We start from the raw sequence: 138,597 nt of genomic DNA, 5'->3' as shown, positions 1-138,597 counted from the left end.
GCTTGTTACTATTGCATTTAATACAGCTGCTGAACTTGAAATGCCCCCTACACAGTAAGTTGGTTTTGTTTTTACTTGCATAGCATGAAATTGGGTGGTGTGGTGGACAATTAGAAATTTGGCCCAGTCTGAGATCTAATGATAAATCATTTGTGCACATAAAACCTTAATGTGAGGTGCTAACATTTCTGTACGACGTGTGGGAAAAGTAGTTGGCCTCTTTAAGAGTACACTTTCTAAAATTACAAAAGAATGTAACAGATTCCACTAATTATTTTTGCGTGGCATTGTTATTGTAGGTGTGTCTCGACATTTTAATTGCAGGTTGCAGTTAAATAATGCCAATTCTTCATACAACAAACAAAAAATTGTATAGTTTTGGAATGTGCGTGTCTAGTTAATCCACCTGTCTAGAACGAATCTCTTTAGATGGCTCTGTGTGTGTGTGGAAGGGGTAGAGGTGGTCAAGTTCTTGATAGACCAGGTACCATTTATATGGGAGAGATTAATTTCTAAGTACTGACCTTAAATGCTTTTCTGCAGCTGAAACTGAAATTTGTCTATCTACTTCAGAATGTCAGAGGATTAACTTCTTGACCAGAATAGAAAATGAACGGACATTAAATAATTTTCTGTGGGGACGAGTGAAGATAGGTATTCTCTGTCTTCACCAGGAAGGAAGGTTGTTTTTTCTCTTTTATTTCTGATGCAAAAGGTGCGTTTTTACAATATTCCCTTCATTGCAAGCAGTCAAAACGCAGAAAATTTGAATGACTTGGTACATACTTGGTTTGGTTTTCTCTTATTAAATGTATTAATCTTGCATGTGTTGGGTGTTATATTTTCCTTTTTCATGTGTTGTTTCTGGGATAATTGAATTAATTAGTGCTAGTGTCATTTCAGTGATTGTCTTTCCTTTTCTCTGTAAAGTCAGCTTTTCACAAGCGTTGTGTTTGTAAAATGTGTCTGGAATTTTGAAATAATCATCTTATTAATTGCCTGAAACCTAAATCTCTGCTGTGTATTTCTTTTTCACAGTCCTTCTCAATCTTCCTTCCCCCGCTCTGTCTTTTGTGGTTGTGTGTGCCCACAGGATATTTGTGGTGACCACAGTTTTGACAGTTTAAGTCTAAATACTATGGATTTATAAGAGTAAGTTTTTGTGTGATGGCAACCCTTGAAAATCATGGGCTTGATAGTATGTTCTGGCATTATAGATAAATACATTGGTATTAATATTATAGATGAGCAAGCCCTAGTAATACTATTAAAATAATTTCACTGAAGACCTGTTGTCTCAAGAGTTCAGGTTTTCCTTTCTATTTTGATGGGTAGCTCCTTCTGATTTCCCTGGGGATTCTCTACCAAAATATCTTTTAAGGTTCTAGACCTGAGGATGGCTAATCTACTGTAAATGACTGGACAGTGGTTTGTCTTTGCATCATTTCAAGATGCAGTTTCACTTGCTCCATATAAATGCACAGTTTGTAGATAACAGTTATTAATGTACTTCCAAAATATGCAGAACACCTGTGTATGGTTTCTGAAAGAGAGTTCATGGAGAGCCACCTGAAATGGTTGGGACTTCTCTGGAGGGCTTGTGATGAAACTCTTGTAGCACATTGCTTTCTATACTTTCATGCATAATTGTAATTAATATTTGCAACAATTAAATATACCTTCGTGATAAGTCATGAGCTATGTATGAGGACTTATTTACAGCATTTAGAAAATTTCTAGCTCAAACCACGCATAATAAATCTAAAGTAGTATCTTTGGACCAGTAGCTGCCCTACTTACCTTTTAACTATACTTTCTAAAGTTGTTTTCCAAAAGTAATCCCCAGACTTTACAGCTGAGAATAAAACAGTGGGAAGTGAAGTTTTTAGTGGAATATGTACTTCATAGTAGAAACTTCCAGCTAGAATCATATGGGCTGTGAGGTCTGGGTTTCCCTACATTCTGGACAGTCAACTGCAGTTTTTAATCTTGTTCTGGTCCCTCACCTTTTAAAGAAAGCAGCAGTCAATTTCTGTGACTGTTTGGTCTTATGATTTGCATGTGTTTTTACTGAACAGTGTGTTAAGCATAGTGAAATCACCTTCATTTTATTAACTGCCCACAGATATCTTCAACAACATTTTTAAGACTTAAAGGACTGAAATAAACAATTCTGCATTAAAAATAAAGCTGTAGATTTAAGTGTTTACTGAAGCTACTGAGTGGCAAGTAACACAGAACACAATTTCTAGTTTCTTAAATCTGACAGCCAGAGTTTCTGTGCTGATAACTTTATTAGGGTTTGAAGACACCACTGTAATAGCTTACCAGCAGGCAGCTTTCCTTAGCTTTGTCCTTGCTTTGTGATTGGAGACATCTGTAGAACCATCTTAAGATTTTGGGGTAAAGACTGTATGCTGACTCTTAAATGAAACAGTAGTAATTGTTTTAAGTAATCAGTTACAGTTTTGCAACATGTTACAGAGTAATTGGTTTGTCAATGAATGTGACAGATAGGCAGATCAAATTGTTGCATTCCTTCTGTGAATCTGCAGGCTTGCTGAGATCCAGAGGTACCTGTGCCAGAGTCGCATTGGAGAAACAAGAACTTCTATTACTTTCTGATAGTACTTTTAAGTTTCTCAGTGTGAGTACCTAGCAACAGTGTATGACCAAAATATTAAAATGATGTCTAGTACGTTTAAGAAAGGGCAACCACCCATCTTTGGGGGAAAAGAAAAATGTATCTGTTGTTTTCTCAATAGTGCTTATCCTGCAAAGTATACATTAACATTTTGTTAGCTGCACTACCAGTTGAACTGTAAAGGAGAAATTCGGTATCGACTGCTAGGAAGGTAATTCAACTGTATGTCCGTACAGAACAGAACAGGTGCCCGTTTAGCTGAAGAAGCTGTGTAAAGTCAGCTGCATATCTGACTTTCAAAGGTCAAGGTGAGTTTATGCAGGGAGGGTCGGATGTTTATCAGTGATGGCTATCTTCATGTTATGTTACAATTTAACAGCTATGGTTGTGTTTTGGAAACTTAAGTGTTTGTATATTAAATGTTCATATGGCTGATCTGGAAACTGAAGATACGATTGAGCTAATTTTGTGTTTTGAGGTCACCACCTCTTTATTAAAAAAAGCATTCTATTAGTAACTGTAAAAATATGCTTTTCATGTACTCCAGCTTTATATTACAAATTCACAAGCACAAGAATATGGACTGCCCTGTAAACTGTGAGGTGCGGTATTTAATGTTTTTTAAAGTAAGTTTTTTTTAATAGGTCTTGGCAGGATTGCTCAAAATTTCAGTGTTGTCTTGCAAGCAAAGAAGATAAAGGCTGAACAGATCCTAGTTCCAGTTATACTACACTATGTTTAGACATTGGCTTCGCATTGTTAAGCCCTCATCCTGAAAGCTGTTCTGTATGAACACTTGCATGTACCCATGCAAAGCTGGCAGTTGAAGAGGATCTGTCGCAATGTATAGATCCACCTGTGGGGAGTTCCCTGCAGGTACATGGCCTTCAGCTGTGGACAGATTCTGTATGGATTCCTGTGTTTGTGGTGAGGAGGTTTAGGTAGGAGCTCTTTACTCAGTGTAAGGTTCTAATAGCTTCCGTAAATCTTCAGGCTATTTTGAGGAAGTAAGATTCTTCCTTTCTTACAGAGAATCATAAACAAAAGCTGACAACTTCAGAGTTCTGCTTTGTAATAAAATGCCAGTAATCTGATCATGTACCAAAGGAGATGGTGTAATAGTTTAATTTCTTGAACAAAAATGCTGACAATTTTTCTTTGAATCACGTGTGAGTCCCAGTTGGATAAACTCAGTTCTTTGGTTTTCTCAGGCAGACAGACTCCTGTGATATTCAGGTTTGTTGTTTGTTTTCGCATGGACATCCAGTGTAAATGGCTTTTTTTAGATAGCAGTTCCCTGACCTGGTCCTTCGGTCCATCTGCTACCTGTGCTACTGCAATGTTTGCTTTCCTAGCTCCTTGACTTCACCAGTCAACATTCTTCTTATCCCTTCTTTTTTTCTCCTTTTTTTTTTTTTTTTTTTCCTTTTGTATCTGTATTTCTTCACTTCAATGGTCCTGTGTATTTCAGTATTGTCTGAAGGCCAGCAGGTGTTCTTTCCGCTTAAGCTTTGTATTTTGATGTTTGTTGATTTTGTTCTGTTGATGTTTGTAAGAGTCAATCCCAACAAGGAAAGACTGTGTAGAGTAAACTACTGGAAAGAGTTTGTAGAGCTACCTGAAATACTTTAAAACTTTTCTCACAAAGAAGCATTCCATTTTAATACCTCTGTTTTTCAGTGTGTGCTCAAATTGCAAAACAGCATAATAAACAACAGAGAAGAATGAAGAATTTTTTGTTAGAATAAAGTAGTGTGGAATTAAGTTGCTGTGGGTATTTGGGCAAGTAGTAGATTTAAAAACCAGACGTGTAACAAGGTTTTCCCTGATTCTTTTCCAACTATTCCTTATAGTTGTCTTTTTTTTTTTTTAAAAAAAAAAACCTCTGCGATTTTGGAGGTGTTTAATGACAAAGTTTGAAAACATCCATTATCCAGTTTGGAAGTTTCTGCATGTTCTGCTGCTTTGTACTTACTCCACTTAAAACCATAATGAGCGAGGTAATGTGCTCATAAAAGAAGAAATAACAACCTATTGTTGAACATAATATGCTAATTTTAAGAAATATGGTAGAAATTAAGTTTGTCTTGTAGATAGTGTCTGCTGACAAATGGTATTGCTTCAAGGAAATATTGCCAAACTCAGTGGTGACATGGGCAGGGGAAGAAGGCAAACGCGTTTCATTTCTTGTGTGGTGTAGCACTTGACTAGATATAATGTTGGCATGACTGATATGCTCTAACTGGCTGAGGTCAGGAGTCAGTGGCTTAGTAGGTGTCAATAAGTCTGTCTTAGTGTTGAAAATTCCTGTTTGCCAAGAGCCCTTCAGATGTCGAGAGTGATACTGGTCTTCTGAAGAAGAGATCTTTTGTTGACACGGACCTAAAATAGTTGGATCCTCCCAGTCTAATAGTGGGTTCCTACCACTATCATGGTTTTATGGTCTCTGAACCAGAGTTGCTGATAGGAAGGTGCTAAGGGTGTTATCCACGCTCAGAATATGCTTCATTACCACAGTTCTTATCAGTATCATCTGAATGGAGTTGAGGCTTGTGCGGAGTTTTCATTGTAACAGTTTCATGCTTTTTTGATTAATTAGTCATCCTTTCTGCGCAATCAGAACTGTAAGTCATGTAGCTCTGCACAATAACTGGAATCCACTCTTGTGAAACAGAAATATGAAATACTCCAGGTGCAGTGCTGACTTTAACATGTCAAGTGCCACAGTGGATTGATTCCTTTAGTGTGTCACAAATGTACATTTGGTGCTACTATTTAAACTCAACATCTAAATCTGAGAGGATTACTTAAAACTTGTGCTGTCTGTAGATTATGCAAGCAAAACAATTTTGCTTTGTGAGGTTTTTTGGGAGGAAGGAAAAACATTCATCCTTTTGAGTCAAGTACTCTTAACGTTATTCTGAACTGCTGACAAATGTTACCATATGACTTGTAAAAAATTAGCTTATTTGTATTAAATAGTTGGGTGATTTTAACCCAAAGAGTTTAATCTGCTATTATTTTAGAACTTAGAAACAGAACATGAATACTTATGTAATAACCCAGAAGCATTCCTAAGTAAAGTTGTCATCTAAATAAAAAATCAAAACAAGACCCAAACCAAACCAAAACCAAACCCGGCATGAACTTGCCTAATGAGTTCTATGAACTTGTGTAAGACCATGACACTTTGGTGCCAGTTCCTATTCTTCTTCTATCTTAGGAAGTCTGGCAAAGTTTTATTTTGATCTCCTTGTGTTACCTAAGACCTTTCAGGTGATGTTATGGGGAGGATCCTGGTGAAGACTGTGGACTAGTTAGGGGTAGCATTTGTATGGGTGGTTAGATGGAAAGTAAAAGCTAAATTTGCACTGGAAGTGTGTTGAACAGAACCAAATGGTAGCATTCTATCTACTGTGTGAATAAGAAAGAAAGGAATATTGGATTAACAAAAGCAGCATAGTATTCTTTGTGTGTGTGTGAGACTAGCCATCTTTAGCATCAGATCATCTTAATGCTCCCAGATTAGAGCTACTGGTGTTGTGTGAGGAAAAAATAGAAAAGTTTGAAAATATTTGATAAAGGCTTTCTTTAAAAGCAACAAGACCAAACCAAACAAAATAGCTGAAGGCAAGTCAGCATTTCGATGTGTACATCATCTGATCCTATAGAGTCTAGCTCTGAATTTGAATACAGTCTTTATACAGCAAAGACTAAGTTTGCTTGATACGGTATCTCTGAGTATTTAGGCACCACCATTTGTTTATGCTGTTGCTTGATTCTTTGTCAAACTACAGCAGAAAACTTTAGGTTTCAGTATTAGAATTCAGAGTTTTGTTGGCATGAGACGAACTGGTAGGATCTGAGGGAGTTTCACTCTGCTCTTGCTTCTTTCTCTCTTGATACAAGCTTCAGAGTCCTTACTGAGAAAGGAGGAAAACTGTAAAACTAAAAAGAGTAGGGATATGTAGAATTGTTTTCTTTTTTTTTTTTTTTTTTTATTGGTCTCATCGCTTGCTCAGAGGCAGCAATAAGAGAAATGGAGCTTTGACCTTTCAGCATCTTGGCTCTTATTAGTTGTTGGCTTGAGGAATTGAACATATTCCAGGGATGACATGTTAGCTGAAATTTCAGCAGACTGAAAGAATGTAGTCTTTTCAGCTGGTAGTTGTTTCTGGATACTTGGTAGGGCTCCATTGATAGCTGAATAATAAACCTTCTGCCTATTGTGTCTGTGTGTGGGGTGTTTGTGCAGTTTTAAGGACTTTTGTATAAGTAAGAGGGGCGATTCTTCCTTTGGTGATTTTGATAGATGATGAAGTTTCTGTAATCAGAAATTATGTGAAGTTTCAGAAAGAATTTTGCATTTTTTTTTTCCCTGCTCTATGTATTTCAAGCAGGAAAATGTTACACTTTAGCTCCAAGGAAAAGGAGATGCCCTGCTGGAATTGCTTAATTCCTAGAGTTTCTGGAATTTGTTATGGCAATGCCAAGTTCCTGCTTTTCCTGGATTACCTTGATGCAATCCTCAGTTAAACCACCTGGGGTTTGTTAGGAAAAGCAAAGTACAGGCTAGTTGAGGCAGGGCAACAACTACATTAAAGTAGCTTTCTGAAGTGTATGTAGGGAGTATAATTGTGCTGAATCTCTTAAATGGTTATCTTCAAAATCAGAATTGGGCATTGTGCTTGGGAAATTCAAAACAGTGACAGAAATCTAGTCCTCTTATTTAAAACAACACAAGCAAACCCTCAAAGACCTGCAAGCATTATGAATCAAGGATGCTGACTCAGCTAAACTCTGTGTGCTGAAATGAAACCTAGGAAGCCTACATATTGAAACTTGTGAAATTTCATTTCCTTCTGTGTGGAGGTTTGTTGTGCTTTATTATCCTTCCCCAGCTTCAAGAGGGGAAAAAGAAAAGGGGGGAGGAGGGGAGAAGTAAATACATTTTAAAAATAAAAGTTAATTGGATCCTCCAAAGAGAGCAATGCATGCAATTACTCTCTACCTGAGATACTTTGTAGCTAGAGAGGTTCAAAAAGACAGTAAATATAAAGCTCAAGAAAAGGGCAGAAGGCTACAAATAGCAGGGATACACCAGTATGCAGATTTCCAAACTTAGCTTACTCTGATTATTGTTTTTAAGGTGGCAGCAGCAGTTTCTAGTTCTTTACCAGGCTGTGTGCAAGAGGAAGCCCTTGGCTTTTCTGTCAATGCTCAGGTACTTTTCTGAAGTAGCTTAGATACTTCTGATGAGCTACGCTCTACAGCTGAGGAAGAGAGGTGGAAAAACGCTGGGTTAACAAAATTAGCCAGAGAGGAAAAATGGGAGCCTCTCTCAACTAAGTTATTTTAAACATCTGCCAGTTGAGTTCAGTTGTTATCCTTGTACTATATTATGAAAACAGATGAATGTAGTCTACCAATAATTCCATCTTGTATTAGCTTGGCTTTGTCTCTCTTTAAAGATTAAAGACTTTATTCTGTGAAGATTTAAATAGAAACAAAGCCTTATTGTGACAAAAGGAAACAGACAGAGGTTACCTAGTTAGGTGGCCTCCACCTTTCTTCTGATTTGTAGGCTTCTAAAATATGTCTTCTGAGGATATGCACCTGGGACAATGTATATAAACATAGTATTAGGCTTGACTTTTCTTAGTTATTTTTGCAAGTTACCTAGAGGTTTCCTTTGTCTTGAATATGAGCTAAGGGGAACCATGCTCTTGAAGTCTCATGGTCTCTCATTCTTGTTTTTCTGAGAAAAATGCTGTAGCTAATGTCTTCCTAGGCATACAGTAGGGAGGTTAAACCTTCTTTACAGATATGCACATCAGGAGACTTATAGCAGGAGTGGTTGCATCTAAACACAGAGACAACCAAATTACTGCTTTGCTATGAGAGCTTACAGAACCTAAATTACGTACGCGTGCAGCTACCACTGTGGAGCTGACATGCTCGTGTGACTTTTAAATCTCCAGAAGATTCCCTAATAGACTCTTACAGGGGATGTGAAAGTATTAGTAAAGTTGGCCTGTTGGTGCTGTGGTGATGGGAGTAACCAGTGTGGGAAAAAAAGTCTCACAGAAGCGCTACTCCAGGGGAGGCTTCTTGAGTGATGTGTCTGTCCTTGCACAGTCATAGCAACTTGCACACCTACAGTCTGTGTGTCTGTCTATTTACCTATTCCTGGTTACCTGATTTCTTTTAAATTGCCCTAGTTTTGTAATGACCTCAGATTTGCACTGCATCCTGAATCACAGCAGTGAACATACTTTTCTCCTCCCACTAGGAATAGGCTAAATTTGCTGGGAAAGTATTTGGCAGTTGTATTCAGTTCATTCTGTTTGAAAAATATCTCAGCAGCTGGTTGCTATAGAATCATTATATCTCTTCCAGATTTTAATGTTTAGTGGGTTGGATACAGTGGGGAGGTTATTGGCAAGGTAACTGAAAAAATGTGTTAAGTTCTTTCTCTCTTGGGATGGTGCTGGCTTAGTGCCTCTTTGTAGGACTTCTTTATTACTGTTTTTCAATGGCTTGCATGAGCAGTGCTGTTGGTGGATGCTGTGACCTCTGGCACTGTTTATCTGGTTACTCATATTTTTGGCCAGCCTGTAGCATTTTAATGCTATGGCTCATTTTTTTTTTTCTTGCATTTTTGTGTATCAGTTCAGTTGGTATGGCAATCTAGTGATACGCATTTAAAAAATGGGGATTAACTGAGTTTCTATTACAGGTCTGCAACACTTAACTTTGCACTAAAACTAGTAACAAAATTAATCTCTCTTGCAACTGTTAGATACCACTTGAAACAGCTATGATCCCCCTCAAGCAAAATGATTTAGATATGTTGCTGATACTCTGAAATTGCTGTTTTCCATTCAGATCAATTCTCTTGTCACAGAGAGAACCTTTTCCAGGGTTCAGTTGAATTGCCGTATGCAGTCCTCTGGAAGTTCAAATCTGAAGGATTTAGTTGTGTAATGAAAGCTTTTTTTATTATTCAGAAATAAATCAGACTGAAACATAGGCTATGGTCAGGGTGGTTCATGCACTTCATCTTGCATCCCTTCAGAGTTTCTTAAAAATGGCCTTTTCTCAAGGGTTTGGCGTAACCTATGTGTATTCTAATGCCTCTATATTGTTTGTACGTTCAGGCGGGTATGTTTAGTTCTGTTTTGATATTCTAAATGTTTTAGTTTAGAAGCAGTCTGATAGCTTTCTTAATTGTCAGTAATGAAATTAAATTCCCAGAAAGACCCGTGGAAGACTACCCAAACTTTGAAGTAGATTAATATAAGAGAACAGGTGAGTAAACCAGAAAACTTACCACTCTTTCTGTGTAGCCTGATGTTGGCCACCAGCTGTCATTTCTAGCTTTAGCTCTGGCATACCAATCTGTATTTCAAGAAAGTTTGCCTCCCTCTTACGTTGTTGTTAGACAGTAGGTTTCTTCCTAGTATTTCCTGACAAGTAAATAGTATGTGTTGTCTTGAGGCATTACACTTTCCTGTTAGTCTTCAACATGTGCACTGTTACCTAGTTTCTTTGCCTCTATTTCAACTTGATTCTTCCAATTGGTATCTTCAGTTCTCTGAGCATTTTAACACTGCATGCTTTGACAATGTACCAACTGCTGGCAATCAGATTTCTTGAGGCCTCTGTTAAGGCTTCATTTTGGGGCTCTTAAATCAACAGGAACTTTTCAAAAGGCTAAAGTAATGATTTCAGGGCTGGAAGATGCTGATTTTTCTGTTGGGCCTAATTCAAAATTCTTTCTCTTTAGTATATTGAAGGAACTGGAGGTGCTGGTTTTTTCTTTCTCCCTACTCCTCAAGCATTCCAATGTTCAGCTGTACAGGCAGTGATTAAATGAGCCATAGACAAACGTATATCCCAGATACTTGTGTTAGTCTCTCAATTGTAGTAATCTATTTAGCATTTAAGAACTGATAGTCAAAATAATTAGTGAGATTTTTCAGCAGGTCTTAAAGTAAGAACACGAACTGTTGCCATATTGTAGAACGCCTGTAGCTTGAAACAGTTGTCATGGACGTTGTTCATTGGAGAATTAAAAGTAAAAAGGAAAAAGAAGTGTGTAAGTGGCCTGTTCAGTCAGGAATGTCAGTGCATCTCTTGGCAATGCTTGCTGGTGAGCTTTATTGAGGATTACTTGCTGCTGCTTTTTTTCTCCTTTAAGCATATGAACTGGCATTTTTTTACTGGAAATTTTTCTTGCATAAGTTGGGGTTTCCTGCTTAAAAGTTGCACTAAAAACAGCTGTACGTTTGAAGGAGCACTTTGAGTACTTGGGTTCTGAAACTGTCAACAGCAGATGAGAACTGAGGCATGTTCATGTAATTTTATCTCTATGGGTACTTTATTGCTCATTTGTCTGAGAAAGTAAAGTTGATTTGACTTATGTATGAGATTTATGCTGGTGCTGTTCTGGAAGCTTTAAAAGTGATAGAAAATATGCTGTAGCTTTAGGAAAATTAGTTACTGTCACTAGATTTTTTAGGGGAAATTAATTTAACAACCTTATTCTTGCTCTGTCCCACACTTGTTATAATTCACTGCTTCACAGGACCTGTTCACAACTTTGGAGCTGAACATATGTAATAGAAAATGCTGTATATTGTACTTGGCATATTTAGTGCCTCCACTGGTTCTTGATTAGACATGTGTTCGTTGTTCTGATGTCAAATGGTGGTTGAGGATTACTACCTTTTTGCTTCCCCAAAGGGGGAGAAGTTAATTTTGAGGCAAAAGTTTAGATTTTGTTCCTCTGCAAGTAGCCAACTTTTCTTTCCAATAAGTTCATTTTGTCTTTTGCCTTTCATTTTGAGCATTGGTAAATGCCATGTTATTTTTCAGGAGAGTTGAAAACTAGGCTGTTGAGTCTGAGAGGCTTTTTTTTTTTTTTTTCCTGATGAAGATTTGATTGTAACTGCTTCAGTATATGGGGTTTTTGAATAGCTGAAATATTGACAACTTAATTTTTAATGTAATATATCTTTAGCCTACATTCTACAGACAAGTTACTACAAGAAAATCTTGTTTGCCATTTTAGAAGTTAACTTATTAGCTGTAATGATTGGTGAAGGAATGGATGCTTTGTTATAATGCTATTTTTCCTTTTCAGGTCTTAATTCAGAAGGTAAATAACCAGAAATTTATTTTTAGGATCCAAAGTTTATTTTAAAAATCTTGTCACTTGCCAACTCTTAGAGTATGCTGTGCTGTACTGAAGCCAGCCAGTGTGTGTTCAAAAATTACTGCTGAATGTACTGCCAATTATGCTAGCCTCTGCTCTTTCAAGCTTCCTTCACAGCTGTCCCCAAGCCTCTTCTGATGATGTTTGTGCTGCAGAAAATGGCCCTCAAGCTATCTTCTGCTGGAGTCATAAGACTCAATTTTCAAGGTAAACTTGCCCCTATTTTTAGCAAGCCATGTTGTGAAATACAGTAGTCCTGATACTGATTCAAGAGGGAAGGCACCTTAAAAGTTGCAGTAGCCTCTGGAGTAGGTTGAATGAATGGGGACTATTGTCATTTTAGCTGTCGGGTTTTAATCCACTACTGCAAGCGTGAGCTATAAATTGTGCAAACTTGTATTCCTCCTGTGCTATAAATTGTACAAACTTTTCATATCTGTCATTCTCGCGTGAATGTATGTAGCATACTTGTAATGGAAAATAAATGTCATTTGTAACCTTAAACTACAGATCTCTGCTATTTTCCCCCCTACGTATAAAAAAATATATATGTAAACTTGACTCATGACCTACAGATGTGATTCTGTTAGTGAAGTGAGGTGGATTCCTGTTCTTCCAATAAAAAAGAGGATCCCCTTTCTCCAAGCAATTTTTGGTACCTAGCAGTATTATTTAATTGCTCTATTAATACTAAGGTCCTGTTTGAATCACTAAAAAGTGGAGTATCTTGAAAAACTAATGCCACTTACTTAATATGTTTTTTTAGAAGAAATCTTATTAAGGTACTGTTTTCGATTTGTGAGAAGTGATAACTGAATTAGGTATGACATATGTCTGCCATGGATACTGTGCTCTCTGGGCTGGAAACAGAGTGACTTACGAGAACTACTTAGTCAAATTAGATTAGTGGATTACAGTCACCTAAACAGCTAGAAAAAGACAGAATCCTGTAGGTAAAGTCCCGTTTTTAAGACAAAATCAAAACTGATCAACCAGAGCGCAAAAAAAACTGCCTTAGAGAAAGGCAAAAGATTTCTTAATGTCACTTTTTTAAATTTGGGAAAGATTAAAACTGCTGCAAGTAAAAAATGTCCTTTGCATCAGGAGAACTAAATTCACTAAAATACCTCCATTATGGTAGCATACTTGTAACATCCCTTCTGTTATATGTAGTCAAATGTTTCTTCAATCTTACTACATATGTGTACGCGTGTGTTTTATGTGAGCTGTTTGTTTCAGAAGAGCTTTGGCTGCACGCTTTATCCTGAACTTGAAATCAGCATAGAGAGGAAGGCGCTGTTTTGAGATTAAGCTTGAGGACTAGACATATTATTTTCTGGTTTGGGAGACATATCAGTATGTTGGTTGCTATCAGTGTATGTCTTTTATCTGATCAATCTGGAAACTGTAAGAGAGAATAATATGCTGAAGGTGCACAAGTTTAACAAGCTTTTCAGGAGCTTGAGCTGTAGTTGTTAACAAAGCATGAGAAATAACATCCTGTAATTGCTCTTATGTTGTTACTGATGGCAAGATTAAAAATGGAGAGAAGGTAGACAGCTTCATAGCCTTTGTAATGATGTAACTTAAATGTTACAGATTGCCTTTTTTTATTTTAGTGTGGTTATTTCCTCTTTTATAGAATTAGATTTTTAGGCATGGAATTCTCATTTTAGTGAAGATGATGTAAATTTCTTGACTTGGTCGCAGGATTTCACTTGGTGACTGTTTAAATTGATACTAGAGGTGGCATCTCTGTCTGATTCCCTGCAAATCATGGCTTTGGCTTGACAGACACTAACTTCCAGTGAACTAAAGTAAGCTCGTGGCAACAAACATACCAAGAGAAAACTGTCTGGGCGAAATGTAGCATTGATGACTTCTGTAGGAATTTAAAGTTCTCGCATTTGACAAGATGTCTGGAGTCTTTAACAACTTCAACATCTGTGTCCTGCAAGAGCCTTGTTCAGGGCTTGTATTATGAGGGAAGATGAAAAAGCAGGGGTCTTAAAATCCTATTGACTACTTTAAAAAAGAAATATACTAATCTCTAGGCAAGTCAGATCCTAAAACAAAGTTCTGTCTTCAGATAATCCTTTTGTGTCATCACTGGGTGATGGGTGTAACATCATCTCCTGACCACATTTGATCTCTTCTCAGAAATGTGGAACTTGGAAAGCTTAATCTTTGTGAGGTTTTACAAGTGCTGTAAGAGCTGTGGGAGTTTGGAGGAAAGGGATGAGTTGTGTTTGAACTATGAGGTGGATGAAGAGTGAAGGCTACTGTAGCATCACGCCCCTTCCTGTGCCTTTATCAGGCTTGTCTTGCTTCATTCTTTGTTGTCCCTCCTGTCTGCGACCTTTCTTTACTACCCCCCATATAAATGTTTCATCTTTTCACTCACTTTTTTTTTTTTCTGTCCATGCCTTTGCTGAGGAAACAAGTCTCTTTAGGACGCAGAGTTCAGGGTGTCTTCTCATTGTAATCAATGTGCCGCCACCATGCAACTTCAGTGACTAAGGATCGTATTGTTATATACCAGCATGCTGTATTTATGCTTGTGGTTGGGCACTGATTAATAGTTAGCATATTAAAAATTTGCAAATGTGAGGGGTTTTAAGGAGTTCAGTAGGCTTATTTTTGTAGGTGTCTTCACGTTCTGCTTCGATCAAAGTTGAAAGGTTTTTTGGATCTGTTGGTGAATCAGAGCATTGCATTACAATTTTGCAATTTGATTTTTTCCTAGCCGAAGACAACCCCACAACTGTCATGTGACTTGTAACAAATTTTCCCGATTACTAGGTCCTGAAAAACAGATGACTTTTGAAGTACCCACAGCGGAAAAATTTGTAAGCTACAGTAAATAAACCTCCCCACACTGCAGATTTGTGACTTACAGTAAATAAACCATTAGCACTAACAATAATGTTAATGTTCTTATCCTCTTTAAGGAAAGGAATTTTTATCCTGGAAAGAGGTATTAAAGCATTTCAGTACAGGGAAATTATTCTTTTCAGTATTATTAACCATACAGACTTCTTTGGTCACTTATGGAAAGACCATAAAAACGTAGCCTGCTTTCCAGATCAGGCATGAGACATGCCTGTGCAAATGGTGCCCTCCCCCTGTAACCTGCGTTCTTCGGAGAAGCCATCTTACCAGCTATAAATATTTATTTACTTTTCTAACTGCTTGATACATGTATCTTTTAAAAAGAAAAGACATGTCTTCTGTATCTAATTTTTTTTCCTGGAGTTGGTTTATTTGTGTGCATGTCCTTTTTCTCTCTTGTATAGGCTTGAAAGAATTCCTAACCCTTGGCAGAAATGTGGGGTGTAGCCTGGAAGTTGGTGACACGGTGTTTGAGTGATCCCGTTGCTCCCTCAGCTGCTCAGCAGTTAGTGCTGCTGTGGAATAGTGTTTGCAACATCCACTTGTTATGACTAAAGCTAAAATCTGTCTGTTCTTCCAATAAACTCTTGCTTCTACCCATCTCTCTTGTTGTGTGGAAAACCTTAACTTCACTGTATGTATGCTTTGAAGGAGTCTGTGTTGCATTAATACTTGCACCTCAACTCTAGTGAAATATTTGAAAAGGCTTTCTTTTTTGTGTGTCTGTTTTTATCATTTCTTTGCTGCCTCTGAACTTATTACCACTGGTAATATATTCGGCTGGATTATTTCTGTCTGTGTATCTTAACATTTGAAGAATCTTTTGCTCCAGCCAAGGATTGAAACTTTCCCAATTGTGGTTGAGATGCAGGAGACTGGTAGAAAGCACTCTTGTCATCTCGAAAGGAAACTTGTCGCATGCCCTTACACAACTTTTTGTGCCATTCAACTGCACTTGCAGTCAGTTGATAATTCTGTTTAATATAGAGATAGGATTTATAAATTGGAATACACTTAAAAATTTTCATAGGTATGTCTACCATTTGCCATTCCATCTTGCAAAACATTTTTTTCTCTTATCCCATAGCATATATCAGTTGCCTAGCCTTGTGGATGCACCTGAAATGGTTTTGCCTCTTTTTGTGAAAATTGCTTCTAGGCGTTTTGGAGGGGAACCGGTATCCTGATGGAAAAAGGAAACAGAAAAACCTTACTTTGTGATATACCTTGCCCTTTTTTACTTCAGTTCATTAGTGTGTTCTTAAGCTTAGTGTAAATAGGAGACATCACCTCTGGCAATTGAGCTTTAACATATTTAATTCCTTGTTTAAGCTTTATGCAACTCTTGCATTTGTGATGATGTAAGAGAATCCTTTATCCTCCATATGTACTGTTATCTGATAAGCCACCTCTTTAGTGTAAGGAAGTACCTTAATTTTACAAATGCCCAAGGGTCTGTCCTTATCACTATGTGAAAAATAGCACAGGAAGCTTCACTATCTGTTTATCCAACGTTTGCATTTCTTCCCAATAAAGCTGCTATTTAAAGTGCTGTTTTGTCTTTTCATTGTCTGCTGGAAGCATGTTTGTATTAAATGGTATACTGCTGTCCTTAGGTAATATCAGGTAGGTCTTTGGAATATTTTTTTTCCCCAAAGGTGTCTTTTCCTTTCTCAAACTACATAACCATTGCTTTGTTTGGATTGGTTTTAAGAGAAGCTTAGAGAACTAAGCTAAGTAAAGCTGAGAACCGATGATCCTACTCATGGAAAAGAGTTACAGATCTTGGCACAAGTAAAGGTCTAACTAAATAAAATGGTCTGCTTCATAAAAGAAATGAAACTTTGGTAGCTAACTCCTTGCAACGTGTCAGCTGCTTTAGACTCACATATATTCTCTATATTCACCTGGGAACTATTATTTGTATTGTTTTATTACTAAAGTTCTCTAAATATTCTGCTAAAGGTGCCTGCCTTTAGGCGATCTTAAATTTCAGATAGGCTGAGGAGGATTATTGAATTGTATCCCGTATAGCAGGTACTGCTTATTGTATATATTTCTTATTTGAAGTAGAAAAGAGACTGTGTCCTCTTCTTTAATCTCTTTTTAAACACAATGTGTCACAATTTCCTTTACTAAAATGTAGCGTTAGTAATTTATTCCCTGTGTTACTGTTTTCGAGAACTTTGGCCAAGTCATCTGAAAGCCTGTTGTGAGCCGAATGAGTAGAAGCCAAAATTTGGTAATCTTTGTACGAGTTAGTCCATGCGTGCTTTTATAATTTATATATATTTATATTATATAAAAATAATTTCGTCGGTCAGAACAGTTTTATCTGTTCATGCTTTTTCTAATTCTATGACATTTCCTATGTGCTCTCTAGTATTTCCTAAAGGGTCAGGGTCATCCACAGGTGGGACACTGGCTTCTTCAAGTAAGTTGGTATGTTGTCGTGGGTTGGCCTTGACTGGCTGCCAGATGCCGACCCAGCTGCTCACTCGCTCCCCTTCTCAACAGGAGTGGGGAGAAGGTGGGGTGAAAAAGCTTGTGGGTTGCGATAAAAGCAGGGAGTTGTCGTCATGGACAAGAAGAATTGACTTGGGGAAAATTAGTTTATCACCACTTAAAATAGGTTTAGATAGTAAAAAACAGAGACAAATTGAAACACCACCTTTCCCCCTCCTTTATCCCAGGCTCAACTTCACGCCTTTGTTCTCAACTCCTCTGCCTCCATTGCTCCCCAAGCAGCACAGGGGGGTGGGAAATGGGGGCTGTGCTTAGTCCATAGCAGCTCTTCTCTGCTCTTTCTTCCTCTGCACACTTTTTCCCCTGCTCCAGCGTGGGTCCTCTCCACAGGCTGCAGTCCTTCAGGATAAACCTGCTCCAGCCTGGGGTCCTCTGTGGGCTGTAGTGTGGGTGTTTGCTCCGTCGTGGTCTCTCCATGAGCTGCAGGGCAGTACCTGCTTCAACATGGTCTCTGCATGGGCTGCAGGGCCTCCCTGCTGGGGCACCTGGAGCACCTGCTGCTCTCGCGTGGGTGCTCGCAGGGCTGTGTCTCACGCTTTTCCCCTCAATGTGTTTTGCCCTGTCTTGCACACACTTTCCCTGAGGTGCCACCATCTTGGCTGAGCTGTGTCCTGTGGTGGGTCTGTCGGAGCCTCAGGGAGGTTGCCCCTGCAGCCCCCCCACTGCTGGCACCTGGGCACCTGCGCTCCGCATAACTGTTTAAACTCATCCTTGTAACAAAAAAAGATTTAAGCTGACCGTTTGATGCTAAGTCATGTGGCGCTCTGTGTAGATACCCACACATATGAAACTTGTGCTATGCATATGTTATTTTTATAGTTATATACTTTTTATTACGTGTAAATTATATGTGTTGCTTGCGATGAAACAAAAAAGGTCAGGTACTGGGGTGAATGCAGTACTTGGATGTCTGCATTGTAGACAAGTACATTCAGTCGCCTTACAACGCTGGGGTCAGGACTGTACCTGTGTGTTAGTGCCACAGAACAGAGAATTTCCAGTGCAGCAGTAGCCTTATAGGTCAATAAGATGTTTTTAGCTCAATATGAGAATCCTCATAATTAAATTTTAAGAATTTTAAGTGCTTGCTTAGTATAAACCTAACAACTGGAACTATAACTGTTTGTGGAGTGTTTGTGTGACCCCTTTCTCTGGGAAGCTCAGTTTTGGAATAAAAAGGTAATTTCCAAGAGTTAGGAAACCATTCTCATTTTCATGATTAATTTTAATGGCTGTTTTGTTCTTGCCCCAAAGAACAAGCTTCTCTCACAACATGCTGCTCAGTGGTGTTGGGCAGTTCACTGATAAGTGACTTCTTTTCAAAACCTTTTTTTTTTTCTTTTTGAAAACAAAAACAAGTAGTGAGCTTTTGCCATTTGTCTCCATTGTTTTGGGGTCTTCTGATGAAGTGTGGGGAGATTAGCCATCCCTTGGGGATACTACTTATGTTCAGGGCAGAGTTCAAGGAATGCTCGTATATTTTACGAGGTCTCTTTCGGAGAGTTTTGCACTGAGATCAAAGTTCTTGAATTGACATTCTCAAGGAAATCAATATGACTAATTAGAAGAAAAAAATAGAGGAGTAAACCACAGAGAATGACTGCTATCAACCTGTGTCTGAACAAGAGGGTTAAGTGTTACCAGAAGGAAGATGAGTAACAGGAATACTCATCCAAATGACATGATATATGTCTGTTCTTGGATCTGAAAGTGCCCCAAACATCATGCGGAAGAGTTAGGAAGACAGAGCTTTGAAGAAATTCAGAGCAGAAGGTACATGGGTGGGAGATGTTGGCTACTTCAGTCAATAGTGATGTGGTCTGACAACTACTGAGATGCTGGTAAGGCTTGGAAGATGCTGAATAATTCCTCCCATTAAAGCACTATTTTGAAAATCTCCTTGACAAATCTGCTACAGCAAACTGCTTTTGCTGTACCACTGCATTTATGTAACTGATGATCCCCTTTCCTCTAAGAGTTCAGAAGAGCAGATGCTTATGGAGGATGAACTGACCTACACTGGAGTAGTTCAAAGGACAGAGCCATCTGCGCCTTCTCTTATTATCACCAACTTTATCCTATCTCTGCCCTGCTAGACCTTTTTATCTTATGGTTTTGCCTAGGAGGAGGGGAAAGGGAGTGGACACACAGATCCTGAACTCTCTTGACTTACATTTGTGCTGACTCTGGGCTTTTTCTTCTTTCTCCCCTTCCCCCAGCATAACTGTTACTTTGTGGCAGAGATGGAGAATGTAAAGTGAAAGAACTTGGAACATCTGCTTTTTGTTTGTTCTTTTCCTTTTTTCATTGTCCCCATTTTAAATGATCAGCTATCAAGTTCAGACGAGAATGGGGATTTGCACAGCATAGCTACATGGGGTTAGGTTAGGCCTACAAGTAATGAAATCCTAAGGTAGAAGACCACCGCTGGCTGTCCAAGAAAGACTTATGGTGCTGACCTGTTCCTTTGGCCGTCCTCATTTCTCTAAGGATATCAGTCTGGGTTATGAGTCCTTCGATTCCGATCTGTCTAATGTTAGAGACGTTATGTTGGCTCACTCAGAAAGGGGGAGCACAGATCTAAAGTGTGTCCGTAATTTCTTTGCTTTTCACTCCTGTGACTCACAGGTCCTGATTACAGCTCACAGGTCTGCCATGTCCACCCCGCTATCACTTCTGAGCTCATGCAAGGGTATGAAAAAGGAATCCTTGTGTTTAGGGTGGCTCTTGCTGCAGTGCAGGTAGGTAGCAATGATAGATTAAATGATGTGTTGAGAAGGCAGGAACACTGGAGTAATGCTGGACCAATATGGTGAAACATGGAAGAGTTTGTGCGGAGTTGTGTAGTGGGTATCTGTGGGAAAGTCGGGGAAGATATTTGTCAGCTGCCTTCTGGTATATTTGCATGACCTTCTTGTTTTGCAAGTAATATAGCAGCGTCCACCTCACTGCAGGAGGTGGCCCAAGGGGGAGTGGAAGCAGTTGTGCTGTGATAGTTGGTGTAGGAGTACGGAAATCTAAAACCACCAAACTAGTGTAATCATTCTGTAGTTGGGCTGTTTGTTGCTGAGGTGGTAAAGGAATAAACAAGACTACTTGTTATATGGACTGGAGAGATTAGAAATCTGATAAGGGGAAAATGCCTACTGACATAGAATTGATCTGATGCTACACTGGGCTTTCAAAACAACTGTGCTCTACTCTGATAAACTAGAGTTAAAAAATTAATTGTGGATAAATTAAAGGTATGATGTGACTGTCAGCTTCTTCTTAGAATAACATGCTAATATACAAATAACATAAACCTATCACATATTACGGAGTACTCGGACTTTGCTTTCCTTTGGCTAAGGCTAGACTCCAGGCTTTGGCCACTTTTCTCTTTTGTTTGAGTGTATCTTCTAAGTGCCATTGCTTAGTGATCCTTGAGCCATGGAGACAGCCAGATTAACAGTTCTGAAATAAAGCATGACTGTCTTCATTTTATGTTCTGTAAATAGCAGAACCAGTCTGCTTCATCTGATTCTATTAGCATTCAGTATAACTATAAACCATTACTTACTGGCAGTTGAGATTACTGCTTGAGTTCATGTTTGCAAAATCAAATAGACTTTGAGGGTCTAAGAGAACACAATACTTTCATATCTAGCAGTGATATAATGCATTTCCTTGTCCTTACTGAATCATTCTTGAAGTTAATGCCAGGCTACTGTTAAGGCTATCTTGTAGGTGTGGCATGAATTCCGAACTGTAGTTCTTGTGTTTTGGATTCTTAGTTTTAGAGCTTGTTTTGAAGGGGAAGGAATAAGTGTTAATGAAGCTCTTTAACAATAACAACAGAGCTCCTAAAAGAATGCAGCTGTTTATTACCCCTCTGTAAATAAAGACAACTAAAAGGAAAAAAATTAAAGTTGTGAGTGCTAAGAAACTGCTAAAAGTTCATTCTAAAAAATAAGAAAAGAATTCATACTTTACAAGGTCTGTTGGTTCAGAATGAAGTCAACAAATATTAAAGTAAAAATAAAACAAGATACTGATTTTATTTCTTAATAAGGGTTTTAGAAACAGTTGAGTGATGCAGTGGATTTTCCATCATGTTAAATCTTTTAAAATGAAAGCTAGTCATCTCTTTAAAAAGATACTGTCACAGTTCACTCGGTACTGGAATTACTGGGTGAAATGCTGTCAAGATTAAAAACAACCCATGTATGTACAAGATTAGAAACAGCCATTCAAATTGTGCTAGCTAGACTATACAACAAAATGATCTCATCACTGCAGCCTTTGCTTGCTTTCCTCCTAATGTTAATTCCATTTGATTAAGCTGGGAACTCCTTAAGGGAAAGACTTGCTTTGGTTATATAGCCCATACTATCCTGAAATATTTTAACTGTAGTGCTTGGGAGCTGTTTTGAGTATTGCTGGTAATACGTAGTCATCAGCAACGTTTCTTACGTGGATGAAGATGCAGAATATAATGACACTGGAAGATCTCTGGTTCTTTAACGCCTCTCGTTTCCAACCTTATCATTTAGTTTCTCTGCTGCTTGTAATACTCATGTGCAAAATATGTTCTCATGGTTCATAAACAGACTGAATTAGGTTTCTGATTCAACTTACGCTATTAACTTTTACCGTGAATTAGAATGCTTTCTTGCCAGAGTTTCCCCAGCTTGGAAATGGGGATTGTCATTCTCGTTTGCTTCAGAAGGGATGACGTTAATGCCAATAACCAGTATCTAATCGTTTCTCACGTATTGGAAGAAGAAAAGGACTAATTTTTCAAGGAATTAATCTCTGAACTTTCTCTGAAGAAATTATCTTATAGGTTTGTTAAAGACAAATTCTGAGCACCTTGTTCAGGTTAACTTAATAATTATTAATATTTAGATGTCAGTTAAAGAAATTAGAAATAGCTTCACCCAGAAATATATGTCTTAATGTAGCCTAGAAAACTCAGTGCTGTTTTAATAAAAGACAAGTTGTGGAAAACAGCAAGCCAGCTGTTAATTTGGATGGTAAAAATCTCTTGGCTGGATCTTAAACTTGTCTGAGAATTTTGAGCGGTATAGGTCTGATTTCACCAAGATTGTTCTTCATAGCCATCCTCCTGAACTTTGGTCCTAAGGTCTTGAAGTAAGAAAATGTGTTTTGGACAGTGTGTCAGTTATGTAGTGTTTCAGCAAGAACAGGCGAAAACCTGGAGTTCCTGTGGAAGTAGTTGTGGAGGGCTTTCCTGCAGAAACACTTAAGGCTTACGTGACTGAACAAGATAAAGTGACAGTGCTGTGACAAGAAAATAAACAATGTCCTTAACTGCTTGCAAATTTTTTGTACACAGGAACACCATTTTTGTTGTTAGTCTGGGGCTTGCACCACAGCTGTTGATCAATGTCAACATCAGGTTGATAAATGTCTCAAATTTCCCCGTTTTTAGAAAGCAAGGAGTTCTTTATTTGTTAGACTCTTGAGCTGTCTTCTGACTTAGAGTGGAGAAGAGAGCCCCGCTGCCACACCTGTTGCCTGCTTGGTGGGTTTATGGTGATTTGTCTTCCTTTGTGGTCAGGTTGTCCTTTCCCTATAGCAGGAGATAGATACCATGATTACCAAAGTGACCTTGTTAGTGGTTTGGTCATTGCCACAGGTATTGAAAAGCATTTGCAGTGGTGACTAGCTTTGTTAATCTGATTTGGGTGCTTGGCAAAAAATACAAGAAACAGTAGAACTTAGCATTTGTGAAGGTTTTTACGGTTAGAAGTCTTTCTGTAAAGAGCAGAAACTCTGAAAAGTTTGACTGAAACTGGTAACTGCATTAATGATCTGATCTCCAAAGAATCCAAACTTACATGAACGCCTCAAACTGTTTTTGTTTTCCCACATCTATCTAAAATTACCAGGCTTTGCTGAAACTATCAGAGTCCTCTTATTAATAGTAGTCTAAAGGCTTTCCCATGTAACATGGGAAAACAACGAAACCCGCTGTTAGTCTGTGATATTCTCACATGACATCCTGCTTGGGGGTTATTTTGTCATAATTTGGAATTCTTGAGAAGGATGTGGGTTTTTTATCTGGTTGGTTTTGTTCCCTTTTTTCCTGTAGAAGGAAGGTGACAGATAAGTTGCCGCACTAATGACTTCTTGAATTTTATGCCCAAATTATCTTGTGAATGATTGTATAGAAATAGAAATGCTATGCTGCATTTTAAGGAAAACAAAAATATGGTCTTTTTGCGTGAATCTTGACCATATAAAGACACATAGCACTGAAATAGCTCAATTGCTCTTAATTGATATCTCCTATGGCTTTATTGCAGTTTTCTATGTAAATGTGTCCTTAAAAGAGCAGAGGTAACTTCAAATAGAAACTGTAATGAAGTTTTGAGCCACATTGTTGAAGTCCATATAAAATATACAGCAGAAGGAATTTTCGTACGTGTCTGACTTTGGTGCATAAGTGTTGTTAGTGTAGTTGGTTTCAACCTGACCATATTTTCAAGGTAAAAACTTAAGTAAGACATCAGTACTTAAATTTAGCTATGATCGGGGCTTATGTATGTATGGAGTTAGTCTCTGTATATGTTTCAATTTTACCTTTATATGAATAAATTTTAGTCTAGAAAACCCTCCTCTAAGTTTAAGGAGGAGCAGAATGTTAAAAGAATACTTCTTGTATCTATAAAAGAGAGTACTACTTGTATATAGAATATTGGTCTAAGAGAAGAGAGTAAATTATTTGGAGTGAGGGATGGGAAATAAAATATGTCTGGGCTTATCTACAGTAGTATAAGATGGAAGAAAGAGCACTAACAGCTGAGATGGTGGGGCGTTTCCTTGTCTCCCTTGCTCAGAGCTGGGCTTAAGCAAATTTTTCTCATAAACTAACCTATGCATTTTAACTGTATGTTTTAACGCTTCCTGTGTGTATAAAGATAATTGTGTAGATTATGAAAGTTCTAATTGTATGGAATATAAAAGTTATGCCTGTCTCAATGCCTTGGTCCTGATGTTTGTTCTACATTTTATGTCTGTGTGCCAATATGACATTTCATCATCACCTAAGCTCAGGCACAGGGAAAGCCTAATCGTGCTCTGAGTCCATGGGGGATCACGAATGGGAGGATTGTATTTATTCCAGTAGGATTGCCACAGTGGAAGACAATCAGGGCTGAGAACCTACCTTCAAGTATTGTCCATCTCCTTACCTCTGAGAAATAGCATTGATCCTTAGGCTGAAAAACAATCTTATCCGGTCTTATCAACCCCATTATTTTTGAGAGATAACACTGCTCTTTCCCCACTTTCTTTACTGGAAATGTTCACTCCCAGACTTTGTGGGCTTTCCACCTCCCAAGTGACAGAAAGGTAAACCCCCTGAACACATTAGAAGTTGACCGAAGCTGGAACAGTGCTCACAAACCAGCATCCTTTTGTCCTGCTCATAACAACATGGTGTAATAATCCTGAGCAGAAAAGAGTTACAGGGAGCAGATGTATATAATGGGTCTTGTGTGCATTTGCAAATTATTGATCTGCTGGAACATCATTTGTTCGTTACGCTGCTTTCACTGGCCTCAGAGCACAAACACGTTCTGGTGCTGCACAGACCTCTGTGGGGAGAGGGCATGCAGTATGGTTGATGTGGCTACCAGACTGGGGATTTGAAAGCTGGTGTGTAGACCTTTTCTGGAGAGGTGGGTAGTACAGAACTTGTGGATGATTGTAGTGTTTAGTGGTTTATATTGTTTGTAGATTAGACGTGTATATCTCTGTTGTTTATAGATTAAGTGCTGTATGTTAGAAGGAAGTGTTTAATGTTGGACCTGTTTGTTGAATCTCAGTGTGGTGATGGATTAGGCTTTTTTGTGGACAAATGAAGGTGAGTAGCTCAGTTACTGTTTATTGTTCTTTCTAAAAGCAGTATAAAATATCTGTTGCATCTTCTGATTCTTACGGAAAATAAACTTTTTGATGGACCATTATTTGACAGTTACTACTAGCATAATTTTGTTTATGGTAAGAGTTTTGGGCTGGCTTTCTAAGGAAACTGTATACTATTGACTGACAGTGCAGTTGTGGTTCCCCTTATTGTCTTTCCTTCTTCCTGCTTGAATAATTTCTGAACTCATTGGTCAATGTCAGTTGAATTTGTTAACGTTCAAAAAATTGCTGAGATATATAAGTTCCTACAAATACAGATATCAGTAGTTAGTTAGAGAGAAATTACTGCTTTCCTGTGGGGAATGACACAGAGCTCAGTTTATTTATTCTGTTTTCCTGTCAGCTTTCTGGTCAGTTGGTTCCTACATAATTTTTGTTTTGTCCCACTATGCGTTCCGTCTTGTTGGCAGTGTCGGGAGGAACGAGGAAGGCAGAGGAGTTAATGCTGTTGTGGAACCGGTAGAGATTAGGATAGAGCAATGCATATTTAGAACAACTTGTTACTGTTTCAAAATAATGTTGCAAATTAAAATGTCAGTGCTTGTATTTCCATTACAATAATTTATAAATATATGATGCATCTATAATATAATGACTATGCGAGATGCTTTTTGGATAAATAATACCTGGTCTCCATCCCAGAGATCTTCAACCCAAAAAATAGAATAATAGGACAGCCTGGGTCAGAATGGTCCAACCTTTTGTGGGAGAGGGAGCCTAGATGAGATTGTCTAGCTCCCTGTCCAGTAACATACTGAAAACCTTCAGTGATGGGGACTGTACTGCATCCTTGGGGAGGTTGTTCCAGTGATCAATTGTTCTCACTGTGACAAATTTTTCTCGTGTTGAGATGAAACTTTTCCCAGTGCAACTTGTACGCACTGCCCCGTGTCTTCTCCATGTGGCTCCTTGTGAAGGGAAAGCCTCTGTCCTCTTTGTAGCCACCCTTTAAGTGCAGGACTACTGTGATGAGATTCCTGATGAGCCTTCTCTCCTCTAGGCAGAAAAGACCTAACTCCTTCGGTCTTTCCTCACAGGGCAGGTTCTCCAGCCCTTTGATACTTAAACAAAAAACTACGAAGTCAGTATTGGAATGCCATGAGGTTCCTGATCTCTTTTAACCTTCATTTTCATATATAACAAACCCTGAGCTGTTGGAGTCACCTGTCCATAGTTACAAAAGTTTAATTCCTGCAGAGTTAGGGCCCCTGGTGTCACCTCAGGCATGTAACAGGAAACCTTTGGTTGTGGAAGTTGGATGTTACACTGGAAATAAACAGCAAATGTAAATTATTTTCTTACTGGAGTATGTTGATCTTTCTCCCCCTATGCTTCCTATTGTATGTCTGCAGTGTACTTTATTTTGGTTTTCAGTCTCTCAAGTTTAAACATAGCTTTCTGCTCCTTTTCTCCATTTTACCCATCACTATTGAATCTGCTTACTGCTAACATTTTTCCCCCCCTCACTCTCCAGAAGCTCTTTAGAATGGTTTTATGCTTTCTTCGGCATCCAGCACAGGGCTAGGCTTGAGACTTCCCACTCCCTCCCCTCTTTCTGATGTGTTCAAGGTAAAGGATGAATAAACTACCAGTTTCTTTGGAGTACTAGTAATCTGTGGAGGAGTAACTTCCTTTAAGTGGCTAAACACTTTGAATGCTTTTATGCACTCCCTATCCCAGGATTTACAATATTTAAATTTTCTTAGCTTGCAAAAAAAACCCCAAAACAACAAACCAAACCAAAGACCACCACTACCCCTCCCCAACCCACCCTCCAGTTCTCCTTTTCAAATGTCTTGTCCTCCCGTTGCTACCTGAAGTGCTTTTCTTGTCCTTCTGCATACTCTGGGAAATTTGAATACGAAGAGAATCTCTGTTCTGCTGGTCTCTCTCCTGTTATATTTTAACATGCAAGTGTAAAAACTGCCTATGCTCTAAGATTCAATAGTACATGTGTGGAAGCTCAGAGAACTTTTCTGCTGCACTTCCCGCCCCCCCCGCCCCCCCCCCCCCCCCCCCAGTTTTCTTGCAGTTTTACAAAGTAGAAGTATAATAGAGATCTTGCCTGCAACAGAGTACAATGAGAAAACATAAGCAAAGATTAAAGTACTGATCTTCTAGCACTTAAGAAATGCTTTTGAAAGAGCTGTACTACTAAGATAGCTTATTCTGAAAACACTGTATCAGTATGCATATGTTTTTAAACTTTTGAGATAATGCTTGCTGTGCGTGACATTAGTATTGGCTGTATTACCTGGCGTTTAGAAGAAGGTTTCTGAGTCATGTACTGTGCTTGGTTGCTCTGACAAATTATGAGGAAAAAAAAAATCAATTCTCTAAATTACAACTGATGGGGAGACTGGCTTATAAAAGTGCTGTGGATTTTTCTGCAGTGACATCTGTGGAGTGTATATATAGTAGGTTCCCAAGCTGGAAGCCAGAAGAGTATGTGGGAAGTGTGAAAGGGGGATGGGAGCAAACAAGAAATTCAGACAAAAGGAAATTGATGATGCAAGTTAATGCCTTTTCTTAGTGATATTGATAAATTTCTGCTGCTGTTCAAGCAGTCTAAATTATTCTCCTTCTGATTCTGTTTCCTTTTGCTTTTCTCCTGTTGCCTGGAAAACATGAGTGGAATCTAGTAGGACAAGAGGCTGTTTTTTTATTGTTTTGTGGCTCTGTTGCTAGCTATTGTCCTCTTGGCTGAGGCAGTTCATGTCAGTCTTTGTGTGGAGTAAGAAAAATGTTTTTCCTTTTTTCTTTAAAGATTAAATTTCTAAACTGTGTGGGTTGCTTTTATTTGAAAAGCAAGCAGTGCTAACCTAACAGTATCTCCCGCCAACTAATGTATTTTTGCTTGCAATGTCACCTTTAGCACTTTGCTCATTCAGATGTGGTTTTGAAATTTGTGGGCTAGTTTTGGAGGTAAAGCAGTCTTGAAATCTGGTTTCATTTTTTAATGTAATTTGTTTAGAACAAAGGAACTCTAAGCAAGACAGTGCATTTCATGAATTTTTCTGTTAGGAATAAAAACCAGATCGCTGACAATGTGGTATGTTTTCAACAGTTGGAAATAGAGCCAATTTTGCTCTTAAGTAGGAGCAGAGCTCTAACACCCAGTAAAGTAATGCAGCCTTGAGCAGTGTTACTGAGATCTTGTCTGTTGTGGCTGACATAACTTTGTTCTTTACTACATCACTGATTATTTATAAATGAAGATTGGTTTTGAGGACATTCTTGAAACAGAACTGAAATGTAGCTGTTTGCTAATATGAAAAAACTTGTGGATGCATAGGGTAGTGCAAAAATGACACATTTAGTTCTCTTGTAAGTAACAGTTCTTGCAGGTAGTATTGATATGATCCTACTTCTTCATTGCCTTAATTTTTGCTGTACTAATTAATTATATGCTGGTACAGAAAATAGATTGAAAATGGAAGATATTGTAACTGATTAGCTGTTGTTTTGTTTTGTTTTGTTTTGTTTTCTTTTTCAGGCATCTATTAACAAGCTAAAAGTGACAGAACCATGGCTCAGTTTCCAACACCTTTTGGGGGTAAGTTGTTTATAGTGTGTTCTGAACTATTCTTACATGTAAAGACTGCATAAATCTCTTGCTTTCCGAATATGTTCTGTGTGGAAGTGTTTATGGACAGACCCATTAGAGAACACACGAAATTTTGCAGACACCCCTCAGAAGTGTCAAACAGAAAAGCTTTGCAGTATCCCTTTTTTGTGCATTGATCCATTACAGTGCTACGGTTTCTAGCTGTAGAGCAGATCCAGGCCATTCAGCCACTGGCAGTAGGGCATAGCCTCATTCTGCGCTGGTTGTGGCTGGGAAGTGGATAAGCTTTTTCTTTGAGGATTCCTGGACTTTTTGTTGCTAAAAAGTACAGCAGATGCCTTTGGGTGCTATCACTTCCAGTTTATTTTCCTTATTGTCCCATAACCTTTGTTTAGATCAGAACAAATGTGCTCCAATTTTAGCTCTCCATTTATAACAGGGGAAGATGTAGCATCTTGAACTTCAGTCTTTCTTAAAGATCCAGGAAGGGCCCTGGTAGTGCAATAGAGACATTACTTTTTGCTATTCACATGAAAGACATTTTTGAGCCCAGTTTTGCAACCAGTCTGAAGAAAGATTGCAAAGATAAATTTCAGTGCAGAGACCTAGTAATTAGTTTGGTTTCATTTAAATGTTGCATGTGTTAAGGGCTTTTCTCTGGAGATGCAGATGTCATTCTTGTTGCGTGTATATGTGTGTTTGTGTATATATATATACACACATAAATATCCATACACGCATGCACACAAAAGTGTTCATGTATGTGTGTAAATATATACGGAAGTCTGTTTTTTGGGATCAGATATAGCTAAGAACTAAATTTGTATCTAGTGTTTGTCTTTCAGTGGGAGACTTCAGGAAACATGCGTGTTATTCAGAGTACGTTGTTAGAGAAACCCAGTTCTTATTAAACACAATTGATTGAATGCAATCTCTGCCAGCCTGAAAAAGTCTGTGAAGCACAAGAGAAGCAGCATCTCTTTGCATGTGGTACTAGAACAAATGTGTAACTGGAAGCTACCATTCATTTGCCTCACTTACCTTTAAGTCCGTGCCTCTGGAATTAAATCTTGTGTGGTGCCACACTTTCTCCCTTTGGGAGTGAAACTGGCTACCAAAAGCTTTGATCAAATAAACTCTCTGGGCAGTTTCATGTAGGATACCCTTTCAGGTTGTGGAGAAAGTTGTAAATAGCTTCATTTCACTGTGATTTTCACAATCTAAGAGAAGTCATAATGTGAAAGAAATCTGCTTGTTCAGGAGTTAGAGCTGTACTTTGTGTGCACCCATATTTAAACATGTAGATACATTCTTAATGGAAATCTTGTCTTCAAAGCGTTCTCTGCCATCCTCAGGGAGTTCTCATTGCATTGCACATGGATAGCAGCTTTCTTTTTTCAACTTTATATTTTACTTTTTGATCTTGCATCTGTTGTCCAGGATCCTGCTAACTCTGGTACATGGCTTTAGGAAGGAAGGAATTCACTGTTTCTTCTCAAATGACTTTTCTTATCTGACTGCCCTACAAAGAGAAAGTTGAAACAAGCATGTGGCTAACGTAGTTTCTGGAGTATCTTTAATTTGTAATATGGTGTGAGGAAGGTTTCTTATGATATTCATACTTGAGCCAAGTCCATCACGTAGCATCATACCTCCTCAGAAAGAGTCTAAGATTGTTGTAAAAGGAAACAAATTATGCAAAGAAAATTCCAATTTTTATGGGGAAACTTATGCTTTCGATAATGCAACGTTTTCTGTAACCTGTAGTCACCAAACAAGATGCAGAGGAGAAGGTTTATGCAGTCTCCATCTTGGGAGAGCCCTCACTCCAGGTGTGCAATATCTGGTATCCCTGTGCTTGTGAATACCAATAATGATGGTTTTGTGTTTATTTCACTTCCGTTCTTTTTGAAGAATCTTTCAAGTCAGCTTGGGAAGTTGGTATGGAAAGAGCACAGCACCCAATATTTAAACTGGGGTGCCTCATTGATAGTCCAGAACACTGCTCATTTTAAGGATGACTAATTTAAAAAAAAAAAGGCATGGTAGGATTTTTATAATTGTTGGAAAGAGCGTGATATGCTTGACCTTCTGACAGTTTGTCCAGAAGAAGAAAATGCCCATTTCATATATGAGAGCCCATAGCTTCACTTTTTGCAGCTGAGGTGATTGCTAAACCATGTGAAAGAAAAGATGGTTAGAGGGCTTGCCGCTGCATTCAGGAACAGCTTGCTTATGAGTCAATTTTTTGATTTTGTGTCTCCCTCCTTTGTATCCAATTATATTGAAAAGCCCTACAACTTGTGTATTGGCATCCAGGATCTGAAGCCATGAATGTTGTCTTGGTGTTGGGTAAGATCCTGCTTCATGCCCTCCCATGGGTCTTATTGTTTCCTCAAATAACAAAAGATGGAAACGAGGCAATGCCAGAGATGCCGCTCATACCTTTCTGACTGAAGAGGCTACTAGGCTTGCTTGGTTTAACGTTGACTCTTTTGATGCTCATATCCCGTAGAGGAGATCTACTTTTTCAATACCAACCCAATCTCCATCTGGAATTGTAAATACTGACAGTCATTTGTTCTAGTTACAGGGACTCCAGAGAAGAAATCAACAAATTTTGTTTTAAAATGGTTGAAAGAATACAGTTTTAGTTACCTCATACCATAAGAGTTTTTAGTTCTGGCTTTTATTGCATTCTTTGTGGAAGGACAGGAAGAGACGGGTTTTGTTGTTGTGTTTTTGGGGGTTTGGGGTTTTTTGTTGTGGGTGTTCTTTTTTGGGGTTTTTTTTGGTACTGGAGTCATGTGTACCTCAAATTGAGAGACAGCAAGCCAGTGAATCATTGCAAATTTCCTGTTGGTTTGTTGTTTGTTTTTTTTTTTTTCCTCAAGAAATTCTCCCTCTTTGTGTAAGCTGCCACATCCAGCCTTGGAATCTTCGGCTGGAGTAGTCGTTTTTCCGGGGTGTGTTCGTCTGCTCCTAGTTGGCCTAGACTAGCTGACCTAGTCTGCATATTGGTCATAAAGTCTTAATCAGCACCACTCCTTTCCTCCTGTCAGGAGTTCATGAGAAGATGTGGGAGATAATTGCTTACCTGAACTATTGTGTTTTGGGATGTTTATATCCAGAGAAGAGTTCTGTTTCATCCCCACAGGGAGCACAGCTATGAAATCTGTTCACAGTGCCTCTGTGAGCTTAATCACTAAAATTCTGGGATTTTTTGACTAACCTTAAAATGTCCTTTCTTTGAGTTAGATATTAGCCTGTCTGGTTCTAGAAATACATATGTTACATGAAACTGAGATGGTAATTTTTTACCAACAATGTAGCTTTTCTTTCATTGGTGAAATTTACCATTTTAAGGAATTATTTTCTTCCCCTTGTCCATTTCCTTTTCTCTCCAAAGTACATTTTGCCACATGAAAGTAGTTTTTAAATAGATTTTAAATAGCAGAAATTCAGGTAGCAGGAAGTTCTAGTGTTCTTCAAAACTGATTCTGCCTCAGCCTGCAAGCAGTTTGAAATACTTCTGTAAATATTTGTGGACCTTATTACCTGAAATTTAATCTCTGAGAATTTAGTGCTGAGACAGAGTGAATGCTAGCTCTCCTCTTTATTTTTCTGTAAGTCTACAGAATATTACTTTAATAAAACAGTGACTCCGTTTACTTAGATGCCTTTATATCATTGCATTCCTATACAGTAGGAGTTACAGGAAGGTGTACAGAGCAACGTACTCCTACAGATACTGAAATCATGATTTTTACTGGTTAGAAATTGTTGAAACAAACCTGAAAGACAATGTTAGAGAATTCATTGGAGGTCTCAAGTGGAAGCTGAGATTTATTTGCTCTGAGTTCAAATAATCTGAAGGATGGAAGTGAAATTTCTGCAAGAGGAGAGGAACTGCTGCAAAAATGGGGGTAGAACTGGAAGTGAGGCACTGTAGAAGGGTAGTAAATCTCAATGTAAACTAAATATTCACCTCCAATTTATGAGTGTGGTGTGAAGAATCTGGTCTGTGTAACATATTCTTACTCAGACTTCTCATTCTCAGAGGAATGAGGGGCATGCTTTCCTGTGCTATTGTAGTCCATGAAAAATGTTCACTATCTGGCTGAATTGTGCTTTTCCTAGACAAGTAAGGAGAGTTCTTCTCTTACAATAGTACAAAACCACATAGTACACAACTGATTATTTGAAGTGCCTTTTCAGTTAAAAGAACTTGCATTTCACCTATATGTGCTCTGAGAGGCAAATGACCTCCCACCGCCTAAATATCTAGTGTTATGAACTTCTGCATTATATCCTCTGATATGCTGATGTTGTCTTCTTATAGCCCATTTGTAAGTTTGATTGCACTTTGAGTAGCCTGCTTGTAACTTAAATTTTTGTATGAGCTAGATAAGTGAATCAGTGCTCAGCAGTCATCTTAATTTGGTAACACTTAGTTCTGCTAAGTTCATGAGTCCTGGCTGGCTATTTAAGGATTCATGGAGCTATAGACTTTGGATGAATGATTTCTGTGTGTATGTTGTTTTCAGAGGTCCAGTATGGTATAATTACACTCAGAAATAAAAATAGTGTAGTTTTTAGATAATATTTCTTAATTTTATTTCTCCGTTTCTTTTGAACTAGGCAACCTGGATATCTGGGCTATTACTGTGGAGGAGAGAGCTAAACATGATCAACAGTTCCATAGTCTGAAACCAACATCTGGATTTATCACTGGTAATGAAATAGTTTTCACTTCTGATTTCATCAAATTAAATCTTAACTAGCATGCCTAAATATGTACAGAGTTGTCTGGGAGATATTTGGACATAAGAATTAAAAAAATTGAACAGATGTTACTCATTTTATATCTCATTTTTTCATATACCTTGCCACATCAACCCTATGTTTTCTGATATTTACCAGCTTTATACCTAGTTTATGCCACTTGATTTTTCTGTGAGTAGGATTAAAATTATTTATATGTGTGTCTCTCTAAAGCAGTTCTATTGTGTAGAGCCAGCAGATACTTAATAAACTGTAGAGTTAGAAATCAGGATGTGGAATCACCCTGATGCCTGGTAATATTTACAGTGCTTTTAATGTGCTTGGTGAAATAACTCACTGTACTGAGTCTGGCTGAGATGGAGTTGACTTTCTTCATAGCAGCTTGTATGGTGCTGTGTTTTGGATGTGTTGGCTACAACTGAACAGTGCTTGCAAAACCTCAAGGCTCTCACTGTTTCTCACTCTGCACCCCACAGGGAGTAGGCTGGGGCTGGGCAAGAAGTTGGGAAAGGGACATAGCAGGGACAGCTGACCCCAAATGACTAGATGGTTATCCCATACCACCATGCTCACCAAATCCTGGGAGGGGGCTGTTGTCTTCCAAGGTTGCTAATGCTCAGAGACTGAGCTCGAGGGGGAGGTGGTGAGTTACTGATTATCTTTGCATCACTTGGGGTTTTTTCTACTCTTTTAGGTATTAAACTGTCTTTATCGTAACCAATGAGTTTTCTGAATTCTCTCACTTTTGCTTTCCCTATTCTCTTCCCCATCCTGCTGGGGGGAGGGAAGTGAGTGAGTGACTGGGTGTTTAGTTTCTGCCTGGGGTCAACCCACCATGCTAACATACTAATGGATTAAGAAGTCTGTTCAAATGAAGATGTATCAATTTAAATGAAATCTGTTTCAGAAACTGATTGTTTAAACTAGTGAAATCAGTGTGGATGACCTCTTTAAAAAATCTAAATGGCAAAATTGATTTAAGTTGTAGGAAGCAAAGCTACAAGGAAAAGAATTCACTGATCCTATGAAATTTTCATTGAATACCACTAGTTTGCTTTGGATTTAAAGGCCATAGGATACCTGCTTTTTCGTTTGTTTTGTTGCCTTTAATTTTCTTTAGTGCTGTCTAACTGTGATGCTCAAATGAAATGAAAGGTATAAAAGTGTTTTACTTTTCTTGCTGTCTGATCCATCAAGAGGATTTCCAGAGTGTGAAATTGAAATCAGATTATCATCGCAGTCGTACAAGCCACCAAGTATACAGTTCGATTGTTTCTGCTCCTGTTACATGACAGATGTGGTACAAAATACTACTGGTTTTATTGACCTTCTTTGATATTTAGTACTATTTCTAGTCTGTTTACAACTTTCCTTTACAGGCCATACTTCCAATTACCTAATCCTTTTTTTAATTGTTTTGATATCCTTACTTTTAATTGATAGTTGGAAAATGGCTTTGAAATATACCATTGCTTTCTTTAGTGGTGGCTTATGAGGTTCACATCAGGGTGAAGACCACTTTATTTAGTTTGTGCTGGCTGACTGTCATTGTACTTCCACAAAATCCAAGATAGAGTTTATATTGATACATACTTTCCTGGAAGAAAAAGGGTTTTTGTTCTCGCAAGGCGTATGATTCCTGCAAAGAGAGCCATTAACACAGATTAGGGACTGTGAACCACGAGTTCCCCATTGCCCTAAATGTTTATGCCCAGTTGACTTCATGTGGTGCTGATTGTTGCAGACTTAAACAATATGTGCTTGTTGGAAATATCTGGTAGGTTTGCGAGTGACAAAGTAAGTTTAAATCTCATACTGTGTTATGTATGCGTAGCATTAAGTATTTATGGTTTACTGTTGCTTCTACTTTAGATATTTTTGACTCATGATTTCCTCTTACAGGTATTTTTAGCATTTTCTGACATGATGTCCTATTTATTTTATAGGTGATCAAGCTAGAAACTTTTTTTTTCAATCTGGGTTACCTCAACCAGTATTAGCACAGATATGGTGAGTATATGGGAGGGGATGGGAGAATTGCAGTTGATGTCAGAGTGAAGTGTACTGGTACAGACTTGGACAGTAACTATATTTTGCAGTTTGGGGTTTAAAATCACAAGTTCAGTGTGCTTTCCAAAAGTCTACAAGGCACATATGCTTTGCAGTGTGTTTTAGCTGGGTTTTTAAGTTACTAGTTTAGTTACTGGAAGTAGGCATCTTTCTACAAATAGCATTTTTGAAGTTGGCGATTTGAAACGCTAATTTCAAATTACTAAATGCTTTCAACTTTATTAAAACTGTGCTAATACAATCGCTAAACACAGGAATTAGTATTTAAAATCTGCTAATGGGAGAACCTGTGCAAGACTTGCAAAATTTTTTACAAAAATTAAGACTGGCATAGTCTATTTCCATTGTAGTTGGAGATACAGCTTGAAAGCTTGAATTTTTTACTATTCTTCGGTGAGTTTAGACAGATCAAAATCTCCATTGCTGTATATTACACATCACAAACATTTCTACAGTCTGCCAGTTTCTTCCTGCAGGATTGCAATTGTTTCTGCTCCAAATTATGTGACCCAGCCAGACTCAGACATGCTAACTTGCATAGATTATTCATAATTTACATTAATTATATTGCTATTAAAACTGGTTTTGTTTCTAGACAGAGTGAAATAATACTGCTTTTCATTCTAGATTGGAAAAAAGCAGCAGAGGGATAGATAACTTTTTTCAAGAAACCTGTTAACTTTTCCTCTGTTGTTAACTGTTTGAAAGAGAGAGTGGTTTATTGCAGTTATAAAAGCTTTTTCTTGTAGTAAGGACTTCTGAAGGCAGAATCTTGCTCTGACTGGAGAAAGAGGAGAATTATTTTCTTGCAAGAAAAAAAAAATGCTTTGGAAATATGCATGCCTAAAAGGGGCTGGATTTACATGGCTCTTAAATAGATAACTTATTTTCTTCTCAAATTATCTTCATCTTACAGATATCAAATCTAGTCTGGTTATCTTATTTGCTGAAGACTCAGTGAAAATTCTAAATGTCCCTTTGGAACTTCTCTTGCCTCTTAATTAAACAAGGAAAGAAGTTTTGTCTTAAACAAGACATCCTTTCTTCAAAAATGTTCCATAGTCATTAGCTTTAAATAGGTGTTAACAAAACTAAACAGTTGTAAATAGTCTGACTAAAAATCTCTTCCTCTCTGAATTATTCAGTTTTTCAGTCTCTTGAGAGGGAGAGAATCATTCCACTAGTTCTGTAGTTGTCATAGAGACAAGACCTGAGCTTGCACATCTTTTTAAATAAAGCTGAACTAAAACTTATTCATGCTGCCTTTACAAATCATAAAGAAGTGTGTAGACATCCCTTTCTCACTGTCTCTCTTTTTGATCATATCTGAATTAAGAGAAGTAAATATTTACGTAAAAATCGAGATCACTTGTATATATTCCCAGTTGGATTTAGAATAACCAAGTAGGAAAACAGTCCCATAGTGGTAGTAAGACCCCTTAAAAAGAAAAAAAAAAAAAAAAAAAGAAAAAAAGGACCCCCCCCGCCGTTCTTTTCCCACAACTCGAATGATTTAACTCTTTTGATCTATCAGTGAACGTTTGTAATTTACCACAGATTACCACTGTCCCACAGAAACAATAGAGGTTAGACTGTTCAGTGGCCAGAAGTCCTTTGCAGCCTGCAAAGGACGTCACAATTTGCTCAAGGTTGCATTGAAAAATGCGGATCATTGTTCGTCTTAGCTCTCAGGGATATGATCTCAAAGTGGCACCCTTGCTTTGTGGATTTATAGCAATATTCTGATGTTGTCTATCTAAATCTCTATTAACATTGATACAAATCCGTGAGTACTTTAATAGAGGGGGGAGTTCTGGAGTAATAATCCCAGAATCTCCATGACAGATACAAGCTGCATAAAACTTCTTTTCTATCAGTAGTATTTATCTCTTGAATAGATGCGATTTATGTTTTTTTTAAATAGCATTTGATTATTAGAGGGAGAGAAGCCTTTAAGGAAAGGAAGTTATTATTCTGAGTTAGAGCAAATTAATTTTCAGATCCTAGAAATATGGAATTGTACGTATGTTGTGCTTTGGAAGTGTTTTCCTGTTCTTAATGAGTCTGCTTATTTTGAATACAGTTGATGGTATTAATCTGTCTGCAAGATAGGAGCCTAGCATTTGTTTCATAAAGGATTACCTACAGCTGTATGTAGACAAGCTTATGCTAATACAAAGTTTCATCTGTTTTGTTGGCTATGGAAATTCTTGTATAGAAAAATGCAACTGGGAAAGGAACTGCAGGGGGGATTGGCCTAATGAGTGATTGCCCATACTGCTTTCAGAGCTCTGCAGAAAAAGCAAGCCCTCCATCTCTATCAATTTCCAAACATGCTGTCTCATGAGTGAGAGAATTTTGTTTGCATAAGTGAGCAGTATAAGGATTTTCGCTGTCTTATATTTCAATTTTAGTTATAATTGAATTGCCATTTTTATATCGTGAAAAAATGATTTTCCCTAGAACTTCAAGAAATGCTAGCTGGGTAGCCAAAGTACCAGTTAAATATCTTCTACCTCAAGAGCTGCTTTGAGAATATTCTGCAGTTGGTGTAATTGTTTTCTAAGATGAGACTAAGGAGTATATCTTATTTTAGTTTCTGCTATTAATCAAAGCTTCCTCAGAATTCCTATTTCTTAAAAATAGTAGCTCCATGGCTTTTAGGATTGAGAATTCCTGTGTCCCTTCTACTCATCATTTATTTAAGAAAAAAGAAGTCTCTGGGACCTGAGTGGAGCAAATTAGTGGAATTATTATGGTCTGTCATGGCACCTTCCTTACCATTTTACCTTTTCCGAGCTTTGGAGTCTGCCGAGCTGGTAATCTATTAAGAAGCCCCTAAGTAGGTTTTGAATGGAGACTGCAGTGGCTTGGAAGATAACTGTTTTTAAGTAGGCAATAATCTGGCTGTCTTCTAAAGCCTTTATGAATGGTGGCCTCAAAAAGCATCTTCTGTGTAGCTTGTCTCTCTGGAATTAAATGAGAACTAAAATAATCAATGCCATCTGGTTTTCATGCATTTAGGGTTGCTTATTTTTTCAGGACAGGCTAAGGCCATTGGTTGACTTACCTATTTCTGACATATGCTTCCCTCACAACCTTCTTAAATTTGTTTCCAAGTGTGGGAGTAAAAGATTATGGGTGGCAATTCTGTGAGTTGTAACTCTTACTATACATGTGTTAAGTGACTGATGCTAAATACCTAATTTCTCCTCTCTAATTATGGATGAGTTTTGTAATGCAGTATGGGATTGTAAAGCTAAATAAATCCAGATTTTTTTGAACTGCAAAGAGTTTTCCTTCTTTTAACGCTTTTTGCTTTTTTCATAAAGGTAGATGTGTTGTAGGCTAATCATGAGCACATTTGACGGAAAAAACTGTGCATGCTCAGTTTTTGCACCTCATAAATGCAAAAATAATCAAGTTGTCTTTGCATTCTGCAGAAAAGAGGACAGAAATGAGGAGGAAAAGGTCTGTAGGGGAAGAATCTTGTCAGCACCTGAAACCTACCATTATGATGAAGTCCACTGCAGCTATTCTTATTAGAAAACCACTGTTATAAACACAGGCCTGTTCTCTAAAATACGATAAATATTTAGTCAATGTTTAATCCATTTAGTGCTCTGCACTGGTTCCGGCCAGACCTTAAATGAAACAAATGTTAAGGACATTACATTTTTCCAAATTTCATTAAAAGCAGAACAGTGAAATTAGGTAGTGTTTACTGTCAGCCACCCACTGCATTTAAGGTGATGTTTATTCGAAAGCAGCACTGTAATCTAACAGCATGACAGTAATTAGAAATGAAACTTTGTCCTGTTTTTGCACTAAAAATTTTTGTCAGACAAAAGCTGATTTTTGTTAGCATGCAGTAAAAATATGAATAAAATCTGTAGTGTGTACATAATTTTTCTCACTGAAATTTGTGCTGTTAATTTAAATAACAAAGCCATTGATGTAGAGTAGATGACTTGAACAGAAGGTCAGATGTTAAATAAAAAGCTACTGATGATTATGTGAATAGGAGTTCAAGTAAAGCAATGAGACTGGTGCACGAAGTTTCTTATTACTGGACAATTAGTATTTTCTCATGTAGAATGCAAAGGCTTACTGTGTTCTAGCAGTATGCTCTGCAAATAGTGCCTGGAGAATTAAAGTCGCTTGCAGTGTGATATTTACTCTTAACTGCATTTTCATGGCCATGCAAATAACAGGTTGAGGGACTCTGCCTGTGCTTTAGTAATGGAAAAGCTTAAATTTTATAAATCAAAGTATTTGCAGGTGTAGAAACCAACTAGGTTAAAGAAATAAGACTATTATAACTACAACTTGTGTAATTACTTTGCTTAAATGCAAAGATGTAACTTTGTGACTGTTTATTTGGGCTGTTGGTGCTAGTTGGTCACTATGGAGCTGACTGACTTCTGTGTGTTGAGGAATGAGTCGGCTTTGGGAGGACCACTGACTGCTTGGAGTGGAGTCAAAACTCTGCTAGAATAGGTTCATGCAGATCAGTTTCTATAGCTTTGTTCCTATGCACATCCTCAGCTCGCTAGCTATGTAAGCCTGGTTTTTACTGCCTGTTTCCACTGGGCATCTGATAGAAGAATGGCTAAGCAAGTGTTAAACTACTGTTAAAAACCCTACACATTTTCCTTGTTGAATATTTTTGAATTTTCCTTAGTTGCCTTCAAAGTGGTGTGGTGTCTGCTTGTAAGCATCAGTGAAATGAAGCGAATTATGTGCTCCTGGTTTCCATTGTTCTTAATACTCTGTAATTTTCTAATAGGGCTTTCTTACCCTCAGTATTTGATCAACTGTATGTTGGTTTACTATCTAGTGCAAAACCCACAAAAGGGAGCACTTCAGAAAATACATTTAGCCATTAAGTAACTGACATTCTAACGTTCTAAATACCTTTTGCCTCTTCAGTGTTTTGGGTTTGTTAGGCTTGCGGCCTGTATTTCTCCCAAGTGAGACTTTTAGAAATCTAACATCATTGTTTATAGGTGGTGACTAGTGGATATACATTTCTCATTAATAACTATTGCAGTCTATCCTTACTGTTGCCTAACACTCGTAGGAGAGAGGCTCCTCTGCCTTCACTAGGGTTTTCTCACTCATCTCTGGAGGTTCCCTGAAGACAAAAACATTACATCTTCCACTTTAACTTAGCCTGGCAGTACATCAGGAGGTACCAGAGTGTTGCTTGCTCTTTGTGGAAGAGTGATCAGAAGCTGAGACTCTAGAGCAGTGGTGTTTTGCAAGGAAAAGACGATACCCATTCCAAATTTGTACTTCTCTTGGTCCATGTTTGCCATGCTGGCCTTCCCTCTTCCTTCTGCTGGTTGGACTACCATATATCAAGTCTGACTGCTGCAGTAGGATCTTTTTAATTGATTGTTTGTCAAATGAACCACATACTAAGTGATCATGACTGAAACTTGAATCCAAATCACATTATGCTGTGTGGGTTCCAGAATCAGTCTTGACTAAATTTTGGCTTCCAAAGACTTGCTGGTAGTGAAGTTAGAGGAAGGTTTAAAGTTACTGAAGAGCAGACAGACTTTATGTGTAAATTAAACTTCCTTGTGATATGAAGCTTCAGGAAACAACACCTGGAAGTTCTCACAGCCATAACTTTTTCTTCAATGAAATATATGTAGTAATTCAACATCTTTCAGGGAGTCATGCAATGTGTACTTTTCTTTCTAACTATAAGTCTCAGTCTACAGTTCCCTCACCAGACTTTCTTCTTTAAATACTTCTGCCAGATTTTCAGTAGTATTATTTAGCCTTGTGACATCAGAATTGGTGGATTAAGACAGCTATGCCACTGAAAATGCTGTCTTATAGGTACTGGGAAGGGTTGGAGTGTCTCCATTTTTACGGAAATACTACTGGTGATCTAAACTAGGGGAAACTCCTAAGATGTATGGTTGCCCTGTGGCAACCCCTGCTGGGATCTGCCTCTTCGTTGAGTTTCCTAGGGTTTTTTTGGTTGGGGTGGAAGGGTGTTCATTTTGTGACTACTTTGCCAGTGTATTTACCTGGCTGCCTACTTATTTAAGTATCAATTATAAATAACTGTCAATTTATTGCAGTACTTTTTGGATAACTTTTCACATATTTACATAAAAGCTTTCCTTGACAGGGATTTGATGAGACATAAAGCTCTAGTTTAACTAGACTACCTGGGTCCTTTGTGTCATCATGTCTATGACACGTAAATGTACACATGAACTTAAAAATACATATTATTCCAACACTGAAATATGTACTTCATTCTTCAAATGAATGCAAAGAAATAAGCATAATGTTTAAAACTAAGTTTATAACTAATTACATTATTAACGTTCATTTATTCTGGGTTTTTTTGGTTTGCAATTGCAGGAACTAACATTATTCTTCCTGCTTCTCTCCCCCCAACCTCCCAACCCTTGTTCCCTGCTGAGCTTGATTTTCTTAACCATCAAATGAAGAAACAAAAAGAAGACTGTTTAAGTCAGACTACTTTACATGAAAGCCTATTCAAGGTCTAGGCTCAGTGTTTTATTTTGAGTACTATTGTTTAAGTGAAAACACATTTGTACACTTGCAGATGTATTGGTGTTTAGTAAAGTGCAGAGGTTTAAAGAACGCTTTGTTTTAAGTGTCTCTAAAGTACAGATTTGCAGACTAAGCCGTTTGATTCTCTGTGGTGCTGTTTGTAGTACCATGTTGTTTTGTTTGTGTGATTTCACAAAATTTTTGTAGAACTGCATTAATCCGTCTTCCCTAGATGCTTCAGTGTAATTTCTCTAAGAGTTGAAAAGCAACTTTAAAAATATTTATTAATCACTCCAAGAAAGAAATCAAGAAGCTTTCGGTTTAAACAGTGTCTTGTTTCATGACCATTTTTAGCCTGGCGTAATTATTTTGAGTGGAAATTAATTAGTCTTGAATATACATGCCTGTGTGTGCATGATCCTAGGTCAGTTCAAGCTGAAGTTCATCATTAAAAATCTAACTGAAAATCGTGTATGTTGTAGGGCTCTAGCTGACATGAACAATGATGGGAGGATGGATCAGTTGGAGTTTTCAATAGCTATGAAACTTATCAAATTAAAACTACAAGGTTATCAACTCCCATCTGCACTGCCTCCTGTCATGAAGCAGCCACCTATTGCTCTGCCTAGTGCACCAGGATTTGGTAAGCTCTTTGTTTTCCTCCTCTTTAGCGTGTATTGTAGCAACGTAAGTTGAATTTGATTGTTGTTTTGCAGTTTCTAAAGGAAACTTTTAGGAAAAAGTACTTCTAAAAGTATGTGGACTCAAAACCAAATGCTGCCACATGCTGCTCCAAAAAAAATCTCAATGAACTTTTAGCACCCAGCCATATAGAATAGCACAAGTTGAAGTAATGTTTGCTTCAGGTCTTATGCTGTTCCAAACAGAAGTGTTTGTAGGAAAAAGAGATGGATCAGGTAGCAGGGCTAGTGCGTTCCAAGATGATGGAGTTTTTGTTTAAACTGTTGTCATTAAGGGATTTCCAGCTTTGGCAAGATTAGCTATGTGTTTCTAGACTTTTTATAAGCAGACTTTTTATAAGTCATGGTAGTAATGCATCCCTCTGCTTTTGTTTTATGAATAGTGCTGCACTGGTATTAGCTAGAACAGCTGCTAATTCGGTGGTTAAGTACTGCCAAGGTTGCCATCATTTCAAGGAAAAGAATAGGGAAGAGGGGATGGTGAGAGGAAAATAACTAAATGAAGCTGAACCTCATGTTCGACACCTTTATGCTCTGCTGTATTCTGTAGTGAGAGGTTCTTTACCTTTCTGTTTTAGTTGTTGCTGTGACGCAAGTTGATTAGTGCCTGAGAATCACTACTGTCCTTAAGAAAATAGTGCGTTTGATAAACTGCGTGCAACCATGTTCTTTGATCAGTTGTCACTTCCACAAGTTTTACAAACAGTTTTATTTCTGACCGTAAGAAATCAGTGAAATTGAACAGAGCAAATAATCAAGTCAGACCCCCAAGAAAACCTGTAAAATCTGTGATTTTTCTTTTTGTCGTTCTCAGTAGATTTGATCTCAGCTGTTTGCACACACCCTCATTCTTCCCATTGGCATGACTGGACCTCCTTAACCTCCCTGTTATCCATGCAACTGTGCTTACACCTAAAATACCTCATTACTGTGCTTTACCCTATTAGCTTTGCACTGTTTCATCTTGACAATAGGCTGCAAGCAGTTATCCTGAAGCTTGTTCTTTTCAGCTGTGGCTAAATGTAGGCTTTGGGTTCATTATTCACTGGAAGTTGACAGTGCTGCTCTTCATTTAGTTCAAGGCAAACAATTCCTTTCTTCAGCAAATGCTAATAGACTTTTTTGGTCAGTGTTGCATCCAGTGTGATCTTATATGCATATGTTATAAAGTGGTATGTTGTTCCCTCAGCGTTGTTTTATGTTCCCTTGCCATGCTAATGATGCAGCGGACTGTAAAAGTTCTTTCAAGGGGTGTGTGGAAGTTTCCATTTCAATTCGCTCTTTAGTTCTGCATTTACTGCTGGATTGTAGGCTGCAGTAAGTTGTTGTATCGTATTAGGAGTCTCTAAATTAGAAAAAATATCTGCTTTTCTTGCCCATAGGTATTGGGGGCATTGCCAGCATGCCATCTCTTACAACTGTTGCCCCAGTGCCAATGGCATCTATTCCAGTAGTAGGAATGTCTCCACCATTAGTATCTTCTGTTCCTGCAGCAGCAGTACCTCCCCTGGCTAATGGAGCTCCTGCTGTTATACAGCCTCTGCCTGCTTTTGCTCATCCTGGTATGCTACATACTGAGACTCTGTTTACTCTCGCTATTAACAAATTATTTTGCCATTTTCTTTGGATCCAGAGAACATTAGACATGGAATTAGCCATTCTAACTTACTTTAAAGAATGACTTTGGGTAGGGACTGTGCTTTGGTTTAGCCCAATGTAATTGGTTAGCACACCTGTATAAAAGTTAAGAGAAGAAACATGGACATCCCATACTGTAACAGTCTGTCATGTTGAGCGAAATATTAACCCTGTTATAACAGCAGTGTGATAAGTCTAGCTTGCCAGTAAGCTGTTGCCTAGAAATTGGTCCTCTCCTATCTATTTATAACTATTGAAGTAATTCTGTTTGTTTGGATTACTTTAAAATACTGCACTATGTATGATTTCTAACATTAGTCACAGTATAATTTGGTATCAATAGGGTTTGCATAAAACTGCAAAAGTAAAAAGAAGTGAGAGAAATGCCTGTGTGTTTTCACCTACTTTGTTAGACACTGTTATCTTAATATTTTTGAAAGGGACACCATAAGAAGAACCATAATGCTTGTATTTGATGTTAGGAACTAAATGTCTGTCATTGAAATTCTACAGTTTAAAAATGCTAATACTAATAAATACCTGTATTGTCTTATTTACAGCCACATTGCCAAAGAGTTCTTCCTTTAGTAGATCTGGTCCAGGATCACAGCTAAACGCAAAACTGCAAAAGGCACAATCGTTTGATGTGGCTAGGTAAGTTGGTATGGAATGAGTGTCTGGGTGTATATCTGGTTCTCCATAGTTAGAAAAACGACTTCTCTTTCACAAAGATGTTTTCTGAAATAATATTTACTTGCAGAAATCAATTCCTGCTGGGAAGCTACTCTAGAATTTCATAGGATGCTGTGGTTTTACAAGGAAAACCACTCCATGAGGAGTGAATCACTGAAATATAGTCATTAACTATTACAGTATATGTTGACACTATTTTCAAACTCTTGAAAACTTAATTTTTAGAAAAGTGTTTGCTTCTGTAAACAGAACCTGCATTGTGTAATAGCACACAGGCACTCCTCCTGTTAGTGTGAAAACATAACATGAATATTCTTTAAAATTAGCAACTCTAGGGTTATTTTTAAAAGCAACGCTTAATAGTTCTCGTATTTTAAATGCAGTCCACATAACTTGGATATTCTTCAAGTTCTGCATGAAAAATCACCTAAAAGGCTTTTAGATTATTTCGAGGCCTAGGAAAATATATGGTTGGACAATATATATTTTATTATGGTCTGAAGAAACGTTTCTATCAAAATAAAACTTCCTTAGAGGAGGTAAGATAGTAATTTCTCAAAATCTATGTAAATCAGACTCTCACAGGTGTATACTACAGACTTTTTGCAAGAAGAAAATGGCTTGGGACGTTATTTAATTATATATTTTTATTTTCATTTTTCTTCTGCAGGCTTTTCTTGTGCCCTGGTATTAGATAGGCGACACTACTGATTATCTGCAAATAAGATTAAAAATCATGCAAAACAATTCTTTTTCTCTTTGAAATCTAGTACTGTCAGGAACACAGTAGTGATGCTCTGATATAATTTCCAGAGGTACAAAAACTTAGCTGCTTTGTCTATAGCAACACTTACTATTTATAATGAATGAAGTTCAAGAAACTTCAGCTGAAGTGGCTTCTAGATATTCCAGAAGAGGGCTGTCATAGTTTGGGGGTTAGCTATATCTGAATCTTGCTGGTCACTGAGGCCCAAACCTCAGGTGAGATGACTTCTTTTCTGAGGTGAAATTGTGTGGTTCTCTGAATCTGTTGGGCCAGGGCTGCAGCTTCCTTAGCTCAATCGCGGTTACTTCAGTGACTCTGAAATGTCTGCAGCAATGAAGGTGGTATTCCTTCACAGACTGCTGCTAGAGCTCAGTGATGAAACTGGCATGGGTCTTCAAGTTTTATTTTGGAGCAAACAGATAGCAAGGTAATGGGTTTGCAGAGTTTATACAAAAGGAGGAAGAAGAGCTAAGACCATTAAATTTAAATGTGAAGTTGGAGTAAGTGTTTTTTTTTTTTTTTTTTCTTGATGAGAATTATTTTGAATTTTGAGAAGGGTGAAATTTTAAATTCTGTCTGCGGTGCTTTTATCACTCTGTCTGCTGAGTCACCAATAGTGCAGTCTCGGCATGTATGAGTCAACTGTTTTGTCCTCCAGCATTTTTTCTTCCAAAACTACCATTTAGTATCCGTGAAGGAGAGTTTCATTGCTTAATGTGTAGTAACCTTACTTCACAGAGCAAGGAACCTATATATGTAAGACAAAAGTAGACTTAATGTGTGGAAACTCCAAATCTAGCGAAACTGGTGAAGGAGGAAATCACATGGATAAAACTTAGTCAGCTTTTTTTTTAAGTTTCAATTCTTATTTTTATTATTTGTGATGCAGCTTGTTTTTACTTTGCTCCCGTGATAGAGTACTATTAAAGCACAATAGTTTGGAAATAGAAAATAGGGATAGAGATATTAGCTGTTTTGGGTCTTGTCATGTAAGAATAGGATATGAGGTCAGTTAGTAGAGTATTCATATAATTGTTCTCAGCTCAACTTTGAAAGATCTTACCATGCTGTCTGCTCAGTGGACCAGGGAAAAGGGATTTAGTGGGTTTGGTTCATTTTTTTAAACTATTATTTGGTATACTGTTACAAATGCTGCTTTTTTTTTTTTTTTAAACTTTCCCAACCTTTACAAAAAAGGACAAAGTTTGAATGTGCCTAAAGACAGAAAAACTGTACTCGTTGTTTTTTTGATATTGAAGACTTGTCAACCTTCGAGCGTGGGAAATTATAGCTACAATAACAGCACACAACCTATTATGTGAGTGAGTTAGAACTGGGAATATTACATTTGTCAGTCGAGTTCCAGTATGAGAAACTGTGGTTGGTTTCAAGTGTAGGGTTTTCACAGTTTTTCTATGTTTTCAGCATATTTACATTTGTTTTCTTTAATCTGCTTATGAATTATTTGGCAAAGACAACCAGTTAAAGATAGGGTAGAATGAGATATTACTTCTGCTGACTGGTAAGGCATTTCCTATTATATGTTTAGGTAAAAGCTTTCAACTCCTCTAAACTGTTTATGCTACTTCATTCTCTCCTAGTAAAGAAAAAAAACAAAACTCTTAGGCCCATCATTCAACTTTACCAAAAAATATCTTCTAAGACACAGAATTATCATAAATATTTTCAAACAAGATGTCAAACCTATTGTGGTTTCAGGAATAGAAAGGAATATTTGTGAAAAAGAACCATTTCAAGAGTAAAACTTGATCTCTGTGCAGCAATTAACCCTGTTGTACCTGTTAGCTTCACGCAATTAAACTTTTATTTCCCCCCACTTATCCTTTTTCTTATTCTAGTGTGCCTCCTGTGGCAGAGTGGGCTGTACCTCAGTCATCAAGACTGAAGTACAGACAGCTGTTCAATAGCCATGATAAAACAATGAGCGGACACTTAACAGGTATTGAAGCAGTTTTTATTGTCTTCTTTTTTAGACCTGTAAAAGAATTTAGAATGCTATTCAGATAGTAGGAGACTCTCTCTGTTGCCACTGTCAATGTTTTTCTGTTTGAATCTCACAACTGCTTCATGATCTTGTTTAGAAGCAAATATTCATCATAGCTGGGATCATTTTATCACCTTCTTTCCTTTATTTTCTGCAAAGTAAGTTGGCACTGGGAAATGATTTTTGGAAATGGTACAGTGGGTTATGTGAAAACTTGTGCAGCCATTTACAGCTCATCCACTGATGAGGGCGCCTGTCATTCCAGAAAGAAACTAGAATGGTACAATGACTTAGTTTCACTAGTTCTGGGAGCATCTCTTTGCCTTTTGTAGCTTTTTTTTTTTTTTTTAATCTGAGTGATTGTTGTAGAGAAGGGAAGGGTTATGTATTTTTTAGCGTTTTCCTTTGTGGGGAGCCTAGTTCATGCTAACGTCTCTTCAGTGATACCTATTCAGAACTAAGTTCTGCTTGTGCAGTAGCTACTTGGTAATGCAAGAAAAGGAGAAAGTTGCTTATTTGTTTGTTAATCCTTGTTTCGCTTTGTTAGGTCCACAAGCGAGAACTATTCTTATGCAGTCAAGTTTACCCCAGGCTCAACTGGCTACAATATGGTAAAAATAAATCTATCAATTTCCATCAAACTGGAAACTGTACTTAAACCTCTATTCTGTATACTGTGGGGTTTTTCTTCTTTTCAATCTCCTTCCACTGATAAATCATTATATGTTGCTCTTTTTAATGTATAATAAAACCTGCACTGCTATGCTTATACTAATATTACTTCACAAAAGTAAAAAAAAGCATCGTTTATCCTGTGCACATAGATGTTTCGTAGGTTGGGTTTCAATTATGGGGGTTTTGGGCAGACCAGATGTTCGGCCTCCTATATCTTCCACACTCTCTTCCATGTCCCCGGCCATATGTGATACAGCACCAGTGAAACTTATACATTTGTACAGGTAGTACAAAAGGAAGCTTAATCCAGAGCCATACTTTCTTTGAGGCTTGTCTGCCTTTTCTGTGACTTTCTAAGGGTTTATTTCCAAGGGGCTGGAGTTAACCTATGTTTAAAAAAATGGATTTTAAAAGGATTTGTCTCAGCTTCTCTTTTTTTTCTTTCAACTTCTTGTTTGCTGAAGTTTATTGTGTTCTTACTGTCACATAGAAAGTTCTTTGTAATTAACTTCTATACTTTATCAGTCTTTGCTTGAAAACCTTAGTGAACTCACTAACCCATCTGACTTCTGCGTGAAGATGTCAACTGTGTTGTCATTGTAATGTGGTGGTTCAATTGCACTTGCTTTCTTTGCTAAGTGCTGACTTTTTTGTAATATCTTAATAAGCACTCCCTCCTTCTCTGTTTCCTAACAAAGCTGTAAGGGAAAAAAAAAATCAACCCAACCAGCAGATGATTAACCAAAAAATAGTCTGCTTGTTGCCATCGTTTAAGTAGGTTGTGTGGGCAGGGGAATGATGTCAGCGTACTCCAGGAGTTCTAAACATAACTCTTTTAATCTTTGACATTCAAAACTGCCAAGTCTATTGAGATAAGGAATTGATTTTATAGCTTCTGTTGTCATAAGTATTGCTCCATTTCCTGAAACTTACTCTCTGGCAGTGGAACTGCTGTTGCTGTTCTCTGGGGCAAGATTTGTCACACTGTATTGGGACTGGATTCACTGACTCAGACACACAAAGTGGAGCACTGATATGCGGCCTGTCGGCTATGCTGTAGCACCTGGTTTGGTATTTCCGTAACAAAGATGTGGACCTAGACTGTCAGGATAGCTGATCAATTATATCTTTGCATGCTAGATTTTCATTCTGCTGGCTTGCTCTTGTGCCCCAGCCTGAGGAGTTCAAGAACAGAAGCATGGATCAAGTGAAGCTATAATTGTCTTCCAAATTTAAATCCCATAAACAGAGTCCCATACCTTGAGACATCCAAAGAAAGTGTCAGTTGCTTACCTTTTATTTTCACAGTATCAGGGGAGATTTCCTGCATGATTAGAGTGCAGCATGGTAGAGAAACAAAGCTGATGTTTAGGCTGTTAGATTTTGTCCAATACCACTTCAAGATGAGAAAAAAGCATTCTGTGCATCTGTTGGGGCACTGGTTTTAAGCCATCCAGAGACGTTACTCCATAATTTTTAACATGTGTATAATGCTAAAATGTTTTCATGCTTGTCAGGACTAGAATGTTAATAACTGATTTTAATGCAAATGTATGCTCTGGAATGTGAGATAGGAGCCTCCAGGGAAGAAGGAGACCAAACCAAAAAGTTCTACCAAACATCTGAGCTGATTCTTTTCTAAATGATACTGTGTAGTGGATATTCATAAGGTGTTTGAGAAACTTCATTGATTAATGTTACTTATATAGTATATGGTACAGGCAGTGCTTAAAGAGCAAGTGAAGTAGAAGCTGTGGCTATGAGGATAGTTTCAAGGCAGACATACATGAGAAATGTGAGAAATAGTGAAGCATTTGATTCGTGCTTTTTATTTGTTTTGAAGAAACAAAGTAGTGTGGAAAAAATAGTGAAAAATTGAGTTATTTTGGAACTGAATATGTTAAAACTATGCTTAACAGTGATTTTTTTACTATTTAAGAATTTACTTACTTTTTACTCTCCCTTTAAAAAGGAATCTTTCTGATATCGATCAAGATGGAAAACTTACAGCCGAAGAGTTTATTCTGGCTATGCACTTAATTGATGTAGCTATGTCTGGTCAGCCGCTGCCACCTGTACTGCCTCCAGAGTATATTCCACCTTCATTTAGGTAACTGGTTATAATTCTGGAATCTTGCTCCTAAATTTTTATTTCATTTGGGAAAACTGTCCTGTGAGTGTAAAGTACAAGAGATTGAAAAGTAACCCTTCTGCTTTTTGTACTGCATCTATGGCACAGAGTGCCTTCTCGTTGGGAAATGCTTCTCTAGCTTTTTGGTTTTATTACAGGTACTGGGTGCTGGAAGTAGCAAGAATTCCTTGTAAGAATACAGTTTTGGTCAATATTTTGTGCTAGCATACCTTGAAAGACTTAGTCTGCCTATATGAATTTAAAGTCTACATGTTTACAGTTCAAGCTTATACTTCTGTAGAGCAGATGGAGTGTACTTGAATTCAAAGCATGCTATGAATTTACACTCAAGCAAATTCAGACATCTTTTGATGCAGTTGTACCTGTGAACAGTAGCGTGAGTCATTACTTCTCTTTCTCTGTTTCACTTTTTTGTGGAGAAATAGGTGGGAAGACAGTAACAGCAATGGAAAGAAGTGTTTGCATAGAATCATAGCTTCATGTTCTTTAAGTATCCTCCTGAAGATTACAGGGTTTTTTGTTTATTCCATGTGAGGTCTTGTTTTTAAGCTTGACTACAGTGTGGTCTTCCTCTGTCTTTGCAACTTTTGCTATAATTTTAAGTCACCTTTTCCCCAACTTCAGACTGGTCGCAAGTAAGAGATCATGGGGACAGTGTTGAACACATCTGTAAGTGGCATGGTGCTGTGAACTTTGAACTAGGTTTCTCAGGTCAGCAGTGTGTGCTGTTGGGACTCCGGAGGATGCTGTTATCTTAATGGCGATGGCTGGGTAAAATCCTCTGGACAACACTGAGGGAACATTAAATATCATTAAGCATTACATCATTGCATTTAATTTATGATTTCATCATTAAATCATTAATAAATTTGGCGGGCATACATTCTTTTAAGCAACTTGGAATTGTCATTTTATTGACAGAAGAGTACGCTCTGGTAGTGGCATATCTGCTGTAAGTTCAGGATCTGTAGACCAAAGGTTACCAGAAGAACCAGCGTTAGAAGAAGAACAGCAGCAACTGGAAAAGAAATTACCAGGTGAGCAAGCAAAAATATAGATGTATTGTGCGCTGTTATCAGAGAGGTGTATCCTTAGGTTATATGCTGTGGAGTTATAAAGGCTTATTAAGAAAAGTTTTCCTGCCAGTTCAGTTTGTGACATGTCAGAGGTGTAACCAAGACATTGCTTGGTCCAGCCGATTCTTGACCGTTGCATGATTCTTTGTGTTAGTGACAATGGAGATACAAACAACATTCAGGTTGCTTATGTACTCTCAACAGAGGCAGCACTTTGCAGCCCTATTACAGGACAGCAGTGAAAACTTTTTACTATCTCCATCTTCTGACTTAGGTGGAGTGTAGTTTGGCTTATGTACTCTTTAAAAGATCGCAATATACATACAGAGGCTTGTTTCACTGCAGGCTGTGTAACAATATGGTTTTTTATACAAGCTTTAGCAGCTCTGCTTTTGGGGAAATAAAAAAAGAAAAAGGGTAGAAAGCCTCCTAGATGCTAAATGGCTAAATGTTAGGAAATGTCTTAACATTTCTGATCATCCCCTCAATCTTCCTTGTACTTTCTTTACTTTTGCTCTATTTTATTCTAAGATGACCAGAATGTCACACAATTGAAGGTGTAGCAACATGACATATTTATACAATGCCATAATAACGCTTTTCTGTGTTGTTCAAAATTATTTTTCATTCTTTTAATGGATTCCTAACACTGTATTGTCTCTTTGATCCCAGCTTAGATCTGAGTTGATGTTTTAGAAGACTTTCCACAGTAATGCTGACATCCTACCACAAATCTATTACTATTTTAGAGCTCATAACTGCGTGTGTTTTGCTTGGGATTATTTTTATTCCCCATGTACACTACTCTATATTCATTAACGTTGGAACTTCCTCTGCTTCTTCATTATCAGATCACTCAGTTTTGTGAGATTCTTCTAAAGCTCTTCACAGTCAGGTTTTTATTTTCATACCGTAATTATCTGGCATCATTTCCAGAAGCTGTCTTGTTAATTTCTTACAGATCATTGTTGCACACTGAACAGCACAATTGCTAGTAGAAACCTTTGAAGGAGGCTACTGAGAGTCTTTTTGTCATTGTGAAAGTTGGTAATTTATTTCACCCCTTGATTCTAATCTCTTGACTGTTTGTTATTTCCCAAGGACATTCAGATACAACTTGGGTCTTTGGTTTGTATTTTGTAATTAATTGCTGCTAGCAGTCTGCTGGGTAATTCCTGGCTGTAGGAGGATGAAGGGAGATAAGCAGGGACTGCTGAAGCAGAGCTCACTGAGGTCTCACAATGAAACGTTTGGTCACAGGTGAGATATGACTCTCCTGTATTGGCTCTTTGAGGCCTAAGTCTTGTGCCTGTGGAATCAGAGGATTTTGGTATGCAGTTTGTAGTGTCAGGAAGGTCAGCCACTGCCTTGGCTTGGTTTCTTTGTTAGACTTTGCAATCACCCATGTTTTCTTTTGTTGACCTCATCTTCTTTTTCAGCTTGCTTATTGATACAATTGGGTCTATTAAACTTGAGAGGCAGCTCTTCCCTGCATTGCTTCTTCCATGGCGTCATGTTTAGTCATGTGTACTAACTAACGCTCTGTCTATTGTAGCCTTTGCTGCTTTGCCCAGCATGGGAGTAGACTGGCTTGTCTGTAGCTTTCAAGATCATTACACTGTCTTTTCTTAAAGACTAGTGTTGGACTTGTCATCTTCTAGTCTTACAGCACTGACGTTGATTAAAGGATGGATTGCGCAGCACAGCTAGTAGTTCATGAATTTTGTATTGAAATGATGGATTAGCTTTGTCTGGGTTTGGCAACTGTTACTCTTAATTTTTTGGTTTTATTTTTGTTTTAAAGCCATTTCTGCTTTCAGTTACAGAGGAACTAGAGTGTATAACCCTTTTACTGTATCTGATGTATAGATTTTCCATGGTAATAGTGAGTAGTCATCTTGCTTCTTCATTGGCTTTGCGAAATCTGGCTAGGTGTTGGGTTTGTTTTGTTTTGTTTTTTTCTTTTGAAACATGTGAAAGAGTTTTTATTGTTGGCTTTTATAACTTTTTAGAAGCTTTCCCTTAAGCATAGTAACGCAAGCCAATAGCTACTTATTTAATTTGCTAGAAGTTGTTCTAATTTTGTATTTTTGATATGCTTTGATTCATCACCTCTGGTAGCTACCTTGATTTTGCTGAGTAACCATACTAGATTGTTGGACAACCATCTTAGAACCTGGTGTTTCTTCTTAGTGGTATGTGTGTTTTCTGAGCCTTGAACATGATATCTTGGCGTCAATGCTACTTGCAAGTGTTTTGCCCTTTACCTATTCCTTGTAACTGACTTTCTTGACATAAATATTTTTTCTTCTTCCTTTTTGCTTGGTTTCCTAAATCAGTGGGAGTTAGAATCACACTCTCTATCTATCAGTCTATATCTTAATATTCTTTGGACCCTGCGGCTAATTTTAAACAAACTTGACAAACATCAAAGTGGTTACATTTTTTAAGTTTTATGAAAATTAGTGATAGGCAATAGGAAAGGGGGCCAAACTTAGAAAAAAGACAAGAATTCAACTGGTTCAGCAGATGTCAGGCCAATGTATCAAACAGTGCACGCACACTTTGAAGTAAATATGTTCTATCTCTTGGCTTAACTTGCATGCCAAGAATGTACAAGTTGGGTATGCTGGGAGAGAAATGTAGAATATGAGGTGTGGGAATGGGACACATAGGATGTGAAAAGAAACAGAAGGTGAAGTGGAAAGAATAATTTGGAGGAACTGTGAGGGAGGGGCCTAGGAATGTGGAACAGGGGAAGGACAATCCCTGATATTGCAGACTAATGTCAGGGAACTCGTGCTGGAACTGAGGTCATTCTTTTAGGACAGTAAGTGATGAGGATGCGAATCTGCAGGAATCCGATCTTCCTGAGTTCAGCTGCTCAAGAACTTATGCAAGCCATTTCTTTTTCTGACAGTAATGAGTAATCTTATGAGAATATCAAGTTTAAATACATTCTGGTCATTTACATAATGCCTTTTTGATAATATCATCAGCTGAATTCTTTGCCTTGTAGTAACTGAAGAGTTGGTTCTTGTGCTGCTACTGTTATCAAATGTATAGGGGAACTCCAGATCCTGTGTCCTCGCAGAGGATTAGCTAGTGAATGGTTTCTCTGAATTATACCCACTTGTTGGGCTTTGTGGAAAAACCTGGAAGCCTGAGGAATGGGAACTGAAATTCACACCTTGGTTTCCTAAGGATGTGGGTTTAAGGGGATCTACAATATAAATACTGATGATAACACCTAGAATTACCTGTAGAGTTGTATTATCAGTAGCTGAGAGCTGCATCTAGTACTGTTGGAAGGTCGTTTCACTTTGATTCAGCATATATGGATTTTTTTTGGTTAAGTCAGTAGAAGAGTTTAATTCTCCTTTACCCCATGTTTCCACACGTTAAGTTACATTTGAAGATAAAAAACGGGAGAACTTTGAACGTGGCAATCTAGAACTTGAAAAACGGAGGCAGGCTCTCCTGGAACAGCAACGCAAAGAACAAGAGCGTCTAGCACAGCTGGAACGGGCAGAGCAGGAAAGGAAAGAACGTGAGCGGCAGGAGCAAGAACGTAAAAGACAACTGGAGCTAGAGAAACAGTTGGAAAAACAGCGGGAATTGGAACGGCAGAGAGAAGAGGAAAGGAGGAAAGAAATAGAAAGAAGAGAGGTAACCAACTGGATAAAAGGAAGGTGGTTATGTTACTGGCAGCTGTGTTTGATTAGAACAAAATGTAACGTGTGCACTAAATATTTTGCAGTCATTTTTAGTAAGCAAACATTTAAAGAATGAACTTAAATTTTCTGGGTTTTTGAAGGTAAGGAAGGAGTTTGCCATCTCTTTTTTAATGTGAAATGAATGGATGAGACATTTAGGTCTAGGACAATGTGCTACTAACCTCTGACTTCCTTAAAAATTATAATAATTATTTTCTTTGATGTGAAGAGATGCTTGAGTGAACAAAAAAAAATGTGGACATTAATGGCGTTCAAGATTTTCCTGTGATGAGTTAATTTGTTAAAGAATACACATACTGGTTAACTTAAAAAGCTGTTATTTTCTGACATAGCCAAATAATGATGCACTCGGTGCAGTAGCTGCAGAATGTCTAGTGTTGGAGGTTAGAAAGAGATTTGGTACTATCATTGAGAGTTCTTGAAACCTTAATATGAAACAACTTATTAAATCAGAAGATTGCATCTTGGGAAACTGATTAAAATGGAGCAATATTCTGTATAGTCACTTATCTGCTATACAGTGAAGCCCCACTTTGCCAGTGCTTTCAAATGAGCATTTAAACAATTGAACAATTTGTGTGCTTAGAGGCACATATTTAGTCCACAGTTTAGCAGTGTGTTTATATTAATGTTTTAATTGCACGTTAGAATATGAGTATCAGCAGTTAGAATAGTTTCTCAAAATAGATCTTTCATACCTTTTTTTATTTTTAAATGCTACAGGCTGCAAAACGGGAACTTGAAAGGCAACGGCAACTTGAGTGGGAGCGTAATCGTCGTCAAGAACTACTAAATCAAAGAAACAAAGAACAAGAGGACATAGTTGTTCTGAAGGCAAAGAAGAAGACCTTAGAATTTGAGCTGGAAGCTCTAGTAAGTGCTCGCATTGCAGATGAAAGACACAAGCACTGTAGTGACTGTGATTGGCCATGTTTTTCTATAATATCAACTTTTAAATATGGAATAAAAGTATTTTTTACATCCTGGCTTGCATGACAAACCATTCTGGTAAAAAAAGAGGTATTTTTCTTTTTTCTTAAAGAATGATAAAAAAAATCAGTTGGAGGGAAAGCTTCAGGATATCAGATGTCGGCTGTCTACCCAAAGACAAGAAATTGAAAGTACAAATAAATCTAGAGAACTGAGAATTGCAGAAATCACCCATTTGCAACAGCAGCTACAGGTGAGAAAACATTCTCAAATTGTGTTCTTAGCCTTGCATTTTGATGACCTCAGCTACATCAATATCCTAAGCAAACTTGCTGCAATATGTGATGTGTTGTTTCTTGTACAAAAAGGAATTGTTGTAGATAACTGTCGTTCTTTTAAATGCATGTTCTTCAGTCATGTTTGGTAATTGCTTTCTACACTTGGAGGTGTGTCTGTGAGTATCACTTTGTCCTTATGGAATCCTGTTGTGGGGAGCAGTAAATAAATTGTTTGACTGAAGATATTAAAGGGTTTGGGGGGATGAGAGAATGAAATTTGACAGCATGTAGTTTTGTTGGCAGCTGTTTGTGTGCTGAAAGAAAGAATCGACTTCAGTGAAGTGACTTGATGCTTTTTTTAAATTTTTAATTATAAAATAATGACCTTTCAAAGTTGTTATTGCCAGTTAAACCAGTTAGTTCTTGGTCTAACCCTGGCATTCGTCTTTCCTACTTCTCTACCTAAAATTCTCTGTTAGACTAAAGATGGAGTTGAGTAGATGTCTGCTTTTAGTGAAAGAGTGTTATCTGCAATTTGTAAAGATTTCTAGATGAGTTGTAGTATTTGATTTAGGGATTTTTCTCTTTATTAAATATTCTATATTGCTTGAAATTAATTCTTGGCCAGTAATGGGGGCTCTCAGTGCTTTTCTGACACAACAAAGAGAATCTCACATTTATGTTATGAGGGTTTAAAACCTAACCCTACCATTCTATTTCAGCTTTCTAAGCATAATTAGTATAGTACATTCATTTGGACAAAACCAGAACTTGAAAGTTCATGGGTTTTGTTTTGCGTATGGGTGTGGTTTTGACTTTTTTTTTCCTTCGTTCTTAAAACATCTTACATTTCTGTTGAAGTTTTGTGTACACCATTACACCTTTCAGAAGGCATCTTTCTTTTGGCAGCAAGTTGTTATAAAGAGTAGAATTTAGGGAACATATTCTTGCACAGTGTTTGTGTCCACTTGATGCAAACAAGGAATGCTACTAAGGGACGCTTGTGACATAAAGAACTGCCATGGTTAGGCTTGAAACCTCTCTTCTCTCTTTAATGAAATGCTCCTGGCAACTGAAAATGAAGTCAAACATCACTGAGTCAAGTGCAGGAAATTAAGTTACACTTGGCAGTACTGACTCAAAGAGACAAAAAACTGATTATGCTTGATAAAATGTGTGGAAAATGCCCCCGTTTACCTGAATAAGTTAAAGACTACTGATCTTATGTGCACAGACAGTCTCCATGTAAAAGCGATAACCACCTGAATTTCCCTCTAACCCTTCTATTCCAAAAGCTTTCCACAGAAATGGTCTAAGGTACTGTAACTCACTTCAGAAGCAGCTGAGCAGCTACATAGCCTTTGATAAATAAATGCTAATTTAACAAATGTAATGGAATTCGTATCCTACTTTCATGTGTTATTTCTGTTAACTTGTCAATTTTTGTTCAGTTGGCCTCTGTAGTCAGAAAAGATAAAGTATCTCTTTGCTTTTGTCATAATACAACAAATTAAGAAGGAAAAAATGATGTGTTACAGTAAAAGCTGTAAGTCATTTATGTTATAGTAAAGACCAATGTACCACACTTGGGATAGGTCCCATTATAACAGACTTCGTAAAAAACCCGTGAGAAAGTATCATTATTATCAAGAACTTGGAATGAGCTTCCACAGCTGAATATAGTAAACGGAAGGTGTGGGTGAAGAAAAAAATGTGGAACCGACACTGTTGGGAAGCAAGTAGTGAGAAAGATAATCTATCTACAAGTAGATGTGGTTAAGTAGCTTATTAAAAAGTACTAGATAAACAAGGGGCAGTGTTCTCTGTAGACTCATTAACATTTTTTAAAAAAATTTTTAATCATATTGTTTTCTGAGCATAGATAGGCTTTTTCCTTACCTACAGCTTTTATGCATTGGTTTTAACTGCATCACCATGAAAGGAAAAGTTAAGGAGGGCAGGGGGATTCTTCACCTGCCTAACATTTAGTTTGTGCTACTTATTACCCAATCACAATGTTCAAAAAGCAGATCGCTGCTTTTTTCTTTTTTTTCTCTTCAGCATTTTGACACCACTCTGAAATTTTATTGAAACATCTGGCAAAATCCAATGACTTCTGCATGGTTGTCTACTTTTTGGTCTTGTTTTGGAATCACTGCTGTATTTGTAGTGATTTTTAACCATCTCTGGTCATTGTAATTGGTACTTGATGGTATGTATCCAGCAGCTTAGTTAATGCCCGTTCACTTTCTAAATTGCTTCATTCATAATGACTGTAAGGGCACTTCTGTAATGAAAGTCACACTTGTCTTTCTTGGCAGGTTTTTTTTTGATTTTTGATTTTGAGGTTTTCTTTTTTTAGGTTGACAGCAATAGCTGTGGCTTTGTGGTATTGTCTTCTCTCAGGTTATCACTGATCTTGACCACTAATATTTCAGTTAGCGTTGCTTGAGGGGTTTGTCACAATTGTGAGCCCAGAAAGAAGTGCCACTACTTAGTAGAAAAGGCCAAATTTTATGTGGGGAGAACCTAAAAGAGGGGATGGCTATTTCCTGAAAAAAAGGTGAGTTTCTCAAACACCCTGTAAATTTTACTATCTAATGTGTAGAGGAAAGACTAAAGCAGTAAGTGACTTTTTTAAAAGAAGACTTTGATTCTCTAAACTCTCCAATAGATTAAAAAGTCGATATTGTCAGTTATCTTTGTAGGACGATATGACTTCACTTGCAAACAGTTTAATACTTCTGCCACTTGCTATGGAAAGATGAGTTAATTAAAAAGAGTAATTATTCTTCAACCTATTAGTTTCAGGATGGAGTTTGATTAAACTTGTGGAAGAAATTGTGTAACAATTAATCCTGGGTGATGAAAATTTGTGCTATTTATATGAATCTGTGGTATCTGGTAGAGTGGTATTTCCAGGGATGTTTGGAAGGATCCAGCCTTTCAGACACCATAACTGTATATGTTTGAATCATGTTTATACTGTCTGCAGGGCTTCTGCTAGTTACCTGCAGGGATTATTTGCCTCCTTGATGAACACTTTGGCTCCCAAGTAATTTGGCTTTCCTCTGAAGCACTGGAAGCAGGGTATGTGCAGAGACTTAAGATATATAGTGGTATCTCAGTTTCTCATACGCCCTCTTGCTCGGGGCGTAGGATCAGAAGAGAACTTCCCCTCATCAGATTGACAGGAACTGGGTTTTAATTTCTTTGTTTGCCTTCTACTGCTCTATGGGACATTGTTCAATTCTTTGAAATTTCTTGTTGCATGAAACTTCGGTGTTAGTGATACCATTAATTTCTTTCATCTGTTTCTTCAGTACAACTAAAGGATGTGGAAAAGCATGTTGGGGATGCTCTTGGAACAGATGCTTATTACATCGTTGTGGGTGATTTCAGGAAACAGATCTTAACCCTCATAATCCCTTGGCATGCTCTGTCCTTAAATACTCTCCAAACTATTCTGTGTATTACAATTGAGTTGTCTGGAGTTTAGAAGTATTCTGGCCTTTAAAAATGAGCAACAAAGGTTAGGATTACATTCCACCCTGAAATACCATCCTATGTTACTTTTTGTGCTTGAGGAATGGTAATTTTTCTGTAAATCCTGTTTCATTTTGACATCGGTTCTGCTATTTGGCTTACCTAAGTGGTTCTTGAATTGGATGATACAATTTTGATACCCTTGTGTCTTGAAAGGTGATTTCCGTTCCCCTTCCTCTTGAGGTTTATCCATCAATACATTTAGTCTACTCGATGCCACCTTTCTTGGATTGTATTACTTGAAAACTTCATATCCATGATGCCTGTGTGCTCTACTAATTTAATAATACTGTTTAAATTTTGCATCCCAAATTACGGCATGGGGCATGCAGGTATTTGGGTGGGAGGGTGTGGTGGAAGGGAAAGCATGAACACAAAGGACAGTGCTTTGCGTGTAGTTTAAGAACATGGTAATGGTGGTGGTTGGGAAGGAGGCAGGCTCCCCTCGGGCAGATGATTTGGAAAATGCTGCATTATATATTGCTGTTTCTCATTTGGTTCCAGGTAGGGAATAATAGTCTCATGATAGGAGTATCTGGCCTTCATGACAACCTTGAAGGACTGAAAAAGATCTGCTGAATGCTGTAGGCAGTGCAGCTGAACAGTGAGGGGTGCATGTAGCTCCTAATAGTCAAGTGCATAGTTTATCTTAATTTTGATACTTTATGAATTTATGATGTCCTTGACTCTGCTGTGCTATCTAAGTATGCTTTCTGGAACACAAAGAGAGTACAGTACACTGCAGTCATTGCATAATCGTAAGATCTGAGCTGTACGCTGCAGAGGCCCAATCAAAGACTGCCGTGATAAAATGGGACAACTACGAAGCCATGTCAGTACGGTCAGCCTTGTGTTCTTGTAACAAAACTAAAACTTTTCATGGGACTCAGTCTGGTATTAAGCGATTAGGTGACATTTGTTCTTAGGATCATATTATGTCATTTGCAATCCTTCATGACAAATTGAAATTGTCAGATGGTTGATTGCACAAAAGCCTGCAATTCAAGACAACTGCTAAAATAAGTTACTTAGTTTGTCTGAAGGATGGGATGTTGACACCCGGGCAGCTTTTATAAAATAAACTGTTTCACCTCAAGCTTCTATAATACGTTTTGACAACTTGAAGTTGGAGGTCAAGGCTTCTGAAAGGTGTATAATGTAGCGCTTCATCCTCCAGAAAGAGCAAGGATTATATATGGTGTGTATATATGATCCACTGAAGAAGGAATTTCTCATCTGCAGGGTCTCCTGTAATATATCAGTGTACAGTCTTACGACCGTGTGTTGAAATTGAGAGAGATCATAATCCTCTTTCGAGAGTGCTAAATTGAGAGATCTAGGACTCACGTATTCTCGTCTAACAGAGCTTGTGTTGCATAGGTTTTGGCCATAATATATTTAAAGTGAAAGCCTTTATTTTCTCTTATTTAAATAAACTGTAAATATTTGTCTTTCTATTCCTGATCAAAGTTAATATAAATGTATTTATATGAGAATAAAGTGGTCATGCTAGTTTTAACATTCTCTGAAATCTATCCTTGTCTTTCTGCCCTGAATTTCAAGTAATTCCAAGCCAAGTTACATATTCAATGAGAATCAATTCTCAAGTAATATACTTAAATTTCATATGCTCACTTTTTTGTATTGGCAGAGAACTATGTCTGAGTGCTAATACCACACAGACAGTACTTGGAGAATGGCAATAATAGATAACTTAATGAGAGAAAAAGTCACGAGTCATTTCAGGAGAAATGGGAGGTCTTATGGCTAAAGTAATCCCTCACCTTTTGGTGTGTTTCTCTTCTTGTTTTCTCTCTCCTTGTTGTCCTCTCTTCAGGAATCTCAGCAGATGCTTGGAAGGTTGATTCCAGAAAAGCAATTGCTTAATGATCAGCTAAAGCAGGTTCAACAGAACAGTTTGCACAGTAAGTATATTTTTGTACGTGTCTGTTTGTATAGGACATGGTGCTGCATTGCACAGTGTATTCTGTAGTTTCTGGTTTTGTGTTGCAAGATGCATGTTGAAAAATGTTGCTTTCTATGAACAAAAATTCTCTGTGTAAGAAAATACGTATTTAACAATATATTTTAAAACAGGAGATTCACTTCTTACTATCAAAAGAGCCTTAGAAGCCAAGGAACTAGCACGTCAACAGCTTCGAGACCAGCTAGATGAAGTAGAAAAAGAAACCAGATCTAAACTTCAGGAAATTGATATTTTCAATAATCAACTGAAGGTAATCCTAGACTTTTTAATCCTTTCTTCTAAATGTTCAGTTAATTATTTTCGAACTCGATTATGGAAAAAAATATTGAATTAGAACAATTGATTTAGAATGTCAGGTATGGGCATGTTCTCAAATTTTTATTTTTATTTTTTTTTTAAAGAAAATACTACTTAGCATCCAAACTCAGAGTTTGAATCCACTTAAATCTACAGAATCTATTTAAGAATAAATTTGAGCTCTGATTCCAGATCTGTGATTGCAAATATGAAGTTGCCAGTTTCTGCCTTTTAAGAAGGGGAAGACTGTAGTAGGTCAACAGCTCTTCTGGAATCGGTACTTCAAATTGAATTCTTTGTTAGAGAGACTTGATTTTCTACTGACACACAGAATTTTTATCTGCTGTTTGTAAGCTCATACTTGTTCCTGAATGTAGTTGTTTGTTGTTTGTGGTTTCATGCTTTATTGATGAGTCTTTTGTTAAAACTGTGTGATTTTTGTTTATTTCTGCACAAGAAAATGACAGAAACTGCAGAAGTCAGTAGAGGGGGTGTTCTTCAGAGAGAAGTTATAAATCAGTTTTTAGTTAAAAACTTTTAGTAGCGTTCATTTTTTCATAAAATATTCTAATGTTAAAGTACTTTATCTGCTAATTCAACTGATGGTTTCTCCTAAAAGCTGACTAGAAAAATACTCAATTTCCTGCAAGGTATAAGAAATTGTGCTACAATTATTTAGAAGGAAAAGCACAATGATAGATACATTAGTGTTTCTGTAGTTGTTTTGAAATTAGGTCAACTATGATTACATCATATGCTTTAGGATGGAAGGCATGTTTGAAGTAAGCCACAAATAGCTTGTTTTAATATTAAAGTTATTAATAACTATAGGAAAAATTAAAAGCTGTAGACCATACCACTACCTGTTTCAATGCCAATTCAAAAATGACTCTCATGATCTTAGGCAGGGAGATAGAATGGGGAGAACCTCTGCAGAGTCATATGAGACACAAGACAAACAAAACGTGCACAATTTGTTTTAGAAGAAAACAGAACTGTTTACCTCACAATTTTTTCTATATGCTTTTTGGACACATCTTAACATGTTGTGCTTTTTTTTTTTTTAAGCGGAGTCCTTTTGAAGTGTTTTGCAGATAAATATGACCAAAGGATATCAGTTCTGAAATTAGTGTCAGCATTTGGTTTGATCATAAATGACCTAAACATTTTATAAATGGACAGATGGGTGAATAATCTTAGTACTGTGACAGCAGCAAAAAAACCCTCCCAAAACAAATAAACAAAATTCAATATTTTAAATATTGAAGGGCTCAACAATTAACAAGGTAATGATAATTAAAAAATGAATATGCACATTAAACAAAGACATGGATTTATCAGAATGTCTGCCATCTATGCAAGAATACCTTGACTAATTGTAAACTGTTTTGCAGCTTAATGGGAGAATTGATTTCTGTGTTCAAATCTTAGTATTTAGAGTTATCACTTTTAAAAACTGAAAATTAATTATGTAGGCAATTCTTTGGGAAGACTTCAGCAAGCTTCCTCTGGCTTGAGGATATTGTGTACTTAATTTCATAATGTGTAGAAGTACTGCTTAATAGGAAGACCACTTTTTGATGTTGTAGGTTCGTATTTGTGCCTTGCTGCAGCTTTCTTTGCTTTCTTGGAAGAAATGAGTTTGAGGGGCAGTTGTACTTTTGAAGCTGAGAGGTGGGAGCTTAGTTCAGAGTAAGTTATATCGTCTCCCTTTGTAGTTTTACTAGATGTGTGAGATATATTTTGGACTGCCTGGATGATTTAAATGTCTACAAAGGCATATATACCTTTTTGTAGACTCAGCATGGAATGGCTGTAGTACTCCCAGTGCCAGGGAAACTGCTTAGTGTGTGCAGCAGTGACTTAATGGGTCTTGTGGGGAGAGCTCTCACAATGCCTTGCATATGAAACTTTATGCACAAAGCTACTGAAAGCTTTCCTGAGACGCAGCTTTATTAGGGTTTGTGTGGAGTGGAAGTTTCTGTTCTTAAACCAAGGCAGCACACACCTATTTCTCAGGTAATAATATTGCTCAAAACAAAGTAGTCTAGGAACTTGCGTAGTTCTCAGATGCTCTTACCTAAACCATCAAAAATTTGTGACAACTTGTAGGAACTGCCACTGGAAAGATGACCGTTACATTTAAAATAAGTAGAAAATGGCTTATAAATAATAGCCAAATTAATAGCTTCCCCAATTAACAGAAGAACTTTTTGTTTACTTATTAGTAACAGGATGCATAAATACAGCAGGCTCGTTTGGTGCTACAGTACCTTGCAATTACTATAATTATCGGTCAACTATCAACACTCACATTTAAATGTAAAACCTTTTCAAATAATGTATCAAAAATTCCACCACATCTGAGCTCTTAGTATAATAAAGCCTTCTTATCTTATCTTACATATCTAAGGGAAGATATGTAAAGATGGGAAATACAGAAAAGTTTATTTTTAAAATGTACTTTTATTAAATAAATAAATTTAAAACTCCATTTTTAATCAAGACTTTCTAAATTATCTTGCAGGTTTAAAACTGATAGACTTTTTTTATGATGATCCGCTCTTACTTTGTGCTTCAGTGTTCTAACTGAGAGATGCACATTTGATGGGATGGCTGTTAGGACGGCAGCACCATAATTGACACTGTCTTGTGCAGCTTTTGCTCTCTGACGAGTGATGGAGAGGCACTGGTGCTTGCCTTGTCTTCTATAATACAAGTAACCTCTGGACAAGACACAGGATGATGTCCTACTGTTTGTGAACTCCCAGGAAAAAAAAGCGTGCCTAAATTCTCTTTAGGTATATACCATCTTACAGCACTTTGTACTTATTTCCTACAGGGAGAGGGAGTAATACATGTCTTTACTTAGTCAAAATGCTTAATTTAATAGGAAACAGAACCAAAATTGTAAATATGTACACTGCTGCTCTCTGAGAACAAGGTGTTTGCCAAACTAGTTTTGATGAAATGCTTAAGAGACAGTGAAATTGACAGCAACATTGAATTATAACTTTGTCATCATTGTTGAGATTTATTCCTTATTGGCTATGAATATTGGTTGCATCATGTCCTATGTGAATATATCCTTAAATTTTGCAAAACTCCATTTCTGATTAATTTTTTTGAAATAGGCTACACTTGATCTACTGATAGGAAGTACAGAAATATGTCACAAAAGTACAAGATAAAATAAGCAATTTAAATAGTATCTAGCGTGCCTTTTCATTGATTAGACTATAAGGTTTACCTGATATTCCACTATATTTTAGGTTATGGGTCAACTTGTTAACACCATAATAGTTGGATTGCACTGCATTTGCCTCCATATTATAGGTTTTATGTTCTGCAGTAAGTGAATTCTTAAAACAAGTGTTAAAATACCTCATCTTAGCTTCGTGTCTTAATAGCATATATGAGTGACTAGGGAGAGAAATTAAACATTTTTTTCCACTGGATCTTTTGTCATCTGTCCAAAACAACTGATTTAAATTTCTTCTGATTAGTCCTTTGGAGCTCAAGTACTTCAATTGTATTTCAAGTCAACATCTCAAGAGTTAGAAATCTTCATAGAATTTGGTTCCTTTTCAAAAAACTTTCTGGAGTATGAAATGTATTAATATTTCAAAACAGGCAGTTTCAAGTATCTTTACTGAATATCTTTACTTAGAACCACATGGTTTCAGGAAACTGTTTGGCAGAGAAATAAGTACCTTAGCCTGCAGCTGGTCAGATATCCTTTTAAATCAGTTTAGAGGCATTTTGTTAGAGAAGGTGATAGTCTTGTGGATTGTGCTGTATTTGGCTATAGAGCAAGTGACTGACTTTGTAACAAGGTTGAAAGTTGGGCCGTTGATTTGTCCCCATAATTTTTTGTCCTCTGAATTATGGTTGAAGGAGTCTAACCTCCATTACTCTTTAAAAATTTTATTCTAGAAATCTAATAATTAAAATTGATAGAGATATTAGGAAATTGTAACTAGGCACTTGTTTATTTTCTTTGCTTTATAAAATAATTCTGCAGAATAGCAGGCTGTATATTAGGTTTCCTGTTTGTATATGTATAGTCCTGCTATAATTTACAAATTCTTTCTACTTTCAGTGTGAATTTGCATTTAAGTTTAAATGTTACAAAGGTCAGTCATTACACACTGTCAAATAAAGCAATAATAATTCTTAATATGGTGGTTGTCTCCAAAGACGAAATAATCATTTCATATGGCATAAAAGAATCAACTATTTAGAGCTTACCTCTGTTACTGCACAGGAGAAGACAACCAATAAATTAGTGTTTCTGAACTACATTAGTCTTGCTGAGAAGCTAATCTCAGTGCATGGAAAAAGTGGTGAACAAGCAGAATCAAGTTCTTAAAAATGTTTTTACATTTTGTGTCATGTTCCAGTTGTTGTCAGTCCCTGTCTAGTCAGTGTGCACTGGACAAGTCTTGCATATGAATGCCTGTTTACATTTGAGCATTTCTTTCTTCCAGTCAGTGGCAATGGAAGATGCAATGCTGCAGTGCCTGGCAGTTCTCCTGGGCTGCGTCAACTACTTAGACTCCTTTCTAAAGGTCTCCATGCCATACTCAGGCAGTACACAACTCTCAATCTGAGTGATGAACCTCCTCCAGTTATGTGCTTCACTTTACCATAAACAGATGAGTGTGCAGTGTTTAACTAAGTTAGTATTTAATAAGAGGTGCTAGCACTAAAACGTAACCGAAGAGAAGAGTTTATAATTGGATTCTTTATCTAATCCTTACTGCCGAGCTGAGGAGCGTGCCTTGAATTGCAACTTGGGCAACGTACTAGTTAGTTACTTTTGTCTTCTGCTTATCTGAAACTTCAAGATTCTATGTAAATTGCCTATTTTGGTCATGATGTTCAGAATTTTTAAAAAGAAAACACTTTTATCTTAAGTATTCCTACATAGCACTGTAATTTGTGATTCCAGGTATGAGAGAGATGGCAATACAGTCCCGTTATCAAATCCTCTGTAGCTATAATATGGGGTGAACGGAGGAGCTGTCTCTGTCAAGGACAAAGGCGCTTTGGGAGCTGGGGAATGGGGTAAAAGAGTATTGCTGTGGGAAAGCCTCAGTGAGCACAGAACTGTAGGGTTCTTTCCTCTGGGATCAAATGCTTTGGTTTGTCACAAGCAGAGAAGATTTGATGAAAACGTTGTAGTGCAATCCCTGAAGTATCCTAAGTTCTATTGTCTTTCTGTCAAAAGGCAAAATTTGGGCTTAAACAACTACATTTCTAATGTTAAGGTTTTCATAGCAATATGACTTGTCTGTATATAGTGAATATTACTCTGCTGTATGAAACTCATATTTTAGTTCATATTATGTGGGTGCCTAAATGTGGCTATTGTAACATCTCAAAATTATACTTGTTAGTCTGTTTGTGAATTAAGTGGAAAGGTAACAATCTCTTTCTGCTTTTAAGGTAAGAGGTGCTTTGTCCTGGGTACCGGAAACAAGCAAAGCATTTTTATGCAGTGTTATGATATATGATTTGTAAATGTGCAGCTTTTAAGTTGCTTGTGTCTGTAAAAGATGAGTGTAGGACTGTGCTGAATATTCAGCTGGCACATGTTTCATTTTGTTGATTGTTGAAGTGTTACTACAGTTTTTTTTCAACTGGTGTCCTGTAGCACTGTGGGAGATGCTGATTCTTTCTCCCCCATCCTCCCACTGGTACTTGGCAAAGCAACAGAACATCTATCTGTTGCATGAGGTACCAATCAAATCTTTATTTCCTCCTAGCTAATGCAAAGAAGGATATGTTGCATTTTTTATCTCCAAAAATATTCCATCCAGTGCTAGGAGTATAAGCTAGGTTAGATTTTCTGCACTGTTAGAGGTAGATCACAGAAAAATCTCTTCACAAAATACTCAACTAGTGTGTTGGCTTAGCTGGGAGTGAATGATGTGTTAAAATGTCTGTGGAAAACTTCAGTAATTACTCAAATGTCCCTTGGGATCCTAACTTAGCTGAGCATATAGATAAAATGACAAAACAAGCAAACAAAATAATTTAATTGTTTGGACCAGAGTTGGCAGCAGCACTTAACTACTGTGATGCGGCAGTTAATGATCCTACCATATGTACTCAGCATGAGAAACTACTTGCTTCAGACAGCCATGGAGGCATGGCTCATAGCTACAACTTCCTCAGTTTTCTCTTTGTCGGTAAAAGTGGCATGTGTCATACATGTAGTGGAGAGATAAACTTACATGTCTAAACTATGATTAAAATATAAAAATTGGGCTAGCCTTGTAGTTGGACATCTAGTGGAAGTAAATAATGTTTGGTGCACAGATGTCTTGTAAGCTGTAACTTGGTTTTGGGTATTTGTGAATTCAGGAAGTTTTTCTGAAAGGGAGAAAATACCAATATTCTGAATTAGATGTAGATGCCCCCTGATTCTGTGGATATAGATGAACCAAATCATTCTTTCTAGTTTACAGAAAAAAATTGTTAAAAAGTAAACTAAGCTCAGATACATCTGGCTTCTCTTACTTAAAGCTTTTGAGATTTATTGCAGTTTTTTGTTTAACTATGACAGCCTTCATACTCTTAAAGAATTTTAGTTCATCTTTCTTTGCCTAGTGATTATTTAAGTGCCCAAACACCAGAGTTTGGGATAAAGATACAGAGGGGAAGAAAAAACAAACCTGGAAAGCACTGTTGTCTAAATAGGTTAAAATTTTTCAAGTGGCAACAGGCTATCTTCAGTGTTGCCGTATCAGAAATGCGTGATTGTCGCAGATCTCTCTGTTCAATGGTGTCCTGGTTTCGCTGAGATAGAATCATGGAATCAATTTTCTATCCAGGAAAGCTGCATTTTTGAGAAGACTGCAGCACCTGATCTGGTGAGAACAAAGCTGATAAGACACTTTCTTTTATTCTGGCCAGTCTGGTACGTGGGTCTCCGTAGTGATCAAGGTCTGTAGCTGTTTCAAATTAGCCAGGTGCTAAAGCTAGGAGGAGCGAAAGCCAGGGCAGCTGACCCAAGCTGGCCACAGAAGTATTCCATGCCCTAAACATCATGCTCACTGTAAATTGGAAAGTTTGCTGGGGACAGGCCCTCTTCCTCAATGGTTGCCATCCCTAGAGGGTCTGGCACATCCTTCTGCTCCCGAGGCCTGCTCTGCCGTTTGTGGTGATCGTTGTGCTTTGGTTGGAGCTGTGTTGCTCACCGTGCTTGACATCTGGCATCCACTGCTGGGAGCATGCAGCTCACGACCACTGTATGGGCTGAGTATAAATTTGTGTACTTTATATTAATATTATTTTTCCGTTATTATTTATTAAGTCTGTTTCCATTTCAACCCACGGGTCTCCCTTCCTTTTCCCAATTCCCCTCCTCGAGTTGCAGGGGGGCCATTGGGTGATAGAACAACTGACTAAATGAAGACAAATAGGAAGAGGAGTTCTCATCGGCCGAGACTCAGAATCTTGAGCTTCTTGGCATACAAAGTTAAGTGACAGGAGGGGATGTGAATGTGAAGGAAAGCTAGAGCAAGTAGAACAACAAAGTATTTCTAAACAGAAGCCTGTGCTAAAGCTGAACTAAAGGTAGGAGTCAGAAACCTTGCTTTGAATAGCAGTCTCTTTACCTAGAAAAGAGAAACAGCTTGTTAAAAATCATGAATATCAGTCAAGAAATTGATACTTCAGAGAAGTAGTATTTTGAGCTTCAGGAGATTTGTAGATACTTCGTTTTATGGATTTCTGCAATCTACAAAAATTCGTAATACTGTTGGCCAGGTGGAAAACTGCTTTCAACTCTGCCACTTTCTAATCTATGTCCTCTCAGATGAATGCTTGGAAATCACTCCACTGCTAGTGTCCTTATGGTTGTATATTTGTCCTTTGCACTTGTACATGTTCTTTGATACAAATAAGGGTTCAGGTGATCATGTAGAGAAGATGGGTCTGTCATCCCCTAGAGAGAAGTTAATTTGAAACAAAGGTCAAATCCTTTCTACCTCAATATATTACAAGTGTAATATTCGTTAAAGAAGGTGAATGAGTAACATGCAGTTATTGGAAATGACTGTTCACCCTAGTTAGCACTTCAGAAATTTATCGTTCACTCAGAGGCCACCTCTAGCTCCACGTGCAGTTGACCAACTGTGTGTTCACTGCAATCTCCCAATCCCTTTATTTTCTCATTGTTCTTCATGGGCTAACTACTAAAGCCATTATGTTCAATATTGCTAATGTATTTTCTTTTTATTAGCCCTTTTCTGTAGTTCAAAATAAGGCTATGCATGAATATTTATAACTGTAGGCATTCAGGGTTTAAAAATTTTCCCAAAGGCACTATCCTGCCTGAATGATTCTGGTGATTTTGCAAGAGTAGTTTATTTTACATTCTGTAATATCCATTCTAGATCCTAACTATCTAGTAAGCTTTTGTGTGACTACGGAAAATAATGGTGGTTATAAAATATGATATTGCCCAAATTGTCTCTGTATTTCAGTGAGTTTCATGGCCTTAGCAGAGTTTTAACTAAAACTTGCGTAAGAACTGATTATCTTTTTAATGATGTTGAATTCAGTTTTCTTTGAATTTAAAATTGAGCATCATTAATGAATTGAGACTGAGAGCTAGAACATATAGCTCAACCATATATCAGAAGTGGTTTTAATATCTGGCAGAGGTCATGTGCTACTCCTCTTTGTAATGTAGTTATTTTGACATCTTAAAATTTGATGTTGCACAGTGTGCAGTCGTTCAGCCCTAATGCATGTATTACTTTCACTAACTAAAATTTTTAGACGCAGTGCAAGTACAGTCTGTAAACAAGTATTAACTTTCAACTTTTATGAAGGTATATCTAAGAAGTTACTAATAATGTTGTGAAATTAACTTACCGAAACTTTTCGTTTTGGCCCTTTGAATCACTTGATATTTAGTTATCTTTTTTTTTTTTTTTCCTGCTCTTATGTGATTTTCTACATTTCATTCAGTGCATGAGAATAGTTGCATGAACTCTTAATCTGGCTAATTTGTAGACTGAATTTCTGAAAAACTGTCCAAATACTTTCAAGATTTAACTGTTCCAATCCCTGAATAAATTAAGGTAAAGCTTGTAAGGCTACAAGAACTAAACAAACCTGCATGATATAAATCATAACATATTTCAATAAAGTAGACATTACTAAAATACAGATTTAGAAACAATTTCCTGCTACAAACTTTTTCTGCATATTTTGTCTGCGTATTTTCATTAAAACATATGAATTTTTTGAAGTGAAGTCTTTTCAATGAAAAACTTCAGTTATCATAGGTAAAATTCTTTTTTTTCCCTGTAATACTGAGGAGTTCAGCCACAAAATTCTAGGTTATGCAAAGAGATTTTGGATAAAACTTGTATTTATGTTAATAGATGTTGATGCAGAAAATAAATCTTGAGGAAAAGATTATGGTTTTGTTATTATTTGTATTCTAAATGTTTCAGGCAATGTCTTTCCAGTTAATTAGAGAAAAACTGACTTGTACATGGATGAGTACTCTCTCTGCCACCATTTGTTCCAAAGACATTGCTTAAGGAATTCAATCTCCTGAGTATAAAACAATACAGGAGATTTTTTTAGTAAATCACCATTAATTTCAAAATAAAACCAATTAACTGAAACAGTTACTATTATGAGCAGCTCAAAAGGCAGAGTTTTATATGGAATTTAATAAATGAATTCACAAACCAGCAAACAACTCCTAATAAAACATAAGTGACTTTTCAGGTTAAGCTTTGTCAAACTTTTGCCAACTTTTTAGAGTCCCATTTAAAAAAGGCTTTCTTGTTTCTTAACCCTTTAATATCTCAGGTTATGTGGATAAAAATAGGAAAACAGTAAGTGGTTTATAGACCTTTGAAATCTACCTTAATTGTCTGCCAATGCATTTGGCAATACTGTGAGTTTGAACAGAGATACCCAACCATTTGCGAGTTTTGTAACTTCACAATGAGATATATGGGGCCGTTATTTACGGTTCACATAGTATGTGTTTAAACATTTTAAACATATTTTACTTCTTTCTCTAGGACCTGAGAGAAATACATAACAAACAGCAACTACAGAAGCAAAAGAACTTGGAAGCTGAGAGGCTGAAACAGAAGGAACAAGAAAGGAAGACAGTAGAACTAGAAAAACAAAAAGAAGCTCAAAGGTAACAAACTGCACTACCTTAAGCCCTTTCCATAGAGGTGTTAAAGTGCAAAACATTTTGCAAACAAGTAAAATAAACTTTGCATTCCCAGGAGCATAAGCTGGTCCCAAATAATGTATCACTAAATGTCAAGAATACCCAAGGCCTAGACCAGGTTTCATTTCAGTGCAAATGATCCCTTTTAAAACTTGGGAAATCTCTTGATTTATCATTGAATGGGAAGTGTGCTGTGGAGACGAGCTTCTACATCTGTCTGACTCTACTGTCAGTGATACATACAGATTTCAGCAGCGTTACTTAAATGTGTAGCGTACTTTGGCAGAGATTCTTGAACAGTGTAACTAACTAGCTCTATCTTTTATAACTACGTAAAATACAGAGCTAATGTTTTTCAGCTACACACTTGGAAATTTGTTTCCTGCATATATTTAGAATATATTTATGTAAAATGAATTGCATATAGGCTAGAAATCAGTTCTATTCTGACGTTTGTCAGTAGCTGTTTGATTTAGTTTTTAGCAGTTGTGGTGTTTTTGCACTCAAAGTAGACAGATGTTATTCAAGAGATGCAAGCAAAAACAAAGGCCTGGGAACAAGAGGCCTTAAATTATTGGTTATAGCATTACGTGGACTGTGACCTAAAGTGAATTGACAGGCTGTGTTACTGCTTGCTGAGTCAAGTTAATTTTTACATTTCAGGCAAAACCAAAACAAATTCTCAGTGAAAATCATGTCTTCAAACAGAAATCTCATACGTAGAAAGCAATTACTTTTAGATAATGCGTAAATAATTTATGTAAAACTTATGCCTTTAAAAATCTTAAAGATCGACTTTCTAAGAAAACAGCTTTCTATCATGAAGAAATAACTATGCTAAATATGGTAATTATGTTGGAACTTTCCTTGAAAACAAGAAGGCTGCTGAGGTACTGTGGAAGTATAGGAACACTAAAAATATTCTGTTTCAGAATATTAAATAATATTTTAATTTCAGAAAATTAAATAATAATTTTCCTTCCAGAAAAACGGAAATTTTAAAAACAGATTTGAAATAGGAAAAACTGCTACCATGGAAAACTTCATGTATGACCTTTCATGCTAGTTGAACGTTCAGACATTATTGGTAATGCAAAATTTCATGCTGCCCACATATTGAAGCTTCTAAATCACCGTAATTGGTATACCTGATAGTGAGCATTCTGACAGTCTTAATGATTTCCAACAGACAGCAAAATTAATAAGGTGAATAATTAATACTCATAACCTGGATACTGCCCAATAATGATTATGAAAGTATGTTGCCTATTAATAGCTCTAGTGAAAGCAAAGAAAGAAAGAATAATCTTAAGATCATAATTATGTGCGCTTTAACCTTTGTCTTAACGGATAACCATAATCACTTTATACTGAGAACCATCTTAATGATTTTTTTGTTGGTAATTATGCACTGAATTGTGCACATAACTTAATTGAGCAAACAAAGATACAGACGTACATATTTGGGGATGGTAGAGGTCTTGTTGAAGACTTCTCATGGCTAATTACTCTTAATTATCTTAAGGCTAGTTCCATGCAGCCTTGCATGATTATGTCAGTAATATACAGTTGAGAGGGAAAAAAAAAAACCCAACACTTGAGTAGCATGAATAGAGTTTACTCTTGGTGCTTGGGATAAGAACTGCCTGAGTGGTATAATGCGGTTGGTGAGAGAAAAAAGGAAATTAAAAGAGTAAAAGCAAGTATAGGTAAATCCCAGATTAGAGGTTATATTCCACAATAATTAATACATCCGGAGTCTTGACGTAAGGAAAAGAGCAGAATGTCAGGTTTTCTGTTCCTAACCCCAAGCTGTGGTGCTCACACCTAGGTTTGTGTTTCTTTAGCTTCTCTGTCTCTTCTTATTCTCTTCCTTGTCCTCAACTCATGATATTACCTTCCATAACAATCAGAGAAGAACATTCTACAGCTTCTATGGAAGGAAAAAATAAATCTCACATTCCTAACACTCCTCAAGATATGTTTTTGTCTGCTCTTCTTGCTCCAGCAGTTACTAGTTAGAGCAAACTTGGTTTGTAAGTATGGGAAGACTTAATGCTCTATTAGAAACAGAAATAAAAACTGTAAACATAACTAGTTTATCATTTCTGTACGCTCAGGTTGCTCTATACCTCTTTTAGAGTTCTGTGGAGTCGTAAGGGCACAGAATTGATATGTGATAACATAGAATGTTATATTAAAGGTGGGTTTTTTAAATGCAAAGACAAAGCAACTCAATGAAATGGAGGCCTGCACCTAGTAGTAGGTTACATGAAATAGTGTCCTGTCACTTGTCTGAGAGTCTCAGCTCTTTCTTTATGAATACATACACAGCCATAGCAAACCTTTCTGAATATTTCTTCTTTGCCCTCTCAAAGTCATTGTGTAAGAAGATGCTGTAGAGTAGTTGATAACTCAACAAAATAAAATTAACAGCTCTTATAGGGTGTGCAAAATCCATAAAGAGTCCACTTTATGCTATAGATCACACACAAGGACAACTAACTTATGTAGTCTTTTGTTTAACTGTCTTAAAAAAGCACCTTAATGATCCAACAGGCGGATCCAGGAACGGGATAAACAGCGGCTTGATCGAGTGCAACCAGAAGAAGAACTTCAGTGGCAAAAAAAAGTTCAGGAAGATGAAAAGCAAAAAAGGGAAGAAATAACCAAGAAGAAGGAAAGTGAGGATAAGGGGAAACAGGAAATGCAAGAGAAACTGAGTAAGCTTTTCCAACCACATCAAGAGTCAATCAAGCCAGCTGTCCAGGCTCCTTGGTCAAATGCAGGTAGGGTGAAAAATCAGGAAACGTTGCACATGCCTCTTGAAAAATTCTTTTCTGTTTCGTCTTCCCATTTGATACAGAAGAATATTGTGTTTTGAGATTGCTAGTCTTATTAGAGTAAATCATATGTAGGTTGAGCTCTAAGCTCCAGAAAGTTGTTGTTTTAGGCTTCGCTATTCTTCCTAAAAGTATGGTGTTTAGCAGAGTGTAAAGCACAGTAGATGAGACTCACCGTGCCTACTGAAGAGATAATCTTAGCTTTAAGTTGTTGTAAGGTCTTGATGCAAGATGTCAAAAATTATTTCTGTACTTTTTCTTTACAATTCTTGTTTTGGTGAGGAATATGTGCTTTGGAATTTTTTAGAGTAATACCGGTATGTCATATAGTCATCCTTTTTTTCTCTTTCACCTTCCCCATGCTTGTTGTTTATGCAACAAATGATCTGAAGTCTAAGATTTAATCCCCCTTTTTTTTTCTGCTACACACACAATCACTTCCAGCTGAGAGCTTTTTCTCTGCATTGTAACCTGATTTTTGCCCGTATTTGGGAGTCATGGTTCCCCCTTAAGTGGCTTTGATACATACGCAAGAGAACTGATTGGGAATGTAATATTTGTTTAAATAATTGATCAAAAGATTGCCTAAAGGGGAAATTACCTTCTATTTTTTACCCCAAATCTAGAATTGACTTAATCTAATATGTCCTGTTGCTAGGTTTTATTTGTGCAAAGTAGCAGAGGGCACTTTTATGACCGAATAGGCAAAATAGGAAGTGTGTTATACAAGAGCAGTTTAGCTTATATCTTTGGGGTTTTTCTGTATTCTTCTTTTTCTAATAATGAATCTTTAGCATGTTAAAAAGTGACATCTGTAAAGTGACCTCTTTTCAGCCAATCAGTATGTATTAGGACATTTTGAAACATCTTTCTTGGAAGTATAGTCAGGCTGCAAATGAAGCTGCTGCACAAGCAGGTTCTAAAGGTGTCTGGGATACCATTGATACATGCAAGACCATCCCTGTTTGAATTGAACTTATGGCTCATCAGATTTAACTTACAAAGTCATTGAAGCATTTGAGATGTTATATATGTTGCATCATGAGTATATGATTCTTTCTATGAAAATAGTGGTATATATCATAAAAGTTAAAATACAGTAATATTTTACCTGATGTTTAGAAGCGAAAATAGTAAGAAAATTATATTTTAAATAATTAATTTTCATATTTCCCCTTGCGTAAAAGGGGAATAATATACTTCTTACAGACAATGTAAGGTTTGTTAATTTTTTTCTCCACTTGTACCTCATTTTTTCAAATATTTAAAAATTATTTGTTTTGAATTTTTTTTTTCCTTTGCTCAGAGAAAGCTCCTCTAACCATTTCTGCTCAGGAGGATGTAAAAATAGTGTATTATAGAGCACTGTATCCTTTTGAATCAAGAAGCCACGATGAAATCACTATTCAGCCTGGCGACATAGTCATGGTAAGAAGGGATTGTGATATTTCTTGAAAAAATAACTTGAGCTTTTGCACTTGTGTGATTGAAATTATATATGGCAAGATTTTTTACAGACTTGAGAAAAATATTTCGGTGAATACTGAAATGATGTGATATGACATAGTAACCCTATTATAATAATGGATAGCTTCTCAGAGTTCGTTGTAAGTGTAAGGTTTAAACATTACCTGTGAGTAGATCGTATCAGTTTTAGTGTGCTGAGCTGTGTGTGTCTGTCACTGTGTTTAAATAGGTTCCTATACAGAAGTTATCTCAGTGAGAGGTTTCTTGTTCTCCAAGGTACCTAGCGAATAAAGTTACTGGTATTTTCTATTGGGAGAGTGGCTGTTACGTGTGGAATCAAAAACTGGCTTTGATAAATAAAGAATCTTTCTATTAAGAAATTTACCTTTTTATATGAATAGTACAGGAGCAGCATAAATTTTTTAATTTGGAAAGTGACCTTTGTTAAGAGAATGTGGTGTCCAGTGTAATACTCTATGAGACTAAAATTAAACTAAACTACAAGATGACTACGCTTCTGTAATGATCGTGTAAACATTAACATAGTCTTTGTCTGGTGGTGATACTTTAGTAACACTGGAAAATTTTTGTACAACTCTTTGGTGACAGTTTTTGACATAATGATCTAGTATAGAATTATAACTTGGAATTGTTTGTATGATAAATTTCCTATTTTAATCTACTTAACTCCTTTGTGAGATACTTTTACATTTATTTTAAAGAGGATATTCAGTAGATAAAATATCATTTCTGGAAATGAAAACTTCATAACCTAAAAATTTGGCAGGTGTGTTGATACAGAGTAATTTCTTTTCTTTTTTTAAGTAGATGATGAGATACAGGGACATGGTCAGGCTATAACTGTTGTGTTAAACTCTAAAGCAATACTCTGCTTTTGTCTCTATCTCTAAAATTATAGTTCTGTTGTTGATGACTGCAGTTATTAAATGTGTATACTAATATTAATAAATTACTAGTATGATCTTAGCATGCATATGTCTGTTCATGATGAAAATTCCTAGTGTAACTATTAAATGATACCTTGATCATGGTAGGAAAGTTTATTCGTTATAGTGTTCTACCCAACAGAATAGATTTTTAAGAGCTCTTATGTTTTGGCACAGTTTAGTAATAATGGATTTTGGAAAAAATACACTTTGTAAACTCTCATAAATTGTAATGATAACTATTTTAAAAAAACCCCGACGTGTTCTGAGGAGATGAGCCTTCATCTCTCAGCCTTTTGGGTTTGTGGGTTTGTTTTTTTTTTTTTTTAATCAATTCAGCTCTGTCACACTCAAGTGTTTGTAACATTAGAATCTACTTTTGGAAAATAAAAGGCAAATTCTGGGTTAGTAGCACTACTGAATGACTCGGGAAGAGGCCCAATGCCATTCTGAATAACAATGCAATGTGCTGTTGTTCCACATCAAGAAATAGTATATTGGTCAGTCATCTGTTAAATGAGAGAGGATACAGGTATATATTGAAAAATACCGTGTTGTCTTGCTTTCTCAGGAAATAGATTGGCATATAAATAAACTGTTTTTTCTCCTTGAGGAAGAGTGATCACTATTAGACAGGTGTGCAGGAAAATAACATTTTTGCCAAAAATGTGTGGTTTTAAGGAGCACTTCATGTGTTTTAAATAGAGACTTTGAGGTAATCTGAGTCTTTCTATATGTTACTTTTGGACTTTATTTTAACTCACTCTACAAAAGTAGGGTAACTACTCTCAATTTTCTTTATATAACTTTTGACAGTAATTAAACCTGATGACTGATTCTTGTGGGATTTATCTCCTGCTCTGTAGTAATTGCTTAAATGGGCTACTCGTAGAAAACTTAATAAAAGTAAGACACTTTTGTGAAATGTGTTGTAATTCTGCCTTGCTTTAAATCATTGCTTTCCTGATGGAGGTTAAAAGGGAATGGGTAAGTGTGCTATATGACTGTTAGGAAGTCTATGCGATTTATTCATTTTCATAAATACAGATTTTGTTACCATGTGGTTTTCTTGTTTTTGAATTCACCTAGGGTAAAATTAACAAGCTAGCTCACATTGTCAAAAGTAATTTAAGTGCAATGGACCAGAACTTACTTTTGATAATGAGCGTTTGGACTTCTAGACTCTTCTCTGTCCTTAAGTGTTTGTCGTGTCCTGTGGTTCTAAAAAGGTTCGAGTTGGTTACGTTTTTTTGGAAAATAATAATTTACAAGCTTACATGTTAAAGTGTGTCTAATTTATGACATAAATGCAACTCTGTAGTTAAGCTGATCAATACAGGTAGGAGTTTACTGTGTGCAACAAAACAAGTATTGCTTAGAATCATTGTGTTCGAACATAGGCAAATTTAGCACTTCACCGTTTTAACACTTACAAATGGCTTTGTGTGTGCAAGCTTGGGCAATCATGTCCTGTAATCATATAGCTGTACAGAAGATACCACCCAACCTGTAACTGCCATGAGCAAAGAATCCAGCTGAAGCCCGAATCCACTGACTGCACACAGGCCTAAATCCTGGTTCGAAATAGGACTGCAGAATTCGTTATGTCAGAATGACTTCTGACTTTAATAGATGTATAGCTTGTAAATGTTTTTTTATGGAAGTGTAATGCACTTTTACACTGTGCATGAATCTTCAGACCTGTCTTGGTGGAAATGGGGGAGAAGGATGAGGGTTTATTCTGGAAGGAAAAGTATTTGCAAATTTGAGGAGGGCTTTCTTCTGCCTGACTTTCCAGTATACATGTTAGTTATCTGTAGCACTGATGTATCTTGTGTAATGGTTTAGAGAATGCGTGGGGCGTGGGCTGTGTTGTTTTAATTTTTCCACTTCTTAATTACAGGATTTTTATATTTTCTCTTAACTTGGATTTTTGCTTCCTCTGCTTCTTACCTTTCTGTATACTTTAAGTTTCTTTCACTGTAAACTAGATTGGTTTATAATCCTAACTATAATTTAACCAAGCTTTTGTCTGGGAACAAATATTCTGAGCCAAAAAAGGCATGCCTCTTTCAGGGCTCGCTCTGTCCAGGAAGTTAAGTTTCTATTACGTGTATGAATATATGTATACAATCTATGGAATTCTTTTCCTTTGGCGAGCTCTCTGACAAAGCAAGTCCTGCTGGCATTTGCTGCTCTTAGGCTCCAGCTTGAAGTAAATTAATGGATTCAGTTGTTGCTGATAATGTTTTATATAATACAGCTTGCTTAAATAAACTTAAGCATAGTTCAATGAAATACAGGTGAATTACTGAATTACTGAACTGTAGTGGCTCTGATAGCAGGAGAACATAAGCTAAACAGGAAGTTCATAAAGAAACTTCCATGGAAAGTCTAAAACAAATTCATAATGATAGTTTCTCGTCGGTTTTGTTAGTTATTGATTGTGAGAGTTAGAATGAATGCTCTTTGTATTAGACACATAGACAGCCTTGTTGTGTTAGATCCTGTGTAGGCGTAATCAGCATATGGCCTCTGGCCTGCGGAGCTTGTATTCAACAGGAACTCCAGTAGTCTCAAAATACCTAGATCAAAAGCCTGCAAGTGGAATAGAATTAAAATGGTCATTTAATGGATAGCTAGTTGAACGAAACGGACAACAGTGGTCTGTTTAGCTTTGATTAAATACTTCTTGTAAGAGTATTGAGGTTTGGCTTCAAGTGTAGCGTGAATATCTACTGTAAAACAGGGCTCCTCTTTTTGTGTGCATGCACTGCTGGTGATACACAAGCCACGTCAAAGTGGAGGAGGCCACTCTAAAGCCAGACTTTCTGTTGACAGAGATGCTAACTGGACCTACTGCTTTTGCTGCTAAGAGTTGTGTTGCTGTTACTCCTGGCACTTGTGTTCAGTTGCTGGAACTAAGTAGCTGTAGGCCGTGGCTAAAGTATGGTTGCATAAATAAATAAAAAATCAAACCACATACACTATGATTCACTATTCAGGTGTACATTTAAAGTATCTAGTTGTATTTTGGAAAAAAATAATCTGGGCTAGATTGTCGTAGGGACTTGGGGATGGTGGGTGAAAAAAGATAAGGAAATTAGAACGAATGAATTTTAAAAAGGTTCAAAGGAGTTTATTTAAACTTCCAGTAGTGTACTATCAAAAAAAGATGCTAATTATATTTTATATGAATATATAGATTTTTTGACTTGTAAGGTTAAAATTATTCTTCAGAGTGTCTTTTCGTGGGTATACATAGAAAGCTTAATTGGATTGAATAAGCACAAATTTGACTATCCTAATAGGCTGTTTTGTGAATTATTTTAACTTAAATCTGTCTTCTAGAAAGACATTAAATCAGTTGATTTTTAAAACCCTTTAGTAGTTTTTTTTTTTTTCCTCTGCTTGTACAAAAAAGTTATTTCTGAAAAATGACAGTGGTTTCTGTATGGCTGTGACTCATTTCAAAGATGCCCTTTTTAGAACATCACCATAACAGATTTTCGGCTTTTCAGTCCATATCCTTTTGTATGTTAATGATTCTGGTTACTACCTTGAGCAGTTGAATGAGTAGAAACTATGTGACTGTTATTACTATTTATATTATTCAACTTGGCATCAGGTGCTGATAACCCATTTCTCCCTCTCTATCCCAAGATTCACCCTCTGCTGTGACCTTCCATCACTCATACTGCTACTTTAACAATCCTATTCAGTGCTGCAGTGGAAATTGTGCTCTGCACTGCAGTAAAACCACATTGAATCGGTCAAGCATGTAGTCCATTTATTTCTGGGTTTGCTTTGAGTTAAAAGGGACTGAGAAAGAAGATGGACCCAACAAAAAGCCAGAAATAATGGATTGTTTTGCACCGAGAGAGGGGTGGGGGATACAAATTACAATAGGAGGCAGTCAAAGAGTCAACAACTGGCCTAAGGCAAAGCAATCTATCAGCAGCCTTAATGAGTAGTCCAGGGACAATCAGAGGCAGCAGCTTTGCTTCTTCGGTTTCAGCCACTTCTACGCAAAAGAATGGTCCCACCTTTAGTCTAGAGCAACTGGTTTGCACCATTACCACAAATAACTTTTTTTTTTGCCACTGATTTTTTTTTTTTCTCCAAACAAGCAGCCGATCGGGTTATATTTTGTTAAAATTGATAGAGTGAATTCGTAGATGTGTTTCCAAATGTAGATGCATCTAGTTCAACACGCTACTATGTGCTATTTTCATATAATGTCGTATACTGAAAACTCCTTTGACTGAAAAGTATACTATTTCTTATTCCTTAGCTCATGAAGCATTCTGTTATCAACAAATCCCTCACATTGGTAATGGATTTTTTAGGAAATAGTGTCAGGTGATTTAGAAGTACCAATTTAAACATCTCTGCCTGCTGTACTGTACTGCCACAGTCAACTCTTGAGTTACACTGTCGTTTGTTACGTATTTTGAAATACTGATTGCTACTGGCTTAAACAGATGAGAGAAATTCTTGCCAAAACCCAGCCACTGTGTAGAGTTGGTCGTCTGACTTCTCATCACTGGCCTGGTTTTACTTCTGACTTGACTAGTGCTAGGGAATCTGCAGCTACACACAGCGTATTATTGTACAAAGTAGGTGTTATTTACATTGTCAAAGGTGCAAACCCTATTCGTTTGTAAGGTTTTGCTTGAAAACTGAGATTCTTTTGACCTATCAAAGGGATTAGATAGCTAGAACACCAAATTTACCAAAATTATTACTGAATACAATTACTGCCTTTTTTCTTCTAAAAGGTTTCTGCAGCTGACGTTGCCTTAGAGGTATTTAGCCACCACATCAGTTCGCCAGGGGTAGCAATAGTGAATTACTTTTCGTCTGCAATTCTTGATGGATGTGGTTAGCTGCAGCTCAAAGAATTTAAACTGATCACTTTTGTTGAAATAGCAGACTGAGACAGTAGTCTGTCAGTAGAGCCTGGAGAACAAATGTATGAAATGTTTAAGAAAAGTTAACAGGAAAGTGTGAAATTTGCAAAATCATAGCTTAACTTGATTATAATAATCAATAACTAGGAATTAAAATACAGCTGCAAAACCAGCCCTGTTTTGTCCTGTTCTTTCTGGCTTGGCAAAGATAGAGTGAGGGGAAGGAACAGAGGCCTGCAAATTTATACATGAAAACTTACCATGGAATTGTTTTGTATAAATACATTAGCAAATCTGTGGATTTGTTTTGAATTGTTTGATGGATGTTGTTTTGAATATGCTGTGGGTTTTTGTTGTATTTTCTGCAAGAGAAAATGTGTGAAAACTTGTTAAAAATGACATTTTGTGTTAGTTAAACCAGAAATACCAATATTTAAGGGATTTCTCTAGAGCTTACTTCTCCCAAGTCTGCTGTACTGTGACAGACTTTCAAGCGACTGTTTAAAAACCCATGCTTGGCTTATGCATTAGGAGTGAAATAAAACTTTTTTATCTCATCACCAAGAAATCCTTTTGGTTTTGGCTTGGGGGGGGGGGGGGGAAATATTGAAAAGCAGTATTGTGTTGCAAAATGTTCCCTTATTTGTTAATATGCCACAGGAGGAATAGCTGTCAACTTAATTCTCCAAAGGTAAATAACAACCGCAAAAATGCTACCTAGGTGGAACTTGTATTTGTAATGAAGGTGTCATGTCTCTGTAACTAGAGAAGGTTAATTACTGTGGATGAGACGGATTGTTTTAAGTAAAAATTCCATTTGTATGTTACGTTTCTTAATTTTCTAACTTACTGCGTCTACAGGTAGATGAAAGCCAGACTGGAGAGCCAGGGTGGCTTGGTGGAGAATTGAAGGGGAAAACTGGATGGTTCCCTGCAAACTATGCAGAGAAAATACCTGAAAATGAAGTTCCAGCTTCTGTAAAGCCAGCAGTTGAGGCAGCTGCTGCACCTAAAGTTTCTGTGCATGAAACCACGACATCGCTAGGAACTTCTGCTTCTACAGAGTCTACTACAACTGCCAATAACTGGGCAGACTTCAGTTCAACGTACGTTTGGGTAGTGATTATCACCTTAAATGTGTTGGAGTCCTTTTTGGTTGATTTGACTGTGGTGGCAGTTAACACAGAATATCAAGATTGCAAGATAAAAATGGCTTGTTTCAAGTAAGGTATTTTTTCCATAGTAAATAGTTTTAAAATCACAGCCTTGTGGAACTTTAACCATGCTCCCTTCCTATCTGCCTGAGCAATGCAGAAGGACACATCACAAATAGGAGACATTCTTAAGTGAGGATGGTGACATGGTGGAAATCCCAAGGTGCTCACTTTCCTTCTCTTAAATTAGTTGACACCAATCTTCATTGAAGGTTTCCAGCTTGGATTATGCAAAATATAATAATGATAGAGTTAGCATGAAAAGAGGATTTGTTAATTCCTTATCACAACATTAATAAGACTGATGCAAGTAGAACAGTGTGCCCTTTCCTAGGTGTCTTGTTAACTCAACTTAATACTCTGTGCAGTATTATCAACCCTATGTAAATGGGGTTGGGTAAGTAATTGCCTTATCTTTTGATCATGTAATACATATTTATAAATTAAAATTAAATATCTTAGTGCAATATGACAGTACATAGTACATTCTTTTCATCAAATAGGTCACAGTAGCTTTTCCAGTTATTTAAACTTTTTCCATTTTACTACAAAGTCATTTTTCTGAGGGGGGAGGGTAAGACTAAATCTTCAGCTTCCTGGAGATGTCTGGCAGATACTGGATTTTATTGTTTTGAATAAATCATACTTTTGACAAAGCTGTTTCTACCCCAGGTGGATAACGCATGCTTGCATGCTTTTCATAAAAATTAATATTCAGTTTCCTGCAAAGTGAGTCCCAGAGCATTTATACTAATAATACTGTCCTTGACATGATATAGGGGTTCGGGTTGGTTGTGGCCTTAGGATGCTATTACAATCTAGGTGGATGACCACTGATTACTCCAACTAATAGCACAAGCAACAGGCAAAGGAAGCTCAGGTTTAAGATAGGTGTTTTGTTACTCTCATAGAGTTTAGGGGATTTTGTTCATTTAAGTGGATATTGGGAGGCAGAGATGTGGATTATGAGATTTAGTAGGCATTTTAAAGGACAAGAGATAACATAAAAAAGGTAAGAGGTGGCATAAAACTCTAAAGAGTTGAAAGAAGTCAGTAGGAAATAATTTTAAGCAAAAGTAAAAAGGTAAGGGTTTGAATGAGAAGCAATAAAATGATGTGTAAGGGAAAGGAGTGTGAGAGGTCACAAGTGACATGCTGGTGTGGAGATTTCAAACCAATTTTGAAGAGAATGATGATTTTTTTTTCTTCTAAGTTTCTTCTTTCCACTATGTATAATATAGAGTGCACTACTTGAACTTCTGTTGTATTGGGGCACAGCTAAGAAATGAAACTTAATTGCAGAAACAGCTGGCCTTAAGCACCAAGGGCAAGCAACTGTATTTAGAGATTGCCTTTTTAAGATAAATTTATTGTGCCTATGTTTGATTGCACTACATCCACCTGAGAGTTATGATGCTCATGGAATATTCAATTAAAAGAAATTAACGTAGAATGTAGAAATTTTTTTTTCTGCACAATCTTTTTATTCAGTTGAAAACAGTAGGAATTACATCATTGTCTTTTTTTCAGATGGCCGACAAACGCTAGTGAGAAACCAGAGACTGATAACTGGGATGCCTGGGCAGCTCAGCCATCTTTGACTGTTCCCAGTGCAGGGCAGCTGCGGCAGCGATCAGCCTTCACTCCTGCCACTGTTACAGGATCGTCTCCCTCTCCTGTCTTGGGTCAGGTGAGCACCTATGTTCATTAAAACTGTTCTGACCCAGCAGAAACATTTGGAAAGCAAAGTATGAACACTGACCATGCATTAAAACGGTCCTCTGAGGTAGGTAAGCTATTTCCGTTTCAGAACAGGTGGTGTACATCCATTTGCAAAATCCAGGGCAGAATTTAACATGAAGCGGTTTCTGGTCTGCTATTCCGTGCTGGCTTTTTTAGGCTTTGGTGGTCCAGTCTTAATGTTTTGGCAGGATGCCAGTTTCAGGTCACTTCCTTGGGGCTTTCCTGAATCACGTGACAATAACCTTCACTCCAAAGTGGATTATGTAGTTAAGTGGAATAGCAATGGCAAAGCTTCACATCAGATGAACTCCATCCATCTGTTAAGGCATTTCCTTTTCCTCAACTGAACAACATACTGTTCTTGTAAGCTAATGTGTTCTGAAAAATGCAAAATATCTTAATATCTTAGAGCAAAAAACCCCGTTGGAATGTACAATGAAAACTTGCAGCAAAGCATCGTTTTTCCATAAAGTTTAATTTAAGTCCTGCGACAATAGCTTTATGAAGGTTTATTACATGACATCTTAGTTGTAAAACTGTATTTCAAAACCTCTAATAATCTTGCATTATATTGATTTTATGTTAACAGACAAAAATGTAGGAGGACTGTAAACGTTTCTGCTATTTGTGAGTTTAATTAACTTACTTTGCTTTATACAGCTGAGGGACAGTCTCTGTATTTTGTTGCTATATAAATAGCATAAGAATATAATTCCTTAAGCAGCTTTCTTTATGAAAGGTGGTGCACGGCTGATTTCTCTCTCTTTTTTTTTTTTTTTTTTTAAATTGCATTAGGGTGAAAAAGTGGAGGGGCTTCAAGCACAGGCTTTGTATCCTTGGAGAGCAAAAAAAGACAACCATCTTAATTTCAACAAAAATGATATCATCACAGTTTTGGAGCAGCAAGATATGTGGTGGTTTGGAGAGGTTCAAGGACAAAAGGGGTGGTTTCCTAAATCATATGTGAAGCTTATTTCAGGCCCCATTAGGAAGTCAACGAGGTATTTTATTTGCTTTTACTGTGGTTTACTTCTACACTGTAATAGTTAAATAAATATGAAGCATTGTGCGCTTGAATTTTAAAGTTTAGAATCCACACTGTAAATTTTTTTTTATATGACTGTCTTCTGGGGGGTTTTGACTTCCAGCTCTGTGAGAAATGAGAAAACTGACCTCAGTTCTCCTTGGATCATGCATCACCAACAAAAGAGCTAAAGCTTAATGGACAGTCTTAATTTTATGTGACTTGCAACTAAAAAAATCAGTGTATTGGATTTTATGAATTACAGCTATGCAAGTCATAGCTTCTCTTTCCCCCAAATAAAAAGGTATACCTCCAAACTTAATCACTTATTGGACGTTGAAACAATCGGAGTCTGATTCTGTGTAACGTGAAGGCAACATTAACATAATAATACAAATGAGAATGATTTTAGATACTTTATTTTTTTCTGAGGGAGAAGAGGAGGTGCAGAAACTTTTATATTTAAGGCAGTTACCTAAATGTAACCATGACTTGCCATTGTACTTAAAAGCTCTAATTTACACACTTACTGTCTCTTCTTTTAAAATGTCGGGAATTGCTTATGGATGCAGATGCATTTTTTTATTTTTTTTTTTTTTAGCTTTTAAATATGATAATAACAATAATTTTTCTGAAGATATTTTATTTCTTAAATAACCGTTATTTTCTTCTAAAGCATGGATTCTGGTTCCTCAGAAAGTCCTGCTAGTCTGAAAAGAGTAGCGTCACCAGCAACAAAAGCAACTATGTCAGGTGAAGGTAAGCATTTCAAACTGAATGGCATTAATAGTATTTTAATATGTAATTAAATAAAATAAGTCTGCTTATTACCAGAAACAAGCTTAGAATCAGATCTTAGTGTTTTAAAATCAGGCCTGTTAAAATTGAAGTGCAAATCAGTTTGCCTCTAGAGTGATTTAAAATTGTTGTAGTAAGAATTTATGTGTGTTGTGTATATAGAAGAAATAATTTCCCATGCCACTAAAATATCTTCTGTAGTTCGTACTATTTCTTTTATAAATATTTTGGTAACAATTTCTGATCTGGAATGGGTTTTTGTGGAGGGCCAGATAAGCACATCTGTACATGTACTTCATGATGTCAGGAATTATTAATGTCTCAATTTCACCCAAAGCTCATTTCCAATGTTTCAGTAAAGCTCTTAATTAAAGGAATTACAATTATAGAACGTTGTGATCCTTATGGCCAAGGCTACCCCTCATTTTTAAAGATGGAGCCTGGGGCACAGACAGATAATTGTCAGGCCTCTGAAGAGGTTTAAAAGACTTGCATTCCTGGCTGTTACCATCCTTCAGCTGGAGGTTAATGTCTCCACACAAAGTCTGTTAACAGACTGTGTGGGCACTCTTAATCCACTTCAGTGCAGAGTCAGCTGGGTTAATTTAAATCACAGTCAGAGTAAATCGATGGATCTAAATATAGGTTACTAATGAGCATTTGTATACAATCTCTACAGCACACCTTCAGTTTTTTGACTACAGTTCTACATAAAATTTTAAGTGAAAGAGTCTCTTTGGTTAGTGATATATTTAATTCGCCTACTGATGTATTTAATTTGCCACTAGTATGAGCACTACAGAAATTAAAAGGCAGGAATAGTAAAGATCTGTGTAACAAGGAAAGTGAGATAAGAAGTTATTTCAAAATGCAACTAGTCTTGCTCACTATATATTTGAGGAAAAGCAATTGTAGAAATGCTATGGCTTTTTTGTAAAGTATGGCATATCTCAGGTTGTACGTTTGTATTAAAAAGGGACACAACTTTTTAGTAGAACATTTCCCAAAAAGCTGTTTTTTAAAGAAATAATAACGCATGGATTTAGCATCTTCTGTTACATTTTTAAAGAATTTAAGGAAAAATTCCATATGTATCACATACATTATGATTTTTAATGTGTGTTTGTGTGTACATGCATACAAACAGATGTGCGTGTTCTTCAGCTGCAGTTGTTAAACAAACCATGTTGTAGCTTTCATTAAAGATAGTAATTGTGGTTTGAATTCTTGCTGAACTTCCCCGAGCTAAGCTTTTTGGTCAGATTTAATGTTCAAGCCGCAATTGCCAGCTGCAGTAGAATACTTGAACATTTTTGTTACACATGCATGAAAGTCATCCTGAAATATTGTGAACTGCTCTTCGGTCCAGAGCTGGTCTAGGATCAGCAGTTATAATCTTCAGAAATCTGTTTTGTACCCATATAAAGTGTGATACTACTCAGTTAAATAAGAATGTATCGAGTTGTTTAGAAAAAGTTACTGAATTGTCTGAAATTCTTTCTAATCCTTTCTGTAAAATTTTTTCATGTAGTTCTGTGATTGAATTATGCATTTAATTTCTCAACATCAGTCTACTTTAGTATTTTTGCACTTGAATACTAGTAGTTGACTCTGTTTTAGCAAAACAGAACACATTCGGGCTTTGTCTTAACATTTCTCAGCCATCTGTTGTGTAAGATGCGATGAGATCTGCGCCTTTCATGCAAAGCTCTTCAAATAATGAAAGAATTCATTGTATACAAGAGCCGAACAGCATATGTAAAATGAAGACTGTATCTACAGTTATTTGAATACTGAGACTGTTCATCCCCAAGGCTGGAAATTCTAGTTATCAGCACAAAACAGAAACCGTGGGGCAACACGTTTTCAGAGTAGTTTCTGATATAAATTAATAATTTATGTAGATTTTAATTATACTAGCAAATTACTTTAAAAAAAAAAAAAAATCCCCAGAAGCAGCCTTTTGATACATTGTATTTAGTTCTGATAGACAAAATTTTATGCATTAAATATTGAGTAATTAAAAAATTTGTCTTCTATCTAGCCCATGGATATACTGTATTATATTAGATAGGTTTTGCAAATGATAATTGAGCCGGTTTATCAAGTGTTCTCCATGTTCTGTATTTATTTCCCTCTTACAGAGTATATTGCTATGTATACTTACGAGAGTTCTGAACAAGGAGACCTAACTTTTCAACAAGGTGATATGATTCTTGTGACAAAGAAAGATGGCGACTGGTGGACAGGAACACTGGGTGATAAATCAGGAGTTTTCCCCTCTAATTATGTGAGACTCAAAGATTCTGAGGTAGAGACATACTGAAATCTTATCAAACTTGGCTGGGGGAGGTACCTTTTATTTGGTGTCGTAGTGATAGTTGCAAGTGAGTGGATCATAAGGGAATACAAAATATTTTGCAGTTTTACTGAATGTGAGATTGGAAAGGGAAGACAGTTGCATTTTATGACATAATGTCATAAATAACTTTGTGGATCATGTATTAAAATGAATCTTGCATATGTTAATAGTTAACTTGGCAGTTTTGTACAGAGAAATCAGAATAGCTATGACTGCTTTTTTCCCCAGGTAAGTTTTTAATGATTGAGCTGTGTCTTGCTGCCATTATTTTTAAAAGAAAATATAGAGAGTAATATTTTCATTTATTATCTTTTTTACTCCCCTACTGTAATTTTCTTGCAGTCAGTGGGAACAAATTTTGCAACAAAGCTTTGCTAACTACTATATTTATTTGAAAGTTCTTGAATGAATAATACAGGTTCTGTTTCATCTGATTTTTGTCCTGGAATAATCTAATAGAACATGTCCGTATTGAATTTTTTTCTTTCTTTTTAGGCATTCTAAGGAAAGATGTCTTCTTGTTTATATTCCTCATCTGTTTGAGAGGATAATTCATCTACTAATAGGAATTAGCTTAGAGTCATAGTTGAATACAATACTAATCTCTTGATGAGAATGAGTCTTTGTTTATGACTCTAAGAATAATAGGGGTTTTAAAATTAAATAAGTAAAAATTACTGGATTTTTAGATATCTAGGTGGTAAGGCTTTTTCCACAAGTCTTGACTTCTGTGTGTATGTGACACAACTCAGTGAAATACTGGGTCTGCGATATAGAGCTTGAGCAAAGTCACTCCTTAAAGTTGTTCCTGTTGGTGGAAAAGCCAAAGAATAAAACCTGCAGTGAAATATGCAGCTGTGTGTCTAGACAGTAGAGAAATTTCAATAATGTTCTCTGAGACAGGATTAAAAAAAAAGTGTAGATAGTGACATTCAGTATTGCAGTCCTTAGGGGAAATAGTATTGTGATACTGCTTTCAGAAATATTTTAGAAACTTTTCTCTGTATTTTGCACCATGTAACAATTTTCTTCAATCCCTAGCACTACTAGTTTGAGAACTAATCAGTCTTATACTGAAGAAGTCCTGTCCCAGTTTTGATTAGTTGTTCCCTTGTGCTGTGAAGTATGCTTTTCTGTGCACGTTAAGACTGTAGTTTCATAGAACAGAATCATTTAAGTTGGAAAAGACCTTTAAGATCATCAAGTCCAACTGCAAACCTAACACTGCCAAGTGCACTGCTAAACCATGTCCCTAAGCACCAGATCTACTCATTTTTTAAATACTTCCAGGGATGGTGACTCCACTTCCCTGGGCAGCCTGTTCCAATGCCTGACAACCCTTTCTGTGATGAAATTTTTCCTAATGTCCAATCTAAACCTCCCCTGGCACAACTTGAGGCCATTTCATCTTGTCCTGTCCCTTGTTCCTTGGAGAAGAGACTGACCCCCACCTCACTACACCCTCCTCTCAGGCAGCTGCAGAGAGCGATCAGGTCTCCCCTCAGCCTCCTCTTCTCCAGGCTGAACAGCCCCAGTTCCCTCAGCCGCTCCTCACCAGACCTGCTCTCCAGGCCCCTCACCACTTTCGTTGCCCTTCTCTGGACACGCTCCAGCACCTCAATGTCCTTCTTGCAGTGAGGGGCCCAAAACCGCACACAGTGTTTGAGGTGCGGTCTCCCCAGTGCTGAGCACAGGGGCTCGATCCCTTCCTTACTCCTGCTGGGTACACTATTTCTGATCCAAAATGATCATATGTAACCTGTTCTAAGCAAGCACAAGTATGGACCTACCTGCCGTGCTTTTGCTGCCACTGTCTTTCAGCTGACCTGTTAATAAGCCAGTTCAGGACACTCAACAGAGCAGAAAACTAGTCTAGCAGGAGTAATATACACTTCTAAGATGGAACTCTGAATCAGCTTAGCAAGGGCTAGAAAAATATCAGTACCAGAATTAGTATGGGAGGAGAGTAATGAAGGAGGCAAAATTGCCTCAGCATCAGCTTAAGATGAGCTTGAGCTGGTTTTGAACTGCATTTTTAGCTGGCTTTTCTGTTAAATACTTCATTTTAGAAGCAAAACTTTATACCTTACGTTTAGTATATGGTTTTGGATATGCCTGTGCTCATTCCTACCTTTCAGTTGCATCAAATCTAGTGACTATGGAGCAGCAGATAAACTTAGATCAGGTCCCAGACTAGAAGAGGGGTGCTTAATGCTTCAGTTAGTGGAAGCATTATAGCTGTAGCACTATGAAGCCCATCACAGCAGGCTAACTGGTCTTTTTGACAATTGGAGTAAATTTTGTACAGTAATAGGTTGTGGTCTTAGGCAGGGTATAGGTTTACCCTGACAACAGAGCTCAGTGAGAATCTGGACAAGAAGTTCTGAATTCTCTGTCCCCAAGTCTAGTAGCTTGATTCTCCTCTGAGTGGTGCAACATCCCTTCAGTTCTGGCAGCGGAGGTGTTTGCAGGTCTGTATCAGGGAATTTACCTGGAAAAAAACCACTCCTTTTTGCAGTTCAGAATGTGGATTATAGTTCAGCCCTGCCAGTAATTCTTCGCATACATAAAAAAGATGGTGACTTGGCCCACAGAGATATAGGAACAAGTATACAGATAATTGCCTAACCTGTGGAATATCTTGTGATCTTAAAACTGTGCCCTCAGTCTCTATATTACCCCTAAGTTCGTATTGTAGTTGGGTGAGAACTTGCACTGTCAACTTCCTAAAACCCTGTGAGGCCTGTTTCATAGGTAGATAGTAATAGTTGCTAATGAGTTGCTTAGCTACATCCTTGTTAGTTAAGTTTCCTTTGAACTGTTGTGAAGTAGCTGGTTTTGTCTTCCTTTAAGATGCTCTCAACAGAGTTTAGTCTCAAAACCTGGGAATTTGTATTCAGATGTGCAGAGCTGTGTTTTGTGCCTTTAAGGACTGGATGCTTGTCCTGTCTGGTGAGAGCCAGCCACACATATTGGCAAATCTTCTTTGTAGAAGAACTCAGAAATAGACATTTGATACTGAAAACTATTTTTGTTAGAGAGGTCAATTTGATGTTTCTCTGATCTCAACTTGTCTGGGGCTGAAACAGCTAAGTGCAGTTCATCAGAAAGTGAGCCAACTGCACTTTTTGCTTGTGAAAAATCACATCTTCAGATAAAATCTTGATGAGAGAAGGAGGAAAAAGCACAGAGCTCACGGAGATCTTGATATCCGGGATGCTTGTTTTCATAAAGTGATTCATATGCCCTGCAGGATGTATTTCTTGTTCCAAGTGGATAATTGCCATTACACGTACAGTGTTTTGCTATTCAGCTTGTTCACAGAGCCAGTTTTTACAAAGGATTTCACAATAGTGGCTGTCTTTTAACTTTCAGATGTGCTGCTGTGCTTGGACAGCTGGCTGATTGTGGAAAATGTTACTAAAAGAGTAAATTAATTTAATGTGTTCTGCACTATTGACTTAGGCCTGAAGAAAAAGTAAGGCAGTGCTGATATTTCAACAGCAAGTATAGAGTTTGTAGAAATGGTTGTAAGCCTCAAAATATCAATGGTTTCTAACATTTTTTCTACCAATTTTTTTTGAATCTGTTCTTCTGTATGTAGTCCCTAATCCCAGACTGCGCATTCACCTCAAGCTGCTGCATTAAACTATTTCCTGTTCCTTAAAGTTTCGACTTATTAACAGAGTGAAGTCTTTATTCTTCAAATAAACAATGGCACTGGTTCATTCTCAGACTTTTCATTAGATTGAGGTAGATGGATACAGGTCTGTAAAACGTTTTTATTCTACCCTGCCTTTCTTGAGACTGGTGATAATTAGCTCTGCGTAAGGTATGGAGCCCATACGGTGGGCTTGGAAACACAAAAATTTAGACACCTCTAGTTAAAAAACTTTGCGTAAATGTTCTGAAAATAGTAACAGTCTGAATGTATTTAATCTGGATTCTAAGGGTCTTGCTGTACAACACAATTGGCAAGTCTACTGCTCTGTCTTATTAAATTAACAAAGGAAGTTCCACTCCACTGTTTCAAGAGGCTTTATCACTTGTCACAAAATATCCTCAAATGCAGTTAGTGTCTCAGGTGTGCGAAAGGGAGATAGAATGGGGTATGTTGTCTCCACTGTGTTTCAGTCAACAGAAAGAATAGAAATGCTTCATCTGCTCTGTGTGCCAGAAGTTGGGTCCATCTTAAATGCATTATTTATTAACTTAGTTATTTATAGATGTACTGCAGGACTTTTCTATGTATTTCTTCTGCTTTTGTACCAAGGATTCAGAGAATCTTCAGATGAAATTCAGAGTCTGGTCGAGGTGATTTTGAAGCTCCTCTCTTAAAATAACCTCTATATGTTTACCAGTTAACTGTAAAGGTGCAGTGTCACAGCCTGTTTTATCTGTCCATATGTTCCTAATTTGGCAACATGGATGTTGACTAAGTGGTATTTTGAAGGAGTGTGTTCTCTGAAGGTCCAAACACTTGTTCTTTATTGAGGAAGAGGGCGGGTGTTTCTCTGCCAGAAACGCTTTCCAACGCAGAATTAATTCCCGATATTACCATATCAGCGCTAGTCATCACCTTTGGTTCCACATTTTTTAATCTTCCCTACTTAGGTCTGTCGATGGACTAGCAGTCATTTTGTCAGGACCATCTTCTCCTTGTCCCCAGACCTAAACTTAGTCTTTGTATCTGATCTCTGCGTGACGCTTTCCTATTTAAGTTTCTTTGTTAATATAGGTCACAGTGGTTGTAGAGGAAGGTGAAGAACTGAAAAGAAAGAAAGGAACGTAGGGAAGAAAGGAAGATTTGCTGGCCTTGTAGAAAGTAATGATAATCAGTCTTTTACAGTGCCAAGAAAGTAGCACTGGGACAGTGGTATCTAAGTATCATTTAACTTAAAGCATCCACTTTTCACAATCCTTCCCAAAATTTAAGTTGCAAAATGTCAATGGTGTATTAGATATATGTAAGGTGCATTGGTGCCAAATTTAAAAAAAAATAAAAATCTTCCCATTCCCACTCTTATCTTCCCATACCAGTTACAGCTTGTGAGGTAGGCAATGCCAACTGCGCTGGATTTTCTGCTGTTATTAGATGGGTTTGACTTGATTAATACAGCATTATGAGGTGCTGTAGTTTGAAAGATCAGGCTTCTTTAGTAGCTTTTCTGAAAGATGTTCAAAATGTGGATGTCTTAGAGCAGCTATGTAATCTTCAAGACAGGTTGAAGATCTGTCTAATAATCTATTTTATAGATGCATTCAAAACCAATACACATTTTTTTAAATGACCCTGTTCTCTCAGTCATTTAACTAGTTTTTTAGTTACTCCTTATATTAGTTACTGCCAGAATGCCCAAGTTTTCAAAGTGTCAAGTTAATATGAAGAATATTGAGGATGAAACTATTCTTTTCCATAGAGGAACTGGGACTCTGTGAAAGCCATCAGGTCACTTGATGTAGACTCCAAGTTTGTAAGGAGGATCCTAAAGGAGAAGTTGAGGGGAGGTGGAAGTGTTGTGAGCGTTGCTTGAGGGCAGGGGGATATTCATGATTATTCAACATTTCTGACCAAAGTACAGTTTAGATTTGTTATGTTGCTGTTATCCATATCAAACCTTTTTATTGCAGAAGATAAGACTGGCAATGTACTGGGAAGAAACTGAAGTAATTACTTAGGTAGCAGGGGGAAGCTATCCTAGACAGTGATGGTGACTAAAATGGTTGGGAAGATGGCTGACGAAGGGATGCATGCAAGGGGCAGAGTTGAGACCACACACTGTTTTGAATAATCTAACTGCATGTGTATCAGTAGACCTGTGAATGCATTAAAATAAATAGAGATAGCTCTTCCCAAATAACCAGTGGCCGCAAAGGAAAATATTTGTTGGTTTGGTTTTTTTTTTCTTTCAGGAGGAGAACTTTGAGTTTGTAAATTATGAAAGCTTTTTATATTAAATGTCATCTTTCAGTATCGCTCTTTTCCTATACATAACTGAACTGAAGTAATTTCACTGCTTGCTGGGTTTCTTGTGGCTGTTCAAAGGCTTTTCTTGCAAATGTCTTGGCCTGGATGATGATGATGTTCATCCCTCATCTCACCCCATCTAGGTTCAGACGAAATAGCTACAGATAGACAGCACCTTGCTATTCAGTGTCCGATGCTCTCACTTGGGCACGAAAATATTGGTAGGGCTTTTACTACTGCAATACACACTACCACCAAAGTTTAGATGACTCGTCTTAAAGATGCAGTGATTCAGCTGACTATGCTAGTGTGCCGTATGAGAAATTTTAGAACCATAGTATGGACAACATTGGAATAATTTGGAATAATTATGTCTGGTTAGTTTTTTAGGTGTATTTGCAATCCAACTTTTGTAGCATTGAAAACTACTGTTGTTTTAACTCAACTTGACAGAATTCACATTCTGTAGATACACAGATTTACAATTCGAATGTTATGTAATTTAGAATTACATTGGTATTTGCAGTCTGTGAAAGGAAGAAAAGTTCAGGAAGGAAGACTACACATTTTTGTAGTTAGTCATCCACTTCCATACACTGCTGGGTATTTATTCCTGTATATTAATTGCCATCTAAAATATTAAGGGTTTCTGTGAGAATAGAATCTTCTGTGAGAGTGTTTTACTTACATGCTTGTTTAGTGAAGCATAGTAAATAATTTTCATATAGTGGAGAAATAAATATGAGTGCTAAACTTACACCTTACTTTCTATTTCAAGGCTCCTGGAGCAGCTGGAAAAACTGGAAGCTTAGGGAAGAAACCTGGTGAGTCGTATAACGTGACAGCACCTTTTATCTGTGAAGTTCAATGGCAACAAAATCTTTTCCATGAAAATAAATTATGTTTGCTCTTGGTCATTTTGTATTAATTTGCACTGATGAAAACTCTTGTCTGTAATAAAGTAACGCATAATCCATCCATGATTCTATCTAGCATGTATCAATCGCTAAATAGCATGTAGCTAGAGAACAAAAATCTGCTTGCTCAAAAGTAAATGTAAATTTCATGATAGATTGCTGAACAGAACAGTGGAAGCCTACAAAAAGCCCAAGTTTGCCAGTGCCTCTGAAAATGGAAGTACGTTTTTACATTGCTACTTTCTTACCCTGTGGTTTTACTGCATTTTGCCCAGAATGCTATACAGTATGATACACATAGATTCTGTAAGCTGTTGTGCCTGCTTGCTCTTTTCAAGAGCACATACCTTGTGTCCACGCTGTGTAGCTTATTGCCTCTCAAGCCTGGTCATATTGCAGAAGACCATGTTGCAGGTTATTTTTTGGGTACAAAGAGGTCCCCTGGCTCTTGGGGTAGTGGGGGCTGTCCTTCCAAACAGCCATTGTATTTCCAAAGATAGTTAGAAAAGTGGATTCTCTGCCACTGGCAGGCATTTGTAAACTTTCCAAAAGTTTACAACACCTCTTTTTTTTCCTGTCAGTGTGTTTATTTGCTTTTGTGCCAAAGAGGTGACTTTGCACTGAGCTGAACCAAACTAAATAGGGGGTGCTCCGTGCTTCTGTGCTGTCCCTTTCTCCGAGGCTTGTTGAGTTGCACAGTGAGGTGGTTCAAGGATGCGATCTACCAAGTGTTGCTTTATTTCCATACACGCCACGTGCATATGTATATTTTGTTTTGTGGGGAGAAGGTCTTGCTTTATGTCCCTGAACTGGTTCACTGTGTAAGAGGAGAGGGGGAGAGTAGATTGCAGGAACCCCAACTTCATTTGGCTTATTTTACCTTGACATATGAGCAGCGGGCTGCTCTTGTCAAATCTTACTGTTCCATCTGTGGAAAGAAGGGCTTGGAAGTAAACTACTCCTGCCCTTTCTAACTTTCATTTGCATGAATAAAAATACTTATGTTAATAGATACAAAGCCCAAGAGGGGCAGACAAGAACAGAGATCTGGAAAACCTCTAAAAGTGATACCTAGTAGGAATAGCAAGAAGATGCTGATAGGACTGGCTGCTTTTTGCATGCGTGGGAGAATGGTGGATGGCAAGACTTCAGCCTATAATAGCTGCTCTCCTGGATTCAAACTTTCAGTGGAGCCTGGGGGGATGTTGACAAAAGCTGTGTTCAGAATCTTTTGGAGTTTAAAAACAGTTTGGGAACAATTCTGACTGGTTTTCAGCGGTGATATTCATGGTTGTTTTTGCTATAAATGAGCTGCAAGTGCTCAGCCAATGGAAGTGAAATGCTAATGAATGAGGTGAAATATTCCTGTTTATTCTAGAAGCAGCAGGACAAGTGGGTGGGAGTTGGTAACGATGTGTGTTGAAGGGCAAGGGAAAAGAAACTGCTCTCTGCAAATTTAAGCAGCAATATGAGGATAATTATGTCTGTGAGAAGGCATTTTTTTCCCTAAATGTACCTGTTTTAGTAGAGGCCACATTTTTTGGCCTGGACTTTAATTGAATTGGATGTCTTCTCAGTAATTCAATACTTAATCAAAATTAAAAAGTCCTTCCTGGAAGGAAAGCTATTTCTGGGGTTTTTTTTTAACGTTTTTGCTGAGTTGTTTTCTCTAACTTTCTGCTTCTCTGTGACATGCAAGAGCTGAATGTGAAACTTGTCATTCGTATTGTAACTTATTTACAACTTATACACAGTCCACAGTAAAAAATTCTTTGTGCTACTGGTTGGTGGAAGATGATAACTGATACCTGTAGCCTTGTAAATCACCTTTTTGCGGATAAAAATGAAAAATTTATTGCTCCGAGAGCAAGGTATAAGATTTTTGCTCTTTCAGTATGATATACTGAGTATTATAATTGCCACTATAGAGAGAGAGGTTTTTGCCTGATGTAAAAAAGAAAAAAAATTATTTTGACAAACTCCCACAGTTAATTTGTTTGCTTGTGTTCATTCTCGCTCCTGAATGGCTCTAGGGTGGATGAATTAATGTGGTTCTGTGGAAAAACCTGCAAATGCCGGGAGCTTGCAGACTTTCTAGCAGTATAGCCGTGTTTCCTGCCAAACAGCTTGCTTGCTTTGCCTTCGTACAGGACAGACTGTGCTGCTGCTGGCTTTTCTCTATGTAAACTTTTCTGCTCTCCTATCATCAACTACTATATTTTACTTAGAAATTCTTTCTTCTATCTTCTGCTTTCACACTTTCTGTGCTAAGCTCTAGATCCAGGTTTAAAGTGTCTTTCTACTCTAAGCTACTGGCTTTTTGTCACCTGTCGCTCCCCTCTTTGAGATACCATGAGGGAGGTTCTGCCATAGTTAATTCTGCATGTGTCATCGTTTGCAGTGACCTTGGATTGCTTGTCATCTCTGTGCTGCTGCATCCTCCTTATGTTGTTCATGTACATCTTGAATGCTTCTCTAACCATTTTAAACTTTCCTAATCATCCTTTTTCTTCTAAATTCGAAGTAAACCATCTGCTCGCTTTCCTGGCAGTCTTCAAATCACTTTGTTGTTTCTTCGCCTGCAACAAAGCCTCCCTCTGTTTCAAGGGAGTCAGCTTTGTGGTTTCCTCTGCCTACAACTGCCTTTTCAATGATTGCTCCCTTTCTCTGCCTTGCCAGCAAACTCCCCCCTCCTTTCCCAGCCTGGGGGTGATGTGTTGTTATTGAGCGCTTTTGCTGTTTCTCTTGGCCACAGGAAATTTGGCGCTTGTTGACAGAGAGGGCCAAGTAGGATGGTGCCCAGCACTGTTACTGTCTTAGTACGGCTGCCCCTGAGAAAGCTGGAGACCACTTCTGTGTACTTTGCTCCCTTCGGCCTCAGTCTCTTTTGCTGTTGTTGCTGTGTTGACGTCTAGTCCACCTCACACTCATTGTCACATTGCTTTCTTCCGCTTTATAAAGGGACAGACTGATGGCAGGTGTGACTGTTTTCTGCTTAGTCTTCCAGTGCCAGTTTTTTAGGATGGACTAGATTGAAATTTTCTACAAACATAAGTAATCATAAGTGAAAATATCTGAAACAGATATTTTTTTAATTAAGATTTAAAAATAAAAGGTAAACTCTCAAGCAGTGTGTTGATCTGTGATCAGATAATTGCTGAGGTTTTAAATGAAGCTGGCTGTCTTTGCACTGAAGCGGTTGAGACACATTTCTGTGATGTTATACTACAAGCTCTGTTGTGGGCTTGTTCTAGGATAGTCTTAGACCACAACCATAATCAGTCAAACTCAGTGTCCACATCGGCTGTTTGATGGTCCCCAACTTTATTTGATGCATTGCCAGATAAAGATCTCCTTTGTCTTAAACACAGAGTCAGAATTTTTCTATTCCAGGAAACGTTTTTCACAAAAACAAAAAAGCAAACTCCCCCTCCCCCCAAAAAAACCCAACCCCTAGATCATTCTGTTAAGGAGGATACTTAAGTGATGAATGACTGTGTATTGGGATCAAGTTTTGATCACTGAAAAAGTGGGTTTACAGCAGTAACAGCACTACTTTTGTGCTGCTTTGGATGTCTGAGACTCTTTACACCCGCAGGTTCCCCTTAACTCATGACTAAAAAGGGCCTACGTAAATGTAGCAGCTTAAAAGGTTTAGCTTACCAAAAGCTAAAAAGTTCCCAAATCTACCATCTTTTGTTTACAAAAGGTTCTCAGTTATCATAGTATTAAACATGTTCTTCTTCACCCTAAACATGGTTTGATGACATGCTAAACCTGACTTAAAAGCTATCAGTTGGACATCAAAATACCTACAGCTGCTTATAAGCTCCTGTCCGTTCAAATTGGTTCAAAAAATAGGTTAACCCTGCCAGACTTTGGGTTGACTAAGTTATCGTCTGTCTTTCCACAACCACTCTAAAATGGAGTGAACTGTGTTGTCTACTTTGACTAATTTAACTGAGAGATAATTGTGAGCTCACAGTTACTCTGCATCAGATTCATGCTGGTAGGTGATTGAATAAGGCACCAGTTTTGTATTAATGTTCATGGAATAAAGATTTCAGAGTAAATCCTGTTTGTTACATTTTGAAAACATTCTTTTTTTTTTATCTGGTCTGGTGGTGAAAATTTTCCTGTAGGCCTTCATTAGTTTGCACCTCTGTTACTGCAACTTCTTCATTATGCTGTCATCAATGTGTGTCTCCTCTTTTTAGGGAGCTTAGTCCAAACTGATGCTACAAAAGTTTATTTTTTTGAAAACTATTATGACACTTGATTTTAAGAGGCATGTAGCTCTAATGATGGTCATTCTTCTTCTCTAGTTCAAATATTTTTTTCTATCCTACCCGTAGAGCTGCTGCACCTCTGGTTTATTCCTGTAGTGCTATTAACTTATGATCTGTTTTATAATTACCATATGTTTTCATGGAACTACATAAATACTTAACAATTTTATGGCAAAAAATATAAAATTGATATACTGTCCTAGTGATAATAGCAGGGTTAATGTTGTATAGAATGTGTTCAGGTCTTTACAAATTAACTTTTTTTCTTCCCTCACTTCAACAGAAATTGCCCAAGTTATTGCCTCCTACACAGCAACGGGTCCAGAACAGCTTACTCTTGCTCCTGGTCAGTTGATTCTTATCAGAAAGAAGAATCCAGGTGGCTGGTGGGAAGGAGAGCTCCAAGTTAGTTACTGTTTTTTTGAAATAAAATACCATGTAAAAAAAATTGTAGTTTTTTTAATAGTTCAAAATGATGAATGCGTCAGTGATAATTTTGAAAATGTTCTGCAATTAAGCATTTACAAATAAAATGCCTTTACAAAAATATACATACATTCCAGTTCCTTGAACTTGAACTATCTTTGGAGGACAGCAGGAGGGAGGCCATTGCGCCTCGTAAGTCAAGGCTACCCATCTCAAATCAGACCCAGTCTGCAGTCCGCTTCCTTGTACGTTCTCCAGGAGACCCTTCAGATACAAGCAAGGAGTGGATTTTAGGGTGTATTGTTTTGGCTGCTTTTGAATCCTCCCAGTCTCGTGTCCAGTAGTTGTCTTCATATAGGCAAAAAAGCAGTCATCGTGTCAAGTGGTGGGGAAAGTCAGCCATGCAACAGGAGTGTATGGGACTGTTGGGTTAAGTGACAAGGTCTGCTTGTATGTCCTGCTCCAACAGTGACCGTGTGCATCACGTGCATTTGGATCAGCTGATACCTGCGTGTGCTGTGGAAGTGGAAGAAATACTGGAGTGCACAGTCCTGAATGTCTTCCAGAGAAACTTTCTAAATTGCTTCAGCCAAAAGTTTGGCTATCCCTTGTGTTGAAAGATTGAGAAGTATTTGGCAGCAGTGGGTTTTGTAAGATGGCCACCACTTTTTCAGGTTGCTTAATAAATGTGGCAGCGTAGAATACCAGTCCAAGGGCCACATCTCAGCCAGAATTCAATTTAATGTAGGAGAGAGAAAAGAATGGTGTCTGTCACAAGCACCAGATGGGAGAGTAGAACTTGACAGTTTGAAAATTTTGGTTCTCAGTGACTTTCAGTGGCAAAGCTTCCCCCGCTTCCCTCCAGTACCACTGAATGAGGTTTTGGTTGGTTTTGGTTTTTTTTAACAGGGAATATTACATGAAAGAATGTAATTGACTTATTTTTGCAATTCAGATGCTCAAACTAACTCAGATATTTTTTTCCACATTACTACCTGCCCTTTTTGCCTTTCCTGGTGATATTTTTTCATCTTTTGTGGAGAAATCATCTTCCAGGATTGCTTTGGTTTTCATTCTCACTAACCTTTATGTTGTTGTTAACTTGCAGCTTTAAAGAGTCTCACGTTAAATGTATTTTAAGATAAAAAATAAGCTTCACTGGGCAATAGCTGTCACAATTGCCACTTAGCAGCTAATGTAAGGATATTCTTAAAAATTCATTTTGGTTGTGTAAATACTCATGTGTAGCTTTGGATACCTTACTGTCTTACGTATTGTTTTTTACAAGTTGTTTTTTTGTTCATTAGCAATTCCCCATCTATTCTTTTCATTCCCCTGTAATGAAAGAACTGTAATACTAGTTCTTGTTCCTTTGTTATGTGAGTGCAAAGGCTAATGCAGCACTATAGTGAAATGGATTGAGGAACTGGTAAAAAATAAAAGCACCACCCCCGTCAAAGTATTGAAATTATGACAAGATTTGCAGAAGGACACTAATACTAACTTTTCTTTATGCATTTAATTTCAAAGTGGCAGATCTTTTAGAAGTGTATATACAGTTCAGTTTCAGCCTGAAGTGAATTTTGATGATACTTGTCTTAGGGGTCGGGGTGAAAGTAAAATAAGGCAAATATGGTAAGCATTACATTGCTGGCTTTAATGCAGTCTTCCAAAATATCTTAAAATGAATGATCTAGATACACTTTAGATCGAGTGGGTTTTTTTTTTTTTCAGTAAAGAAAAAGAGAGGGAAGAAAGTAGTTAACGAATAGTATGTGTGTTGGATGACTTTTTTCACTAAAATTTACATCTGTTTTATTTTTAAAGGCAAAAATCTACATGCCCAAAATTCCAACCTTATTCTAACACCACAAAAAGAAAATAAACAGTTAAAGTAATTCTTAACATAGGTTTAACAGATTTAGAAGCTCAGATTTGGTTCAGAGTTTTAGAATAAATCTTTCTTACAGTAAGGATTTTTTTTCTGATTTTATTTGCAATGAACAATGCGGTTGGTGAAATAACAGGATGCAGCTTCTGTCAAATTCCTATCCTGCTTTGGTGACGCAAGCTCTGTCACGCTGGATCAGACCAGTTCCAGTTCATCTGTCCCAATATCCCGTCTCTGACAGTGACTCCTGGCCAGCTGCGTTATACGCTGTAGAGCGCTGCTGTAGGCCAGGTGTACGGTAACCTGCTGCGCTCTCAGCGCACCCACGTGGACCACACACACTGATACATATGGGCACCACGTTTTCCTACTGATGTTCTCTGATTAGATAGGCATGAGAACGTCTAGTGTACTTTCTAAAACCTTAACATCTGTTCATTAGGATCGTTTGGACAGTGTCTGTCCGTATGTATTTGTAGTTGCCAAAGCTTAATTTTTGTTTGACTGGAATCTGGCTTTGGGATTTTGTATTTGAATCCAAACTTCACTCATTTTTTCTTGCCATAATGTTTTGCTGTTCTTCTAGCACTTGCTTAATGTGACATACATTATATTTTATCTGTTGTTCAGGCAGGAGAAGCTATTAAATAATTAAGTATTAAAGATACTCTTTCCTTAAAAGAAAAGAGGTAATTTGGAATGTTATTCTTTACCTAAGCTATCACAGTCTAGGTATCTATTTAAATGTAATTCTTTGCACGATGAAAAAGCATTTAAATGCTGCCATTCATTAATGCAATAGCTCACCTAATATTCTAGAGTTATGGTTTAAACAGAATCGGGAGAAATCTTTCAGTAGAGTCAGGGTTGTAGTATTAATTGTAAAGCACACAAAGTAGGAACACTGTTAAGTGAAAAATCACTCAAATTCGTAGTAAATAACTACTGTTTAGATATTATGAAGGTTTACTTCATGTAATAGAAGTATCATAGTATTAAACTATTGCCACAAAAAATAGCTTTTTCCTTATAAAACGCATTTTTCCTTATTCTAAAATAGTCAGTGTGACTGCAAGTAGTTAAAATATTGTTGGAATTACCTTGTCTAAGGATCTATAGATTCGCTTAATCCTTTTAAAAGAATTGTTTTTTCACTAGGCACGAGGGAAAAAACGGCAGATAGGATGGTTCCCTGCTAATTATGTAAAACTTCTGAGCCCTGGTACCAGTAAAACTACACCAACCGAGCTACCTAAATCAACAGCATTACCTTCAGGTAAGCAGTGCGATTGCGTTAACAAAGTTGCTTTTGTAACATGTCATTTACAATGGGACTTCTAAAAATAATTATGGATATTCAGTAGGATATTTAGAATCTGTTACACTAGTCACTTTGGTTAAACTCTTAGTTTTATTGTTTTTTCTTTTCAATGAGAAAAACATACAATTGGTCTGTATGTTTATGTTGGTGGTCCCTCAGGTATGAATTGTTGAGTGCTAAAAAGCCATCTGTGACGTTTCATCTTAGCATAAAGCATTCAAGTTATCAGCCCTATTTCTTTGCACCGTTTGTAGTTAAGGAGTTTTTAAAGGTCCAGGATGATCCATGGGCTTAGCAGCTGAGGCACCTCTCATTCAGAACCTTTTATTTTTCCTAAGGTGAAGTGAGATAAAACCAAATTAAGATAAATGAAGACGTAGCTTTTTGTCCTGTATAGCTCCTTACTATAAGGTTTATGAAAGCACACAAGAGTGATACACCATTATATTTCTTTAAGCTATTTGTTACATCTCCATCGCAGGCGATATCAAACAGTCCTGTCAGTTTACTGCAAGGTATAAACGCAGGCAGAAGACACAGAACAGAAAGTTCGTTCCTTGTGACCGTTTCAGTCTTGAACCATTTTGGGCTTGTGAGTTGGTGTAGTACTAAGTAAAGAGGATTCTTGTCAATCAAAAACACGTAGAATGGATGTATTTTCTTCCATAAGCCACCCAAAAGACTTGACATGGTTGTCTATCATCTGTTTGGATTTAGTTGGGGGTAGCAGGGGGCAAAAGCTTGCTGCTTCCTCAGGCCAATTTTTGACTATCATTGAAATGAAATAAATGTTTCTAACCGAAAAATGGTAGTGAGCATAATTCTCCTTTAAAAATGTATGAAGGATTATCATGCAGTTTATGGAACTAGAATAAAATACTGAGATGTTAGATTCATGTGTCTATGGTATAAATGAAAGTACCATGCTGGAGAAGGCAAATGTTATAAATGGTGCTAATTGGCTCCTTTGATGGTAGTCATAAAAGTGCAGAAGGTTTCCCAAGTGTGGGTCCCGCAGTTAAAATGGTAACTCGGCATTGAGACACGTACTTTTACAAGGCAATATGATGGGAATTCTTTTCACACATGCTAATGGAACTTTTACAGAATAAACTTTTTAGCACTTTTTTCACTGCCTACAGAACATCAAAATCTTAGTGACATTTGTTTTTATCAAAATCAACTTATTTTGGAGGATGAGAAGAAGAGTCTTGTCTTTCCATTGTGCTAGATGGCCTCACCAAGTGTGTGGCTCATGGAAGAGGTTAAGAGGTTAATGCTTGAGAAGCATCTTCATAGCGGAAGTATGTTAGTGGGGAGGCTTGCTATAGCAAAAGACATGGAAACTTGAAGAAAAATGTTTACAAGGGTTGAAGAGTGCCCAAGGTGGTGCATTATGAAGGGTCTGAGAGTGTGCCATTACTGTCTGGGTTTTGAAGGTAGGGGATCCATCAGAAACTAGTATCATCAAAACCTCTGTTTCTTTTGTCATTTTGTTTTGATGTGTGTGCTCTGCACCTGCCATACTGTAATGCATGCAAACTGCATGACTTTTAACAACATATTTTTTAAATTCTGTTGCATGGCCTCTTTTGCTTTATACTTTGAGGTTTTCTGGCTGCTTTGTATGTGTTCCCTTCTAAACTTGTGTCATGAACATGTCCTTCCTGGTGTTGAGAAATAAAAAGAACTGTTACTGATACTCGAAGGTAGTCGGGCATAAGGAAGTTCACAAGATAGGAATAGTGGGAAATGTGTTTCAACAATTCTGCTTGTTTAACAAAAGACAACATTATAGATTGTACTGATCATGAGTGTTGTATGGGAACCTGGGCTCCCTCTGCTGCTGCAGTGGGACTAGTATTAATCAATAGACAATCTTTCTAGAAAGGAAACCAATGGCTGAAAAGCACTGGAGCTCAGCGAAGATAGGCTATAGCTTGCTTCTGTAGTTAGCAGTGGCTCTTGGAGTTTAAGTGAAGAACTTTCTTGCTGGGGCTACTCTAAGAGCTTCCTATATAGGACTAAGATGTATTCTAAACTTTGTGACCAAGTGTAAATAAGATCCAGATGAGGTCACTGCTTCTGGTTCAATTGAGGAATTCTGTCTCTTCAAGAATTCTCTTAAATTACCTCCCCAAGGTTAAGGTGATTCTTGGGATCCCATTGGAGTATTTAGATACTCTGATGATACTACTGGACAGCACCAAATTCCATACAGTTCTTTGAAGCAGAAGAGAATGATCTGAGTGAAAAATTCTTGAAAGAACTTAACTCTAGAATGGGTTACAAATCTGTTAATGTACGTATTCTGTTCACGTGTGGTCTAGCTTAATTTTTTTTATCATTCTTAATGTTAGTAATAACCTGTAAACCTGTAACAAGAATGCTGTAAAACAGATTCACGGGTCTTTAAAGTGAAATGTGAACGTCAGTGGTATTCACACATTTGAACTTGTGTTAGCACAAAACTGTCTAAAACAGGAGTACACCATAATATACATTCCTTTAGAAATGCTGGTGTATCTCCAGTATGCCAGGGAAATGTACACTTTGGGTAGCTGATGTGCTAGGTGTTACAAATGACGGTGAGTGCCCCTTTTTAAAATTTTTTTTTCTCCCCCTTTTGCAAGTAACAAAGCTAAATATTGAGACATATGCAGGGTCCTGTTAAATGTGGAGTTTATTTGATTGTGATATTTGTGAACAGGCACAAAGTATTAACTAAAAGTAGTTGAATAATTTCTGAAATACAAATTTTAAAAAAAAGAAAGGAGCTACTTGACCAATGTAAACAAGCTGCTGGCTGAGTACAAGAATGAAAATTTTAGGATGCATATAATGGAAAGAACCTGACAATAAGGCTAATTAGATAGAAGCCTTGTGTCAAGGCAAAATGCCAGAAGCCCTGTGACTTGGCATAGAGAAAACATCAGAGAAATAGAGGAAATTATATATTTAAATAAACAGTCCTGCTGCTTTAGAGAATTAAGAAAACTGCTCCATTATAATTGGACTGGAATGGCTGTATTCTGAGAACCAGTCAGATTTGATGAGTTTCACAGTAAGGAAATAGAAAATAGGCTGCTGGAAGCAGTCCAGTGGTGCCAGGACAGCCTAAATGGCCTAGGATGCTTTTTTTTCTTTCTCATTCTTTCCAAGATCTTTGTGTTCCTAACACCTCAGTGGTACTATGAAGATATCACCATTGACTTTCTCTTGAATTATAGAGCTGTGTTGAGCGTGTCCTGTGCTAAATTAGAAGAGAGTGCCTTTTTCGGGCTTTAGGTAGTGGAACTTGAAATGTTTCCCAGATTTTTCTGTCCATTAACCAGTTCTGGTGGAAAGGATACTTTTCAGAACAGGTTGGTGAGGATGCAAAATGCAATTTTTATAAACATACAACAAATCTGGTGCTTTTGTGGGGAAAAGAAAAAAAAAATACACAAAGCAAAAGAAAAGTGTCAATAGAAAGGTAACATCCTTGCAGTGTGTGACTTTTTGCTAAAATGTTAACTTTTTCCTATCTGCCCCTACTGTTGACCACTTCCAAACAAAAATATCTTGGGCACAGCTCCAGGCAGGTGACACTGTTCCCAGGTTGGACTGCTGTGCTCTGCCCTCCCTAGGGTGATCCTGACCCCTCAGTAAGCTGACTGAGAGAGCAATGCTGCTGGGAAACTTGGTTTTTTGAATCACCTTGAACCAATTTGTTGAGGGCTCAGCTGAGCGCCGGTACAGGGGCACAGGAGAGAGGGGCAGGAGCGGTTCAGATCAGCGCAGTGTCTTGGAACTATGCTCCGAGAGCCGTAGTGTTGATAGTTGGTTTGTGCATAGCTTCTGTTTTGCTGAAACATGACCAGTGCGATAGACCTCTTCCTTTATCTTACAGTGTGCCAAGTAATTGGCATGTATGACTACACTGCACAGAATGACGATGAGCTAGCGTTCAATAAAGGCCAGATTATAAACGTCCTTAACAAGGAAGACCCAGACTGGTGGAAAGGGGAGGTGAATGGACAAGTGGGTCTCTTTCCATCCAACTATGTGAAGCTGACAACAGACATGGACCCAAGCCAGCAATGTAAGTGACCCTCTCTGCTGCCATGCTGTGATTATTTTGTGTAGTACTTTAAGATGAAACATGCAGCATTGCTGTGATTCTGCTGTGATTCGCAGAACTCAAAGTTTCGCCACTGCTGCGCTTGTCAAAGTCTCTTTGAAGACCTTCCGTAATGCAAACCTTATTTTATGTTTGTTTTATTTTTAGTTCCCATCCCTTTTGTAGCATGTTACCCCTTATCATTTTTGCACCATGCTGTTTACATGCCTGACTCATTTTCCTAGCTTAAATTTGCTCATTGTTTTGTTTTGCTTATGTGTTGTTTTCCTCCTTTTTCTAGGAATCATATGTTGTCCATCCCCCACTCAGGCTTGAAAGTCCTCAAAGAGACCCACTATCCCATATCACTGCCCAGAGGGATGATGGGAGATGCAGCCTTGATCATGTGGCTTCCAGCATGATCATCTACTGCCTTCTGAGTAGAAGAACACACTGCAGAGCAGTTTACCTCATTTTACATTAGTTGCATGTAATCGCAATGTTTGAGTTAATTACCTACAGATACAGACGCAAAATTAAAATGAAGCAAACAAACAAAACAAAAAAAAAAAAAACACAAAAAAATCAGAGGATAGTGGGTCCTTTTGTGGCTTTCAGAGTTACCAAACTAATTTTTCCACCTTTGCACAGGTGCTTTCAGTAGTTTTAAAATTATTTTTGAATATATATTTTAGGCTTTTAAAGGAAAAGTGTAAATTAAATTTCTTCATTGCAATTTTATTTGTGCAAAAAGACCCACTATCAAGGAATGCTGCATGTGCTATTAAGATTGTTCCAAATGTCCATAAATTTGAGACTTTATGTATCTTTCTTTTTTATTGTTCACTTGTCCAGTGTTGTCAATATGTCTTTTTTTTTTCTTCTTTTTTTTTAATTACAAAAGAACAGAAGGAGTTAAATCAGTTTAAGGAACTTTAAATGTGCCCAATTACAGATAAGGTATTTTGTTGTAGTTAATGTACTGTATGTATCAGGTGTTTCTTGTTGAGTGTGTAATACATTGTGGAGAGAAGAAATTAACTTCCTTCCAATGCAAGAGATATTAACCTTGCATAATGTTGTTATCCCAGTTATGTTAATTTTATTTTGCACATTACTTGTAGCTGCATACAGTTAGAAAACACCCTGGTTTGTGTTTGTCTCAGTTGTTTTGGGTTTTGCATTTTCGTATCAGAAATCAATAGAATGCTACATTCATGTGGGATTTGAGAATTAACTTCTTTATTTTCATCTTGGTTACATGAAGTTCGATTTCTCATTTTTACTTTCTCATGACTATGGAACAACACATTTTGAACAAGTAATTTTCCTGACAAGAAAGAATGTATAGAACTATCTCCCTGCAATTAATTTCCAATGTTTACATTTTTTAAACTAGACTGTGGAATTTATACAAATTAATATTAAATGGAGCTTACAGTCAAGTTTATGTAGTAGATGTGCTGTAGCTAAGCCATGTCTGTCTTTCCAGCATTAGTTACAAGCTCTTGATGAAATGCCTGGTGCTGTCAGTGCAGAAACCCTCTCTTCCCAATGCCTCGAGCACAATATAGTCATTCTACTAATTTACCATTTAGTTATGTTCTGGTTTATGTATTTCATTTATTTCTAAATTTCATGCTGGCAGTGTTGTAGCGTTTCTAATCCTACCCCATCTCCCTCCTCCTGACCCGTCATGCGGTGCAAAGAACAAGTGAAGCTCCTTATTCAATTGCACTTCAGTATTTCATCAATATGAATGTAAATTATATAAATATATATAAACCTGCAGCTTTAACAACTGTAATACAGCCTTTAAAATTAGTTACATGTGTAGATAATTAAATTCTTCATATAAAAGATAGACTAAAATGTGTTTGTTGTCTTGTCGCTGTGTACACAGAGTTCACCAAGTGGCATTAGTGCATGTAATGAATTTGCCACCAGGATAGCCCGAAGCCCACCTGTTTAATTTCAGAATGACACTTGCCTTGTTTCTTTGAATATTATTTCAATATAATTACTCAGATTGATCATGATTATCTGCAGCCCTTAGCACCTTTCTTTCTGTATTCAATGATTTCTACATGTTACAAATCTGTTGATATTTTTTGACACTATACTGGTAGATGAATTAAGTATTCTTTGTTGTTTTACCATGGGTTTACAGTGACTTAGGCTCTGTGTTTTATGCCAGAAGCTTTAGTCTTAAAACATGCACAATTGCACAGATTTTCTTTCTTTTTAGGGTAGTATTTAACATGCAAAAATTTTTCCTTTACTGCTCTGCCATAAAAAAAAAAATAAATTCTTCTCCAGCATAGCCACTTGCTAAGAAATATGCTGCCTGGTATGACAGAAATTGAACAGAACATAATACTTGTAATTTTTTATGCCCATTGTTTTGCTTACTGAGGATGATGTAGCCAGATTTTACTCCACTATTTCAATATTTTGTGCATTAAAATGTTATTTTAATGAAAGGATATATCTATTTTCCCATAATGAGCTGTCGTGTTGAAAGATTTATAACTTGACTAAAGGTGTTTGCCCTGAGGAACATTTTGGTTTTTATGACTTCAGGCCAGAAACATACTTTATATATTGAAACATTGGCAATACTTTGGATATAGGGGTTTCAGATGCCACTTTTTTTCCCCTGTTACTTCAAGTCAAAAGAAAAATAAAGCTATTATAAGAATCTGCAGGCTACATGTTTTCTAACATGCTTGTTAAAAATGCTGATAGTGATGTCTCATAAAAGATTTTCGAAATCACAGTGCCCTAAAAGTTCCTGGGGTCAGTTTTCCCCTGCAGTGAAAAGAACAGCCTGAAGTTGTCCCTCTGTAGACACACCCACACAGAGACCCTGGTGTATGTTGTGCCAGGGCTCCTCAGATAGCAGGGTCCTGCGCATTGCTCAACAGAGCAACAGCTTTATCCATCAGTCTGTTGTTGAGTATAGTTAGCTCACAAAAACTTCAAAACTCATTTAAAACGTCCTAGACAAAGATATTCAAACCATTGTGGCTTATATCGGCATACGTTGTTGAAATACCTATAATGTTTATTTACTCAATTATTAAAGTTCTTAAGTGTACTACTATAGCTTGGCATGGTAGTTTTTAATCTTCCTCATAATCAGTGATTTCCTTTGAGTAGTGGGGAACAAGGTATTGCGCTTACTCTTTCTTACCTGTCTGGATTTTTGGGGATTTTTATTTATATATATCTCTATATATAATTTTTTTTTTAATGAGAAAGGGAGTGTGAAAGCAATTCTTTAATAAAGAAAATCGATTCTTTCTATCAAAAGGAGTAGTTTTCTAGGGTTGTGTCTCAATCCAGTTTTGACCCTCTCTCCTCCTTCCTGGTTCATCTGAAAAGATCTTTAACCTCCTAAGGCGCACGGTCCCCTCCCAAAGCCGCAAATCTGGACTGCAGCAAGCAAACCTGTTTCCAAAAGAACGCTTGCCTCCTGTGATGGAAATGTGCCCACGCTCTTGTTTCTTTGGTCCTTGAATTTGTGGCTGCAAAGCCAACGCTAATCCCAGTCAAGGCTGAAACAAGACTTAAATAGACAAAAATAAGAAACAATTCAGATGATTTTCAATTTTATTTGTATTTTAGGTTAACGTTAGGAAAAAGAGCAGTCTCAATGCTGCCTAGTCGATTGAATGCATTCTTTATATTAACTTTCATGTCCCAGGTACCTTTTCGCTTTGCATAGGAGGTGTCACCCAAGGGACATAGAGGAGACTGGGTTTACAGACCACTCCAAGTAGTGGTGGGTGGGGTTTTTATTCACAGTTTTTCTGTTTACCTTGAGAAGAATTTCCTCTGTATTCAGATGCTGAGGAAGAATTCCCATGAATGTTCTTGTTAATATCAATTCCAATATTTTAAATCTGTTGAAGACAAATCAGAGTCTGAAATGCAGGTTTATCAAGAACACTTTGCTTTATATTCAGTATCAGTTTTATTTAAATCTCAATTATTTTGGAGCTTCAGTGGCATCTCTTTCATTCCCCGTGAGCTCACTGAACACATTTTAAAATGACCTATTACCATAACCTTCCTGCAAGGCAGCAAACTAACTGCATGTTCTGGTTTTGTTCTCTGCAGTTCTTTTTAGTTCTTTGTGATTATTGACTCCAGCTCTTTAACTTCTCGTTAAATAGCTCCTTACATGCAGTCCTCTTCTGATTACAATAAATGACTTCAGTGCATCCAGGGACAACTTACCTCAAATATTATTTAATCAGTTGAATTGCAAGCTAAGTGCATGCACATAGACAACTGGATAACAAGCTGCTGCTTAGCTAAATAGAGGGCGCTAAGGTGACCTTTTGATTCCAAACCCTGAAAGAATGTTTTCAGAAGGTTGTCCTGGATGCAGTTAAAAACGTAAATTATTGTCATGAAGACTTCATTTCCTGCATGTAGACTTAATGGGCTTTTGTACTTGTTGCTTGGTAGCTTGCAAAGGAGTACTTTACCATGAATAAGGATTCATTTTGAGTTATTGTCCATGTGAGGAGAAATGGTGAGAGCTGTCTTAACTGTCTGTTGTAACCTAGTAACATTACTAGTACATGCAAACATAATTCTGGTATATGCAACAAGATTCTATAGCTTGTTACAGTGAGTTTTGTAGCTGTTTCATTCCCCTCCGTTTTCCATACATCTTAATTTGGAAACTTCTTTAAAAAAACAAAACCCGAGCAGTACCCCTGTAGCCCTACAGTGCTGCTCCTCAGCACAGAACTTGATATTACAATGTCTGTGTAGAGCCGGAAACTAGTTTGACTCAAATCTCTAACACTTCATCTGTAACTTTTCTTAATCCTGTGGAGCAACACAGAATAAGAAGCCAGATCTTAGAACAAACTTAATCTTGTGGAATAGTTTTAATTAAGCATGTAATGGAAAAGGTAGCTGTTAGTGTCTAAAGGTGGAAGGGTGTTTATACCCGAGGCAGCTGTCCTACAGCAAGTGGGCGCAGAGCTCTTCGAAGGTGTTGGATTCCCTGTGGCCTTGTGGTGCTCCTTGGTCACAGGATTTGGCTCCATTTTCTAGCATAACTCTCATTTGTTTCTTCGTGCCCTGCCTCCCTTTCTGAGTCTGACCCCTCGGCAGCAGCTGGCCCTAGCAGCAAGAAGGGAGCTCTGTGCCGGTACGCCGTTCAGTTCCCGACTTCTGTGTTCGGTCTGTCTGGGTACCCGCCGAGTGCCGACCTGGTGCTGCCGGCTCAGCTGAATAATCACCGGTGGACAGCTGTGAACTGGTGCCAGCGCTAGCAGCGTGTGAGTCTGAACTGGACTCACATCAGTGTCGCAGATAAAGGTTTTCTGTGCGCTGGCCTAGATGGCTGAAACCAGGTTCCTGTTTTTTCCATCACACTCGTCTCTGCCAAGTGCAGTTTTCTCTGCTGAATTGTTTCATATGTTGGAGTAATTCTGGATCCAGATGAGTATTGCAATCAATCTGGTCTGATTCCTTCACTTTAATTTTTTAGGGGCAGGGGAAGACCTGAAGCCAGGAAAGATGATGGCTGGAGGTCTGCCCAAGAAAGTGAAAAAATCATAAAATGTTGTTTGTTAAAAGGTTTGAACTTTTAGAATACTACATTCAGTTAGCACCTTTCTGTTTCCAAGGGAAGTACCTGTACAGAATCTTTATTTTTGTATGAGACAGTGCAGGACTGTGCAGTTCCTTCTGCTTGGATCCGTGGCTGATGCTCTTGACTGATTTGCTGTTAGTGTACAGTAAGTGGTCAGGGGCTCGAGGTAGGCCCTGGGTCATAATTCAGAGGTGAGGTTTAAAGTTACCTGATGTGATACAAATCAGTCCAGGAGTCAGTTAACTCTGCCAATTTCTATTTTTAGATGCATCCATACTCTCACATGTAGGATTTTATTCTCCCCAAGCAGATTCTGGAAAGGGAATGGTAGACATTCCGTTTTTTTTCTGAAGGATGTGGTAGGTTTCCTTCTCAAATCTCTCACCTGTTGTCTTCCCCTCTTTCCCTTGATTGAATACAAAAACTTTTTTTTTGTAGAAAATAAGGTATTAACCTAAAACACTGCAGAAAGATTTTTGCTATTGCAAAATGAAGATGGTAGTAGTGTATCACCAGTGTTTGTTGTTGAGGACTACACTCAGGTATGTTCTAGAATTTAAAAAAAAAAAAAAGGAAAATCCAAACCGTTATAAAAGATCCTTGAGTGTGTTGCTTGGCCTGTGTGGATTAGCAGTGGCAGTTCCTCCACCTGATAATAGCTGACTGGTGCAAACAGGAGGAGGAGGCAGATGTGTTGGTGGTGACTGGTCTTGGCAAAACCAAAGTAATGCTTAATATTTTGTAAGTGGGACTTTCCAAACTTATTTCTAGATCCTGCTTGCGTCTATCTCAGAGGGAAATGTTCTGCTCTAACAATAAATGGACATGCTAGTCCAGCCGACAAATTCTAAACATGATGATATCCTTCAAAATAGCTGTGACATGGGATTTTGCATCACAGAAGCTTGAGGTGGAGAGCTCTGTTTGATCACCGACTCCGTGCTGTCCTTGGCAAAAGCTTGAGGGTCTCTCAGTGGAGGGTCTATCCCACAAGACATTTACAGGAAATCGGTGGTTGCACCTGAAGCTAGTTGATAAGAAGACTGAATGGTGAAATGCTGTAATTTGTCTAAGTGAAGGAATGCTATGATGGTGTGCTATTCCCCCCTGGTTAAGGTTTTGGAGGAAAACTGTGACATAATTTTTACTGCTTCTGGTTCCCTGTAATAGAACAGATCCCTGTCTACTGTAATGCTGTCATTACAGACTGGACCAGCATGAGGTTTACAGTGAAATCTGGAGGTTAGGTTGTTTAGACAATCTCCCCAAATTGGAAGAAATCAGAAGTCGTGCCCACGTATGTAGATCAGCAAATTTCACAGCAGAACCTTCTTTCTGAAAAAGCAGCATCTCTTGCGCATTGCTTTCAAGCTTAGTGGTTAGCTTGTAAAACCTGTGTTTTCAGGGCTGACTTTATAAGGAACGACATGTTTACTTCTTAGAATGGTATTTGAAATTATTTTTTATGTTTCTAGAATTGCTTAATCCTACAGGTCCTATGGTGATAGGAGGTCAAAGCACGAATTTCTAGTTACAGTAGATATATATTAGTTTTTTAAGTCCAGACAGAATAACCAGTCTGGTGAGTGCGTGCAAGTGCCTCTGCTTGGGGTTGTACTGGTTATTTAATTAAAGGGCAGAAATTTGCATATGCACAGTGCTGTGAGCATACCAAGTTAGCTATTGTAATTCTGCTATTCTTTTCTGAGTTTACTAGATTGTAGCTAAGGATTCAAATTCGGCACCTTCCAGATGGGATCTGACACACTGCTTTCTCAGAGCAGGAGAGAAAATATGAAAGAATGGGGCACTCAGTAACTGAAAAGACAAATGCCGGTGCCTGATTTTGAGTACCTGAATGGCCGAATGCATGAGGGACTCTGTGTGCTTTAAGTTAGAAACATTAACCAATTCTACACTGAGGTAAGGTCCCGTACTTTACCCATGGCAGAGTTTTCCCATCTGTCAGTGGAAATGTCAATATCAAGGGCGTTTTCTAGCGCCTAGCAGGAGTCTTTTTTTAGTGAATTGAATTAATGGATGATATTATTACAGCTGCAAGTGGAATTTAGATGTTCATAAAAGTACTTTGCACAGTACTTTGGCGTCCATGAAAAACTAGCTAGAGCCCTATGGCCTGACATTTCCACTTGGAAAGGAGCCCTGTTCTTCTTTGGTGTTTTTAATACAAAGACAAGAAAAATCTTTATACTTGTGCGCCTCATGAAGAAAATCCCTTATCAGAAAAGTATTTCCTGCATGTTCTGCTCAGATTGAAGCAGCCTATTTTCCCAAATATTTCGTGTTCAAAAGTAGACCATTTGTTGAAGTTCAGAGTAGCCCATTTGGCTGGCAGTCAAGTGATCCACTAAAATATATTATGAATCAAAATGATACATGCTTCTTCTAAAAGGTTGGTGGTTCAAAGCCACACTTCAAACCAAGGTCATTAGCATCTTTGAAGAGTAAACTTCTCGAGTCTCTAGAGAAAAATAATTAAACACTTTGTTCACTTTTAATGCAGCTGTGCGTGGGGAGAGCTAGTTCTGTTTGTTAGACCTCTGATTTACATGACAAGTAAGAAAATGCTCTGAAAGCAGCCATTTATTAAACAGAAATGAAACTTTTGGCTTTTGAAATGTGCCTAGTGCTGTTATTATTTTGGCATAAAATTGATAATTCTCCAAACTTTTTATTTCAAGCAAAGTTTCAATTCCATCTTCTAAAGGCCTGCAATGTACTGTATCTCTAAGGGGCATAATCAATATGCTTATGCTTCCAATCTGATCTGTTCACAGCTTCTTAATCATAGAGAAAACTAGCCTGACTGTCTGTATCCGTGGTTCTTTTTTTTTTTTTTAATTTTTAAGTCAAATTTATCGTTACCTTTTCAGGAGCACAGATTAGTTGAAGCAGCAGTTGAAGGTAGTCCATGGAAAACTTAATGGTGATACATGTGGGTCTTGCTATACATAGTGAGAATCAGCTCTTGAGTTACCTTCAGGAAGCTAAAAGAGCAGTAGATACTATTGAAGTATCAAATTTATGTGCAAAGAACTGAAAGAGTTGTCCAAGTTGTGATGTGATTCGGAGCAGCAGTGATTCACTTTGTGTAAGCATATGCGAACGTCTGATCTAAAAACACCCCTGTCAGACCTCAGTAGGTTGGTGTCATTGCTGATGCTGGTGAACAACATAAAAAAAACCCTTGACCATTTTAAACCCCATGGAGTGAAGGTCCTCTTGAGTATTTTTCAGTGAGAACTTTTTCCATAAGGAAAGTTTGTTTCAGTGGGGAATATACTGAATTTGACCATACTTTGCTGAGGGATGGGGAGGGAATTAAACTGAAGAATTTTGATTGTGTAGAAATAGTTTTAAATAGTGCATTTTTAAGCAAAATTTTCAACCTGTTTGAAATCACCTTTGCTTTTTGAAATGCATTTTATTTTATGCAGAAAAGTAATAAAAATAGATTTGAAAGTAAAACTGGAAGAAAACATTCTGCTTGCCAGTCTCAAGAATTTAATTAAGGTCAACTGAAAAGTACTAACTTACAGAAAAAAATATAATTAAGTGTTCTATTCTAATTCAGAGTAGAAAATAAAATTTGAGATTCTAGAATTTATACAACAATTCTGGCATCTACATAGGATAAACACAAGGGAGATGGTTTCTAAAAATTAAAGGACAAAACTAATGGAAGATGAGTTCTTAGTTACAAACTTTTCCGATGCTTTCAAAGATAAAGGAGAACATAATCAACCCCTTTGGCTTGACCTATAAATTAGTGAAATCTGTGGAGCAATCTCCACGGACCTTCATGTGTTCTGGCTCAAGTCCTTCAAATATTTAGAAGCAATTTTTAATTGAAGTGTGAAGAAGTAAATAATCTCCGCCATACTTTCTTGATCAGGATGCTTGCTTTGACTGGAAGGATAAAGGCAAACTTGAATTTAGAGCATCTAGAAGCTGGGGGCTTATATATAATTCCAAAGTGCCCATCAGAGCATTAAGATCACTATAGAACTCTTCCTTTATTCTGTTCCCTTTTAGGATATCTCTAGTTTTTCTTTGGCAGTGATACCGGATGAAGTCTTTGCCCCCCTTTTTATTAACAGCCATCCATTTGAGGATTTGTTTTACAGCATGGCTCCAGTTGAATGACACAACAAAAGGGGACAGTGAACTTCAGGGTGAGGTTGGAAATGGGCAGGTAGCAGTGAGGGGAACTTTTAAGCTTTGTCACTAGAGAAAAGTTAGCACATAGAAATGGCCTTGATTTAAAAAAAAAAAAAAAAAAAAAAAGAAAAAGTGTTAAATACAACATTTTGTGTCACTAAGAGTTGAAAGACTGAAGGATTGTTAGCGTAGTGCCATTAGATGTGGACAACAAGTGAACTGACCAGGCAGTCGGTACTGTTCATTGAGCATTACTGTGACAGCTACAGATCTGAATCGATTTGCAAATGGCTGTAAGTAAAATCTAGGGTCCTTTTGTGTTTTCCAGGGTGTGCAGACTTGCATCTTCTGGATATGTTGACACCTACCGAAAGAAAAAGGCAGGGATACATCCACGAGCTCATCGTCACAGAAGAGAATTACGTAAATGATCTGCAGTTGGTCACAGAGGTAAGACAGCACAGCAGCTTGAGGAGCAGATTTTAATCACTCATCTCCTTCAAGTAAACCAAGAATTTCACTCTGCAAATTAATTTTATATTGCTGCCATTTAACTTGCTAGGGATCATCTGTATTAAATTTTCATATCTATATAGATATAGATACATATGCATGTGTATATGGGTGTGGGTGCAACTCATGTCAAGCCCTTGTGTTGCCATCACCAAAACACTGATGTTTAAATTATCATTCTAGTAAACCCTTTTTGCTTCTGGTTTTGCATGTTTACTTCTCATGTATAAGTTCTTAAAGTTTGAAGCACATTTTCTGTGTGGAAAAGTGATTTTCTTTAAATGTTACAAGGTGCATCTCTTCTGTGGAAAAAAAGGGAATTAGCACAGGCAACTGGCTTGGACAATTCTTTTGACAGAGAAGGAAAGCCCTTTTTTGAAAAAGAGGTCAAGATATGCAAACCTGAGACACTGTGTGATGAATCAGAACTTCCATAAAAGAGTCCAAAGTAAAATGTATTTTCAGTTGTATTAGCAAAGTAATCCTGGGCTAGTTTGCAGGGGACTTGACTAAAATTCCCAAGTTTCAAACAGATTATCCAGGTCATAATTACAGCACCAAAACAAATTTAGATTATTCTTTTTTAAAGCCATATGCTGCTCACAAACTTATTATCGGGGAACACTGTGGATCTCTAGAGCACAGCATGTGTTTGAAGTCTGTTCCACTGCGTGTCGAGTGCTACTCTGATGTAAAGTTTTCTTACGTCTAGACTAAGGAAATGGGCATCATGAGTCTTAGTCACTTATTTGCCATATACTTTTTAAATTGCTTAATTTTCTGAATCTATAGATCTTCCAGAAACCACTAATGGAATCTGAGCTGCTAACAGAAAAAGAAGTTGCTATGATTTTTGTTAATTGGAAGGAGCTGATTATGTGCAATATAAAACTACTGAAGTAAGTTGTTTGTTTTTTTTTTTTTTCCCCGTACTCAGCAATAACAAAATCATGAGACTCTCTCCCCGCTTCTCCTTTTTGCTGTGTGAAAATATTTGCTACCTATGCAAGTAGTCACCAAAAGGGCCATGCATTTTTCCTTGTTGGAAAAAGCAAAATATGGACAATGCTTGCTGTGACTTGTTGTTGTTGTTGGAAACAATCCAGCAAAAGGTATTTGCACTTACTTTGCTCCGAATGTACCTGTGCTCCAGAAGGCAAGATAAACCTCTCCTGAAGAGTAGTGCCTGCCAAGGCTACCCAGAGTCCTGTGGTAGACTTCTACTTCCTCTGTCACAGCCCATACCCAGTTCCAGTCCTGTTATCTGTGGATGCAAAACAAGGCACAACCACCTCTGCCTCCCTTATTCTGAGTTAGCGGATGCATTCCTCTAGTTATTGTAGGCTTATAGCACCTGAAGGAGCTGTTTTGTGAGAAGCAACGCCAACAGAGCCTGGTTTCCTCTGGATTTGTGTCCACTGTACCCTGCACCCTTCCTTCCAAAGTCTCCAACTACTGCAACCCCAACTCTCTACTATGAAACTCCACGTGTGCGAGTACCCTTATTTCTCCCTTCGTTCTCTGTGGCATCTGTTCTTGTATCCTTCTCACCCGTCCCTGCTGCTTCAGCAAGACACAGTAAATGCTGTGGCTGGTTTGGAGACGCTTGCGTGCAGGTTGCTCATCCAGTCGTTGACAAAGAAACTGAGTGAGGATTGAGTTAAACCTGCATCTTCATAAGCAAGAGGATTAATAAAGTTCCTTTTTTTCCCTACTGAGCTGCTAATTTTTCTTGAACTTACAGGGATTTTTTAACTTCGAGATATCTCCTTTTTTGTAAAATGTGTTTGAAAATGGCCTACAAGTTGAAAAGTTATGGCAGTGATAGGACAAGTGCAGGCAGTTCAATGACAATAAACCTCCTTGCCTTCGGAAACCAGGCTGAAAACTAGAAGGAGCTTTGAGCTTAAAGTAGTGGTAAGGTTTTTATCCCCCATTCACAAGCATATCTGTTACCCTCTTTCTAAGCTAATAGAAAAGGAAATTACATTCCTTTTTATATTGTACCTGATCTGGCATTGCATTAAGTTAACGTCAAGTAACAGTTCCATTACCACAGGAGGGAAATATGTTGGCTGAGGGTGCAGTCTTGGTAACTGTGTTCTTACAATATGCAACAAATCTTGTGGCTGATCTGTTTTTTATTCAGGGATCTCTTTGTTTCAGTAATGAATAACCATTTCTTTCATAAATGAGGAATCCTTCTTCAGTGGTCTACTTATAAAACGCACATGACCTTTTCATGTTTAGGGCTTTGCGTGTGCGTAAGAAGATGTCTGGAGAGAAGATGCCGGTGAAAATGATCGGTGACATACTGACAGCTCAGCTGCCACACATGCAGCCTTACATTCGGTTCTGCAGCTGCCAGCTCAATGGGGCAGCGCTCATCCAGCAGAAGACAGATGAAGTCCCTGATTTCAAGGAGTTTGTTAAAGTAAGGGAAGCAGCAATCACCATGGGTTTTGTACACTGTAAATTTGCTCATTTGCAAAATACACTGTTTTCCCTGGTAACAAGTGACAGAACAAGGGGAAATGGCCTTAAGCTGCACCAGGGGAGGTTCAGGCTGGGTATTGGGAAGAATTTCTTTACTGAAAGGGTTGTCAGGCATGGGAACAGCCTGCCCAGGGAGGTGGTGGAGTCACCATCCCTGGAGGTGTTTAAGAGACGGGTAGATGTTGTACTTAGGGACGTGGTTTAGTGGTGTTGGTAGAGCTAGGACAAAGGTTGGACCCGATGATCTTGAAGGTCTCTTCCAACTGAAACTGTTCTGTGATTCTATGTTGGGCTAGATTGAGAGTCCTCAGACTTAAGCAGTCATTGAAGGTATACATTTTTGCATTAAAGGAATACGTTTTTTCAAACAACTATAGAACCATAAAATACTTTGTTTAATAATGGGTTTGCTGTAAAATGCTGGGACAGTAAGAGGCGGCCCTTCTCTCGTACAGGCAAGGCAGGTGAAGAATGTATTGTAAAAAATATAAGAAATCCTACTGCACTGACATGGTGATCTAAGAACAGATTTAGCTGAGGCATGGTGTTCATTTGTTGCCTTACCTTTTCCTTTCTTGGAGGAGCTCATTTTGCAGGGTTTTAAACAAACTGACTAACACAGTTTTGCCTCTCTAATGTTTCAGAGGTTAGCAATGGATCCTCGCTGTAAAGGAATGCCACTATCAAGTTTTCTACTAAAGCCTATGCAACGGGTAACAAGATACCCACTAATAATTAAAAATGTACGTTCTTTTGCAAAGATGATGGTTTTGATGCTGCTTTGCTTATAGCTTGATTACAGGGTAGTTTCCCTATTTGTGTAAAGCTTTGTGAGTGTTCAATATCTGATGTGCTAGGGAACATGGGGTATCCTTTTATATTTGATCACACTAGAGAAAATGTGGTAACTCATTTGGCTTCAGCGAAATGACTTGGTATTTCCATTGGAAGCAGCGGTGAAACTTGCACACAAAGAACCAGAAAGCAGTAAATATTGAATGAAAACTTTAAATTCAGATAACAGGAGTAACAAGTCAATCTTATGCTCATCTTTCCTTTTTCCACAGTGTCATTCCCTCCCCGTAGTCTGGTAGTCTGCACATTTGGTGTGCAAGTCTGAATGCCAAATTGTTGCCTTACTGCACAGCTTACGTTGCTGGATAACTTACAGCCCTTTCCTAACTTTCGTTTGTTGCCTAACGCTTACCATCCTGAATAATGCTATTGAACTTGGCCCAAGACTTTCACAGGAAAGAATTATGAGTTGGATGTTGGCATTTAAGAGATTCCTTAAACAGGCATGGATATATTTCTATATACGGCTGGAATTTGCATACTTACGTCAGAAGAGTGAGCACTGTACTGATGCAAAGGCTCTGCAGGCAGGCATTCATTTCAGCTGTTCACAAACAGACTGTGAGTTTGTCTCCTATTTTTCATGTTTGTCGAGGAGGAAAAGAAATTTGGAGCATAGCTGGCTGGCTCTAATGAAAATAAAGAAATAAAACAGAAGTATAGGGCTGACACTACGAATACATTTTATTAACTGAAGATAACAGAAAAGGCTAATGTATTTTATTTATCTGTAGATAATAGAAAACACTCCTGAAAACCACCCTGACCACAGTCACTTGAAGCATGCTCTTGAGAAAGCAGAAGAATTATGTTCTCAAGTAAATGAAGGCGTGCGGGAGAAGGAAAACTCAGATAGGCTGGAGTGGATCCAGGCTCACGTTCAGTGCGAAGGCCTGTCGGAGGTAAACAAAGTGCTGTCTAGAGTAACGCAAATGTGGGCGCACTTCTACACCGGTCGGGAAAAAACCATGGCTCACTTATGGCACTGCATCAGGGGACAAACAGTGTAATTAATCAAGTTGTATACACTTTGATCCTTTCTTTTCGTCTTTCTTTGGCTCCCTTTCACTCCTGCACGTGATCCTTTTTGCTGCTCGTGTTATTGCCTTCTATATGATCAATGCTGCTTTTGTTGCCTGGCTCTGGACTAGTACCAGGTTCAATGCTGCCATTTTCAACCACAGCTTTCTGGTTTTGTAGCTCTTGTATAATACAGTGGTTACTGTACTGCTGTATCTCATCCTGAAGCTATACCTGACCATCCTGGAGCGCTTTAAAACTCATCACAGAAAATAGTTTCTGTGATAAAGTGTCGTATACCTTTTGAAAACTCAAGAATACTGATCAAGTCTCTCTCAAGACTTTACAGAGAGAATCACTGCCTCCAATTACTTATTTTTTAAGATAACATGCTAAGTTTCTCTACCGAAACTATGATGAAAATATTGTGTCAGTATGTCCTGCAGAAGAATGGAGGATATTTTGATTGCCTCCCTATTATTGGTGAAGATAATAGAGGCAGACAGATCACAACTTGATTTTCAAAGTGTGCATTGAATTTTCAATTCTAAAAGATAAAAATACAGTGGTTGGTTTGTGAACTCGAAAAAAGTGCATTTCATCTTATGAAGTCTAACTGTTTCCGGGGAAAGACATGTATGACAATGCCAGAAGGGTCAGAGACGCATTCAGCTGTCTTACAACTACAGCCTGAAGGAAGGTGGCTGCTTTGTCTTCCTTACCTGATGTCTGGCCCTAGAACACCAAAAATATTACCTGAAAGACCAACTGGCTGCTTGCTGACACAGTAAGTCCAGTAGCAGCAGCCTTGAATGTGTGGCAAGGAGCAATCCACCTTTCGCCCGCTTTTCTGTCTGGGATGTTTCTAATCTGTAAAAGGAGCCACTCTGGATCTAGCTGCCTGGACAACCACGATGGCAAGAACCACACCATGACCTAGTGAAAATAAACGTGAAAATGACACTTTAGGAAAGGGCAAGCCTCTACCTATGTGGTAACAACCTCCAGATAAGTCTTGAATTCTGCCAGTTCCAGCCGGTAGTCAGCAGCTGTCCTCCAGGTGTTGTGGGTACACAAAGACAGGCTGCCTGGAATTCCTTTGGTATGTTTTAATGGGCAAAATTCAAACCCAATTCAGAAATCCAGGCCTTGTTAAGAAAGCTCAGCGTTTGGAGAGGCCGTTTGCGTAGCTACTGCTAACCCAGGGCAGGTCATCATCAGCTGAGTTCCACTCACAGAGTTGCATGCGTGTGGGGAGAGAAACTCAAAACGAGGCACAAATGCTTTTGGCTTCTCTCTGGCTGTCCAGGCCGTGCCCCATGCAACTGATGGGCTGCCTTAAAGTTAATTTTCATATAGCCTCTCTATGACTTGCACTGCTTATCATGCGCAAGGCAGAGACATTGCTCGTCATCCCTGTGACACGAATTGAATCCAATGTCAGGACTCAAAACTATATTTGATCTCTTTCAGGGGAACCCCGATTGTTTTACTTTATACAGTGCGTTGTTGTTCTTCTTCTACTTTTCGCAGCAACTCGTATTTAATTCTGTTACAAACTGCTTGGGACCACGCAAGTTTCTGCACAGTGGGAAACTCTATAAAGCCAAGAGTAACAAGGAACTGTATGGCTTTCTGTTCAACGATTTCCTCCTCCTGACTCAGATCATAAAACCTCTTGGCTCTTCTGGCACAGACAAGGTCTTCAGCCCCAAGTCTAATCTGCAATACAAAATGTACAAAACTGTAAGTACCGCTTTTAAATGGCGACTAAAGTGGTTATACGCTAACAATGCGTGCAGCAGGCAGCAGCTCCCATACTGGGTGTGTGGGCAATAGCCTTTAGACAGAAGAGGTTTGAAAGCTTTGGCATATGCTGGGGATTCCAGGGACTGATGGTGAGAAAGCTGGCTGTTTGCTTTAACGAGATAAGAAAAGACACTTTTGAAGTTTTGCTAAAACATCCTCTTCAACAAGAGGTCCCATGTGTCAGGAAGTGATGGGGAGAGTAGTGTTTGCTGCTCTTTGTGGGAAAGGAGAGATTGCTATGCTTCATGAGGCTGCTTGCTTACTTCAGGAGAAGTGTTCCCAGACTCTGGTGGCACCTGTATCTTTGATAATACAAAAATTTTTTAAAATGACATATCTGAAGAAAGATGTGAGGCAGGCAGAAGGGGAAAGATACTGCAGGCACAAGATAAATCCTTTGTAAATTGCCACTTGTTGAATGTATCTGTTCAGATATTGTATGGTACAACTCTAGCTTTGCCTAATGTTTTACAGCCCATTTTTCTAAATGAGGTACTAGTAAAATTACCCACAGACCCTTCTGGAGATGAGCCCATCTTCCATATCTCCCACATTGATAGAGTCTATACACTGCGGGCTGAAAGCATTAATGAAAGGTAAGTACCTGCATAGACCATATTCATACTGAATTTGAAAGGTCTGGTGAAAATGTGTATGATGTACACATGCATAGTAGTCTCCAAGCAGTTTATCTTGCACGACTAGAGAGTTCCTTCTGCTTGAGAATACGGTGGTACTCAATATATGAAAAGAAGGTAGAAATAATGGTGTTTCCTGAATTCTGGTAAGACCAACAGTGAAAAGGCTAGGAGGGCTGATATATAGGCCATATTTCATAACACTTTATGTTATCATAAGGAAGACAAAGTATGCAATCCTATCTTCTTCAGTTAACATCTGCTTGTTTGTGCCAGTGCAAGTGTTGGTGTGGCACTACGTTGAATGAGATTGAGGAACAGGTCAGAATTAGATCTTGAAGCAAAAACCTACCAAACTAGACCCAATTAGTTTTAATCTGGCTCAGTTCAGACTGAAACAGTAAAACGAACAGCAGCCTCAAAACCTCAGCTGGTGATTTTTATCTCTGGCAAGCTTACAGAGACAGGTTTATGCTGACTTATGCTGAAAAGGTTTTTTTACACAGATGTAAGGTCTTGAAAGATAACTTTTGTTAAAAAATGAAAGCTGAAAGTGCAGCAAACCCCTCCCCCATAGTATAGACATTGTGTTATGCCAACTTGCAAATGTATAGCCCCTAAAAATTCTGATGCATAAAAATGTATGAAACCCTGCCTACTTGTCAATGTTATTCATTATTATTTACACACATATTTTTTCTTGCAAAAATCATACTTTTATGGATCCCATTTGTCCTTTGGGATGCTCTCTGTCCCTCTATGTCACAGAATGAATGAGCATCGTTGTTAGGCCCTTGGTGATGAAAATTAAGACAGCCTTTTCAGCTTAGGATCTGTTGCACAAATCGGACTATAGCAGTAATCATCTGTTCTGCATCAGAGCACTCACAGCAGCAGTCAGAAACATCTGAACTCTGCGCTGCGTTCATCCTACCTAGCTTGAGGAACTTCAGCGACATGCTTAGGCATGCTACTCTGAACCATCAGTGGAAGGAGCGAGATCTTCACATACTGAACACTCTCTGGAGGTGCTTGCCTCTCTCCATTCACTATAGAGAGACCCACAGGAACTGCTATCTGAATTTGAGCACTCTAGTTAAATGCCTTTTGGGCATTTGACTTATAGGGAATACAGCCTTTGACTTTCTTTTGTGCCAGAATTGCTCACTAAGTGCATGCAGCGTTTTAGGTGGGATACCTCCAGGTTTTCATCATTCACTTGCTTTTAACCAAGAGCAACAGAAATAAAACATTAGCATTGATGAGTGATTAATTGGTCCATTTAATCTTAAAAGACTTTTATGATCAAAGGCTTGGTGTGCTTCTGAAGCTGCCATTTACCATTTAGGGCTGAGCTGGAAGGCAGAATTGTCCTTAAGTGTTTTGTTTTCTTGAACAGCTCTCTGTGCAGAATACAGGTGAGTGCTCAGACCCAAATCCAGGCCAGTGTAAGTAGCTGCAATGCCCTGTAGAGCAGAAGCTCTTCATTTTAGGATCAGAAATAGATCCACAACTTCTAGATTCTCATTTTGGCTTGACTCAGGTCTCAGGTGCTTTGTATGTCACAGCAATTCTAAACCCTTGAGTTCTTTTGATACCCCTCGTTCCATGCTTTTTCTCAGTCTTTCCACTCAGTTTCTTAAGTATGAAATGATTTCCCAGAAGGGCCCATAGGGAACCCTGATCATTCATCATCTGTGTACTCCCTGACTTAGGCTTTATGTGTCCCAAGGCTCAGAAGGATATTGGTATGAAACCTCAGGGGTCAAGAAAAGTGGGCACCTCTGCAGCACAGCTGTCTTGTATCTACTGGCTACAAGAAGTTAGTTTATTACAATAAAACTAAAGGCTTGGTGAAGGCAAGCTTGTTATCTATGCCTTTGGGTTTCTCACCAAGTCCCTTCTGCTTGTAATTCTCTTGAGCTATCTTTGTGGTGCGATCTACTAGCTTGGAATGGTTAAATTTCTGCAGGTGCTATAAATTCCAGTAAGATCTCTTCCAGGCAGACAGCTTTAGTGTAGCAGAGCCTGTGATGGGGCCAGGGCCTTGGTTGGGAAGGAGGAACAGCTTTACTTTTGTCTGCTGTGCCCCAGGGAGGAAAAAGGGAAATGGTATTTTGCAACTTTTTTTTTCTTTCCTTCTGAAGGACCGCCTGGGTTCAGAAGATCAAAGCTGCTTCAGAACTTTACATAGAGACTGAAAAGAAGAAGAGGGAAAAGGCCTACTTAGGTACAGCATGGGATGCGGGCCTCTCATCTTTTGTGGAAAAGTCTATGGGCAGGAAAGTACGTTAATGACTTTTCTCTCTTCTTCTTTTCCACCACAGTTCGCTCACAAAGAGCGACAGGCATTGGGAGGTTGATGGTGAATATTGTTGAAGGCATCGAACTAAAACCTTGCAGGTCCCATGGTAAGTGCCTTGGGTCTTTCCTCATAGGCTCTATGAAGAAGACATTCCTATTTGACAGACTAACTTTGAAGGAAGTTCTGTCCAAAACATAGTTTTGTTTAATGAAGCGATTTTAATGAACTTAGAATATGTGGAAGTGATTTTGTGCAGTTCAGTAGTAGTCACGCGGTTGTTCCTCATTAAAGCGTTTGTTTCAGACATACTTAGTTTCCACCACGTAAGCCGTGTTGTAAGAGATCATAAGTCACAAAATCCTGAAATGAAGAGTGAAAGGTGCTCAGCGCCTTACAGAGCTGCGTCACTGTTCATTATAACGACAGTGAGGCCACAGTCTTTCCCCTGTCCGTTGGCTGTAGGAATAAAAGGATATTTAGGAGGAAGATCACACACCTAAAAATGTGATTACTCTTTTCTGTTTGTTTCTATCTTCCCAGGAAAGAGTAACCCGTACTGCGAGGTGACAATGGGCTCTCAGTGCCACATTACCAAGACGATACAGGACACCCTCAACCCGAAGTGGAACTCCAACTGCCAGTTCTTTATCAAAGACCTCGAGCAGGACGTGCTCTGCATTACCGTGTTCGAGAGGGACCAGTTCTCCCCGGATGGTACGTAGGCGGCTGCCGCCCTTCCAGGGGTATTTTCAAACCTCCCGTTTTGAAGAGGTCCATGGCTGCTGAGGTAAATCATAGAATCAGAGGATGGTTTGCGTTGGAAGGGAACTTTAAAGATCGTCTAGTTCCAACCCCAATATTGAACCCCTTTGCATACTGGGAGCCTACTCACCCTTACTGCCCAGTGGAGTCATGCTAGTATCAGCGCAAAAAGAATCAAGCTCTCTCTGGTGTTTCGGGGGTTTCCTTTCTTGTGCAACTTGACAATGACTCAAGTGTGCTTTGCAATTCTGCTAAGCCTTTAGAAAAATCTGGATGCTGTTTGCAAATGGATAGGTTAATGCAGGAGGAAGAGAAAAGCCCTCAAGTTCCTGTAATATGCAATAACAGTGGCAGAAGTGAGCCCAGGCTTCCTGACCCATTCTTATTTCATAACCTGGGATAAACACAGGGAGCATTGAAGAGTGTATTTTGGAGTCGTCATCTCTCAGGAAGTGTTTGGATAGGATTGTCATTCATGTGGCCAGCGCCAGTTGGCCCGTTGACCTTGTCGCTAGTGTGATGCACTGCTTGGCTCTGTCATCTCCAGAGGGCTTCACACTTGGTTTGAACTGTGCAGCGGCCTTTGGCCTTTTTTCTAACTTATTACAAAATAAATAAGCTACTGAAGTAAAGCAGCTGTGAATTACATGGTGGATTTTTCTGCTTACAGGACCATTTACTTTTAATGCTGTTGCTGTCTAAGGTGGTCTAGCTAAAATCCTCTTTGGTGCAGATGGCAGCCATTGGCCGCCTTCAACTGCAAAAACATAGTTGGGCTGAAGACTTGTTTTCTCCTTTTGTTGTGTGTAGATGGAAGCTTAGTTCCTCCTGCAAATTAGCATTTTATTGCCACGTTAAACAGTTGTGTCGTTTCTGAGCATGCTGTCTTTTTGCATTTCAGACTTTTTGGGCAGAACAGAGATCCGTGTGGCAGACATTAAGAAGGATCAGGGTTCGAAGGGACCAGTTACAAAGTGTCTCCTTCTGCATGAAGTCCCAACAGGAGAGATAGTCGTCCGACTAGACCTGCAATTGTTCGATGAGCCTTAGGAGGAAAGGGACCAATGTTTTATTCCAGTCTGAATTCACTGCAATAGGTGTCTGCAGAAGCTGTCACAAAATCCTTACTGCTGTGGTATGAAACTACTGCTTGCCCTTCACACATAAGAGGGTTATCAAAGCAAACAGGAGCATCTTTGTGCCTTGATAATTCTCACTGAAAAATGAATCCCAATTTAGTGAGGAGATCTCCCTCGACTTCTCTATGTGGAACTTGACCTTAGTTTCTGAAATGGCCTAGCTGTTCGTTGTGCTCCAGTCTGAAAGGCTGGCAAACCACATAGGTTGCTGTGCGTGCTCCAGTTACCCTACTCTTTAATTTACACGACGAAGGCAATGTTGGTATGTTTTGGAGGCTTTCTGCAGGGTTTTCCCCCTTAAGGAATTCTGTGCCTATTGCTCAGCAACATGGTGTGTAAATGTAATGTGAATGGAAGGAGCAGTTACGCAGTAAGAAGATCTTTGAAGATCTTCATGATGGTACTGAAAAGACTTAGAAAATAAATAGTTTATATCTATAAACAGAGAAGATTCTATTAACATACCACTTCATGACTCACTTTGCCCCCGAAAATAAATTATGTACAGGCCTCCTGCACAGAGATGAATTGCACTCCAGAAGCGTCCACCCACTCGGCACCTTTGGAAGCTGCTGTTTCTGTAGCACTGTAAATGTTTGAACGGTGAGCGAAGGATTAAACACAGAGCCCTGCTCTACGTTGTGCTATACCACTTCGATACTCCTTTACCACTTCGGTACTCCTTTACTGCTGCTGCTTGGTCGTGTGACCGCAGGCGGATGATCTGTCACCTGCCGCAGGGAAGAAAGAAAAACAAAAAAATCACGGCTGTAGCTCAGGAAGCTGATTTCTACCCCGCAGAGTCTAGTTCGCGAAGCAATCAGTGGCGACCAGTTATTGAATGGTACCGCGCCTACCCGGGGTTGACATCGTGTTACTGAATTCGGGGCAGCAGCACGCTGCAGCTCACCCAGGGGTTTGCGGCGGGCCGGGGCGGTGGCGGGTTCGGTGGCAGCGACACTGGATGCGACCGGAACAGAGTGCTTGTGATGGTGCAGAGCGGGTAACCCCGAAGGAAAAGCCTTGTCATCTGGGGGAATGCCAGGGCTTGTATATCCATTTAACTCCATGAATACACACGTATGGGCCCACATCCAGCAAACTTTTCCCTGTTTGGCAAGGCACCCAGTTTTAAGCATGCACTTACGTCTTGTTTCCCTTAAGCACGTGCGTAAGTGCTTTGCTGAGTCTGGACTCGAGAGAGAATAGACCCCTAAGAGTGAAATTCCTCTTTGTTCTGCTTGGATTCGTTTTGTTCATGACCCATCATGCATACACTGGTATTTTTGTAAGGACTTTATTTCTGAATGGGAGGTGTCAGCCTGTTTCATTAGCATGTGAACGTTCTTGTGGAGCCTGTTGTTAGGTTTTGGTGTTCCTTGCATGTCCTTTCAATACTGGTTTCCACCTTTCCTGTATAGGCGGTGTTCTCTAGCACTACGAGTCTTATTGATTTCCATTAGGAAATTAGGATATATTCATAACGGATAGGTAGATACAGTATGGTAATAAGTGTAAACTGTGCTGGGAAGTGTCTGTGTATTATAATTTCCTAAAAGACCACTGTAATGTTTCAAGCAACGGGAAAAAAAAAAAAAAAGTATGTTGGAGGGACAACAAAGTTTACATTTCATACTTTTCAGAATCGCTTTATTATTTATTTATTGAAGATAGTGTAGAATTTTGTATCAGAAATGACAGACATACTTATGTATTTTTTGAAACAGAACAGAGATACACACTTTAGTTAGAAACTTTCAACTGACCACATTTTAGAGGGAGTGTAACTTCCTAGGCATGCATTTGTTTACCACTAACTGGCTGAAAACACAATTAAGAGAACTTTAAGTTTCTATTTTTCAATGTTGTTAAGAAAATTGTTTCGATTAAAATATGTAAATAGTACTAAACCCATGCTTTCCTAATTCCATATCAATACATTTTATTAAATATAATGTATATGAAAATACACATTGTTGTGGTAGGATAAAAAAAGTGATAAAATCTATTAATGGAGTAACATTAAATGTCATTGTCTAACCCTTTATTGCTGTCCTAATTTTACTCAGTAGCTATAAATACGGTGAACACTCATTTCAGTGTTTAAAAAGTAGCATCACTTTTTTATGGTATCATTTCACCAGCATGAATTACAGTAACAACTAAATAGACAAACAGGACAAAAAAAAGCGTGGTGGAATGCAGAAATCCTGGTCAGGTTTTCGAAGGGAGCCTCGAGGAGCTTCACCTTCCTCTGAGACTCAGCTGGTGTTGGAAGCGGGGGACCCTTAGCTGCAGGGGCTCCTCTCAGATTGTGACCCTTCTCATGGGCAGGTACGATCGCCCCATTTTGGGGAACTGTAACAGAACCGAGCACCTTCCCGACCACCATCACTTGTGATTTCCCACTTACCCTCGATGCACAGGGCTGTTTAACTCCCATTAACGTCAATAGGAGTTAGGGATGATGATGAAAGGCTGCGGTTCGGCTCACAGATATTTAATGAATCCCTCATAGTTGGTCTAATCCTAAAGAGGAAGCTTGTCCTAATCCCCGTGCATCGAGGACAGAATGTATATATACCCCTTGAGCCAGCCGGCGGCTCATGGGGATGTCACTATGTCCTCGCTTGCTCGCCCTCAGTGCTCTGCGGCGTATTGGCAGCGCTGGCTTCCCAAACAGAACTGCTTTTCACCAGGGTTAGCCAAAGGTTCTTACAAGCCCATTGACTCCGGCCGAGTTTTCCCTGTTGGGGAACGCTGCAGTCCTGCTCGTTGCTTTGCATTGACTCTGCGGCTGCGTGGGCTCCAGGTTTCTGCTTTTCCACCCACCATAGCTGCGTAGACCTCTTGCTCATTCAGGACTTCGTGCTGCAAAAGCTCAGGCCTTTTACGGAAGAAAGAGACTCATTAGCTGTATTTCCGCTAGTGCTTTCACAGAGAAAACTGCAAGCTCTCATAGGCTTGTTTAAATACCCTCTGTGTTCTAAAGAGTTTGGGGAAGGGAGAGGCACACAGCAATACCTAGGAAGTTAGGTATCTCTTCGTGTATTGAGACTCAGCTGGCATTACCAGAATGTATGAAGGTCGAGCCATCCTCTCACGAGAGCCGCGTGCTGGCTGTCGGGCCAAACTCTGCTAGTCTCTGCTACTGGTATTGAATACCTGTATTTATGTGGACCTTATTTTTCAGACACTGGTTATCAATCTCTGAATATCTTTGCAAAACAGCCCATCTTAGCTCACAGGTCCCTTTCCAGCCTCATCAAGATGCGAGTAAGCTTTTCCTAATGTTATGCAAAACAACGATTTTTTATTATAACAAAATCGAGGCCCAGATAATGCTTGACCACATTTTGGATTGAAAGAGCAGATTCGTGCATGCAGACAATCATCACCACTAAAACGCAGAGGTTGTAAACCTGTGTGTTGTGGAGGTCTGGGACTGGCTGTCTGCGTTTTTGCTTTGGTGAAATTATGCTGCAGAGAGGCTGAGTACAAGACCTCTCTGTTACTCATCCTTGAAATGAGGCGCTGGTGAGATTGAACATGAGCCACAGGGACTGGCCCTCTGGATGAGGTTTCATTTCTACCTTTTAGCAGGCTCTACTTTTTTGGAGAAGAGGTGTCTCTTAGAAATAATTCTTCAGCATCAAACTCCTCGGCTGGCAATCAAGCCTTTCTAAGAATAATACTGTGACTTTTCAAGGCATTCACTGCCTTCATTGAAACAGTGGTCTTGCTTTGGACACACTGGGAGAGAAAACCCCAAAAGAAGAAAGAGCAAAATCTGCAGCTGTGAGAAAACATGCAATGGAAAAAGTTGCACTGGTAGTTTGGTTTCCGAGCTGTAATTCTGGGAACTGCATTTTCCCCTTAGGTACATTAATTTTAGCAAAGAGAATAGTGTTTCTACCTAGTGCTTCCTTGGTTTTGAGTCTTGTAGAACCGAGTTAAGGGGTCAGAAACTGGAAGGGAACACCACCACTTTTAGAAATTATTAAAATGACTTTTGAAAGGTGCTGGTAGCTGGGAATGGGCAGAATGTCAGACAGGACAGGATACCAAAGAGAAAGGAAAGGAACTTTTTTTTTTTTTTCTTTTTTTTCTTTTTTTCTTTTTTTTTGTGGGAGTGGTTAGTTTAAATTCAGATCCACAGCCTCACAGCAGAACTTCAATTATCCAGGACGCCAAGCATCCATAATATAACAACAGCTGATTAATAACAAATTGTGTGTTTGTCCTCAGCCTGGAAGAGCCACATGGATTTAGTGCAGCTCCATGTTTATGCAGGAGTTCGCATGCGCTTTTTTATAGAAGTGGAACTTTTTGGTGTTTGTAATAGCCCTTATACTCCTTTTTCCAGGAATTACCTTCTGAGATGTACCTCCAAGGTGCTTAGGCAAGGACTTTGTAGTCTTGTAATCGTTGCTGTCAGGCTCTTTGCTTTCCTGGTGCCATCCAGGCAGCTCTCATGACCATCCAGGAGGTACACGGGTACGTGCCCTTTCCATACAGGGAATTGGCTGCACCAGCATCAATGTGCCACTTGTCTGTCTCAAAGGACTTGCTCCCCCAGCCTATAGTCGTGTGAGGTATTTGCCAGCAGTGCCATCATGCATCGGCAGGGCGGATGCCTGTCCTTTCACCCGTATCCCTCCCAATTTAGGGCCTCTCCATCGTTGCTCTGATTGCAGTAAGAGTCAGCCTGGTCTTGTCGATCTGCCTTGAGAGCATTTTCTCCCTGTGGACAGGAGTCAGCCCTTCAGAGATGCCTCTCAGGGAAACCACCTGAGCTCATTTTCCTCTGCGCTGCGTCAGATGTAGCTGGAAGCGACTTAAGTCCGGGGCGGGTTCAGCTCTCCCCCTTTCAGGGGTCCAGCCTGCCACATCCATGCTGTCCTTCCCCGCAGTGCCAGGCTGTGAGCTCCTGCTGCCCACGCTGCGAGCCCGTAGCCTCCACTTCACTGCCAGTAGGGTTGAGGCTTGTGTTTGAGATCACCCAGGTCCCCTCCTGGCCATGATGTTCTTCACCTTCTGAGCCTGTTGGCTCCCTCCAAGCCAAACACCAGCTGCGTTGCACGAACGAACACAGTGGGTGACTGGAAAACACATCTCGCCTCATCTCACTGCCTTGCTCTGTTGCAGTCCCACTACTTTTTTCTTCTCTGTGAATCTTGCGAGTAAACTGGTGCTTCTCTCCTGTAATTTATCAAGTCCTTTGGAAAGCATCACTCTTTCTTTCCCTTTAACACCAACTCCCAAAGCTCAGCTGCGTGAAACAGCGCTGGTTTAGAGACTCCTTTCCAGGCTTCTCCCTCACAGCTCATCTGGCAGCTGCCATCTCTGCCACAGCCCTGCAGCCCCTGGCTCAACCCAGCGCTTCAGCAGATGCTTAACTTTAATTTGTGCTTCAACTCAGTGCAAAGGCATATGTAAAGCCAGCCAGGTGCCTACGTGCTTTGCTGGGGACACATGGAGGAATTCAAAAGGCTTTGATAGTGTAGAGACGACATTACGAAGTTGGTTCAAGCTCTGTAAGGACTGGAATAACGCAATAGAGCATCAAGCAAAAAGTCAAGATTAAGATAAAATACGGAAGTAGTTTGTAGTCTTTGCAGCTGGATCTGTTTTCTTCCTTATCTTCCCAAAAGTGGATTTAGCCACTAAACTCACCAGAATTGTATTTACTGGGCAAATCATAATTCTTATACTTACAGATTGCAACGCATTTGGAAGCACTGTAAAATAAAAAGAACCACCAGGCTGACCTTGGCCTCGGAAATACCAAGTACCTTGCCAAGTATAGTGCTGGTAGAAAGCCAGTCTGTAAAGCCCTGTGAGGTCACATGCAGCTGGTGAGTTGACTTGGGCACCTTGAAAGACAGAGCATGTCGCTGAGCTGACACTAAGCCAAATAACTGATAAATTACAGAACTTTTTTCTAGATGCACTTAATTATTATATATTTTCTCAACATGAGTTTTTATGAGGGAACTTTTTAAATGTTCATTTTACAATTTTTTTACCCTTTAAAAAGAAATAAATCACTTTTTGTTACATGCGAGTAGGGTTGGGGTGGGAAACATTGTGGATAATGCAGTTTTTGTAGTTATTATTAAATGCATTTTCAAAACTAAGATGTGACAACTCCAGACTTTTACTGCAGCAGCAGTGTCTGGTTTCATACTGCTGTGCTTGCCACTGTGATATTTCAGTTTATTCAAATCCAGCAGCCAAAACTCTTGAAACACAGAAAAGCTGGGAATCAGGTTAAATCACCTTAGCTTTGAGGGGTTTGCTCTGAACCCACATTCCACGTGTCCTGCCGTTTGTTTAGCCCCAACACGTGTCCTACATGCATATCAATGTATCTATAGTTAAATACATGCTTATATATATATATGTGATTATTTGTATATATAATATAAAAACACAGCTATGTTGTTGTTGTCAAATACTGAGTAAATCTAACAGAAAAGCATCTATAGGCACTCAGTTTTGTTTGTTCATTTAAATATTTTAAAATAAGGACCATCCTTGGGAAATTATTTTTCTGTACATAGGAGTATATATTTAGGACCTAATTTAAAAGAATAAAGAGCTACAGTAAGAGTATGTCAAACTAGCCTAGTTTCTTGATATAGTCGTCAAAGGCTCTGCTGCGACCATAAGTTAATTCCTTGTGCTGCTTGTAAAGCTTCAAAAGAGTCACCTACCCTGGATTTAGTGGTCGGTTCTGGGATCTTCATGTGCCGTGCAAGCGAAGGGAGCTGGTGCTTCCTCCAAGTCCCCTGGCAGCAGCTCCTGCCGGCCTTGGTGAAAGCAGGTGAAAGAGGGGGGAGGGCTGGCACGCAGGGGAGTAGGTGGAAAAAGGGAAGAAATAGGGGCAGAGCTCAAAAAAAAGTAAGAGCTTGGTGAGCAGCAGGATCTCTGCCCCTCTCCAAAATGTGTGGGGGTGTCCATTGGGTGATGGATTGAAAGGGAAATCCCTCCCAGCTGTGGCGGCTGCTCCATGAGAAGGGCCTCATGGTGCAGCCCATTCTCGCCAGGAGGAAGGGGGAAGGTCGGATGCGGGACTGTAGCTCTGGGCAGGGTGCTTGGCCAACTCGCTGCCCCTGCTCTCGCTCCCTCTTGCCTCGTCTCACCACGTCTTTCAGGCGCTCCGGGGTTTGCACCCCAACGCTCACCCCGGGATGGGCTGCTTTTGGGGCGACTGGGCAGCACCGGCGCGGAGGGACCTGCACCGACCCTCCTGCACCGCACGCGTCCCTTCCACCTAGGCCAGGCCCACAGCAAGCCGCCCCCACGGGTACATGCTCCCCCGATGGTGAGACACCCCTTACCCCACGGGGCAAAGGCACAGCCGCTCCCCCCGTGGGGCAGGTTTCCCCAGTAGGCTTTGGTAACGGCTCGAGCAGAATCACCCTGTTCCAGTCCTCAAGTTGCTGAAAAGGAATTCATGTTCCGGCAGCCTTCGCAGACTCTGTACTGGGTACTTTCTACTTCGTGTTGGTAAATTGTTGAAAAAAAATAAAGATAGCCGTAGTATTTTTTCAATGTTAGTTGGGGACTCCTTCTCCCTGCTGGTGGTGGTGTTACTTTTTAGTGCACGTTTTGCTGCCAAAGAAATGGCATCAATTAGTTTCAGGTTGGGTGGGTTGTTTTTTTTTTTCTGTTTTCCTTAAAAAAGGAAGTATTGTACTGTCTGTAGTATTCATATGATCCTAAAAATTACAAAGGTGTTATAAAATAAGATCTGGCCAACTAGGAGAAAAAGTTTCTTTATGTTTTTTTTTTTTTCCCAGAGAAAATGGATTTAAATTGTATCGTTCATTTACATTGCATCGAACTATCATCTATCTATAGAGTATAAAACATTCATACTGTGAAGCTGGCTTCTTTTGTTGTTTTGGGGTTTTTTTTGTGTTTTTTTTTTTTTAAAGCATTTGTAATAGGTATAATAACTCATTATCAATCAGATACCCCTGTTTCTCATAAGACAATTTCAACTGTACTTCAGTTGCTGTGAATGTGTTGTTTCCTCAGCTGCACTTGGTTAAATAATTCAATTTACAGACAAGGTCCAATTAAGCAAAAGTCCTTAAAATGTGTTCACTTATTTGAGGAAT

At 38.2% G+C, this 138,597-nt stretch overlaps 1 protein-coding gene across 5 annotated transcripts; it reads left to right on the top strand.

Annotated features, from left to right (window-relative positions):
* The first annotated feature begins 28,748 nt into the window (after window positions 1-28,748).
* Window positions 28,749-130,397, top strand: ITSN1 (intersectin 1). 5 transcript variants are annotated; one of them, XM_009947723.2, is made up of 39 exons: window positions 28,749-28,776; window positions 33,430-33,522; window positions 35,520-35,583; window positions 42,675-42,835; window positions 44,276-44,455; window positions 45,092-45,185; window positions 47,850-47,950; window positions 48,543-48,606; window positions 50,643-50,780; window positions 51,744-51,859; window positions 55,305-55,567; window positions 56,359-56,508; window positions 56,678-56,818; window positions 62,227-62,314; window positions 62,487-62,626; window positions 72,738-72,862; window positions 75,458-75,687; window positions 77,048-77,169; window positions 79,128-79,142; window positions 83,930-84,174; window positions 85,813-85,972; window positions 86,821-87,026; window positions 87,726-87,808; window positions 89,992-90,158; window positions 96,956-97,001; window positions 101,667-101,788; window positions 104,859-104,976; window positions 108,914-109,105; window positions 119,257-119,378; window positions 120,234-120,340; window positions 121,692-121,875; window positions 122,582-122,680; window positions 123,527-123,694; window positions 125,346-125,558; window positions 126,096-126,217; window positions 128,407-128,489; window positions 128,587-128,670; window positions 129,105-129,278; window positions 130,228-130,397. In XM_009947723.2, exons 1-39 carry the CDS (start codon window positions 28,749-28,751, stop codon window positions 130,374-130,376), a joined length of 5,157 nt encoding a protein of 1,718 aa, XP_009946025.1. In that variant the 3' UTR covers window positions 130,377-130,397. The 5 variants fall into 5 exon arrangements, with proteins under 5 accessions (XP_009946025.1, XP_086317181.1, XP_086317191.1 ...); XM_086461055.1 differs by having other exon boundaries at window positions 125,286-125,558; XM_086461065.1 differs by lacking the exon at window positions 79,128-79,142.
* The last annotated feature ends 8,200 nt before the right edge of the window (window positions 130,398-138,597 follow it).

This window comes from Leptosomus discolor, chromosome 1 (genome assembly GCF_034619465.1).
Source record: "Leptosomus discolor isolate bLepDis1 chromosome 1, bLepDis1.hap2, whole genome shotgun sequence".
In the NCBI taxonomy this organism is placed as follows: Eukaryota; Metazoa; Chordata; class Aves; order Leptosomiformes; family Leptosomidae; genus Leptosomus; species Leptosomus discolor.
The sequence above is the reverse complement of the archived record's forward strand: the minus strand, read 5'-3'. Positions and strand labels throughout refer to the sequence as shown.

What these genes read in the sequence shown, in the direction of transcription:
- ITSN1 (XM_086461055.1), top strand. Translation starts at nt 28,749, where the DNA reads ATGGCTCAGTTTCCAACACCTTTTGGGG. An exon ending in CCAGTATTAGCACAGATATG is followed by an intron (nt 35,584 to 42,674) that starts GTGAGTATATGG and finishes TGTATGTTGTAG; the next exon opens with GGCTCTAGCTGACATGAACA. An exon ending in ACCCACTAATAATTAAAAAT is followed by an intron (nt 122,681 to 123,526) that starts GTACGTTCTTTT and finishes ATTTATCTGTAG; the next exon opens with ATAATAGAAAACACTCCTGA.